Source organism: Gorilla gorilla, chromosome 11 (assembly GCF_029281585.2).
Source record: "Gorilla gorilla gorilla isolate KB3781 chromosome 11, NHGRI_mGorGor1-v2.1_pri, whole genome shotgun sequence".
Taxonomy (NCBI): domain Eukaryota; kingdom Metazoa; phylum Chordata; class Mammalia; order Primates; family Hominidae; genus Gorilla; species Gorilla gorilla.
In genome coordinates this window covers 139,694,468-139,838,646 of record NC_073235.2, presented here as the reverse complement: position 1 = coordinate 139,838,646, position 144,179 = coordinate 139,694,468, and the positions used below count along the sequence as shown (strand labels likewise).

Sequence of the window (144,179 nt, the reverse complement as noted above, 5' to 3'; positions counted from 1 at the left end):
GGGAGCAATTCCAGTGAAGTTATGTAGGCAAATACTAGATTGAAGTGAACTGAGGAAGGAGTGAGATATGAGAACGTGGGGACTGTAAGTGAAGACAATTGTTTGGGGCAAGTTTATCTGTGAATGGAGCAGGAAGACAGGACAGTACCTGCAGGGAATGAGATGGGAGTGGTAGGGGGTACAGCCTGTGTAGAGGATTATTTGTACTGGTGTTGGTGGTAGTTTTGATTGGTGTTGTTGATGGGGATTTCATGGGTGCTTTTAAATATGGGAATGGCATGAACTGTTGAAAAGGGGAAAATACAAGCAAAATGTCAAAGACAGACAGCGGTGGGGGTCGACATGTTAGTGGTCCTTGGAATGAAGAAGTGGGATGGGATCCAGAGCAGGCGAAGAGGAGCTAGCCGCAGTCAGAAGAGGGACCACTCTTTCATTGTAATGGGGAAAAGGAAGAGGAGATTTTAAAAAAGACACAAGGGGGAGTGCCGATTTGGTGGTGCAAAGGTGAGAGTGCTCCATGTGATGGTTCCTATTTTCTCTGAGAAGGATGCAAGGTCATACGTTGAGAGTAAGGGGTTGAACAGGGACAGAGGATGGAGTAGACTGGAGACCATAAAGCCAAGTGAGGGAGATTCCCTCCAGACACTCTAAAGTCTGTGCTTCCACCTCTGTTCTCCTTTAAAACCACATATCATGGGTACCTATGACACTGATTTTCACAGCCAGTTTTTTTAAGTGCAAGAATTTTGCAATATGATATAAATTTGATGAATCATTGAATAGTTCTTTGTGTTCTGTTTCTCATGCTCCATCACTAACCCAGCCAAGATTTTCATTAAAAAAAAATTTCCAGACGTTGTTTATCAATCCAGGAGCTTGGCAAGAAAGGTCCACCTCTGTTCACACATGGGACAGACAAGACCAGTTTCTGACTGCCAGTAACTTTTACGAAAGGTGGGTATGAAGCTTCTCTCTCAAATTCTAATAATAAGAAGAATAATGTGTCAGATTTTATGTTCCAAGGACACATATTTGTACTCACATGTATTTATCCCATTTCATCCCTCCCAATGGGATGTGGGGTCTAGTTTCCCCCACTCAAATCTGGGCAGGGACTATGATTGCCTGACCATGGAGTATGGCAGAAGCTTGATGTTCCTGCTGGTTCTCTCTCTCTCTTTCTCTCTCTGGGTGTCAGGATGCTCACCTTTGGAACCAAGACACTATTATGTGAGGAAGCCCAAGCCACATGGGGAGACCCACATGGAGGAACAAGGCCTTTGCCAACAGGCAGCACCAATTAGCTAACTACACAAATGAGCCACCTTGAAGGTGACTCTTCCAGCCCCACTCTAGCCTTCGATGACTGCAATCCTGGCTGACATTTCACTGAACCTTCCTCAGAAAGCTCAGGCCAGAGCCACCCAGCCTAGGTGCCCGGGATTCCTGATCCACAAGAAACCATTTGTGGTAATAGTTATATTTTGTTGTTCTAAGCCCCTACGTTTTAGAGTAAGTCACTAGGATTTGTTTTGTAGCATCAGATAACTGAAATGAATGATAATAACAAATTTAACAAATACTATTTAAACATCTACCTCTGCCTGGGTTCTCAGTGCCTAGCACTGAATCTAGGGGAACTAGTTTGAAGTAGTAATCTTGAAATCACTAAGCTACAGTGCCTTACACACATCACATATAATTCTCACAAAAATCTTATGCAGTAGGTGCTGAGATTAGACCTGTTTTAACAGATGAGGAAACTGAGGTCCAGAAGTCACACAGCTGGTAAGTGGCTTGCCTGGCACAAGAACGGATGCATTGCTATCTCTGAGTCACATCTGAGATGATCTTCAGGATCTAAAGATATCCTTTCCCATTCCTCAGACTTCTTACCACAATCTGTCCCAGCTCAGGATACATACAGGTGAAGGATGGCATGTCACCAACTAAGGGGGATTATCCTATGAGCTTCTGGATAACTTGCCACCTTTGCCCTTGCCCTGTCAACTAACTGCCCCACTGCCAGTCCACCTCAATGTTGCTGTGCCTTTGAGGGTGTTGTCTGTGTCTGAATTAAGAAGGTAGACTGTGGGAAGAAGAGGACAGCTCCTATAGGGAGCATCATGCATTAGGAAACAGAACACAGCTCTCAGGGTCCCCCATTGGTGATTTGTGCTTTAGCTGATGTAAGCTGAGCCACTCAGAGCACCCATGGCTTCCACCCACCCATGTGCTAAACCCCACTGCCCTTTCCAAAATTGTTCCACAGCCCCATGCCCTTAGGAGCCTAGCATTCCAAGCTTAAGGCTCTTTGGGGCCTCCACTTTCTTCCCAGGAGGGGTTTTCCAATACATGCCCAATATGCACGAGTTGGTACATCCTTCCTTCCATCCAACCCAACTATGCAGTATGTTGAAGACACTTTCTGAAGTTTCTTGCCTGTGGAGATCAACCTTCTCTGTTTCCCAGCACTAATTCATGTTGCAGCACTCTTCCTACATTTCTTCATTTTCCATGGGAATTTTGGAGAGAGAAAGTTTGACTTATGGGCTTGCCATCTTGAACCATGAATTGTAGATTTTTAATGGTAAAAGTATCTTCTCTGATGAGTAAGTTAATTTGGGATGGAGACCAGGGTTTTGGGCAGCCTGGCACAGAGAAGAGAAGCTGGGAGCGGCCCTGCCCAGGGCCTTTCTGACCTCACACCAATTTTCCACTTGGCTGCAAAGTAGCAGCTCTCCCAAGAGAACATGAGGACCTGGGGGCAAAGACTTGGGGTGTGGCCATGGTTGGAAACTCTAGCTCTCTAGATGGTTTTGCCTTTCACTGTGGTTAGAAAGGATATATAAATAAAGAGTACTAAGTATTCTATGTCCTGAAGATGCAATTTTCCCGCCCACAGCTAAGGGCTACTAGCCAACAGCAGTTCCCTGAAACCAAGGAAAAGATGGCCTGTGGGAACATGAGTCAGTGGCCTTGGCCTTGGGGAGGGCTCCAGTTAGGATCACTCAGCCTGTTCTCTCTCCCACCTCAATCTACTGGAACCTGCGTGTCAGGAAACCCACGATGATACAGCATTTATGGAAAAGCACGTAGGTCTCTAAGGAACTACAGTGACATTCTGGGAGTCATGGTCTGCTCTGGGAAGTTTCAGTGTGAATGAGACCAGTCTCAGGCTCAATCCCTACACCAGCTAGTTCACTCTTCCCTGATCTGTGACCGGAGGCTGTACTGTATCCCCACCCCAACGGCCATGTGCTACTGGCCTAATCATCTGTTGCCTCCCCCAGCCCATGGTCTTCTCAACCATGCAAGGAGACCCCATCACCACTGGGGCCAGCTCAAAGAAGCAGAGTAGGTCTGGCCTCCATAGCCCTCTGGCTTAAAGAGGAGTAGGATCACTGGAGGTCTTGCTAATGACCATTTTGGACAAATGACTAGTTTGTAGGCCTTGAAGCTGAGCCCATACTCTGGCCCTTCTCTCAGAACTAGGAATTCCAGAGCCTGTCCAAGGAGTCCTAGAGGCCTCTATTGGGGACCATCCCCTACAAGTCAGGCTTCTCCCAGGTCCACTTGGATTGGTGGGCTGCACCTGGGACCTGCTCTGGCCTTGCCTGTGGCCCCAACCCAGCCCTGTCCTCTTACACTCAGCTCCCAATTTGAGATGCACTTCTCAACCAGTATCTCCACTGTTGCTCCCTCAGCTAATAGCATCCTTGGCTGTCCACACTCAGCACTAACTTGACATTGTGCAGCTGCCTGACCTTCTGGACTAGACCTTCCCTGGTTTTTATAAATCAAAGAGCATCTTTCGGTAAAGGGATGATGGTGAACATTTATAAATGTCCCACAGACACAGGCCATCAATAGCAATGACGGCAGTGGGAGGGCAGCCCAGCTCCTGCGGGTTTCCACCAAACAGGAAAACAGGCTCAGGATCGTCAGATGCTCACAGTATTTCAAGAGCCATGAGAAATCTGGAATTTTCTGTAAAGTCTCCTGCTTTTTAGTTGTTAATTTATTAATATTTTAAAACATGGTGAGAGGCCCAGGCGTGGTGGCTCACACCTGTAATCCCAACACTTTGGGAGGCCGAGGCCAGTGGATTACCTGAGGCCAGGAGTTCAAGAGCAGCCTGACCAACATGATGAAACCCTGTCTCTACTAAAAATACAAAAAAATTAGCTGAGCATGGTGGTGCACACCTGTAATCCTAGCTACTCAGGAGGCTGAGGCAGGAGAATCACTTGAATCCAGGAGGCCGAGGTTGCAGTGTGCCGAGATCACACCATTGCACTGCAGCCTGGGCGACAGAGTGAGACTCAAAAAACAAAACAAAACAAAACAAAACACGGTGAGAGCCAACCAAAACATATCTGCGAGCCTAACCCAGGACCACCATTTGTGACCTCTACTAGGAGTGCAGCCATTTGTTTAGTAATAATAATGAAAGGGATGATGTTAATAATAAAAGGTATTGAGTGTTCACCATGGGCCAGACATTATTCTAAGTGTCTTATATGGGTATCTGTTTTCAACCTCACTACCATATTATGAGGTCTATAGAAACTATTATCGTCATATTTTATTCCAAAAAAATAGTGACAAGTAACCTGAAAAAGGCTAAGGAATGTGTCTAAATTCACACACCTAAAAAATGTGAGGAGTGGACCCAGCCCCAGCAGCGCATGGGGCCATGACCAAAGCACCATGCCTCATTCCTCACAAGCACAGGAAGGAATGGGGAGGGGGTTTGTTTTAAGGGCTAGGATATATTTTTTTCAAAAACACTGCTATAAAATACACAAAAACGCAAACTGGCCCCTCTAGACAGGTAGGACTCTAAGTAACTTCTTGCTTTTCTTTTGTTTCCAAATATTCCTTTATATTTTTTAAACAAATGTGGTAGGATTATTAGTAAAGGCCTGCATAAGCCCTGGTCTGTCTCTGTGTCCCCCCACCCTGGGAGGAAGGTCACCCTCTCAGCTGAGTTCCCCAACTCCTTGGTGATACAACTTTGCAGCGAGGAACAAGCACTGTGGGTCTTAGTCCCAGTGACTGTGTGTGTGCACATGCATGTGCCTTTGTGTGTGTGTGTGCATATGTGAGCATGTGTGTGCATATGCGTGCATGTGTGTGCGTGTGCATGTGCGTGCATATGTGCATGTGTGTGTGCGTATGTGTGCATGTGTGCACGATCATGTGTGCATGGGTGCATGTTTGTGTGTGCATATGTGTGTGCATGTGCATGTTTGCACGTGTGCATGTGTTCATATATGTGCGTGTGTGCATGTGTGCATATGGGTTGCATGTGTGTGTGCATATGTGTACGTGTGTGTGCATGTGTGCGTGTGTGCATGTGCACTGCATGTGTGTGTATGTGCATGTGCACGTGCATGTGTATTGGGTGTGCATGGGGGCTGGATATGCAGATATGTATTTTGGAAAGGTGTTCCAGATAATTCTGCTAGCCAGGTGGCATTTTGGCTGAGAACAATTATTTTAAAAGTAAATATTAAATCTAATCTTTAATACCCCTAAGACATCTATTCTTACAAGAAATGAAGAACCTTATTTTATTCACTCTGTTATCAAAGTAGTTTGGGCTCCTTCAAGAAGATTTACAAGATACAAAATGTAGAAGGAAAAGAAAAATACACAAAACACCATAACATAACTACTATTTATACGTTGGTTCTTTCCCCCTTGGTCTTTTATGTATTCATAAATAACTGTGTGTGTGTGTGTGTGTGTGTGTGTGTGTGTGTGTTGTCCAAATGTACAACTAACCTAGTATCTTCCTTTTTAAATTTAATATATTATATCATAAGTGCTTTTCCATGTTGCTATATTATTTATTGGGAAAATTGTTTAATGACTCTATAATATTCTATCAAGTGCATTTGTAATAATTTTTCACCTTTCCTATGATTATTTCAGGGTTTTTCTACTCAAGTTGATTATTATAAAAATGGCGAAATAAATCTTTGCCTATTTTTTCATATTTTTTGTTTAGTTTTCAGAATAGATTCCAAGAGAAGAAATTAATGAGTGAAAGCATATGAACATTTTTAATCTCATAAAATGTGCTGCAAAATGTATTTCCAAAAAAGTTGAAGAGATTTCTTTTCCCTCCAACAATGTATGAAGGTGCCTATTGTATACACCCTCACTAGCTTTGGGCAATCTCACCTAAGCACAGCGGGGAGAAAAGAAAAAACAAGCTGCTATTTTAAAACAATTCCATACAACAAGATGTACGGTGTGATGGTACTATCCATCTACATATTTCAACAGGAAATCTCCTTCCCAAGCCCAAGGTTTATAGTTGTTTAATCAGGTGAACTGAAGCAAATCAAAGAAACAAAAAACCTAAGGTTCACTGATAGTTGAGCCATCCTAAATCCTATGGATTAGGACAGCTTTCCCTCAGCATGACGAATCCTTTCCCTTCCTTAGAGCTGTGTCTGAGGCTGGCACTGAGCCGCAGGCACAGGGGCAGGTGGCCGTCTGCTGGGCTCTCAGGCCACAGCCTGCGGTCGACGGGCAACCCCAGCCTGGGGGCAGCCTGTCACTGGGACCAGGCCCCACTCAGCTCCCATGAGCTGCATGAGATTCGTCAAGTGTACTTTGTACTCTGGACCTAGAGTGGCAGGAACGCAAGAAAGTGGGGAAGAGGAGCAGGAGGGGTGGCACTACTGGACTCTGACTACAGTGGACAGAGGTAAAACGCAGCTTCGGTAAAGGGACTGGAGCGTGTCTCGCCTTTCCCACACAGGCAGAATGTTGAGGGGTCCAAGGCAGAACACACAGTGACAAATGGACCTCAGGGACAAAGGGGAGGGCCGAGTAGCAGTGACGCCCTGGCAGCAGTGAATGCACCTAGTGCCCAGGCCCTGGACTCTAAATAACGATCTCTAGTTAAAGGAACCAGGGCTCCTGGGAGAAATGGCTGACACCAGGGCTGACACTGGGAATGAGCAAGATTAGTTAGCCAGGGATATTTTGTGGTGCTAGAGAGTAAGAAAGGGATCCAAAAATGACAGGGCCATGCCAGAACAGGGGCCAACCGGAAGGCTCCCCCAGTGACTGAGCCTGGGATACGCAGAGCAACAAAATATATAATGATGGCAACAGATGATAGTTCCTAGAATCTAGAAAACACCCCTGAGTCCACATGGATACAAAGAATAACTGAATAAATAAACAGGAGGGGAAGTTCAGCTCTAACTTCCAGTAGAATTCTAGTAGAAAGAATGACGGAAATAGAAAAATCATTACTCGGCAAACACTGTAGTACTCATTATTGCAGGCAAAGGTCGTTTGATGGATGCTAAAATTAGTGAGTGAAAGACTGATGAAGAACAGAGTATTTATACAGCCTCTAAGTATCCCCCAACCAGATACTTACTGATTACAAAGGGAAGAACAGAAACTTTACAATGGAGAAACCTAGCGGACACCACTTGAACCAAATCGAGTTACCATTACCGGTAATAAGACATATTGACCTCACGTACCCACCAAGCACAATGCACTGAGAAGGGCACAGCGTTGCTCCTGGGGTACCCTTGGCAAAAATGCATAATTTCAGTGTCACAAAGAAAATATCCGCAAAATAACAGATGGGCTTTCATCATTGGTGTGAAGATTATAAAAGGCAAAGACTGAGAACTGTCCCAGATTAGAGAGGACCAGTGAGATCTGACAACTAAACGTGGGCTTCTGGATTGGATCTGGGACCAGCAAAAGGCCACAGGAAGGACACCGATGAAATAGGAATGAGGCCTACAGATTAGTTAACAGTGTTTTATCAGCGTTAATCTCATGTTAATAATTGAACTATTGGTTATCTTGGTATTAACATTTGGGGAAGCTGGCAGAAAAGTATAATACAATTTTTGTACTATTTTTGTAATTGTAAGTCTAAAATTATTTCAAAATAAAAAGCCAAAAAAGAAAACAAAAAGTGATAGAAGCAATTAATTGCTGCCACAACCAAATACTGTGTTTGGCTTTACTTCTTCCCCTCCCTTTTACAAGATACTATTTTTTTCAATAAATTATGTATTAAAAACATTTTAACATCGAAAACCATCAAAGACATCACTCCTCACAAGGCTATGGCCTACAGAAACTGGCTGTTTTCCTTTCTCTCCATGTCTATCTTGAAGAGGCGACAGGTTTTTAAGGCATATTTTGGACGGGCATTTAAGGAAGTCCTGTGCCCTCCCAGGGCCCCGGCGGGCAGCACTATAGTGGTCAGTCGGTTTTTCTGACTGCCAAGATCTTTTACCTGCTTAACGAATAATGTGCTTATTTGTTCCTTCGTTTTTAACTTTGTATAAAAATCACAAATTCCAAATGATCTCCACCTGTAAAAAGAATTAACTATCTCCTTTTTTTTCCAGAAATTTCTTCACTTGTTTTGTTTTGCATCAATCAATTAACGTTCTATCTGTCTATACACATGGTTCTTTTTCTTCCTCAAAAATGTCATTGGAACAAACAATATTGACTGCATAATGGTTCAAAAACACAGAAAAGCACAAAGAAGAAAATTAAAATCCCCTGTACTGTTTCCCCTGGAGACATCCATAGCAATACTTTATTGAAAACGTATTCCCACGTCATTAATCTAAAACGTGACTTTAATGGCTGCATATTGCTCCATTTTACGGATTGACAACTTGACTTACTCAAACTTCTATTGCTGAACATTTAAATTGTTAGAAATCTTTTCCTACTACAGATAACATTCTAAAATGACTGTTTCTGGTTTGTAGATATTTTCACATCTCTATTTAGATGGAGTCTTATAGTTGTAATTATAGTATTAATAAATATTTACTTGTTTAGGATATCAACACCCTTCAGAAAGATGGTCTTTTTTGAGTCTTCATTCTTGGTACCTTCACCAAATTAATTACTATTTTAAATCCTTGTCAAATTTATTTGCTATGGCTATGTTATTTAACAATTTACCAAGCACCCTTTATTGAATAGTATTTCTTTTCTCCACTAATTTAAACTATTATTTCTGTCTTGTCCTAAATACATATGTGTACTTGATTTTAGATTTTTCTCTTCATTTTCTCTTGTTTTTTTTTTGCACCAGTATCACTATATTTTAATCGGTATACCTTTGATATATATAGTTCAGTATTTGACAATGCCAATATCCCCTCATTATAATTTGATAAAATATCACTTTCTTGACTATTTTTATCTTTTCTTTCCTAAAGATAAATACTGACATGATTTTGTAGTTTCAATTTTTTTTCACTGGGAATCTGCTTTTGTTAATCACTTTGAGAAAATTGATATGTTAACAATACTTTGTCCTTCCTCAGGTCACGTGGGTTGGTCCCTTCCTTAAAAACTAACAAAATGGAGTTTATTTTAAAATCTCAGGAGTAAACTTAGCTTGAAGAGACTACATTTTTCTCGGGGTAAACTTAGCTTGGAGGGACTACATTTTTCTCGGGGTAAACTTAGCTTGGAGGGACTACATTTTTCTCGGGGTAAACTTAGCTTGGAGGGACTACATTTTAGTGGTGAGCCTTAGAACTAATAGTCATCTAAAGTCAACAGGATTAACTAGAGAAAGGTCAAACTGAGCTAATTATATAAATCTTTGACATGCTGTCTTGATTAAAAAAGAACTTAAGCTAGCATTTATAGGCACACTTAGGAAAGTTAGTCTAGAATCTCACAAGAGTGTGCAATCAAGACATTTTCAGAGACTTGTCTTTGAGTTCCTACAGCTGAATTAGGAGCTGGTCAACTAGTTCTCCCAGCTGAAGGTCAGCTTCAGTGTCATGAACAATTAAGCCAGGGCTGTTGGATCACTTGAGTAAAATATGAAGTACAGACAATTTGAGAATGAGCTAATAAGGGAGAAGCTCCAACTGGCTATGGGTTTTATCATAAGATGAAGCAATGAGCAAAAGTCTAGATGTCAAGTTGGATTTTAATTGCATTTAGTCCCTAATCTCTGAATTTACTGTTTGGCATACACTTAAAACTACAGATGATTTCTATCACTGAGTTTCCACTTAATTTTCTTGCTCATTTACACTCTCTAGGGGTGCTGCAGATTACTGTGCTTCAGTTAATGGGGACGAATTTCTGTTCAACTGCAGCCCCAGGCCTGAGGCAACCTCAGCCTACAATAACCACCTGTAGAGAAAGGTGGGGAGGGTGCCTCAAGTGGAGCACAGCAAATCTGTTGTGTCAGCTGCAGCTGAAGTCTGCCCCAACCAGGTCAGCTGGCAATGGGAGATAAAGGCTCATCAACCCAGCTGGCTACAGAAGTCCAGGGCCAATGGCAACCAGAGAGGAAACTGCTCTGGCACAAGACTTCCAAGTCCTTGCTCCTGCTGACTAATTGCAGTTCCCACCTTGCACATCAAATTGCATTAAATATACCAAAAAGAGAGGTCAAGAATTTTTGAAGCTGCTTATTCTTTTACCTGAGATGAATTTTCCTTTGTAAGGCTAAAAGAAGCATTGAAAACTCATCAGTTTTGGCAAATGGAACGATGGCAAACAGCCCATTCGGGAAATTTGAACCTGTGTGAAACAGAGCTCTTTCAAGAAACAAAAGAAAACTTACAGAAAAGAAATCAAGGTTAAGAAATTTGAACTGTATATTCTAAATGAGATTTGAGGAGATAATATTCTTTCTTCATGACTGTTGCACTGATGCAATCTGAAAAAAAGAGAATTCTTAAAGTATTACATACCCAACTAAACTACCAATAAAGGAGGAAGGCAAAATAAAGACCTGTTAACAGTCAAAAAATCAGAATATTGTCTTCTATATGTAAATCATGAGAAGAGAAAAACGTGGTTAGCAAAAATTCCTGCAAAAAAAAAAAAAAAGAGGAAGCTAGGGAAAAGGAAGATATCAAATTCGAGAATCAATGGAGATAAATCAAAAATGCAATGAAAAGAAACTCCAGCATATAAGCATTAAGATGAACGACATATGAAGAGTAAAAAAACAACCCACAGGGTGGGAAAGGATATTTGCATTCCATATATCTGACAAAAAAATATTATCTAGAACTTATGTAGAGCTCTGAAGAATCAATAATAATAAAATGCTAGAAACCAATCCAAAAGTAAAATGGGCAAGAGATTTTACAAAAGAGTGTCCAATGGCAATAAACATTTGAAAAGATGCTCCAATTTATTAGCTGTTAGAGTGGTGCGAATGAAAATCATTGTGATGTTACACTGTACATCCCTCAGAATGAATAAAATTTAAAAAACAAAATAGACAATACTAAATGTTGACTAGGATGTAGACCAAGTGTAACTTTCATCCACTGCTCATGAGAATGTAGATTGGTAAACCCACTTTGGAAAACTTCCATAGTGGGATGGCAACCCTTAGATCAAGGATTTGCAATCCCAGATCTGGCCTCTTCCTGCTGTTTAACAGAAATGTATTCTGGTGCTCTGTGCCTTGGGAACAGCTCTGTGAGAAGTTTGGCTTAGTGTCAGTCGGGTTCTTGGGAGGAAAAAGATGGCACACACAGGCTCTGCCTCCCTGGCAGCCCCCTATGGGCCAAACCTACAGCTGAAATCCCATTCCATGTCCTTGGCCTTTGTCCTTCTCGCCACCACTCACGGAATTTGCGTTTCCTGTAGAGTTGCAACGTCAGTCTCTACTGGACTGGAGGTTCTGCTTCCACTAGAGGGCACTGTAAGAGTTCCACCCAAGTTGAGACTCCCGTCATTTTGGGTTCCTCATGCCAGCCAACCAACAGACAAAGAAAGGAACTGCCCTAGTGATATTTTGAGCCAGATAATTCTTTGTGGCAGGGTCTGTCCTGCACACTCAGCAGCATCCCTGGCCTCTACCCTCTAGATGCCAGTAGCACCCTCCACCTCCAACTGGGACAACCTAAAATGTCTCCAGAAATTGCTAAATGTCCCTTGGAGGACAAAATTGCTTCTAGTTGAGAACCACTGATTTAAAGACATTGTCCCCAATGGTGGAGAGATCACAAGGCTTTGGACAAATAAACTCTAGTTATGATATTGCAGAGTTTCGTTGGATCTGTTCTATAATAAGGGGCTGAGCAACAGTGAGGGCAGGCAAAATGAGGATTTCAGGTCGACCTTCCCATAACTGCTTCCATAGCCCAAGGCTATTTCACCAGATAAGCTTCGGGTCATGCCTTAGTGCTAAAGGTAGTTTTTCCTGTAAAATTTATGAAAAAGATAAAGCTATATATTTTCTTAGTACTTTAAATATATTTGAAACCACTTGGTATTAGGGAAAGAGAATGTACTAGAATCTGACAGGGGGAGTTTAGAATCCTGGCTGCACTGTTCCCCAGCTGTGTGAGGTCGAGTTCCTGACTTCTAGGGGTGGGGACAGGGGTGGAGGCAGCTTCCTCCGCCTGTAAAAGAACACCTAAGCAGTGGGCTTCTTGGAGGACTCAATGACAGAACACTTGGAAGCATTCAGTAATGCCTTCACTAAACACCTTTTCCTAGTTTAGGGTGTGGGGTTTCTTCTTGCCCTCTGTTCTTCATTTTGTGTGTCCATCTCTCTGCCTTACCATGGTAGATGAGAAACATAACCTCCCAGGCAATGAAATCGTTAGTCCTCCTGACCAAGGCAGAAATGACAGCTTCACCCAACTGGAAAATAGAACTTGAGACTTTTATAAACATCTCCGGAATTAACAAGGAATAACCCCTGACAAACAAGGAGGTGTGGTCCCCTGAAAAAAAGACGGTTTTGTGGAGTCTCACAACCCACTCGGACCAGGCTAGCAGAGGAGGCAGGGCTGAGGGTGGGGAGGGGAGCAGCGCCAAGGTGACCACTGATTCTGTAGAACTGATGGAAACTGGGAGCCGGGTGAGACAGTCTTGTTTCAAAGCCTCTCCCTGAGAAAGCAGTTTGGGAGAAGGTAGAGGAAACAGAAGGAAGCATGTGTGTGTACATACACACATGTACACATGCACACAGACATACACGCACACAGACTCTCACAAAGACACACACATGCTAACACATCTGTTCATACTCTCACACGTGCACACAGGCACCCATACTCTTACACTCATGTACGTAGGCTCTTACGCATAAATTCTCACTGATTTTCATGCACACTTGCTCACGCAGACCCTTTGACACCCATATACATGCATACATATCTGCACACATAAATGCACATATGCACACACACACTCATATGCACACATACACCCATCACTCTCACACTCTTTCATGCACTCATATCACACAAGCATGTTCACTCACACTCACACACATCACACAATTTGCATGCACTCACATACTTGCACACACATCACACACAGACATGCATTCACACACATCACATGCACACTCAGAATCATACACTCACAGACTCACACTCGTGCATTTGCTCACACATCACATGCACACTTAGACTCAAATGCACTCACACGCACTCACAAACATCACATGCACAGACTTACAAGCACACACTGACATTCGCACATCATATGCACAGACTCATGCACTCACACACACTTGCATATCACATGCACACGCAGAGACTCACACTCACTTGTTCACATATCACGTGCACACTCAGACACACATGCACACAATTACACTCACATCATATGCACACTCACAGACTCACATGCACTCACACTGGCCCACACACATCACATGCACACTCAGACTCATGTGTCTTCACACACTTGCTTACACTCACAAACATCACATGCACACTCAGACAGGAAATCACACAAACACACCACATGCAGACTCACATGCACTCACTAGCTTACAAACATTGCATGCACACTCAGACTCACAGGCACTCACTGACACTTGCACATCACATGTACACTCAGACTCACATGGGCTCCCACACACTTGCACATCACAGGCACATGCAGACTCACGTGCACACACACATTCACACAAATCACAGGCACACACGTGCTCACACAATTACACTCACATATCACATGCACTCACAGACTCACATGCATTCACAATCACTGACACATCACATGCACATTCACTCATGCACTCATACACTTGCTTACATTCACAAACCACTCACGTTCACGAACATGCACTCAGAAACTTGCTTACACTTACAAACATCACACTCAGACTCACATGCACTCATTTAAACTCACACAACACATGCACACTCAGACGTACATGCAGTCACTTACACACACATTGCATACACACGAACTCATGCACTCACACTTTCTCACACACACTGAAACATTCACTTACACACACATCAAACACTGAGACTCACATGCACTTGCTCACACACATCACATGCACACTGACTCATGTACTCAAACTTGCTTACACTCACACATCACCTGCAGACTCATGTGCACTCATGCTCACTTACATACACGCCACACACACAATTCACACTTGCTCACACATATCACATGCAGTCACAGACTCACATGCGGTCACAGAATTACTCATGCACATTACATGCACAGACTCACATGCACTCACACACTCACTAAAACATGACACACAGGCATGCACTCACACACACATCACATGCACACACAGACTCATGCACACACACACTGCATGCACACTCAGACACATGCACTCACTGTCGCTTACACTCACACACCACAGACTCATGCACTCACAGACGCATCACATGCACACCCACATGCACTCACACTCGCTTACATATATCACATGCACACTCACACTCACACTCAGATGCGCATGCAGTCATACACACACATCACATGCACACTGACATGCACTCACCCACTCATACACATCACACACACTGACTCACGTGCTCACAAACTTATATATACATCACACCCACACGCAGACACATGCACTCACTAGCTCACACACATCACAGACCCACATGTACTCACACACACACAGATCACATTGACAGACTCACATGCACTCACATGCTTGCTCACATATCACATGCACTCAGATGCACATACACTCACACACTTGTTTACACACACACCACACCCTCAGACTCACATGCACTCTCACACACACATCACATGCACTCACACAGATTACTTGCACACTCAGACACATGCACTCACAGACATCACATGCACATTCAGACATGCATGCACTCACACAGTCACACCCAAACACATCACACACACTCAGACTCATGCACTCACACTCGCTTACCCTCACATCACATGCACAGACACATGCACTCAGAAACTTGCTTACACTCACATCACACACACTCGGACTCACATGCACTCACACTTGCACATCACATGCAGACTCATGCACTTACACACATCACACAGACTTGCACTCACACTTGGTCACATCACACAGACGCACTCAAAAACTTGCTTACACACATCACATGCACACTCACAGACTCGTACTCATGCTTGCTTACACGTACAAACCACATGCATTCACACATGCTCTCACTCACACATCACACAGACACATGCACTCACAAATTTGCTTACACTCACAAAAATCACATGCACACTCAGACTCCCATGCACTCACATGCACTCAGACACATGCACTCACACACGCATCACATGCACAGACACATGCACTCATGCTCACACATCACCTGCACACTCATACTCATGCACTCACAAACTCACACGTGCATCACACATGCATTCACAAACTTCCTCACACACCACATGCACACTCAGACTCACATGCACTCACACATTTGCTTACACACAATCACACCCCCTCAGATTCACATATACTCACACATTTGTTCACACATGCCATGCACACTCACATGCACTCGCACTTATCACACACAGGCTCACATATATTCACACTCACCTCACATGCACCCTCATGCTCACTCACAAATACCACACTCACACGCACTCACACACTTGCTCACACTCACATGCACTCACAAATTTGCTTACACTCACAAATGTCACACACTCATGCACTCACACTCATCACACGTGCTCACAAACTTGCTTACACCCACACATGCATACTCACACTCACATTTGTTCACACAAATCACACAGACTCATGCACTCATACTTGCTCACACACATCACACTGACAGGCTAACATGCACTCACACACACACACATCACACACACACTCACAGACTCGCACTCACTCGCTTACAGCCTCCTCAGCTTTCATCCCTGAGGACGCCACCCCTGCTGCCCTGTGACTCAGAGGCTCACAAGGAAGAGGCACCACATGACGGATCTGGCAAGGTCCCTCCCCCTCCCGCCACCCCATGCTGAATGAATCACAGCCTCCTGTTTATTTAACCACTTCAAGAAGCTGGGTTTCTTCCAGGGGCTTTCTTAGGCAGCAGGGGGCATGCAGGGGAAAGGGGTGGAAAGAAAGCAGGGTCCTCTCTACTAGTGATGTAGAGAGGGGAATGCAGGGAGGGTGTGCAAGGAGCGTCCGTGGGGAGCTGGTGTCTCCATGTTGTGCGTGGGCCCTGGGCATACAGGGCCCATGTCACAGCCCTCAGTGTCCCCATGGGGCCTCCTACATCCAGGACTGGAGAGGGGCTGCCACTTACACAGGAGTGTGAGGCTGCACTAGACAAGGGTCCTGGCCCCAAAGAAAACAAGAAGCTGGTTAAAGCCTGGTGCCAGCCCAAACCCTTTATCTGCCCTAAAAGTGAAGCTGAGGCCATGAGGCTTTCAGGTGGGCTTCAGCAGCCCCCATTGCTGATTCACACCTGCACCAGGTCTGCTGAGGGGGCTGCTGTCCCAGAGAGAGTGCGGCTTCGGGTTGTGCTTTAGTGCACAGACAGCAAGGGTACAACAGGAAGAAAAGACGCTGTAGGGAGAGAAAGAAGACAGGGGAGGGAAAGAAGATTTGATTCATGATTTCTGCCATGCAGTCAGTGCTTCCATACACAGATGTGTGAACACGTATATGTACGTAGGTCTTGATTTATTTGAATATGAGCACATTTAGAATTTGGATGACACCAGAGTGGCTCAAGGCTTGCACTCCAAACTTGAAAGAAACAAATCTTTGTGCTAGAAAAATTTAGCCAATTAAACAAAAACACCAGTTCTATCTTTTTTTCTTGTAATGCTGAAGAAATCCATTTTGAGACTTAGGCATTTTTAATTTTCAATTTTCCCAAGTGCAGCAAATTTCTTTTCAGGGATTGACATCAAGGATATGTGGAGTGTCAAAATTCACATATGCAATGGTTCTTCAATTCTATTATGAAGTTAGAAAACAGATGAAGTACTTAGTGCCCCTCCCAATATTTGTCTAGACCAAACTAGACACAAAAAATGACAACAAAATAATTCAATTAACCAATACTTTTGAACAATGGAAAAACCTTCAGTTATTTGTGTTTTTAATTACAGGACGGATTTGTAAATGCCAAAGGTTCTGAATGTATTTTGAAGTTAATTCAATGATTAGTTTCTCCAATAAAACTTTTGCTCCCCTGGCAGACAGGAGCACAAGGAGAAAGAGGACCCTCGCCTTAGGGGTGACAAATGCTGGCCTCTATGCACAGCCATTTGCTCTCATTGTCCCTGAGTTCTGGTTTCTCTTACCAATGTTTGCACATCTGAGTTACAGAGAGAAAGAAAGGAAAGCGCTGTAGCAGGAGCCGGGCTGTGATTTAGGCAGATCATATTCAGGTTGGTGTTAGCCAAATTCCATAAAACGCAGACCCCTGGAGATAGGAAAAGGAGCACAGATTCCCTGAACAACTGATTCAACACACCAGCTCTGTTTGTAAAGCATTTCTATGCCCATAAACAGACCTGTGGATCCAGCATCCCAGCACTTTTACTTAGATGGAAAAAGTCTATGCTCTCATTCCAAGCAGGCACCTCCCTTCTTTCCTGTCCTCTGAGAAGACACACAGACAAGGGTGCTGGGGTAACAGCACAGGAGAGGTCGGAGTGTGTGTGGCTGGCATGTAACCGTCAGTGACTCTGAAAGGATATCTCCTGTCCGAGCCTTCAGCCTTGCCAATGTGCATGGGGCAAGCCCAGGGACTCTGCCAGCCCCTGGTGAGGGTCTGTGGAGACAGGGCCAAGAAACGGCTAGAATAGCCTCTCAGCCTGGCTGCTGAGCCTTGGTACGAGCAAATGTAAGGGGCGTGTGGCTGGTCCTATCAAGTCAGCAGCTGGGGGACTCCAGGAGCCTTCCACAGCCAGGCCAAGCACCTGCCCAAAGTAGAAGACAGAACAGCCTGCAAGTCTCCTCAGCAGGCAGAAAAGTTGCTCATGGGCCTCTTAGCAAAAGAGAAGATGCTCACCAAATGTGCTGTTTTGGCTGAAGATATGAAAGCAAACCCAGTGTACCTTTGGAGGGAGAATATAGCTTCATGTAAATAGCCAGTAGCTTTCTAAATGTGCTCTCCAGAGCTCTGGGTTTCTTGAAAGTCCAGGAACGAGGCAGGAGCTTGGAGGAAATGTTCTTTGGTTTTCTATGCATGCATTGGTCTCTGAAGGGGCAGAGCGGCTCTGTGGCGCTGGACCCAAGACCTTTGGACCGTGGGTGGGGAGCGCCTGAAAAACAATAGCACGGAGCTGGGCAGAGCTCCCCTGGCCCAGCCGCTGTCTCAGGTTGAACATCTGAGACCTTGTGAAATGTTTGTATGTAGCCAGATGGCCTTTGAAAGGATCTGGAGAAAAGGTCCCTTACATCAGTGTAAGGTAAATTCTGGGTTGTATTTTTCTACCATTATCCCTGAACTCTCAACAAAATTGTATTAAAATATGTAGACTGGTTTCTGCTGTACTATGTTGGATTTGGGAAACAGGAGATGAGGTAGATCAATGTATCTGCCAAGGCCAGGGTGATGGCAGGACCAATGTCACTGAGAGAGCACAGCTTCACGGAGGAGCACGGTTTCATGTCAGGACAGCAGGGCAGCAGGTGATGCTCCAGGCACCACTGGGAGACCTCTGTCAGGGGTGCTATGCTTACAGCAGGCTGGCTTAGTCAGAGCAGTTCAAGGTAGCTCTGGCGGCAAGAGTGATCTGTTATATACAAAATGCGTAGAGATGGAAGGGCAATTAAGATTAAGATGATGGCAGGCAAGATAGTTCAGATAGTGATTCTTTTGCTATAAAGACATTTAAAACAATGGGTTTCCTTTCTAGATATCTTTCTTCCTACTCTAAGTTAAACACCAAAGAACAAATTCAACTGGAGAAGTGCGCCATCAAAGCATGCCTGTCTCTTTTCAGACGTCTGGAACTGGTTGGGGAATCAGGGCTCTGGGGGAGTATGGATGGAAAATCATGCGAGGAGTCATCGGGTGTCTGAGGCTGTTTTTCTAAAACCATAAAGACTTGGGTTCCCAAAGATGGTTTTGGAAGTTGAAGTACAAACCAGCCAAGGCTGTTAGAAGCCATGCTTCAGAGACTAGAAGACACTGTAATTTTTCTGCATCATTTTATAAACACATGCACATTGATTTTTAGGTCTGTCATACACACAGCGGGAGTCAGAGGACCTGATGTCCCCACACCAGAAAGCCAACTCTTTCCACTCTGAATGTCCCGGCATTCTCAGGAACAAACCTGCAGCAACGACTCCGAATGGTTTATCTCAGAGGTTTATTTTGGAACCTGAAGACCAGAAACTAATTCAGTCCCTGCTCATCTTTCTCGCCCCGGAACCCTCTCCAGAGGAACAAGAGCCCCCACTCATGTCATCCCGGCACACTGAGGGAGGCTGGGTTGGGCCCATCCCTCCAAGATCCACTCCACCCGTATGGACTCCTCCGGGAATATTCTTCACAAGAGCAGCAGCTGCTCCTGGGAGTGCATTTTCTCTCAGATGTACCAGTGAGGGTCACCTGCATGAGTGGAAGCAAGACCATGAGATGCGGAGGAGGCAACCAAAGGGCTGCCCTTTTTCTGCACTGGCTCCCTGGGCAGCCTGTGGTGCAACCCTGCCCTCAGCGGCAGCTCTGAGACATCGGACATTGCCTCTGTCACTTTCCAGAGTCCAGACTGATTATAGTTCAGGACTTCTCCCTTCTCTCCAATGCAAACAACACACAGAAAAAACGAATGGACTTGCTATTAAGTAAGAAGGAGGGGCACAGATGTAGCTCCCAGAATCAAAGAAAGGGCTCTGCATGAGCTTCCAGTGCTGCTGTGACAGCTACGACAAATGCAGCAGCTTGACAATATCACATTTATTTGCTTAAAGTTCTAAAGGGCAGAATTAAAAAATGAGTCTCACTGGGCTAAAGTCAAGGTGTCAGCAGGGACATTTCCTTCTGGAGGCTTCAGTGGAGAATCAGCTTCTTTATCTAGCATGGTTTCGAGAGGATGCCTGCATTCCTTGGCCCATGGCCCTTTTCTGTCTTCGAAATGCATTGCTCTGACCTCTACTCCGCTCCCATCATCACGTGGCATTCTCATTTCTCTCTACCTCCTCCTGCCACCTCTCATAAAGTACTCTGTGATTATGCAGATGACCCCTCTGGATAGCCCAGGGTCTTCCTTTTTTTAAGACCCTATCCTAGTCCATTTGTGCTGCTGTAACAAAATGCCACAAACTAGGTAATTTATAAATAATAGAAATGTATTTCTCACAGTTCTGAAGACTGGGAAGTCCAAGATCAAGGTGCTGGCAGATTCAGTGTCTGGTAAGAATTCCCTCTTTGCTTCTAAGATGGCATCTTGCTTCTGTATTCTCACTTGGCAGATGGTGGAAGGGAAAGAGGGACAAACACTGTGTCCTCAAGTGGCAGAAGAGATGGAAAGGCACTTTTGTAAGGGCATCGGCCCATTCATGAGGCGCTCTGCTCCATGACTTAATCACCTCCTAAAGACCCCATCTCTTAATGTTGTCACATTGGTGATTAAGCTTCAACATATGACTGTTGAGGGGGCACATTCAGACCGTGGCAGATCCTTAACTTAATCACATCTGTAAAGTCCGTTTTGCCATGTAAGGTCTCATAGTTATAGGTTCCAGGATTAGGATGGGGACATCTTGGTGGGCCACTGTTCAGTTAACCATAGGTTCCAAGGTCAGAGATTTCAGGGACTGGACTCAGACACAGATCTCAGAGTCCCTGTTGGCAGGGGTCCCTCTCTTTGTCCCCAGTTTGCTGTTTCTCTGTGCGCGTTCATGATTTACACAGTTCTTGTACCCATTTCAGATTCTCCTGGTCTCATCTGTCCTTGCCGCCAAGATGGATTATCTGCAGGAACTCGGACCAACTTCACCGAACCTTCCTTATGTTATGTTCATACTGCCCAGACCAGCCCTGGCTTCCCTGTTGCTCCTGAGGCAGAACAGGCCTTTGGACTCACTCGGCCCCACATCTGTACAGTCCAGAGATGCTGGGGGAATTAACACCATAAAAGGTTGACTTTAGATCAATGTGAGACGAGTATTTCAACTATGATTGCGTATTTGTCAGTGCCTCTTTGCAATTCTGTGAGTGAGTTTTTTCCTTCATTTATTTGATAATATACTGTATAATAATGCACATTTTAAATTCTCATGTCTTCCTGGTTAACATTTTTATTTAGTCCTAATGTCGTGGGCTTCTTTGCTGGGGATTATGGTGTCAGCATCCTTTTAGGGATCATTATTCTGCCTACCACAACTATGATTAACTTTTTGCCAACAATTTTGAGAATATAGGTGAAGTGTGTATTTTCTTGGGAAAAATCTGGTTGCTTATTTTAATTGGTAATACAGTAACACTTCCTTTTTGTTGATTCTTGATCTGGGATGTAAACATTTCTTCTTTCAGTGTTCAAATTTTCTTGTCATTTCATGTTATGTGTTTCTGTTGTAAAGTGTATATATATTTGAATTTTGTTTTAACATCCAATATGAGAGTCTGTTTTGTGAGTTTAGTTTCTTTATATTTATTGAGTGCTCATTAGCTTTGATTACTTGATACTTCCTTAAGTTGTGATTTCTAATGGCCATGTTTCTTTTCCCACATTTTTTGTTTCCTTCTTTTTTCCTTTTACTCCCTTAATGGTTTCAGAGTCACACACATTCTCTTGTCTACTGTATTATGTTTAGTATATTTGGTTCCTCTCTCTGCAGAGTTTCTGCTTCAGGAGGATTAGACTTACTGGCTCTATTGAGCCAGCCATAGCTGACTTTCTCTGGCCAATGAAACATATGTGAAAGTGATGGTGTCACTTCCAAAGAGAAGCAACAAGAGCCAGCACGTGGCTCCCCAGGTCTCTTCTCCCTCTGCTGAGTGGCACAGAGAGGCTGCTGGGTGGCCGGCATCCTAGAGTGATGCTGACAGAGAAGAGGGCCTCTGCTGACCCCCAGTGGACAGGCAGCAGAAGCGTAAAAGAAACATTTGCTAGTAGTGTAAAGCACCAAGATCTGCAGGCCATTTGTTAGCGCAGCGTGGCTTAGCTTATCCTGACTGCTTTGGTAGTTCTGATAAGCGAGTAGGAGGATTTTAAATGCCTTTATTTCACAATCATCTTACATTGCTAGTTTAGACTGCTAAACTTTTAAATATAATTCAAGTGCTCTACAATGACTTTTCTGCTTCTAATAAATGTTTGACTATATTAAAATTGTTTATGAAAAATAAATTTGAAACTGTTCAATAAAAAGAGATTGATAGTTTAGATAAGGGTAGGGTTCTAGATTTACACTGATTTTCATTCATCCTTGAATCTCAAACATCTTTCCAATAGCTACCACTAATATTAACTGTTACGATTACTTATTGGCTGCTTCCTAAGAACCCATCACTTTGCTAAGAGCTCCACATGTTTTCTCATTTAATCCTCACAACAACCCAATTTAGCAATTGAGGAAACTATGACTTAGTGGCAGTTAAGGAACATATATATGAGCACAGCTAGTCAATATTAATAGCAGAGCAAGAACTCAAAGTCAGGGCTGCCTGATTTCAAAATTGTGTGCCATGCTGTTGTACCAATAAGCCCTTTCCATGGTACTCCACTGAAGAACAATGTGTGCCAATGCAAAGGAAATCTAGATCACAGTTGTTATTTCTATGATCACTCATCAAATATATACTTGCCTCTCTCTCCCATTATGAGTGGAGTCTACTTCCCTGCCCTGTGGGTTTTTCCCTTGTTTCTGTGCTTACACAGAGCATGGGATGTCAGCAGTCTTGTGAGGGGAGGATTGGCACAGGGCTGTGAGGTTTAGCTTGCCCTCCAGTGCATGGCTGATCCACTGGGAGAAGAATGTGGCCAGACAGCTGTGGAGCAAAACTGAACCCAGAATAGAGCTCAGAGTCAAGTCCCCCTGAAGGTTAGGCTGAAGTTGAGCCATCCATATCCTGCCCCATCAGCCAAGCCGTGGCTCTTGTGCTCACCCATGAGCATGAGAATAAAGCTTTTTGTTGTAAGCCATTGAGTTTTGCCTCCTTTACAAATGTTATTTTAATTTTTTAAGTAGCACAGTAATGATTATTCCTGTTCCCTAAATATTTTGTCACATCCTAGATTACTTCTTTAGAAAGATGACTAAGAGAAAAATTACTGGGCCCAGTGAATGGGATTCTTGAGGCATTTAGTATGCTCCTTTCATCTGAACGTTTGATACTAAGGATTTCAAGATGTCTCTGTTTTCTTTCTGAAACTTCATGTCTAAGTGATCATTATTATCCATGGCCTCAGGCTCAAGGAAGCTCTCTGATTTCTTTCCTCTGTGTCAGTCGGTGAGAGAACTAAGACCACTAAGGTCACTGGCTTTGCCTTGATGCATCCACCATGCCACTGAGGGAACCTAGCCAAGCAAACACCTCACTTCCGCCATTTACAAAATGGAGACACCCAGCTCCATAGTTTTGCGAGGATGAAGTCACATATATTGAGAACACAGCAGTGTACTTAACTAAAATAAAGAACTTAATTCAAGCAATACATACACAGGCAAAAAATCACCAGCTCTCAGAGTTGGAGTCTCTCTTCCCCTTCTGATGATGAAAGGACTAATGACCACAACCTGCTGGTGCACCTGGCATATTCACACCTGACTCCCAGCAGCTGCTGTCAGGGTGGACGTGAAGGCCAAAGGCTGGGGCTGAGCAATTTAGCATGTGGTTCTTTGAGAAATCTCACAAAAGCTTCTTTTATCACTTGAGGACACATCACCATCATCACCATCAGAGATGACCATTAGTTTTCATTAATGGCATTAATATATTAATATATTTCCCCACTTGCTTTACAAAAAATATGGAAGGTAGTTACCAAAAAACATTCAGGAGAAAGAGAATTAAGTACAAGAGCTGGGTGTGTGGGCAGTAAATAGAGGGAAAGGGGAGCTGGCAAGTTGAACAAGAAGGAAAATGAATGCCACGTGCCTGTGAACAGCTGCTGGGCTCTGTATTCAGTTTGAGCTCTCTACAAGCCAAGGCAAAATGATGGAAGTAACCAATTGTAAGATACACAGTATCCACAAGGCCCTCTCTTGACACCCATATCAGAGAGCAATTTCTCACTTAAAACATTACTTGGTGATACAGGACACAGCCCTTTCCATATTTCAACAGAATACACGAGTCGTTTTCTCTGCCTCCTTCTCATACTGCCGCCCCAGAGGCACAGGCCCCAAGCAAGTGCACAGTGAGGGTTGAAATGGAGAGACTGTAAATCCTCAGAGCTGCTGCCCCAAGCATCAGGGTGCTCAAGAATCACTGGGGTCTTGTTAAATGCAGATTTGATTCAGTGTGTCTGGACTGGGGCTTCCAGGCGATGCCCAACTTGTGGTCCAGGAAGCACACTTTGAGAATATTTTTCACAACTGAACCTTTCATAAAACCTGGATACAGAGTGTTTGGGGTTAATTTTCTGATGAGAGCTGGGTGCTCTCACATTCTATGCGGCAGTCAAAGGCAGGGCCACATGGTTTGAATGTGCAGGGCCAACCTAACGGTCTCTGATGATATTAACAGGCTGGACCAGGGCTGGAGCTTGCAGCTAAAGCCACTGCACTTCTCCAAGCAGAGGGGCCATGGCGCTGCTCACCCCCCAGCCATTCCCTTATGCCAACACGGCAGGTGACCGGCTTTTATTCTTAGTCAATGTCCAGGATAATTTTGTTAGGTTTTGTATATTTTAATTTTTGCTTAAATTTAGCACACATGTGGATTTATCATTTAAACTGGTGAGTGACAAGTGTGTGATAAGCCCCTAAAATAACGCCTTGGCTGGGTCTTTTAAATAATTTTTGTTCTCTTCATCCTCACAAAATAACTAATGGGTACTAGGCTTAATACCTGCGTGATGAAATAATCTGTATAAGAAACCCACATGACACAAGCTTACCTATGTAACAAACCTGTACATGTACCCTCAACTTACAATAAACGTTCAAAGTTGTTCTTAATTATTAGGAATTCAGCCTCTAATTCCCCATAGATTTTCTTCCTTGCCAAGTCTTAGTAAACTTATCCATTCCACTCATATGACAAAAGAACTGACGACTCAAGGGCCAAACAAACTATTTAAAAAGCAAGAACATGAAGAAAACCTTTTTTTCAAAAATATCTAATAACTCAAGAGCACTTCTTTGGCCCTTAGAAAAGACTTATTTAAGCCTTTGCAGGGACTGTGTTTCAGCCAGCGGTGATGGTGATCGGACATTCAAGGAATGAAGTGGTAGGAATGACCCTACACACCAAGTGAGTTATGGCAGCACATTGTAAACAACAAGACACCGGGTGACAGCGAGGAGTGAGAATCAAGCAGATGTTTGGCTCTGGCTAAGCACATGCTTTACACATCTCAACTCAAGAGGGTTTTCAAACACAGCATCAACCCCGTGTGTTTGGTTTTCCTTGTCAGAGCCCTTCTGCTATCTTGAGGAAGGGATGGGTGGAAATACAGAAAAGCTGCCCTGCACAGATTCCTGCATCTACATCCACAGCTCCAGTCACATGAAAGACACCAGACGCAGCATCAAATCATTTAGCCAAGATAATGTTGACAATGTAAGATAATGTTGAAAACTAAAGCTTCCTAATCTTTTGAAGTTGGTCCACATCAAATTGCCTCAGGCAAAGTTAAAGCAGTTGAGGCCACACTCCCATATTTCCATTTACATTCTTTGTGTTTTATGACAGAAATACATTGAAAATCTTGTTCACCAGTCTGCTAAAAATCAGGGTTATAAGGGGAGGCATCCAACAGGCTTAAGGCTCCCAAATGGATTTGGAATTTTTTGGACCTTACTCGATTGACCTCATTCACTGCCCAACCTCACAAACAACCTAATTCAGTTTTCAAACCATGTTATTTAACCGACACAGGATAGCCATGAAGAGGTTCTTATTACCTTACGCATTATTATGCACTGGGCATTTTGCCCTTTGTCCTGAATTGCTCTTCTTAGAGATCAGGTGCAGGTGCACAATTAGGAGAACATTATTCAATCAAAACTGTTTTTGGCAATTCCTCCCATCATGTGACTCACAAGTTAAAAACGGTCCAGTTCCTCTTTCATTTAGAATGAAATCTTTTCCTGCAGCTCTACCCAGGAGAAAAAATCATGATTCACATTCAGGATGCACATATGCTGGTCAGGTGGGTGCACACGACATGCTCATTCAAGTCCACTCATTTCTTAAAAAGATGTCCAAAGACTCCTGGCTTCCCACTATCTCAATTGACCCAGGAGAATGTCATCAATCATTTACATGAATAAAATGTCCACCCTGGTTTTAGCTTGTCTTTAGATATTTGGATAAAACTACACAATCTTTTCCACTAATTTTGAAAGCTTCCTTCACTTAGAGAAGCAACAAATTCAGAGGAAAGTTACTACTTTGCTCAACCACAAATGTGACGCACATTACTCAAAAGTTATTGACTCTAGCAAAACGGCAAACCCTTACCTTTCTCCAACTGCAGTGATAGCAAGGGTTCTCAGGTGAGAGGAAATCCAGGCATGGCATTTGTTAACAAGGAGGTACTTACTCCACTTCATGGGCTGCTCAGCTAAGAGGCAATAGATGCCTTTCTTCCCCCTGCTTTTCAATGCAGAGTTTAATTGTGGGTTGTTGTAAAAATCCCCCAGACACACTAAAAGCTAGAAGACTCCTGGAAAACTGCTAATCTCTCCAGGAGGTGTATTTGCCCTTGCTGCTATCATTTGGGTGGATGGGGGCAGAGGGGATGGATGCTATCAGGTGGAATTCTGTTCTTCCTGCTTTTGCTATAAAAGGTGGAGACAGGTAAGGGGAGGGGAGTCCTGGTAACTGTCCTAACATAACCAGTGCCTGAACATTCCTTCAAAACAGCCTTGATCAGTGGTTATTGAACTTGGCTTCAATGGTATCTGACTGATGGGATCCTCACGCTATCTGAGACCATCTAGACCATCACCAACTGATACGCACAAGTCGTGTGGCTACTGAGCACTTGGAAGTCCAAATTGGGCTGTGCCACAAATGTAAAATACACATGGGATTTCAAAGATGTAGTATAAAGAAAAGAATGTAAAATATCTCATTAATATTTTTGTATTGATGACATGTTGAACTAATAATATTTTTGATTGGCTACATAAGATTGTTGTTAAAATTAATTGTATCTGTTTTTCTTTTTCACCTTTTTACTGTGGCATCCAGAAAATTTAAAGTTACATATGTGAGGTGTGTCTTCTAACTCTATTAGACAGTGCTGGTCTAGGCAGTTAAATAGCTCTTCTTTGTGTTGAGTCAAAACTGGTCTTTCTAACCTTCTTGATTTTGCCTTCTGAAGCAATAAACAAAATTCTTCCACATGATGGTCAGTCCAATATCTGAAGACAATCATCATCCCCACCCATCTTTCCTTCTCATGCTGAATAGCCTTTCCTTTTGCAAACATTCCTTCTATGACATGTGTTAAAAATTATTTATCCAAAACTTGGAAAATGTCAAAATGATTGTTGTTATCTTTCTGAACAATTTCTTTAATAAGCCCAGTTGACCTTCATTGAGCTCTCTCAGGGAGTGTAACTTTGATTTTACACGGCTGTAAAACATCTGGTTCCTTATCAGTTACAGATAGTTGCTCTGAGTTTAACTTGCAGGAAGTAGAGAGTGAGAAATGTTCTTATAACCTGAGATGAAAGGCAAAAATTCTGCAAATAGATTTCTGGGAATTATGTGAGGACATTAAACTGAGCTTCTTCTCATGCCCCTGAATCTAGCTGTTGGGGACCTAACTCCATATTGGTTGTGGCTCAGTTTAGTGCATATTCCACCTCTTGGAAGAAAGCATCCCAACCCGTCATGCTAGTACAATTGCTGAGCCTTGAATAGGCCATTCCACCATTCTATTAAGCTAGATACTTCTGTGTAAGGAGAACTTAAAACCAATGAAATGGTCATGCACTCATTGTCACATCTCCCTGTTCATAAAATGGGTCTCTTGGACTGACGTGATGCTCTGTAGGATTTATTGTTAATAGATGAGACCTTTGTATGTTCTTAGAAGGTGGTGCTGGAGAAGGCACTCACAGTGCATGTAAGGCAAACCCATACTTGGAGTAGGTGCCATTTCCAGTAAGGATGTGACGCTGTTTTTCCCATGGTAGAAGGGGCCAATATAACCAACTAATGGTATCTTCAGTGCTGCCAAGTGGTATCTAGTTTCTTTCTGGAACAGTCATAGTTGACGGCTTCACATCACTATGCACTGACTCCAGGTCCACAGAGGAAGAAGCAAGATCAGCCTTGGTGATGGAGAACTCACGCTGCCTGGCCCATGTGTAAACCCCATTCCTGCTACTATTATGACTCTATTTACGGACACATTGTGCCAACACAGGGATGAGTGAAGACAGCCTGGCCCACAGGCAAAAGACAAGTTAACTTGTCCACTTGATAGATGACTTTTTCCGGTCTGGTGAGTGTTCTCTGGTGGGCATTAATGTGAAACACATAGATTTACTTACTGTGTGCCCACTCCTACAAGTCCATTCGTGATCTCTTTCCCAGATCTCTTTGTCTGCAATTTTCTGATCTTTCTCCTTTCAGGCCTCTGATCCACAAGCCTAGCCACTTGCCACTGTCTTATACCTAATGCTAAATGACGAGTTAATGGGTGCAGCACACCAGCATGGCACATGTATACATATGTAACTAACCTGCACATTGTGCACATGTACCCTAAAACTTAAAGTATAATAATAATAATAAGAAGAAACAGATGCAAAAAAAAAAGACAAAAAAATAAATAAATAAAGTTCATTCTGCTGGCTGCTGCTATCTCTGTTCAAAGTGAATGGCCAAATGCACAGCTCAAAAATCTGTCCACCTGGAGTATTTCCCCTCACTGCTATCCTTTATGTCCACCACTGAGTGGGCTTGAAATATGGCAGCAGTGCATTTTTAGGCTTGTATCAATGTGTCAAGCTGACCTGTTTGTGAATCAGGCCTGGGTTTTTGCTTCCTCCATCAGCAAGTCAGAAGAAACCTCCGATAAAACTATACATGTGAATTGAGAGAGAGGTGTTGGTACAACAGAGGTAAGAGCTATGAAAGTCTAGGTCACCTGATTAGCTATTTGTAATTGTACATGCTTGGATCTGCTATCAAATTTACCATTTTCACCGACCAATAAATTTCTGCTGTACCCACAAACTTTTAAATCTGAAAATAGGCAGTTATAGCCCACCCATTGAAATCCTAATTTTGTTTTTCTTTTGGAGAAATTCTAGTTAATTCTTTTTCATATATGCCAGGCATGTTTTGATGTCTCTTGTTCACTCTTCATATTTTAATGTCTTGACTTTTAAAAATATTTTAAAAAATTATTTAAACATACACTTAGTTTCATAAAATAAACATGTTGTTAAACATGCTTTAACATACTTAAACATATAAAACATTTTCATTTTATAATTTCACACCCAATGTCTTTGAGGCTTTAATTCTATGGCTTTTAATTTATGCTGATTCCTATTCATAATGGCTTATTTATTATGCACTGTTTAGTTTTGGATTGTGAACTCATCTTTCTTGGAACCCTATCTATGGCAATTCATTCAGGCATTGAGCTAAATATATTGCCAGGTATTTGCTTTTGTTTCCAGACAACCTTCTGAAGACAGACTTGTGTACTCACATCCCCTTCCCATTACTTCTTACTTGCTCCCCTACTGCAGAATCTTCTAGAGGGGAAGGATTTTTCTCTAGTTCATCTTTCCAGGGCATTATCTTTAAGATGTCCTACTGTATGTGAGTTGAATGATCTTACTTACCTCATCAAACATAAGGTTTTGTCTCCTGCTCCCTTCATATCAGTGGCCCCAAATAACAGAGGTTCTAGGCCATCAAGATTGGTGGCTCCAGTGCTAGAGTATGGTTGTTTCTGGCCTTTGAGAATGTCCCTATTTTACTGTCAGCTCATCGATGTATATTTAAAAATAACTTTAATACTTTAAATAGCATTTTAGTTGTTCTAGACTGGGAAGTTTTCTCCAGACATTTAATTAACTATATTAGCAGAAATAGATGTTAACCTTATATTTTAGCATGCACATTTAACTTAAAGTTTAAAATTAACTTGTATCTTTTCCCCTACATGAACATTTCAAAGATTTAGGATTAACATACTGGACAATAATAGTTACAAGTTTGGAGGCATCTTATTTTTAAATGGTTCTAATTTAATAACTCTCAATCAAGGGTAGGGACGATGAAAATCTTCAGAAGACTTTTTCAAGTGTTACTACATGTAATGAATGTGTCGTATATGTTAATAATATGAAGGCCAAACAATGTTGAGAATTAAGTGTTCTCATTGATGAAATCATCTTCTTATAAAATTGGCTCTAGTATTTATTACTGACCTATACATCCAACAAAAATATATATAAATATATATACAAAACTATATATATGTATATATTCTAAATTTAGTTTATGTTCTTAAAAGGAAACTTTCTTTTATAACCACAGTAAAATCAACAAAATCAGGAAAATCAGTGTACTATAAAATGATCTCATCCAAAGGCTGGAAAACTTTCTACATAGGGTCAAATAGTAAATATTTTAGCCTTTAAAGAACATACAGTTTGTGTTACAACTACTGAATTCTACTGTTGTAGTGTGAAAGTAGCTACAGATGATGCATAAATCAATGGGTGTGGCTGTGTTCCAAAAAAACATTTGCAAAAACAAGCATTGAGCTGGTTTGGTCCCACAAGCTATAGTTTGCCAACTCCTGATCTAATCTACAGAGTTAACTCTGATTTTGCTAATTTCCCAATCATGTGCGTTATAGCATTGTGTTGAGTTGTGCCTCTTTAGTTTCTTTTGATCTGGATAGTTTTTCAATCTTTGTATTTCATGAAATTGACATTCCTGAAGAATGCAAGATAGTTGTTTTTGTAAATTATCCCTCATTTTGGGTTTGTGTGATGCTTCTTCATTATTAGATTCAGGATTTACATTTTGGACATGGATACCACAGAATTGATGTGTTCTCTTCAGTGGTTTGTAGTAGAAAGCACATGATGCTGAAGTGACTCATTACTGGTAAAGTTAACTTGGTTAAAAGGGTCATCCACTAAAATTTTAGTATATTCTTCTTTAGAAAATACTTGTGGGAAGGGAGTTTGGGTCTGTAAATATTCTTAATTCCCAAGCTTTAACCCACTAGTTTAACGTCCATTGATGAACCTTTCCTGTATTAATTATTATCATTATGGTTTCCCAGTGGTGATATTACAAGTCCATTCATTCTACATCTGTTAGTTGGAACTGTCCTTCAGTGCTATTTATTTGTTTATATCCATATGGAATAATGAATTCTTATGTAATTGAACAGGTTATAATCCTTAACTATCATTTATTTTGATGCTCAATCTGTCCCTAATTTGGCTAGACAGATCCCCTTTCAAGCTGGCTCTAGTGTCCTGTTAGTATGTCTTCCAATTCTTTAAGTTCCTCCTTGCTTTCTGGCACAAGCTGTTTTAAGCGGTTCTCTACTTACAGACCTGAAACCATTTCTCCAAGGAGTCCTGTGTCCTTTTAAAGAAATAGCCTTGGTTTCATTGATTTTCTTTATTAATTGTAAGGTTTTTATGTTGCTTATTTCTGTTCGCTTCTTTTCATTTATCTGGGGCTTAATTTGCTCCTTTTTCTAAGTTCTTAAGATAGAAGCTTAGATAACTGATTCTAGATTTTATTTTAATAAAATAAGCATTTTAAAACATGAATTTCACTCCAAGTAGGGCTTTAATCCCACAAATTTTGTTACGGCTGTTTTGATTTTCATTCACTTCAAAATATTTCCTCGTTATCCTTGTAATTTCTTCTTTCACCCATGGGTTATTTAGAAGTACATTTTAAAATTATTGAATATTTGGGGATTTTAAATATATCTTCTGCTATTGATTTCTAATTTAATCCTGTTACAATCAGAGAACACATAATGCATGATTTCTAACCTTTTAAATATATTGACACTTGCTCTGTGGCCCAGCATATGGTTTATCTTTGTGAATGTGTTATTCTGCTGTTGTTGGGTGGAGTGTCAATTAGGTTTGCATGGTAATAGTGTTGATCATGTCCTCTATATCCTTATGTATTTTCTAATGTTCTGTTAATTACCGAAAAAGAAGTATTAAAATATCCAACTGTAATTGTGGCTTTGTTGGTTTCTCTTTTCAGTTCTATCAGCTTTAGATTCATGTATATTTGAAGCTCTGTTGTTGGGGGCTTATACATTCCGGATTATTATGTCTTCCTGATAAACAGACCACTTTATCATTTTGAAAGGTCTCTCTTTATCCTTTGTAACATTCCTTGTTCCAATATTGACTTCATCTGATATCAACATAGCCACTCCATATTTCTTCTGTTTAGTGTTTCCATGACATATAATTTCATTTATTTTACTTGTAACCTCTTTTTAAGTATAACAGGTTTCTTGTACACAGAATATAATTGGGTCTTGCATTTTTAGTCAGTATGACAACCTCTTTTTGGTTAGAGCGTTTGTAATTATTCATATGATAGTTTTAAATCTCTCATCATGCTATTTGTTTTCTGTTTGTTTCATCTTAGTTCCTTTCCCCCTCACTTCTTGCCTTATTTTGAATGGAATGTTTTTTAAATTATTATTTCATCTATATCCACTATTGGACTTATTTGTTATATCTATGTTTTCTTTATTGGTAGTTATTCAAGAGCAGTGAGGTCCAGTAGAATTTTCAGTAATGATGGAAATGTTCTCTATTTATGCTCTCAAATATGGTAGCCACGTGACTACTGAGCATTTGATATGTAGTTGGTGCCACTGAAAAAGTGAATAATTAATTTTATTTCATTTTCATTAATTAAAATTTAAATTTAGTTGTGGCTAGTGGCCACCATATTGGACATTTCACGCTAGGCTTCAATATCTTTTCCTTATTATAATTTAACTTTACTGTATTTTACCACTTACTATATAAGACCATTACAAAAGTATATATCCATTTCCCTCTTCAATTCTTTGCACTATTGTTGTCATATATTCTACCTTTACGTATTAAAAATCCTACATTATTTTTGCTTCAAATAGCTATCTTTTAAAGCAATGAAAAAATAAAGACATTTTACCCACATATTTACTATTTCTGATGTTCTTTATACCTTCATATAGATCTAAATGTATCTGATCTGATATGATTTTATTTCAGTTGGAAGAACTTCCTTTAACATGTATTTCAGTGCAGATCTCTTGTTGATGAACTCTTTAAGTTTTTGTTTGTCAAAAAAAAAAGTTGTTTTCTTCCTTTGACCTTAATTTTTCAGGACATTTTTACTGGCTTTAGAATTCTGGTTTGACAGTTGTTTTCTTTTAGGCCTTTAAAGATGTCATTCCATTATCTCACTGCTGTAAATTCTTATCTTTCTTTTTATGTAATGTGTCTCTGCCTACTCTAAGATACAGCAACTGCTTTAAAATTTAAAAAAAAATTTTTGTTTATCGGTTGTCCAGCAATTTTATGATGCATTTTGTACAACATATGTGTGTGTTTATTCTAGTTAGCGTTGATTGGACTTCTTGGATCTGTGAGATTATGTACTATTCATCAAATTTTTGGCTAATTCTTCAAAAAGCTTTACTTCGTCTTAGCTTGTGGGGACTCTAATCACACTTGCATTAGACCTCTTGATATTAATACACTCATTTTTAATTCTTTCTTTTCCTCTAAACTTCCTTTTAGATATATCCTGTTCCTTATAATTCATTGATATTTTCTTCTGTAGGGTCTATTCTGACATTAAAACAATCCAGAGAAATTTTCATTTCAGATCTTGTATTTTTTTAATCTGTAAAAGTTTCACCTTGGTCTTTTACATCTCTTCTATTTCTCTACTCATTGTGTTTATGTTTTCCTTTATATCCTTAAAGTATATTTATCATATCTGTTTTATCATCTCTGTTTGCTATTTCCATCATTCCCTTCATTTCTGTGTCTGTTTCTAGTAAGTGATTTTTCTCCTAGTTATAACATTTTTCTTATTTACATAATGTCTAATAATTTTTTATTTGTTGTTGAGCATTGTGAGGTTAGGTTGTAGAGTACTGAATTTTGAAGTATGTCTTCAAAGAGTGTTGTACTTTTTCTGGCAACCAATTATGTAACTTGTGGATTTAGCTGTTTTGAAGCTCTTTTAAACTTTTGTAGAGAAGATCTATATTTACCTTTAATTTAGGGTTAATTTAGCCCCACTACTAAGGTGTGGCCCTTCTGGAGTCTCTAGTGAACACTCCATTTAGTCAGTGAGGTCTTCTTACTATAGTTGAAGGGATCTTGAATGATTTCTAGCTCTTTGTTAATTTTTTTTTCTCATAGTTTTCCAGTAATTGTTCTTTCCTTGGAAGCTATTCTTGCCCACCTCATGGGATTTCACTCTACACATGAGCAGACTGGTACTCAACCAAAGACTCAAGCAGATGTCTATGCAAATATATACAACTATTTCTCTCACTAGTCCCCCACCCTTTATCAAACTCCACCCTACAAATTTTAGCTCCCTCAGCCTTTTGAATCTATGCTCTTCAATTAGTAAGATTGCCAGGCTCTATTTGAGCTCCACTTTGCTGAGCTGCAGTGTTATTTGCCCCCAGGCAGAAATCATAGTAGACTTTAAGGCTTACCTTCTTTGTTCCTCCTCTCTCCAGAATTACATCTAGTATTTCCAGTTGTCTGATGTCGGAAAATAATCATTTCCTATACTTCATGCATTTTTTAAATTTGCGATGGGAGGATAATTCTGAATCCTATTAGTCCGTCAGAGCCAAAGTGGAAGTCCCTAATTCCTTTTAGTGGAAAATGCTTCTAGAAGCAAGGATCTGAGGGTTAGGTGTGCTTTTTGCTACACAGTCATCATTTTTGTGGTGATAGCACATAACATTGCTCTCTACATTTTTCAAGAATACAATATACCTTGCTGTACAACAGAGCTCTTGATATTTATTCCTTCTATCTAATTGTAATTATGTATCCTTTGACCAACATGTCCCCAGACTACCTTAACCTAACTTCCCCAGGCTCTGGTAACTGCCATTTTACTCTCTACTTCTATGAGATCACCATTTTTAGATCCCACATATGAACAAAATTATGAGGTATTTGTCTTCCTGTGCTTGTTATTTCACTTAACTTGATGTCTACCAGGTTCATCCATGTTGTCATAAATTTCAGTTTTTATGGCTGAATAGTATTCCATTCCACATATATACCACATTTTCTTTATCCATGCATCCACTGATGGACACTTAGGTTGATTCCATATCTTGGCTATTGTGAACAATGCTGTGATCAACAAGAAGGGCAGATTTTTTTTAACATACTGATTTCATCTCCTTTGGATATGAACATACATACTATTTTACATAAAGCTGTGCCATTTTACACTCCCACTAACTGTTTTTAAGCATTCATTCTTCTCCTCATCCTCATCAACACTTGTTAGCTTTTGTCTTTTTGATTATGGTCATTTTAATTGGGGTGAGGTGATATCACTTTGTGGTTTTGATTTGCATTTCCCTGATAATTTGATAATTAGTGATGCTGAGTATTTTTTCATACATCTGTCGGACCTTGTATGTCTTCTTTGAGAAATGTTTATTCAGATCCTTTGCCCATTTTTTAAATGGGCTATTTGTTTTTTGTTAAGATCTTTGCATATTTTGAATATTAGCCACTTGTCATATGTATAGTTTATAAGTATTTTCTCCCATTTCTACAGGTTGTCTCTGAACTCTGTTGATTGTATCCTTTGCTATACAAAAGCTTTTTAGTTTGATGTAAGCCCATTTGTCTATTTTTGCTTTCATTGCCTGTGCTTTTAAGGTCTTATCCAAAACATCCTTGCACAGACCAATGTCATAAGGAATTTCCCGTGTTTTCTTCTAATAGTTTCATAATTTTAGATCTGACATGTAAGTCTTTAATCCATTTTTTATTTTTTATATGGTGGAGATAAGGGTCTCATTTCATCTTCCACATGTGAATATCCAGTTTTCCCAACACCATTTATTGAAGAGAATGTCCATTCTCCAAGGTGTGTTCTTAGAATCTTTGCCAAAAATCAGTTGGCTGGGCTGTCTGTTCTGTGTGTCTGTTTTTATGCCAGTACTATGAGTTTTTGGCTATTACAGCTTTGTAATATACTTTGAAGTCAGATAGTGTGATGCCTCCAGCTTTTTTTTTTCTGTCAAGATTGCTTTGGCTATTTAAGGTCTATTGTGGTTCCATATCAATTTTTGGATTCATTTTTCTATTTCTGTGAAAAATGTCATTGGTATTTTGACAGGGATTGCACTGAGTCTGTAGGTCACTTTGGGTAGTATGAACAATTCAACAATATTAGTTATTCCAATTCATTAAACACAGTATATCTTTCATGTATTTGTGTCTTCTTCAATTTCTTTAATCAATGTTCTGTAGTTTTTATTGTAGAGGTCTTTCACTTCCTTGGTTAAATTTATTCCTAAGCATTTTTGTAGCTATTATAAATGGGATTGCTTTCTTGATTTCTTTTTCAGATGGCTCACTAATAGTGTACAGAAATACTACTGATTTTTGTATGTTGATTTTGTATCATGTGACTTTACTGAATTTGTTAGTTCTAACAGTTTTTTTAAGTGAAATATTTAGGGTTTTCTATATATCAGATCATGTCATCTGCAAACAGGGACAACTTAATTTCCTTCTTTCCGATTTTGGTGCCTTTATTGCTTTCTCTTGCCTAATTACTCTGGCTAGGATTTCCAGTATTACGATGAATAGAAGTAGTGAAAGTAGGTATCTTTGTCTTCTTCTAGATCTTAGAGGAAACGTTTTCAACTTTTCCCATTCAGTATGCTGTTAGCTGTAGGTTTGTGGTATATGACCTTTATTGCGATGAGGTACATTCTTCTATACCTAATTTGTTGAGAGTTTTTATCATGAAGGAATGTTAAATTTTGTCATGCTTTTTCTGCATCTATTGAAATGACCATATAGATTTTGACCTTCATTCTTTTAATGTGATGTATCATATTTATTGATTTGCACGTTAAACCATCTTTGCATCTCTCTTGCATGAATCTTACTTGATCATGATCTTTATAATGTGCTTTTGAATTTGGTTTGCTAGTATTTTGTTGGGAATTTTTGCATCAGTGTTCATCAGCATATTGACCTGTAGTTTTCTTTTTTTATTGTATCCTTGTCTGATTTTGGTATCAGGGCAATGCTGGCCTTAATAGAATGAGTTTGAAAGAAGTTTTTCCTCTTCAATTGTGTGAAATAGTTTGAGTACAATTGATACTAATTTTTATTTAAATGTTTGGTAGAATTCAGCAGCAAATGCTCCTTAGTTTTGCCAGGTGACAGGATCACAAATATTAACTCAGTGTATTTTTCATTTGCATTTATCTTATTTTATTGTAAATGAAGTTGAACATCTTTTTCTATGTTTAAGGACCACTTCTGTATAGTGTGTGTGTGTGTGTGTGTGTGTGTTTGTGTTTGTGTGACTTATCTGTTAAAATCTTTTGTCATTTTTTCCCATTGGTTTTTGTTTTTTAATTCCCTCAGTTTTTGACTTCTTTTTATATTAGAACTATTATTAGCCCTTTATGTTGTAAACATTTTCTCTCAGTTGCCAGATTTCTATTTAAATTGCTTGTATTTTTGGCCATGCAAAATTGATTTTTATTTAGTCAAATGTATTCTTCTTCTTTTAAAATTTATTTTTTAATTGACAGATAATAATTATACATATTCATGAGGTACATAGTGATGTTTTAATACATATAATGTATGATAATCAGATCAGGGTAATTAGTATCTCCATCATCACACACATTTATCATTTCTTTGTATTGGGAACATTTAATAAACTCCTTCTAGCTATCTGAAACTATGCAATATGTTTTAACTATAGTCATCCTACAGTGATACAGAACACTAGAATTTATTCTATCTAGCTGTAATTTTGTGTCCTTTTATAAATATCTCCTTATATCTCCCTTTCACTTACCCTTCCCAGCCTCTAGTATCCTCTGTTACTTTTTTACTTCTATAAGATAAACTTTTTTTTTTTTTTTTTTAGCTTCCACAGAGGAGTGAGAATATAGAGTGATTAACTTTCTGTTCCTGGTTTATTTCACATAACATAATGTCCTTCAGTTCCATCCATGTTGCTGTGAATAACAGGATTTCATTCTTTGTTATGGCTGAATAATATTCCATAGTACACTATACCACATTTTCTGTTGTTGAACACCTAGGTTGATTCCATATATTTGCTATTATGAACAATGCTGCAATAAACATGGGGGTGCAGATGTCTCTCCAATGTAATAATTTCCTTTCCTTTGGATAAATATCCAGTAGTGTAATTGCTGAATCATATGGTAGTTCTATTTTAGTTTTTTGAGGGACCTCTATACTGTTCTCCACAGTGGTTGCACTAGTTTGCATTCCTACCAACAGTGTATAAGAGTTCCCTTTTCTCTGCATTCTCACCAGCATTTTTATTTTTTACCTTTTTGATATGAGCCATCCTAACTGGGGTGAGATGATAACTCCCTGTGGTTTTGATCTGCATTTCCTTGAAGATTATTGATGGCCAACATTTTGTTTTATTTATCTGTTGGACATATTTAAATCTCTTTTTGAGAAATGTCTGTTCAGATTATTTGACCATTTTAAAATCAGAATGTTTTCTTGATATTGAGATGTTTCAGTTTCCTGTATATTCTGGATATTAATCTCCTGTCAGATGACTAGTTTGCAAATATTTTTCCCATTCTGTGGGTTGTCTTTTCACTCCACTGATTGCTTTCTTTGCTGTATAACAGCATTTTAGTTAGATATAATCCCATTTGTTTATTTTTGCTTTTGATGCCTGTGCTTTTGAGGTGTTACTCATTTTTCCCAGACTTATATCCTAGGTTTTACTCTCCTAGACCAATATCCTGAAGTGTTTTCCCTCAAGTTTTCTTTGCCTAGCTTTGTCATTTTGGGTCTTACATTTAGGTTCTTAATCCATTTTGAGTTGATTTTTACATAGGGTGAGAGGTGCGGGTCTAGTCTCAACCTTCTGCATACGGATATCTAGTTTACACAGCACCATTTTTTAACGAGACTATCCTTTTCCTAAAGAGTGTTGTTGGCACATTTGTCAAAAATCAGTTGGTTACAGACATTTGGATTAATTTCTGTGTTCGCTATTCTGTTCCATTGCTCTATATGTCTATTTTTATGCCAGTATAATGCTGTTTTGGTTACTACAGCTTTGCAGGATATTTTGACATCTGGTAGTGTGATACCTCCAGCTTTGTTCTCTTTGCTCAGGATTGTTTTGGCTATTTGAGGTATTTTGTGATTCTATACAAACTTTAGGATTAATTAAATCCAGATTGGGAGCCAGAGAAGCCTTTCCTTTGCCTAGGTTAAAGAGGAATTCACCCATTTTTCTTCTAGTACTGGTATGGTTTCATTTTTGTTTGTTTTAACATTTTCTTCAAATTTTATTTTTTATTTTCTTCTTCATCTTTTAGGTTAAGGCGTACATGTGCGATAGTTATTATGATTAATATAGGCTGATTTAATCTTTGCTTGTATGGTCAATGTTTTTAGCATTTATCCTAAGTTTGGAAGAATATTCTCCTATGTTTTCCTTAAAGTGTTAATAATTTTATGTCTATAATACATTGGAGTTAAAAAGAAAAACGTGTATTATTCTAAGAGATATCTAATTAAATAGCACAATTTATTAAAATAAATAATCTTGTCCCTCCCTGCTCCCTGTATTGCAATGTTACCTTTGACAACAAAGGTCAGTTCTGGTGTGACTTTATTTGGGGTCTGTTTGGATCTTTCTATATTCCCCTGGTCCCTTTGTTTATCCTACATATGTCTTCACTAATGTAGCTTTAAAAGTCTTGATCTCTGGTGATGTAAGTCATCTAACGTCCTTTGTAAAGATTGCCTTGGTATTTGTGGTCTCTTATAGTCATCAATAAATTTTAAATTCAGCTTGTCAAGCTCCCAAGTAGCTGGGACTACAGGCGCACGCCAGCATGCCTGGCTAATTTTGTATTTTTTCTTTTATTAGAGATGGGGTTTCGCCATGTTGGCGGGGCTGGTCTTGAACTCCAGGCCTCAGATGATCCACCCACCTCGGCCTCCCAAAGGGCTGGGATTACAGGCGTGAGCCACCACACCCAGCCCTATTACCAACCTTTTTGCTTTCTCAATACTGCTGTGTATATTTTGTGTTTTCTCCTTATTACTCTTGCTAGAGACTTAACAATTCTGTTCCTTTTCAAAGCCCCAATCTGTGGTTTTGTTGACTTATTTCTATTGTATTTTTATTTACTATTTCATTGATTTTTGGTCTTAATGTTTCCCTCCAACTTTATTTGTATTTGATTGGTGATTATTGGTTTTCAGCCTCTTTTCTAGTAATTGCTTTTAAGTCTATACATCATCTCCAATCTTAGCCTTGGATGAAGTCCTTAAATATTTCTAATTTATGTTTTCTTTTGTGTCTCTTAGGTAATTGAGAGGTATACTACATAATTTCTTTCTTTGAGAGATGCTCTTACTCTGTTATCCAGGCTGGAGTGCAGCGGCATAATCATGGCCCACTGCAGCTTTGACCTCCCAAGCTCAAGCGATCCGCCTGCCTCAGCCTCTCAAGTAGCAAGGACCACAGATATGCACCACCATGCCCAGCTGACTTTTTAAAATTATACTTTTGTAGAGACAGGGGTCTATGTTGCCCAGGATGGTCTTGAACTCCTGGGCTCGAGCGGTCTTCCTGCCTCAGCCTCACAAAGTGCTGGGATTACAGGTGTGAGCCACTATGCCCAGACAACTACATAATTCCTAAGCAGTTAGAGATTTCCTAGTAATCTCTACGGCTTTATTGATTTCTAGCTTAATCCCACTGTTTTCAGAGAATGCACTCATTTTGATTTCTACTCTTTGTAATGTATTAGGGCTTTATGGTCCTTTATGTGTTCAATTTTGGTAAATGGTTTATACAGCATAAAATGAAATTATATTTTGTCATTGTTGGTGTTTTATGTATCCCAATTAGATCAAGTCTGTCACCTTTGCTATGTTCTTCGTGATATTGTCTGCTCATGCCATCAGCTAATGAGAGGTGTATTATGTCTTCCAGTATGATTATAGATGACTCTTTTCTCCTTTTAGTTCGGTAAACTTCCACTTGATTATATTTTGAATATAAAATTAGAATTGCTACATATTCCTGTTGCCTTTTGGACTGATCTCTGTAGAATAACGGACATCCAAAAATGACTATATTTGAATCTGTAGAATCTCAGGTTATATGGGAAAAGGAAATTAAGATAGCAGACAGAACTAGATTGCTAATCAGTTCACCTCAAAATAGACTGATTATCCTGAGTTTCCAGGTGGTCCCAATATAATTACAAGAGTCCTTCAAAGTGGAAAAAAGGAGGCAGAAGAGAGAACCAGAGAGCGAGCAGTGTGAAAATAACTCTACCCAATGTTGCTGGCTTTGAAGGTGGAGAAAGAGGGGCATGAGCCAAGAAATGTGGGCGGCCTCTAGAAGCTGGAAAGGGCAAGGTAACAGCTTGTCCCCTAGAGCCTACAGAAAAATATGCAGCCCTATTGACATAAGCCCAGTGAGACCCATTTCAGATTTCTGCACTGCAGAACTGTAAGATAATACATCTGTGTTGTTTTAAGCCATTAAGTTTGCGGTAATTTGTTACAGAAGGAAACTATATGCAACCTTTTTCATTAAAAATTACTTTCTATCTCTAATAATGCTTCTTGCCTTGAGGTCTACTTTGCCTAATACAATCACCCTTCGATATTCACAGGGGATATACTTGGCTTCAAGACGGCCAAGTATACAAAATCTGTAGATCAGAGTCCTTTATATAACATAGTATTTGCAAATAACCCATACACATTCTCTCGTATACTTTAGATTTAATACCTAATACAATGCAATGTGTAATTGTTATGCTGTATTTTTTTAGAAAAATTTCAAATATTTTTGAGCCACAGTTGATTGAATCACAGACGTAGAACCCACAGATATGGAGGGCCAACTCTTACTATCAAAGATGCACCAACTTTCTTTTGGTTAGTATTTGCAATGGTATATCTTTTTCCAACTTTTAAATGTAAGAACACAGAAATATTAAAAGAGGATCTTTTGTATATAGCAGTTAGGATTTTATTTTTCTTTCAACATGTTAAAAATGCCATTTCACTGTCTGGCTTTACCACTACTTCTTTGAAGATAATGTCCCCCCTGCCGGTCCTCCCTCTGTGCTTTTAATATATTCTCTTTGTCTCTGGGTTTCAGTAGTTTTACTACTGTTGTCTGGGTGTGGTTTTCTTTGCATTTATCCTCTGTGGGGGTTTTCTGAGCTTTTTGAATCTGTGGATTGATTTCTTTCATCACTTTCAGAAAATTCTGGGCTGGTACTTCTATTTTTCCACTCTATATTCTCGCTGTTCCTTGGATTCCAATTAGATAAATGGTAGATCGCTATGCTGTGTACCACGTCTCCAACACAATTGCCAGTTAAGTTCCACTGTTTCATTTCTGTACTTCAGCTTAATATTTTATATTGACCTGTCTTCCAGGAGCAGTTTTACTAATATTCTACTTCTGGTTTATATTTATAAGCAAACACCTTCCCCCACCCAACAACCTTGTTTAATGGAGCGCTGACATAGCAGAACTCCAGAAAAACGGAACTGTTTCTCAAAGGTTTTTGACTTGCTTTTTGGTCTCCTACCCTAGGCAGCTTAAAAGTTCACCAAATGTTTTGAAGGGTAAACTGTGGTTTAGCCCTCTCAAGTCTCCACTGTTATCACCCCAGCCCTTTCAAAGTGCCCAAATTCCACACGTTGTTAGGTTATTCAGCAGCAGGCCCCTCACCAGGCAAAGCATGAATCTTGCTGTGCCCTGTGGAATCAGCAAACACCTGCCACCGACCCCGCAAAGAGCTGCTGCAGATGACCTCACTGCAGTACTCTCAAATCTTAGCTCCACATTCCTCATTGATTTAGGGGCTGATGCCTCTCAAGGGATAAATGTGGGTATTCACCTATTACAGTTATTGACACAATTCTGAGTTGGTCTCAAGGTACTTCAACCCAGGAACAGACATTTTCATACTTACTACCGCCCCCTGACTTTTTGTCATTTATTTTCCAAGCAAACTCACTAATCCTGTTAAATTTCCCACATTCTGGAACTGGCTGTTTCTTAGTGGGATGTTTAACTTGTTCCATTAATTCTCACATTTTATGTAAAGTAGCAGATCTAAACCTTTAAATATATATATGTACATGTATATATGTATATATTTATATACTATATATGCATATACGTATTATATATATACATATATATATACACATATATATATATAAAATTAAATTCAGGTGCTTTCAGTCTGATTCATGTGTTACACACTTCCCTTTGATTTGACTAGGTCCCCGATCCCCGCCCCAAGGCAGAATAGCATAGGTATGTAAAGATACGTAGACAGATCACTTCTGTTGATCTCTGGGAACAAGAGACAGGGAACAAGGAAAAGTAAAACAAGGAATGAGGAAAAAACAATTGAAGGCTGCATTAGAGAGCTTATGACCATGGGACACCACAGCTCAATTTTTGGGGGGTTCTTTTTGAGGATCTAGGTATAGAACACATTGGAAATAGTCTGCCCTGAGACAAGGAAGAGAGTGTTTATTCACCATGTCATCTTCACAACTGCTGATGGGCTGCCCAATCAGGTTTGTGTGGGCATCCTGACAGTAGTGCCAGGGTAAGTCCCAGAGCAAATTTTAGAGATATCCAATGTATCTGAAGCAGGGTGCTGTCAGGCTACACTTGTACACAGATGGCTGGCTCAGAAATAGCCAGAGCACAAAGACAGGCTGATGGATGTACTGGACATATTTCATGCTCAATCTCATTTTCTTACCCTGTGGTCTCAACAGCATTGATATATATTTCCATGATCCCTTCTTTGTTTCATTAAGGGCTGCAAGTACCGTTTTTCTAACTTTTATCTTTATTAGGTGGAATTTTCCAGCATGAACTTTTTGACTACCCTACAGGTTCAATTTTGTTGCTTTAGAGATTGGTAGCATATCAATTTGTCCTGAAAACTGACAATAAAGGGAAGTGAAATCAAGCACTCATCCTGCCTTTCTTGTACAGTGATGAGGTTATTACGAGTTAAAAATAGACACATATACAAATATTTCATGCTCAAACTGTCTCATTTTTACATGGCCTGTAGAAATCCCTTCAAGTTGGCTTGTATAACCCTTTGACAGAATCCCAAGTCTTTAAGAGCCTCCTTGAATCCTGGACATCTTGTACCAGCTATGAACTTGTACACTTACTGCCCTGGACCTATTAGCTGTTTTGCAAATAAGTTCTTATTCCTTTTAATTGCAAATGAAAATGAAAGAACACCATCTGGGTACTAGTGGTGCTCATTGTTACTGAACTGTAATTACTCTAGACCTTTTCATGTAGACAGGAGTGGAAAATATTTACTGTTTACAAAGAAAAATAAAGCATATAATGAGGTTTCCATGTCAAATTTAAGATTACTGGGGTCTAATGTTACATGATTATTAATCTATAATATACTTTTAATAATAATAAAGATATCAAGATTTTGTGAAATTAATCATGAAAAACCACATTCATTAGTCTAAGATTTTTTTCTGTCCTTAGTGTATATCCTACTGACAATGTAAAATTGAAATAGTGTGTTTGATCACTTGAGATTATTTTTTCTCTATGTAGTAGTTCACTGTCCTCTCCTTCCTCTTTAGGGAACAATTTTATTCATTTTGTATACACCCCCTAATTGCTTAGTTTTGAAATATAAGGAAATATGTACATATATATAATTGTAATCATTCTCCTTTTGTTACCCTCAAAATAACCATATAAACTACATGTGCTTTCTATATTCTCACTCTGGAGATCATTCCAGTTTAGTATAGAGATCTTCACTCCTTTTACACCTGCGTAGTCTACACTGCTGTTTATTCAAACAATCCCCTATTAATGAATATTTGGATTGACTCTAATCTGCTTTTAAAAAATAACCATGGATACAATTTGTACTTAATACCTGGAAGTTAAAAAAACTGGCACTGTCATTCTCTTGATCACTCTCCTGATCCTCAGACTTCTTGAATTCCCATTTCCTCAACTGTAAAACAAGGAATTTTAATATGACTTACCTATCCGGGTTAAATAAAATTGCAATTCAAAAAGTATTCCCATATATGTTAAGAAAAACTGAAATAGCCACTAAAATGCATTCAAAATAAATAAATTATATAATTATCACTACACAGATTCACCATACAGCTCATTTCTACTTAAGAGATTCATATAGACACAATGACAAAATAGATTGTGTCCACAGAAAGATCAAGAGAGTGAAATTTCAAGAAACTATCTTAGATGAAATAATTCAAGAATTCAGTTAAATATTTATTGAACAAATGCAGAATAAATGAACTAAGGGCTGTTATAACCTTAAGTTACAACAAACAACTTCAAATATTCAGAGGGCTGTCACACAGAGAATGAAAGACTTGCTCAGTATTTCTCCAAAGGGCAGAACTTGAGCCAAGGGATAAATATAAGCAACCAATGGGCTGCAGGATAGTTGCACAAAGTGTATCATGTATCTTCATAGCTTCTTTGCCCATATAATGCATTCTACACTTAAGTTTCTCCTTCTAAAAGGAGACAGCACAAGTTAATATGTCTCATGAATGTCTTAAATAAGTTGCATTTTCATGGCAAGCCCTCCACTGCCAGCAATGGATATACTCACACTATTGGAAAAAATCTAAAGTTAACAAACTGGTTTAGTATGGAAATGGTCTATTTGTTCCTCAGCTATGTTTCTGTATCTTACATTAGTGGCTCTCAGGAGGTGGGGGGTGAAATGAGAGCATGTTCTCCAAAGAGGGTGAATCATAATCCCCAGTGATTCAGATACTGTGCCTGGGGACAATCTTTCTTCAAGTCCAAATGAATCATTATAATTATCAACCAATGGTACATATAAGAGTATGGCATGTGCTGGGACAGAGAAAAGACAGTTGACAAACACTACTCTACATGAAACAGGAAATCTTATTTTATGAGTCACTAGAAAACAAACTAACTGTAATACTGACAGGCTCCATCCAGATTATTAAATATTACAAAATGAGAACTGTTTCAACAACTATTCAGCATAATGTTTAAGGACAAAATGTATATAGTATATTTTATATTCTATATGTATTTTATCGCATACTCAGTAAGGAATGCTGAGGTGCTTAAGCCATCCAATAAATTGAAAATACAAACTTTACATTTCTACATTTGTCAGTATACAGGATTCTGAAGATGAATCTTGAACTCAGAGTGATAAATCAGTTTTCAAGGAAAGCCACATAATCCGTCAGTCTGGCTAACTGCTGTTCATTGGGTATTGGGGGAACTGGAGCAGGCTCTGTATGTTAAAGAAACAAACACACTTCAAGTTACATACCACGGTAACAAAGCTTTGGCCCCAACACCTACCTCCCCTAATGCCTTCAATTTTTAACAGTAAGTTAACTTTCTTAGATTTGTCCCGGTTTTAGACAAAATCTTACATCATAGAGGCTTGGACATTTTTGAAAAGCAAGCCAACAAGTCTCAACTTTTATGAGTATCGTTTTACCTAACTGCTAGTAAAGGCATGTCTCATGTTGTTGTTACTGAAGTATTCTATGTAAAGGTTAAAGACACTTTTATCATTCGACGTCTCTTTTAAAAGATCACAGCTCTTCTTGAAAACATCCTTACCCATGCAACATTAAATTCAAGAAATAGAGTGCTTCCCATGCCCCAGACATCACTGAAGAATATTAAATTGTCAATAAACCAAAAGAAAACCCACAAAGAACCTCAAGGAATTTACATTCCAACATTTAAATTACTACACGTCAGCCTGGGGACGCCTTCTGAATAACAGTACTGGTGAACAGCTCTGGCAGGCCTCCCTGACATGAGAATAAGAAGGCTCTGCAGCTGGCCCAGAGGAGGCCACCGCCTCAAGGCAAGCTCTGGGGGAGCCCAGTTTCACTCCTGTAACCAGATGTATTACTACACATTTATGAAATTTAACCTCTGTTTACAAGGTAAGAAATAGATAACACACACTCACACACACATATACATATATACTACAAAAAAGAAATTAGGAACAATGAGACATTAAAAAATGTGCATATGAAAATACATACCTGATAAGGGAATAAACTTGTTAAAGGAAACATCCAGGGCCCCTGCAACTAAATTAAAAAAAAAAAAGTACAGCTCAATTTACAGAAGTCATTGTAAAGATCTTTCATAGAACATGCTATTTTCAGCACAACATGCATTTATGGCCATTTATTTCTCAAACAGGGATAACAACTGTGCTCTATTATAAGTCTTTATTATATTACTCTTCCCCCACTATCTCACTTGACTGGGATCATGTCTTCTCACTCTTTGTAACTCAAAGGGCTGAGCACATTGAGAATCCTTTACTGTATGTTCAGCAATATCTAAACGTAGGCATTCCGAGTAGGTGGAAGGAAATTTGGGCTGACGTGGATGAAGGTGGGTTTATGGAAGTGGGCATTAAGCTTGGCTCTAAAGACCTGGCAGAAAAGACACTCCTGGTCAGCAGGAGGAAGAGAAACTATCAGGCGGGAATGAGTGTGGCTCACTTCCAACAGGAAGACTGAGGGGCTGGGAATTCAGATAAAGACAATGAGGGTAGGTCATAGAAATTAAGGCCTTAAAAGGAGGGTTAGGGAAGTTAACTCTGTGAAAGTGGAAGCCACAGGAAAAGTGCCTGTATGACTTGAGTGCAAACAGAAAAGGGGGGCAGTTGAATATTTAAACATTTTTTTTAATACAGACAACAGCTTGGATATGAAGGATAAGCTCAGTTACAAATGGCTCCATAAAAGGATGGAGATTAATATTTAGTAAAAACTAAGGTGTAAGGACCATGAAACACCTACATAAAATCATTTATATACAGGAAATACATTTTTAAGAGTTTAAACTAGGTGATCCTTTCTACCCAGTCTACTACGCTTTATTTAAAATGAGTTATTTCCATTGTGTTAGTATAGCAGAATTTTATATCCAATTATCAAAAACCAAATACTGAAAACCTGAAGCAGTCTTAGAAGAGTCCAGTGCTGCATACATGGGTGAAAGCTCCACCTACCTGGCTTTCTGGGCAGAACCATTCTTGTGGTGGAATCAGCTTGCCATCCTTGTTCTAATATGCCTAAAAAAGTATATTACACATAAAGATCCGGAAAGAATAAAACACCCCACAAAATCCACAACTTGTCCATGACATTAGTTGTACAGAAGACCTGATGTGTTTAGTATAACCCGTCACATGCATTTTTACTAGAAAGGTATATTACAAAGGGCATGGAAACTTATTATTGAAATATTTCTGAAACAGGTATCAAAGCCTCATTTTACTCTATTAGGTTGCTATAATCATTAAAAGATGGTTAGTTTTCTGTCAAGAATATATTATAGTATTAACCTCATCAGTATTATTTAAAACAAACATAAGGAAAGCTAATATGGCGCCTTTTGTGACCATCATATCAGTAATAACAAAGATGGCAATAATAAAAACAGCTTCCATATACGGAAGGTTTACCTGTAGGTACCAGACTACGTGCTTTTATAGGGATGATTTTATGTAATCACCACAACTCTACGAAGTGGGATATAGGGCCATCGTTTGACAGGTATGGAAAATAAAGTTGAGGGAAATTCAAGTGATTTGTCCTAAGTCACAGAGCCACTAGCATCAGGGACGGGTGGTACCAGCATTCACATCCAGGTGGTCAGCTGAGAATATGAGCTCTGAAGTATGTTATATATAGAAAATAAATGATGGACCAATTTTAAGAGCCAAAATAAATAAATGTTTGTATGAGTAAATAAAAGTAATAACTTAGAACTTTCATTAACCTATCTTCATGTATCTACAACTATGCTAGGCCCTGGAAATTTAGGATGTAGTGTGTGATGGTGCTCATATTTTAGCTGGAGAATCAAAAATGTCAATCATGGCAAAACAATGCAACAAGGTGTATAGAATATATATATATATTTTTTTGATATGGAATCTCACTGTGTTGCCCAGGCTAGAGTGCAGTGGCACAGTCTCAGCTCACTGCAACCTCCACCTCCTGGGTTCATGCGATTCTCCTGCCTCAGCCTCCTGAGTAGTTGGGATTACAGGTGCCTGCCACCACACCTGGCTAATTTTTTGTATTTTTAGTAGAGACGGGGGTTTCACCATGTTGGCCAGGCTGGTCTCGAACTCCTGACCTCGTCATGATCCACCCGCCTCGGCCTCCCAAAGTGCTGGGATTACAGGTGTGAGCCACTGCACCTGGCCAGGTGTATACAATATTCTATAACAACAAGCAACAGGAAGGATTAGTCTGGGCATCAGCTGAGAAATGAAAATGTGAAGTTACATTTGGAGAGACCAGCAGGTATGAGTGCGGAGCAAGCAAGCGCCTACGGTATGGGTCAGAAATGGCAGGGAAAATGGGCTGAAAAGGGACGTGGGGATGATGCTGCCTTTATCAAACAAGGGCGAAATAAGGATTTCCAAATATGAGTAAAGAGACCAATTAAGACATATTTTTGTAACCAACTGTGTGGATATTCACACATTTGCTTGCTATAGAACTATTAATATGCTTGACTGCAGGGTGCCTGCTGGGTATTCCACAACACCTGTTTCATATCACCTCTCAAAAAACACAGCCTGGACTCCAAAAGCATATTCTGTTCCAAGTGTTTCAGAGAAGACTGTGAACCTACAATTCACACTTCTATTTTCCATTTTCCTTATAAGTAAAAAGTAAGCCAAAATTACCTTTCACAGCCTCTTCTACAGGAAGTCCAACAAAGGCTGCAAAATCATCGGCGATGATTGAAGTATACGCTTGAGAGACGAGGGCAAAGGCGCGTCTCCTTGTTGCATCTATTGTGGGAGTGGTGGGTTGGCAGAGAGTGAACCAGGGAGCAGCATTTTCAAAGCACATTGTTAAATCACACCACTGTCCTTGTCCAGTTTTCTAAGCAAGGCCAGATGAACCCAAAGATTTCTGTGCTTATAGATACAAATATATATGCCTAGTATGTAAGGGGGGTTCAAATACTGCTGGAAAAAAATACATTTCTTACACTTCCTCTTGGATGAAAAATCTCAGATAATGAAAATTACAAAGATGGAAAAAGGTTACTAAACACAAGGCTCTAACCCTAAGAAAATGCAGTATGTTTATGCAATGGGGATATAAATTTTACTTATCTTATTTCATTTACAAATGCTGGAATCAAAGGAGCAGAAAACTGATTTGCGTAATCAGCTGTCCTTTTCAAAAACGTCTCTAATACAGGACCACACCTGGGAGTTACAGAACAAATCTTGTAACTGGAGCATTCTTCCAAGTCTGCATCAAACTCTTGACTGAATTAAGGTTCAAAATCCTAAATTCCCACCTTGAAAGAATGACTCTAAGAAGGGACTGCCAAACAATACCAGCAACGAAAACTTTCCTGAAAGTGGCATTTAGGATTGTCCCCAGGCTTCCATACCCAATTAAATAAACTCAGGAGTACGGTAGAGTTGAGCACTGTGAAACCAGCTGGGCTTTCTCCCTGGGCAGTGCTCTTTGGTAACGCAAGAGCTCCTCCACCTGGTGGTCAACATGCTTAGGAAATAGTCTGGATTTTACTTTCCATATTTAATAGGCCAGTGTACATATGTAAAACAAACACCCTAACATATTTAAAATCTTCTCTCCATTCCTGGGACATTGTCAAACTACACCAATTCCCCCAGATACCCTTTGTGCCAAACTAGTCCACTGGCTCTCAGACAAGTCTTACACCTTCTCCCCCTGGGGCTTTTGGTTTATGCTATCCCGTGGCCTGAAATGCCCTCCTGTCTGCTCTCTACCGTTCCTAAGTCTGTTTATAATTCATTACGATCTCTGCCCTTCTCTAAACTCAGCAGTATTGTTTACACTTCTACTTTAACAAGCAACTTTCCACTACGGCAGACACTGTTCCACCTACCCCCTTCTTTTCAATTATATTCCAAACTTCTCGACAGGAAGGGGTATCTCTTATCCTCATAGTCCCCCAAACATCTAGCACCTCCAGTGAAAATATGCCAAATACATGCTTGTTGATGGCATCACGAGGACCAAAATGGGGCGCGACTCCAACACTTAAGCTTTGTTTTCTCAGATTCCTTAAAAACTGCCGACACTCCCATCCCTTCCCTTCATCTGAGCCCGACATCCTTTCCAGCTTTCACTCAGCCACTGTCTGCTCTTCCTTCTGTGGCTTTACGCTTATTATTGTAGGTTCCTTCCTTCCTTCAACCAGCCTGTAACCTAACAGACTTTACGACACCAAGAAACGTTTTCTATTAAGGCTGCATACATTCAATGGAAAAGAACTGAGCCAACAATGGAAAAGAGCCAACAATGGAAAGTATACTTTTTTTTTAGAGAAGTAAAAGTATACACCATAAAACTATATTCATTTGGTAAGTCAACTGTATTTCAAAAACATTTACTTCAGTTCAAATATTCTGGTCATATTTTCAGAGTGGGGAATAAAAAAGGAATAGAGTAAGAATGGAGGAGATAAAAGGGAGAGAAAAGTAAAAAGATATCACTGGAAAAGGAAAGAAAAACATGTGATGGGAGAAGTGAGTTGACGAAGCAAAAATAAAGGCTAAGTGTTCTCTGTCTCAGAAGCTGCAATATCCACTTGGCACGAATCACATCTACATTCCGACTAGTCACTCTGTGATCCTCAAGTTGTGAAATCTGTAACCTCAGGCCCTAGAATGACACGCTGGAAAGTGGAATAAATTGAGCCAGCACCTAATATCTGTGGCAGTAGTTGATGGAACACATTTTTGGTGAAAACAAATGCTAACAGAATGCAAACTCAGTTGTTCAACAAATACTCAAGTGCCGCTCATCCATCACTGCCAGTGCTGGAGACAGAAGGGAAGATGAGCTAGTCACTCCCATCCTTTTGAATCCTCCTCTGTCTTTCCCAGCCATGCTGTATGCCAGGGAGGTTGGCTGCCAATGCCTGTTGCACCTGAACTCTCTTGCTTTGGCGAATTGGGGCTCTATCAGGTCAGAGGCTGGGAAGGAAGGTCAGGGAATTCACTTCCTATGCCCTTTCCCTGCCTTGCTCCAGCTGACCTTCTGTATCCATCCCATGGGGCAGCCCCAGTAACACTGGCCCCTCGCCTTGCCCTTTCAAGCCTCAGATGAGAATGGCTACTGTCTACCTAGTTCCTAAGTACTTCCTCAGCCCTTGTTTCCTGCAAAAATAGTTCTCACTAGCTTCTCTTAAGTCATTTTCAGTTTTCTAATAGGACTGTGCCTAATTTAGAATAGAATGGAAAGAGATCTAAGAAAGTGATTGTTCTCAACTAGAAAATAAGTTTCTAATAAGTTAAGAAGCAAAATGTTAAATTCATCAGTAAGACCAATCTGTTAAGAGACTATCCTGACCTGGCTGCATTTCACAAAGGAAACCACAGTACCATTCATGAATCTGGAGATCTGTAAAAGTCTCAGGATATGTTCAGGAATACTGTAGTGCTTTAGAATAAGGTACATGTTTATATATTAACTCATTTACAACCTGAAAAAGTACTATTTCTAATCACATTTCACAAATGAGGAAAATAAGACACTGAGGAGTCACCCTAGTAAGTGACAGAATCAGAATTTGAACTCCGGAAGCACGGACCCAGAGCTTAAACTCCCACATGGTACACTATATAGCCTTTCCTGGGTCTACTGAACTGCTTGCCAGGAATTCTCAATCTCATGGAATTCAGTGAGAGGAGGCTCCGGGAAGGAATAAAACTACGGACCTGACGGTGCACAACAGAATGCTTGCTGAACGAGTAAGGAGTCCCCAAGCCCAGTCCTGCCAATCAACCCGCTGTAAAACACTGGGAAAAGGCACATGGCCTGTGACCGCCCCACCACAATCACAAGGCTGAATCACGAGGATACTATGGAAGTCCACTATAACTCTAATTCCTCAGGGCTTATATGAAGAGGTTTCTAGTGCTACTTTCTGAAACTGCCCCTGCTATACCTGTGCAATCTTCTTCCCATCTATCTGCCTGCCTTAGGACTCTGCTCATTTCATTCACATTTAAAGTAGCTGCCTCCTGTTTTGTCACTTACATTGTTATGTTTTATGCTGCTAAGAATTTTACCATTCCAAGGGAATTATGTGCATTTCAGAAACAATCTCTGCTGTCTGCTGCCCTGTAAAGCTGATATCCCTTAGCAGAGTGATGAAAAGTTATTAAAAAAATTCCTGCTCACTGACTTCCTCCACAGCAGGAAGGCATACAGTGAAGGTGGATATTAACTATGGAAGTAAGGGTAACAATAAGAAATAACAGTACATAACAACATAAAACAAGATTATATAATTTTATAAAGAGTGAACCAGGAGGACTGGAAGCAAATGCTAGGGGTGAGAGACTGTAGAGAGGCAGGGAATGAGATTTTATTGTGGGATCAGTGCTCTGTCACACCAGGCTTGTAATCTTTCAAAGTAATTAAAAACACATTTGAGCATCTATGTACTAAACTGATTAGTTATAAAATCCAGAAGCTTAAGACAACACCTATCAAAGGCTGAGGCTGACAAAATTCAAAGAGCAGTCTCTATTTTCACATCTCTACAAACCCATACCTTAAACTTATTAGACTATTACAAGATCTCATTTTAATAGCAAAAAAAACTCTTAAAACTGATGAGCAATTTCTGTCTAGAATTAAGAAACAACAAAAGCACAGCAGCCAATGTAATCTCAAGCAACAAAAAATGAAGAAGCATGATTAGGGCAAATCTAAAAAATTCTGAAAACTGCTCTTTTCACCTATCAAAAATATCTACTTAAACACACACCACTGATTTATTACTTCAACACTGCAGCACTTAGGGACTAAGTCTCATCTAATTTCATTTTTAACCACAAAGAAACACTACCTCTAAGTGCTTCCATAATAGGCTGGACCGTCTCAGACCACTGGTGAGCGTTGATGGTTGTATAGATCCCAGGGAAATCTCTCTGCCAGATTCTTTGTCCTACTGACCAAATTCCCCCAAGTTCAGAATTTGCCTGCAATAAATATTATTGCCTTAGAGGGTATTCACTCTATAAATGCACCAATGATTGTATCTTAAAACAAAATACCAGAAATGATATAAAAACTTGTTAGCTACATCATTAAAACCTAATTCAACATTTATTTTAAAAGATGCAATTACTTTTTCAGCCCAATCACTATCAAAAGGTTTTTAAACACTATGAGCAGTAAGGTAAAATTTATCTGTAGGGCTGATATAAATTTATTACAATAGCAAATTAAGGCATGAGAAAGTAGTCAAAAAACATTTCAGAATTAAGCCTGGGGACTAATTAGCTTAAGGATTGTTTTTAAAGATGTTGTATTTGTATTTCATAGATACATTATGAATATATATTTAGGTCAAAAGTAATAGCAAAATGGTTAACAATAGAGACTCTCAATCTAAGATGTCATACATTGTAGCCTAAGGATTGAGTTTCCACTAATGCCATTGAAACTTATGTGCATAATTTATAGTACTTCTTTATTTAGCCAAAGAAGCTGAGGAATATTCCAATCTTACTTAACAGAATAGAATGTATGAGGGGAAAAAAAAGAGTAAAACTACTAATCCGATCTCTTGATGAATATCAATAAAGTTTAGATGAATTCTTGGTAATATCCCGAGAATGTTAAAAATTTCACTTGACACTCATGTTAGACACATGGAATCATTTGACATTAAAATTTTACTTCATTCCACTTTGGAAGAACCTTTTCACAGGCTATTTCTTCTAATCTCCCAACCAAAATAAGAAATTTAAAATCCTAATTAACAAAAATAATCTTATTGCTGTCAATCATTCTTAGAGTATTCTTGTAAACGATGGCAGTTTCAAAATAAGTACCATTATAGGAAGCAACATAAACCAGTTGAAAATCACCTCAGCTGCCTCCGCCACCTCCAGGAGCTTCCTTCATCTAAACTGGCTCAGCTGTTTAACTAGGAAAGCTGTACATAAAAGCGTCTCAAGAAATCTAATCAGTAGGAACTGAGCAGAAATTCTACACCATCCCAGCAAAATTCAAATTTCTGATTAGAGGACTCTGAAGATTTATTTCGAATCCTTAATACCAATCTGATGACTATTTCTAAGATGTCAGATAGAAAACATAAGCTTATAAAAGGTTGCCATTTAAGGGAATGTCATTACATTAAAGCAGTAAAATAGGTTTAAAGGATACTTACAGATTTTATAGCAGGTGGTATTCTTTTCCAAAGATATCTTGCATTATTCCTAATTTACGCCACCACAAAGAAGAATAATCAATTAAAAACATAATCATCTCAGTAAATGTTAAAAACTACCAGGTCCCAAGCCAAACATACAGAAGTATACTTTACATAACACAAAGTAAAATTTAGTTTTATATGAATTTGTTTTGGGGAAACAATAGTGGTTTTCCAGATAAAAAGGACATGAAATATTTTTACCAAAGTAATATTTTGCCATTTCTAGTGAATTTTTTAAAAATAATAATCCATATCCTAAATTTAGGCAACAGCACACTAAAAACATGAGGATTTATAGACAGTCCAAATGATTTATTAGGATATAAAAGTAAACAAATTTATGTACTATCAAGGCTCTAGCATTCCCTGACAATAAGCCTGGTACACAACACTTGTCTCCCGATTACAGCCCCTCCTACCAGTGGGACACAGCTTCTGAGGCAGGAGTTTTTATGGGTTTGGAGGCTTGAACTACAACAAACATATAATGACAGTTTTACAAAACAAAAACAAAAACAAAAACCTTACATATGTGTAATAAAAATTTCAATTTAGTTTTTAAAAAGATATAAAAGAAAGGTTTTGGAAGAATTTAAAATAAAATGTTATCAGGAATCATCAGTGAGTCACAGAACTATAGGAGACTTTTTTTTTTCTTTTTTTCTTTTCTTTTTTTTTTTTTTTTTTTGCAGTTATGCTTTCCTTTTGAGACAGGGTCTCACTTTGGTTGCCCAGGCTAGAGTGCAGTGGCACAATCTTGGCTCACTGCAGCCTCGACTTTCTGGGCTCAGGTGATTCTCCCCACCTCAGCCTCCCGGGTAGCTGGGATTAGAGGCACGCGCAACCATGCCCAGCTGATTTTTTGTATTTTTAGGACAGACGCGGTTTCACTATATTCCCCAGGCTGGTCTCAAACTCCTGGACTCAAGCCATCCACTTGCCTCGGCCTCCCAGAGTGCTGAGATTACAGGCGTGTGCCATGGCGCCCGGCCTAGAGTAGTTATGCTTTCTGACTTTTCCATGTGAACGTGAAATAGGATTAAAAACAAAAAAAACTTAAAAAATCTCATACATGTTTGTAACGAATTCCTCTTGGCTGCAATCTTCTCTTTTCACTTCTTTTGTTTTATTGATTACATATGAAGTTAAGTAAATAGAGATCATAAAAGTTTTTTAAAAAGACAAAAAGGTTAAATGAATTTACCGACGTAATTTGTCATAATAAATTGAAATGTTTTCTAGAAAGTATATGTAAGACAATGACGACCTAATCATAATTCATTAACCTATGATTCAATAGGAAATAGACTTTAACAATTACTGTAATAAAAAAGGTAGCTCGTTGTGCCTATGTTTAGTGGTGCTACTTCAGTGCAGAAATATTTCCATATAACTTTGAGAAACCTGTTGCTCTTGGCTTTAGGTTAAACATACTTACATGTCATTATGGAGCAAATATAAAGCTAGAAGCTGACCATACACTGGGGGTGTAGCAATTCCTCCAGGGGCCTAGAAGGCCAAAAATGAAAACAACACAAAACAACACAAAATTTTAAAAACCTCATTTACCCTTTAACTTTCATTTTTAAAATAATATTTTATAACTGCTAATTTTAAAAGTAAGCCTTTTTAATCTAAGACTATAAGTTATCTTATAGTCCTATTATAGATTTAGAAACAGCTTAGAGAAGTATCAAACACGAAAATTCTGAGTATTAAGTTCATATTCGTCATCAGCTTTGATTTATCTCCCTTTGGGCTTCAGTTTCTTTATACATTCAAGAATATGTAAGTGGATCCCCTTCCCCAGTTCTCAAATTCCCATTTAAATGATCTTACTATTATAAGAAACAAATTCGACAGATTCCTGAAGCATTCTGATTCTGCCCATTACATCAAGCGTCCTGAATAAGAGACAGAAAATCACCACAGCTGCGTTGCAAAGACAATTCTTTCAATTTTAACTCAACTGGAAAGTATCTATTAGTGAGCTGCTGCTTCTGGATGTTGTCTCCTTTATTTAATTTTAAAACTAATGATATAAACCCTTTTTAAGTGTCTAAGAAAAACATTAACTTTAACAGCTGCATAACTTTCATCTGTCTTACTGAAGACAAAATGGCAAGCTTACTTGACAACATTACAAAAAGGCTTTGTGAGTTAAAAAAAGGTTACAATGGTCACATCTTTCTTGGTGTGTGTATGAGTTGCGGTGTGTGTGTTAGTGTGTGTGTGTATACCAAGATCTTTAATAAAACCCACATTACTACCCTCTCCCAACCCGATACTGGGAAGGAAAGATGGCTAATTAATATGAGCTCATCGGTAGGTGCTGGAGCAAAGACACACAGGGTTTTCGGGCTCACAAGCTGAAGACACATAACAAAAAGGTCCCGGCGAGTTCGGGGAGACCGGGCCCGGTCGGAGCAGGCCGCGGCGATCAGGGATCCACACGTCCACCTCCCGCGCCCGCCCCGTGAGCTCCCAAAGCCCGCGAACCTCAGACCCCGTTACCCTGGAAACTGGTGCCGCCCCGGGGCCTAAGACTACTCCGCAGTTTCTCCCAGCGCGACGCAAAGGGTTACCTCGAGCTCCTGGTTCTCGCACTGATCCAGCAACTTTTTGAAACTAAAGGCGCTTTCCGCCATCACCGCCACTGGCATCTTCGCGGCCGGCCTCGCCGCTGCACCTTCCGGACAGCCAAACCCCAGACTGTCCCTCAGGCGTCGCGCCCGCGATGACGTTTAAAGCCGCCGTTGCCGCCGAGCGCCCCTGCGTACCAGACCGTCAGTTCCGGGGCGCCATCAGACATCGCCGCGGCCGGGATAGGGCGCCGCCGTTCTGGCCGGCTCTCTCGGTGCCCTGGAGGACCTGGCCGGCTTCGCGGGAAGCTGTGCTCAGAGCGCGCGGCCGCCCTCTGGCAGGGAGGAGCTCGTTGCACTTTTGAGGGTTCTTCACGAAGACATCCAATACATAGAAAACAAGTAACAGCAACAGTAACGAATTTTTAAATATTAAAATTGCTGGGGAACACGACGGATCCTGCAGCTGCTCGGCTGTCCTGGTCGTCAGTTACGCTAGGGCTCCGCACCGTACCCTGCATACCGTAGGTGCTCACGAAACGTTCGTGAGTTCCCTGCTTTGAGGAAACAAACTTAAAAACTCAGAATCTAAGGTGTGAGTCTCCCCAAACCTGCTTGTTGGGCAGCGTGCCCCGCCCGGGCTCGCCCTGCACGCCCCACCCCGGAGCCACGCTTCTCCAGCCGGGACCCCTGCCTCCTTCCAGGCTATTCTCGGAACCGCAGCCAGAGGGAATTTTTTTTTTCTTTCCTGAAACGTAGAGCAGATCTGGTTACTCTTCTGCACAACGCCCTAAAATCTAGGGCCCTTCCCATCCCTCAGAATTTACATCTAATTCTCAGCTCCCCTCCGGCTTGCTGTAGCCATCCTGGCTTTTGTTTAGCACAGCACTTATTGTTAGCGACATTATATTGTATATTATTTATTAACATATTTGTGTTTTACATCCCTCACTAGACCCCCAGGAAAGAGGCTTTGATGTGTTGCCTGCTGCAAGGCTGGCTGCATAATTTGTGGAGCTCAGAGAAAAGTGCGGAGCTTCCTTGTTCAAAAAACAGAAAGAAAGTGCCTCTGAGGTCATAAAATATAAAACTTTCTCTTTCCTCTCAGTTTCTCTCTTTTCATAGTGTTTTTATGTGTTATTTAATATCATTCCAAGAAAAATTTAGATTTAAATTGTTAGCATGAAGTTCACCATCCATCTTTACGATGTGCAATGCCAGTTTTAAATACTGATATAAGTGCACTGATCTCGTATGTGGAATCACAGAAATTATGCAATTTGTACTTCATAGCTTATACATGCATATAGATTTTGTTTTTACCAGAACCACGCTGGTAAAAACAGATGCTGCACAAAGTGAACTTGCCCGTTTTCATCGCACTTTATGTGCACGAATTCTACCTCTACTCTCGACCTGGGACTCACCGATGCGTAAGGAAGGACTGAAAAGCAAAAGAACTATGGACTGGCCTTTTGGCATGATCAGGTGTTTAATATAAAGAAGTGCATGAATAAGAAAATATATGATATGTGTGATGGTTAATGCTGACTGTCAACTTGATTGGATTGAAGGATGCAAAGTATTGATCCTGGGTGTGTCTGTGAGGGTGTTGCCAAAGGAGATTAACATTTGAGTCAGTGGGCTGGGAAAGGCCGACCCACTGTTAATTTAGATGGACACCATCTAATCAGATGCCAGTGCAGCTAGAAATGTAAAGCAGACAGAAAAATGCGAAAAGAGAGACTGGCCTAGCCTCCCAGCCTACATCTTTCTCCCACGCTGGATGCTTCCTGCCCTCGAACATCGGACTCCAAGTTCTTCAGTTTGGGACCTGGACTGGCTCTCCTTGCTCCTCAGCTTGAAGACTGCCCATTGTGGGACTTGTGATCATGTGAGTTAATACTTAAACTCCTCTCTCTCTCTCTCTCTCTCTCTCTCTCTCTCTGTCTCTCTCTCTCTCTCTCTCTCTATATATATATCCTATTAGTTCTGTCCCTCTAGAGAACCATGACTCATACAATATGGTTTCTTCATGCTTCTTAAGACGCCATTGCCTTCTTTCTGCCTTCGAAACAAGTTTACTCTCTTAAGGGGAAAAGTGTGGCCTTTCGGGGTGTCAGCACCCAGCTCCCTCAGTTGTAGATACAGCACGAGTACCTTGTGCTCACTTTGAGTCTTGCTGGCCTTGCAACATCAGGGGTCCACAGGGAATTCAGTGTGCATGGTGCATTATGAATGCTGTATGGAACATCAGTGGCCACACGTAGAGGCCCGTTTCCCTGGCTCATGCTCCATTGTCTTAATGGACCTCACTTACAAACCACAAGTTTACAGATAAAATTATTAAGCATTTCAAGACAGAAACAGCCATCCTTGATTTTTTTTTTTTTTGGCGTAATCCACAACATCTCTGTGTGGAAATGATTGTTTAGTAATTCCCTGAATGAAATGTAAAGAAAAAAAAACACTAGTGTGTTCCTCAAGGAACTGCCAGCATTAAATAGAAGGGCACATAAGTAGTTAGCAGAACTAGAGAGATCTTGGAGTAATAAAGAAACAGAGTTTCATCCACGGCTGCAAGGAAGAGAAGGAATGAGGGCAGTATGATTCTAAGATCACTTGACAGAACTATGAGGAGCAGGATTTTGAAGCTTGTAATAATGGTCTCTAACCCTTTTCGGGCAAAGAAATATTCAGTAGAAGCCCTGCTTGGCTATTTGATCATTTAAAGGGAAAACTATAATGTGAAAGCTTTGGCAGGTGCTTTGGGCCTCTAAGAGGTGGAAACCTACAAAGGTGGCTGTTTGCTGAATAGGAAATCCCGGTGAGGCTTTCGATACATATCACAGGTTAGAGGTGGAGATGGGGTGTCACTTAAAGGACTAAGCTGTTCTTTGGAAGACCAGTACAGGAATTTGGGAGTTGGAGCCTGGGTGCCAGAGAGGGTAGGAGGAGAGTCCTTGGGGGGCAGAGAGGAGTCTCTGGGAGCAGTTGGGGTCTAAGGTGAGACCCTGGCCTGGACACTGGGAACTCCAAGTGGCAGTGAAGCACTGAAGCGTCTTCAGGGCTGTGATGGTTGACATTCAGTTTTAAGTTGTCACTGTACTGTGCTGGAGCCACCTTTCCCCCCAGACTTTTGATAGTAAGTGAGAGAAGTGAAGGGGTACAGGAAAGGGCAGTGTGGTGTAAAAGGCTGTCATCTCCGGAGGTGCGACTCAGAAGAGGGATCGAGACTGGGAAGAAGCAAGAAAGTCAATGACAGGCACCCACAAGGACCCTCTGTTCCTGGAGATGCTGGCTTTAGAGTGGGAAGGACTGCGTTTCTCTCTGCTCTTGCAATGAGGGATGGGGTCAGCGTGCTGAAGGGAATCATGCACTCCGGAGGCTGTAGCATGGGGGTCTCAGACCCATTACCACACCTGGTCTTCCCCTTGTGCGAGCTGGCCCTTTTTCCATAACTCTTCTCTGGGAGAAGCACAGTGATTGAGGAGGTTGGAAATTGTACTAGGATGGCTGATGCAGTTTGGATGTTTGTCCCCTCCAAATCTCGTGTTGAAATGTGATCCCCAGTGTTGGAGGAGGACCTCATGGGAGGTGATTGGATCATGGAGATGGATCTTTCACGAATGGCTTAATGCCATCCACTTGGTGATGAGTGAGTTTTCACTCTGGCAGTTCACGTGATATCTGGTTGTTTAAAAGAGCACGATATCTCCTCCCTCTGTCTTGTTCCCTGTCTTGCCATGTGGCATGCCTGCTCCCCCTTCACCTTCCACCATAATTGGAAATTTACTGAGGTTTCCCAGAAGCAGAAGCCGGCACTATGCCTCCTGTACAGCCAACAGAATCATGAACCAAAATAGACCTGTTTTCTCCATAAATTACCCAGTCTCAAGTATTTCTTTATAGTAACGCAAAAATGGACTAGCACAATGGCTAACTCAAAACTCTGAAATTTGACGTGTTTTGGTCCTATTTTCTGCCCTTTCAAAGTCTTCTTCTCCATTAACTCCTGGGAACTATAGAGTCATTTATTATGAATAAGGTCCCGGAAGAAGTGATGTCACAAGGGCCTCAGGTATGCTCCCGCCAGTTTCACACTGGTTGCCCATTTGCTTCAGGAAACACAGTTTCCATGGCTGGGTCTAGGGCCACATGATCTGTCTGATTCATGTCATGAAGAAACCACAGCAAGCATTCATCAAGTGGCCCATCTCCCTTCCTGGGGCCCTTTGGCCCATGAACCTGCTCTTGAAGCTCTGGGATGTGGATGAGTTGGCCAGTGTGGGAGAAAGAGTGGGAGAGGAGAACGGACAATGAGCCCGGGTCACCTCTGTGCCCACAACACTCCCATTGTGTCGGTCTGGATTGTAGCAGGAAACATATGGAATACTCAGTGTATTCATCTGTTTTCACACTGCTATAAAGAAATACCCAAGACTGGGTAATTTATAAAGGAAAGACGTTTGATTGACTCACAGTTCTACATGGCTGAGGAGGCCTCAGGAAACTTACAATCATGGCAGAAGGGGAATCAGGTACATCTTACATGGAGGCAGGTGAGAGAAGAGCAAAGGAGGAATTCTCAAACGCTTATAAAACCGTCAAATCTCGGCCGGGCACAGTGGCTCACGCCTGTAATCCCAGCACCTTGGGAGGCCAAGGAGGGCGGATCATGAGGTCAGGAGATCGAGACCATCCTGGCTAACACAGTGAAATCCAATCTCTACTAAAAATACAAAAAATTGGCTGGGTGTGGTGGCACACACCTGTAGTCCCAGCTACTCGGGAGGCTGAGGCAGGAGAATCCCTGGAACCTGGGAGGTGGAGGTTGCAGTGAGCTGAGATCGTGCCACTGCACTCCAGCCTGGGCGACAGAGTGAGACTCCATCTCAAAAACAAACAAACACACACACAGAAAAACCCCGAAATCAATTTCATCATAGGTGGGAATTGAACAATGAGATCACAATGAGACACAGGAAGGGAATGTCACACTCTGGGGACTGTGGTGGGGTGGGGGGAGGGGGGAGGGATAGCATTGGGAAATATACCTAATGCTAGATGACGAGTTAGTGGGTGCAGCGCACCAGCATGGCACATGTATACATATGTAACTAACCTGCACAATGTGCACATGTACCCTAAAACTTAAAGTATAATAATAAAAAAAATAAATAAATAAAATAAAAAATATGAAAAAAAAAACCCCGAAACCGTCAGATCTCATAAGAACTCACTATCACGAGAACAGCATGGGAGGAACCGCCCCCATGATCCAATCACCTCCCTCCCTTGACACATGGGGATTACAATTCGAGATGAGATTTGGGTGGGGACACAGAGCCATACCATATCTCAGATTGGGCAATTTGAGGAAAATTTAATAAAATGGCTATTTACAAAGGTATTGGCAAGATACTGGAAAACTACAAAGGATAGTACCCCAGGGCTCACAATAATGTGACATCATTACCACCCCTAGAGTTTAAAAAGTGCACGAAGGGGAGTTCCACTTCTGTGGACACACTTCCCACTGAAACAACCATAGCTGGAGAAAATTTCTAAGAAAAAAGTTTCTGGAAATTATCTTAAAGGTATATAAAAAATGAAAAAAAATTTATTCAATAAAACCTATCACAACTTGGTAAGAACAGAGAGAGAGTGTGTGGCATTTGAGCCATAATCTGCTCTTTCCAGCCCCGCACCCAGCTCAGCTTCATAGAAGCTCCACTGTGGGTGGATGTGGTCAAGAAGATGGGGCTCACTCTCCCTTCCTCTATCAAACAAGGGATAAGGTGTCTCACAAGAAGGCGAAGGTGGCAAGCATTTCTCATCCACTCCAACTCCAAGTTTAACGCTAAATTCCAGCTAACTGTGGCCAAGAGGCAGGAGGCTCCCTTCCTCCACCAAGCTCCCACTCATGGATGGAGACTATACACTAGGCATAACAGGTCTGGAATACAGGGGTCCTAATTGCCCTCACTCCAGCTTGCTTTCTGGGGTAAACATATATTCTGTGTCCAGTAGAAAAGCTGAGAAGATCAGAGGCTACCATTCCTGCCATGTGCCAGAGTAATGGCTCTGGCATCCAAAACCCAATCAGTGTAATAAGCCATATCAACAGAATAATGGATCAAAACACATGTTCATCTCAATAGATGCAGAATACATATATAAAACAAAATCCAACCTCCTTTTATAATAAAAAACACTTACTGAACTAGGGAGAGAAGGGAACATCTTCTAACTGATAAAAGACACCTATGTAAAACCTGCAGTTGACATTACATTTAATGGTCAATGACTGATGGCTTTTCTCTATGATCAGGAAGAAGACAAGAATGTCTGCTTTTGCCATTTTTATTTAACAGTGTACTACAGGTTCTAGCCAGTGCAATTAGGGAAGAAAAATAAATGGAAAGCATCCAAATTGGAAAGGAAGTAGTAAAGCTATATCTATTAAAGATGACATGATCTTGTATATAAGAAATTCACCAAAAAAGAAAAAAAAAACAGGTACAACTAATTGTGAAAGGAAAATAAATCTTGGTATCCTAAACTTACTAAGCCAAAGGGAAAAGTCAGGCTGGGAAGTGGGTCATGCAAGCCTGCCTCCCATTTTGGTTCCTGAATAAGATGGCTACACACATGAAAAGCTACACACCTCCCCTGTGGGCCCCAAGATCTTTACCCTAAAGTATTTATGTTAAAGTTCACCATGGCAATGTAAATTAATAGCTTATCTTCACAGATGCGGGGACATAGGGCATAACTCAAAGCTATCCCTCTGCCCACCTGAAACAAATGCATATCTGATTTTTTCCTCTCCCCTATCCTCTGTGTTATCTTAAGTAAAAATGCATATTCACAGAGCCAAAGACATGAATGACTCTTTTCCTCCCCCCCAACATGAAAATTGTGCATTTCTCAATATCCCACGCTTTCCCCTTTAAACATTGAAGCTCTCAAAATCATCTCTCGAAAAAGGCATAGACCTGTCTCCCAGGCACACCCTTAACTTTGGCAAATACACCTCCTTAAAATGATTGAGACTTGCTTTGGTCATTTTCCTTGATTGACATAGTATTGGGTCCAGCGAGGTTGCAGGATACAAAATCAACATGCAAATATCAATTTTATTTCTGTATATTAGCAATGAATAAGCCAAATACAAAATTAAGAAAACAATTTCACCTGTTATATTAGTCCGTTCTCACACTACTATCAATATAAAGAACTGCCCAAAACTGGGTAATTTATAAAGGAAAGAGGTTTAAGTGACTTAGTTCTGCACACCTGGGAGACCTCAGGAAACTTACAATCATAGTGGAAGGTGAAAAGGAAGCGCAGACCTTCACACGGCAGCGGGAAAGAGACAGCAAGAGCAAGAGCAGGGAAAACTGCCTCTAAAACCATCAGATGTCTGGGCACAGTGGCTCACACCTGTAATCCCAGCACTTTGGGAGGCTGAGGCCAGCAGATCACCTGAGGTCAGGAGTTCGAGAACATCCTGGCCAACATGGTGAAACCCCTGTCTCTACTAAAAATACAAAAAAATTAGCTGGGCGTGGTGGCACGCGCCTGTTTTCCCAGCTACTCGGGAGGCTGAGGCACCAGAATCACTTGAACCCGCGAGGCAGAGGTTGCAGTGAGCCAAGATCATGCCCCTGCACTCCAGCCTGGGCAACAGAGTGAGACTCCTTCTCAAAAAACAAACAAATAAAACAACAACAGCAAAAGAAAAACCATCAGATACCTTGAGAACTCACTCACTATCACAACAGCATGGAGGTAACTGCCCCCATGATTCAGTTACCTCCCCCCAGGTCCCTCCCATGACACATGGGGATAATGGGAACTACAACTGAAGATGAGATTTGGGTGGGGAACAAAGCCAAACCATATCACCTGTAATAGTATGAAAAAGAATAAAATACTTAGAAATAAATATAATAAAAGAAGTGTAAAACTTAAACTCTGAAAACTACTCAACAATGTTGAAGAAAATTAAAGACCTAGGTAAATGGAAGACATCCCTTGTTCATGGATTGGGAGACTTTATATTATGATTGCAATACTAAAATTGACAAGCTGATCCTAAAATTCATATACAAACTTAAGTAATGCAGAATACCCCAAAACAATCTTGAAAACAAAGAACTATGAGGATTCATACTTTCTGATATCAAAACCTACTGTTAAGCTACAATAATAAACATTAGATAGGCATTTCGGTAAATGGATAATAAGAGTAGACATAAAGATCAATTAAATAGAATTGAGGATGCAGAAATGAGCCCTTGCATTGACAGTCAATTGATTTCCAACCAGGGTATCAAGACCATTCAGTGGGGGAAAGAACAGTCTTCTCAACAAATGATGGTTGAACAACTGTATAGCCACATGCAGAAAAATGAAGTTGGACCTCTATCTCAGACCACCTACAAAAAATAACTCAAAACAGATCTAAGACGTAAGTGTGAGAGCTAAGACTATAGAAAAAAATAGGATAAATCTTTATGTCCAGGCATTGGGCACTGATTTCTTAGATATGACACCAAAAGCACAAGGAACAAAAGAAAAAAATCGATAAATTGGACATTATCGTAATTAAACTTTTGTTCTTCGAAAGACACCATCAAAAAGTGAAAAGAACCAAGAATTGAAGAATATTTTTACAAGTCACATGCCAGATAAAAGACTTGAATTTAAAATATATTGATAATTCTTAAAACTCAAAAATAAAAAGGCAAATAACCTGATGTTAAGATGGAGTAAGGATTTGCTCAGACGTCTCTCCAAAGAAGACAGATGTCCAAAACACACGTGAAAAGATGTTCTACGTCATTAGTCATCAGGCAAATGCAAATCAAAATCACAGTGTGATAGCACTTCACACCTACTTGGGTGGTTATGATAAAAAGGCAGCAGCAAGTGTTGGTGAGGATTTGGAGAAACTAGAGCCCTTATGCCCTGCTGAAGGACTATACCATGGTGCTGCTTTGGAAAACAGTCTGGTAACTCCTCAAAAGTTTTCAGAGTTGCCACATGTCCACTCGTAGGTATATTCTGTAGGTATATTCCACTTTCATTCTAGGAGAAAGGAAAATGTATATCCCCACAAACGCTTGTAAGTGAATGATCATAGCAAGCTTAATTCATAATAGCCAACAAGAAGAAAAAAACCAAAAAAAACCAAATGTTCATCAACTGGCGATTGAATACATAAAATGTGGTATATCGATGCAACAAAATATTATTCACCCGTAATGAGTAATGCTGTGCTGATACATTCTACAATATGGTTACATCTTGAAAACATATATTAAGTGAAAGAAGATAGATGCACAAAGCCCATATTGTATGATTTTATTTACATGAAGTGTCCTGGATAGCAAGTCCACAGAGAGAAGCAGATTGGTGGTTGCCATGGGCTGGGATGTTTGGGGGAAATAGGAAATTACTGCTAATGGATCTGGGGTTTCTTTTTGGGGTGATGAAAATATTATTGTTTTACAGTCTCACTCTGTTGCCCAGGCTGGAGTGCAGTGGCACTATCTCGGCTCACTGCAACCTCCACCTCCCAGGTTCAAGTGATTCTCGTGGCTCAGCCTCCCAAGTAGCTGGGATTATAGGCATGCACCACCATGCCTGGCTAATTTTTTGTATTTTTAGTAGAGACAGAGTTTTGCCATGTTGCCCAGGCTGATCTGTAACTCCTGAGCCCAGGCTGATCTGTAACTCCTGAGCTCAGGCAATCCGCCCACCTCAGCCTCCTAAAGTGATGAAAATATTTTAAACTTCTATTGTGGTGATGTTTGTACAATTGTAAGCTTTCAGTGGGTGAATTTTTGTAAGACAAATGGAGGGAATATTTAGTAGAGCCCAGCAAAGACTGCTTGTCTGGGACTCTGATCTTTCACTGAAGGGCCAGCCAGGCAGTGAGGGAGTGAGGAGTCAATACTCAGAGGACCTTCCTACCCTCTCTCCCTCTGACCTCCTGCGGGGGATCCCCATTGGCTGAGCCCAGCCGGAAGCCGAGGGCAGGAAGTCTGCAGCAGTTGCTTATACAGCTGGCCTTCTGAGGCATAATGGGGAGGAGAGCATGGAGAGTGGATGGGAGGGACAAATGGAAGACACTCAGCGCACCTAGTCTGGTGACTGTGTGGTTGGGGCCCCAGTGATGGTAGAGTGGCCTCTGTGCTGCAGGGCATGTGTCACCAAGCCCCGGAAGCCCCAGGCAGGAAGGTCACCTACAGAAGAGAGGAATGTGACATTAGCCCCTGCCAAACCCACAAGAAGAAAAGTCAACACAGATCATTTGCAGCCATGAAGTGTATCAGGTTTAGAGTCCAGCCAGGCAGGCAGGCAAGAGGTGGAGAGTTCATGGATATCAGTGAGAAAGATTTCCAGATGGTTCACCTGGCTGGAGGCCGTAGGACCTGAGGCTAGAAGATGGGCCCCAGGCGATGATGATGGCTCTGCCAAAAAGGGTCTGTGTCAGAGTTGCTGGAAAGCAGCTGCAGAAATAGGCCAGCCCTGAGCCAGCCCTCCTTGTGGCCAGGAGTCCTGGGCTTTCTGCTTAGGGTGGAAACCAACCCTGCCCCACAGCATGAGTGGCTGCCTCTTGGAGCAGGGGTCACCGGGGTGAGAAGAACAGATAGCGAAGGAATGGGATACATTTATTATTATTATTATTCCTGAGGCATTGAACATTCAGCAGACTAGAGGAGATTACTAATTCTGATGAGTTGTCCTCTGGAGGACCTGGAGTTTGGGGGATGCTGCCATTGGACCATTGCCATTGGACATTGATGTCCATGACCAGCGAATTTTCCAATGGATCTCTTGGCAACGTCATCCCCAGTGGCAGTAGATGCTACCCGTTTGGAAAGCCAGGTAGCAATACACAATGAGGGCAATGAAACAGACTTAGCCTTGGACTTAGTGTTCTGGCTCTGGGAAGTTATCCTGAGGAAGTTATTAAAAAGAGGAAATAAGCTACAGCTAAAAATGGGACAGCAGCATAAAGTACAATAGCTATTAAATTCATAAATATGAAGTCTATGTAAAAGTAGTGTTTCTGAAATAACTTTGAAAAAACATGAAAAATAATATTGTGTATACCTCTTGGTTATTATATATCATAACCCAGACTAGATTTTTGGGGAAATGTTGAAAGGAAACATGCAAATGAACATTATGATAAGCTTAAAGAGCTAGATTATGGGTGAAAAGTATCTCCTTACAATATTATAAAATCAATGAAGATTTTGTTCTTCTAATCTTAGACAACTTTAACAATTCAAACTTTAAAAATAGGACACTTTTCTTTCTTTTTTGTCTCCTCCTTTTTACAAATGCTTGTGTTGGCAAGTGAATAATAAAAGAGAACATTTTTGCAAAACTTCAGAAGGGCCCTGGAGCTAAGGGCAGATACATGTTAGGGGAAATTTGGAGGAATAAAGAAAAGCTGTGGAAAAGTGATGGCAGTGGTAGAGGCAAAGGCAAAGGGGTTATAAATAAAGCATGGAGGAAGAGCACAGGCAGGCAGCGACCCGAGAGCAGAGCGATGGTGCTTCTAGAGCAGGGTGGCTTCCAGGCACATGACATCATTGAAGGCCGCTCTTACACTCATTAGCTGTTTCCTGAGTCAGGACATATGTCGTGGCTAACGGCGTGAGTGGAAATATAGAACAGGTCATTATGCTTTTGATTTCTAGTTTCATTTTTATTCTGTGATCTCAATGAAGCTTGCTGTATTATGAGCACTGCACATAGCAGGCGTTCCATAAATGTTTGTTGAATGAATGCTAAGTGTGCTCACTTTACTTTATTCCCTGAGCACAGGATCTCACCTTGCTTTTACCTTGCTTGTTTTCCATCCACTCTTGCTCTTTTCCTTTTGCCTTCTATGACTCAAGCAGTGGGATCCTGTATGATTCTGTTCTCACACTGCTATAAATACCTGAGACTGGGTGGTTTATTTTAAAAAAGAGGTTTAATTGGCTCACAGTTCCACAGGCTGTAGAGGAAGCATGATTCTGGCATCAGCTTGGCTTCTGGGGAAGCCTTAGGAAACTTACAACCATGGCAGAAGGCAAAGGAGGAACAGGTGTCTCTCATGGTGGGAGCAGGAGCAAGAGAGAGTGAAGAGATGCCACACACTTTTAAACACCCAGATCTCAGGAGAACTCACTCACTATCGCGAGAACACCACCAAGGCAATGGTGCTAAACCATTCATGAGAAATCCACCCCTGTGATCCAACCACCTCCCACCAGGCCCCACTTCCAACACGGGATTATAATCAGACATGAGATTTGGCGGGACAGATCCAAAGCATGTCAGATGGGCAGATGCTTTCAGCTCCCATGGCAATTCTGACAAAGAGGACAAAAGCATGTCCAGATGCTGCTCTGCCCTCATAACTTGCTCTCCCAGATCTCAGTTCAGGGGCCGGGCCAGGAGAGCCAGGGACAGGACAGCCATGTTGACCTCCAAGGAGTCCCCTTCTCTCTTTATAGTTGCCCTCCCCAGTATCATCTGTCTGCCTGAGACATCTGTTTTCTGTCCTGCAATACTTCCTACTTGTTTATGCTGATTACTTCTATCTTCCGCATTCTTCCATGCCCACAGAATCACTCAGAACCCTACCCATTCCCACTGGGTTCAGGCTCTAGTACTCTTATCGCGTTCTCTCGGGTTTTCTCCTGTTGTGTTAGGTCATTTCCTCCATGCCCAGCCTTTTGACATAGTTTTCTTGTGTGCAGGCAGCTCTCTTCTAGTCAATCACAGCCGACTTTCCCGTGGAGCCTGGGCATGGCTTCAGAGTCCTCCCAACAAATAACTTCAGCCTGCTTCTACCAAAAATCAGAGTGGGCGTGCAAGAAGAAACTTGTCGGCATTTCTGTGCTAAAATGAAGGCTGCTACCAAATTATTTGCCCCAGATTTCTTGTGGTTGCCACGTCCCGTGTGCTTGATCAGGGGCCCTAATCCTGAGCATTGCCCGTCCCTCCCCTCTCCTGCCTTCTGCTTACTCAGAGCTCTCCAACTCCAAGTACACTTTGCACCCAAGCCCGTCTGTATCACAGTGACCCCCCAAGCCTAATCCAGTTCTTATACTAGCGACACACATTGATTTCAAAGCTCAGAGCATCTCAGCGTAGCCTTATGTCAGAGTCACCAAAGTCACCTTAGGTTAATGCGAGCCTCCCGCCAGTGGACTTTTCCCACAGTGCCTAGCCCAGCCACCTTGAAAACAGTATGTGATCAGTAAGCTTTCTCAAAGGGATGACTTATACTTTCTTAGAAAAACTAGGCTTTGGAGTTGCTTAATGGAAAGTCAATATTCAGTGAGAAAAGAAACATAACAATGTTGGGAATCAAAAAGAATTAATCATGTATTTTGAGGGAACCAAGCAGAGACGGTCATGTTTTTCCTAGGCAGTTAATAGCGATGCGTTTGAGAGCCCAGGCTTGAGAATCCTGGCACTGACCGCGTGACCTTGAGCAAGGCCATAGCCCCTCTCCGAGTCTATGCCTGCACCTGTAAAACTATGGTTAACAGACAGGCTGCACGGTAAGTCTGTCTTAAGCATTGCGTTAGATTATTCTTGGCTCAGGACATGGGCAAATAAATGGTGATTTTTGTTAATTGTAGGAATGCTAGGTTGGGATGTCCCACGACCTTATTCACACAGGGTTTTAAGACATGTCTTTTTTACCTTTGATAGTGGAAATCAAGCATTATACTTAACTTGAGGGAATGCAGTCTTGGGAAATAATTTCCAATGTTCTTCCCTCCCAAGTAGAGTTGAGAGGGTAAAGCCAGACATGGATGTCTGGAGATCTTCAGTGCAATCTCAGTCTTTCCCACCAGGGGGCGCTGTGGCACCATGCAGGATCCTTCATTTCCCACTGGCTGAGGGAACGCGGACAGGCCTTGGGTTGGGCATAACTTCTCCTCCTCTCTTTATTTTTCCTTTCCCCAAAAATTACTTTTTAAGTGGCAGTCCCTTTAAGTGTGCTTTCGGGGAGTCCCTTTCCAGGTGCTGTATGTTTGTCTAAGTCTTAACAGGCTTCCTCGCGCTGCATCCCCTTCTTGGCTCCATCCTGAATCAGGTGGTCCAAGCCGAGTGGACCTCATCCTTGTCCGTGAGGCTGGGAGAAAGGTCGTGATCAGCCCGAAGCATCCATGGAAAAACTGGATGAAGTTCCCGGGAGAGTAGGAGGGGAAGGTATCAGGAAGGCTTTCCTCTGGGCACCCCTAGGTCTTTGCGCTAGGAAGGGCGTTCTGCAGGGAGCACAGTCCGGTCCCTACAGAAACGCCAGGCGCTTCTACTGCAGGTTCCCGGGGAAACAGACTTTTTGTTCATCATAACTTTCCACAGCGTTCATGGCCTTCTCAAAGGGGTGTGTGAGCCCCAGGGGTACTGAGTCCCTGGCCTCTATAGAAAACTTCCATGGCCATAGGAGGGGCCGACAGGAACCAGCTTGAGGCTGTTGCATGTCCTGGGAGGTACCTGTCTGATAAGAGTTGAGGATGCTTTTTAAACTGGATTCGGCTAGATTTGAATGACCATTTATTAAGCTACCTCATTTGATTCATCTGCAGTACTCATGACACCAAATGAAGAACCGAGGTTCAGAGAAGTCAGATAACTAACCCAAGGTCACACAACTCTCAGGGACTTAAACTCAGGGCTCTCTGACTCCAAAGCCCATGTTCTCAGCAGCACTGCACAGATTGAGGAGGCCTCACAGCACCAATGAGTGTTCACCCCAGTTATGTCCAAACTCCTGGGGATCAGTGCCAGAGACAGCCTGGAAATGGCTTTATACCCAGTCACAGCAGAATATCTGAGGCCACACTGTGAATCCATGTTCTTCCTGATAACCCTTTCAATTTCAAATGGCCTCCACACTGGGATCCACTCTGCCTACTTCTCCATTCCAAGTTCTACTCATTCCCACCCATGTCTGTTCTCTTTCCAGGAGCCATTTTCTTATTAAGCACCTACTGAGTGCCAGACACTTCACTAAGTGCTGGGATACAGCGGCAAATACACTCAGCCCTCACACTAGAGTGAACCATATTGCCTTGAGGAATTCCTTTAGTTCTCTTGGGGTTTTCTAGAATTTACTAGTCTATTTCTTTATCAGTTAAGATTGCATATCAATCCCAAAACTTAGCAGATTAATACAACAGACATGGGTTATCTCATGCTTTTTGTGGCTCAGGAATCCTTGTGTAGCTTAGTTGTGTTCTCTCTATCAGGGTCACTCATGAGGCTGTGATTAAGGTGTTGTCTGGGGCTGTGGTCTCATCTCAAGGCTCAACTGGGGAAGGATCCCTTTCCTAGATCACTTATATGGTTGTTGGTAGGATTCATTGTATCCTTCCCCAGCAGGATTTCTGCTGATATTCTAGGGGAAGGGTACACAAAATGTTGCTGATGAAAAAGAGTCAAACTGTGTAAAATATTTGAAGCGATTTATTCTGAGCCAAATGTGAGGAATCATGACCTGTGACACAGCCCCAGGAGGTCCTGAGAACATGGGCCCAAAGTGGTTGGGTTTTATACATTTTAGAAAAACATAAGATATCAATCAATACAGGCAAGATATGCATTTGTTTGGTCTGGAAAGGTGGGACAACTCAAAGCACGGTGGGGGTGTGCTTATAGGTTATAGATAGATGAAAAGATTTTCTGATTGGCAATTGGTTATTATATTATCTAAAGACCTGGAGTCAATAGAAAGCAGTATCCAGGTTAAGATAAGGAGCTGTGGAGATCAAGGTTCTTATTATGGAGAATAGATGGTATATGTCTCTTATTAGGCCTTAAAAGGTGCAAACTCTTAGTTAATTCTCTCCTGGATCGGGAAAAGATCTGAAAAGGGGAGATGATTTTGTATAGAGTGTAGATTTTCCCCACATGAAACAGCTTTCCAGGGCTATTAAAAATATGTCAAAGGAATATATTTTGGGGTAAAATGCTTTGATTTCTTTCAGTGCCTGCTATCTGTCATGTGATGGTATATTAGAGTCAGGTTATCTTATTGCTACAAAGAGTCTGTTTTGTCCATCTTTTTTTTTTTTTTTTTTTTTTTTTTTTTTTGAGATGGAGTCTCGATCTGTCGCCCAGGCTGGAGTGCAGTGGCACAATCTCGGCTTACTGCAAGCTCCGCCTCCCGGGTTCATGCCATTCTCTTGCCTCAGCCTCCCAAGTAGCTGGGACTACAGGCACCTGCCATCACGCCCAGCTAATTTTGTTTTTGTATTTTTAGTAGAGATGGGGTTTCACCATGTTAGCCAGGATGGTCTTGATCTCCTGACCTCATGATCCACCTGCCTCGGCCTCCCAAAGTGTTGGTATTACAGGTATGAGCCACCATGCCCGGCCCCTGTTTTGTCCATCTTAACATTCCTGTTCTAATGTTAATGCTGGCTAGTTGTGCCTGAATTCCAAAGGGAGGAGAATATAATTTGGCATGTCTGAACCCCCCTTCCCATTACGGCCTTAACCAGTTATTCAGGTTTACTTTGGTATGCCCTTAGCTGAGATGGGGATTCAATTCAGTCAGTTGGGGGGCTTAGAATTTTAGTTTTGGTTTACCAAGGTTTCAGCTGTGGTACATGGGTCATCATTGTCTTACTCTTTGAACTTTTTTGTGTATCTTTTAATATTTCATAATGAATGTTTTAAAATGAAAGTATTTTAAAAATAAACCTTATGGTATTTGTGCATGACTAGACAGACACATCAGTGGAATAGAATAGAAAGTCTAGAAATAACTCAAGTACATATGGAAATTTAATGTATGATAAAGATGACATTTCAAGTGCTGGAAAAGTGATTGGATTTTTGATAAATGACACAGAGAAAATTAAATAAACATATCTCACATGATACACAATAAACTCTAAATGAATTAGAAATGTAAGTGTAAAAGATGACATCAAACAAGCACTCGGAGGCAACATGAGTGAATTCACCTATGGGGAAAAGCTTTTTCATTATGACTCAAAATCCAGATGAGATGCCAAGAAAGAAAAAACAAACAAAATTGGACATATAAACATTGCAAAGAAATTTATTGTCTTAGTTCATTTTCTGTTGTCTGTAATGGAATACCTGAAACTGGGTAGTTTTTAAAGAAAAGAAATTTATTTCTTACGGTTATGGAGGCTGAGACATCGAAGGTCAAGGGGCTGCATCTTGTGAGGGCCTTCTTACCGTTGAGGACTCTCTGCAGAGGCCCAAGTTGGGGAAGGACATCACATAGTGATGGGGCTGAGTTTGCTAGCTCAGGTTTTTCCTCTTCTTCTTGTAAAGTCACCATTTACCCATTAATCCATGAATGGATCAATCTATTTAAGAAGGAAGAGCCTTAATGACCTAATCATCTTTTAAAGGTCCCACTTCTCAATACTGCCATATTAGGGATTAAGTTTCAATATGAGTTTGGAAAGGACAAATATTCAAACCATAGTACCTATGTATACAAAAAAAATTGCCATAGCTACTGTTTTTAAAAACATAGTGGAAAGTAGCTGCAATGTATTATCAGAGACACTGGGTTAATTGCACTAATAAATAAAGATTTCTTAAAGATTGAGGAAAGACAAGTGAGGAGCTGCCATACTGATGATAGTATAGTTTTTGAAACTCTCTGAATTATCCCATAAGAATAAACAGAAAACTAGATAGAGAATCAGAAAGCCATGGATGACATAAACAATAAAGCTAGGTCACAAGGCATTCTTAGGGACATCAAAATATAAGCAGATGGGAATAAACCATTAACAGCCTGAAGACTTGTAAGTTTGTGTGTTTGTGCAAGAAATAACATAAGAAAGCAACAGGACTGAGAAGGGGAGAACCCCAAGGTAGCCAAAAGGTTTTCACCATAAAGCATGGAAAGATGATTTGAGCACAGCAGCTGAAGCTGAGAGGGGCATTGCCAACTTTAGTAGCAATGATTGCAGTTGTCGCTGCTAAAGTTTGAAGGGACCAGAGCTGTCTGGACCCTGTTGACCCTCAAAATTACCTACAAGGGCTTTCTTCCAGGACAGGGCCCCGTGCCCAGAAGAAACATCTAGGGGTGGAATAAACAGTTTGAAGAAAAGGGGCAGTTGAGAAACAGGAAAGAGAAGGTTCGGATACGGCTGGAAGAAGGAAACAGCCAGGAAATTTCTAAAGCCAAGCTGCATGTTTTTAAAACACACCACAAAAATACACAGCAGAGGGAGCTCTGTGGAGTCAGAAAAGCTGGTGAGCCATGATTCTTTCTAAATGGTCAAGGAAACAACATCACATAAAAATGAACAACAGAAAGAGATTAATAGAAAATCCCATACAGATTCTATATAAAAAATTGAGGAAAATAGACCAAAAACCCACTAGAAAGATGGGCAAACACATGAACAGATTATCCCCCACCAGTGTACCAAATGAATACATAAGAAAAAATGTTCATCTTTATCCATAACATAAAAGACTGAGATATTGGTTTTCACACATCAGATTGGCAAAAATTCAAAAGCTTGACCACAAGCTGCATTACTGTGGCTATGGGGACAAAGCTGCTCCCTTTCATCCTTGGGGGAGAGCAACATGGTACTATTCCATGAAGGGGAACTTGACACCATATAACCACCATATGCATGCCTTTCCTGTAAGAGGTTGAAGAGTGTTTCCCCCCAAATTCATACTCACCTGGAACCTGTGAATGTAACCTCATTTAGCTATAGGGTCTTTGCAGAAGTAATCAAGTTAAGATGAAGTCATACTGAATTAGGGTGGATATTAAGCCCAATATGACTGGTGTAAGAATTGAAAAACAGACACAGACACACAGGGAGATGTTCATGTGATGACAGGGGCAGAGGATGGAGTGATGTGTCTACAAGCCAAGGAATGCCAGGGATTGCTGGCAACACCAGAAACTGGAACAGGCAAGGAAGGATTCTTCCCTGTAAACTTCCTGGAGAGTACAACCTGGCTGACTCCTTGATTTTGGAATTCTAGCCTCCAGAGCTGTGAGAGAGTAAGTTTCTGTTATTTTTAACCACAAAGCTTGTGGCACTCTGTTACGGCAGCCTCAGGTAACAGATACATTTATCCTTTGGCCCAACAAACCTCTTCTACAAAATAGCATTCACAATTTTATTCACTAAGGCATTATATGTAATTGAAAACAGCCTAAATGCTGAGACATAGAAGATTGGCTGAACTATGGCACATTCTCTCAATAGAGTGCTATATAGCTTTAAAAAGGAGTGAATAATATCATCATCAGCTGTGAAAAATTGACTCCAAAGATGGTGCCCTGTGCACGTGCAGCCAATCACATCAAGAGCCTGAGCTGACCTTGCATTTTACTTTGCCCATTAGAACATAGAAGTGAATTCAGTTCTTTAAGAAAACTAGTCTCTAAAAGGACTGACAACTTCTACCTTCTCTCTCAGATATTATATGAAAGATGAGGAAAGATATGGAATATGGCCAGTGCATCTGTAGGGGTGGAGAGAAAGCATTCCTTCCACCCTCTCTGAAGTTTCACTGAAATGACTGACAATAGACAGATTCATAGGAGAAAAATGGCTTACACATTTATTAAGGTGCATATGGCCACGGGAGTCCTACGAATAGGAGACTCAAAGAAGGGCCAGATGGTTGAGGCTTATATATCCTCTTCATAGGAGACAGGGAAGTGGGGGACTGTAGGAAATTTTAGAGGGGTAGTAAATGATTTCTAAGGAAAATGAGTGAGCCCAAAGAATAGATAATAGCCTGGGACAAAGTTCCTCTGAGTTCTGGGGCAGGTGGCAGGAGGGTGAGGGGCAGAACTACGCTGTGAACAAAGGTTGTCTTCTTATGCAGATAAAGTCTCCCAGGTAATCTCTTGGAGCTGTCCTCAGATGAATAGGTGAAAAGTCTGTCTGGCATGGTGATGATTCCCAGTCTTTTCTCTTCTCCAGTAGTTAATCTTTCCTGGCTATTTGATGAGATTCCTAGGAAGGGTGTCTTAAGACAATTACATCTCTAGCCAGGCGCAGTGGTAAAACTTAGATAGAGAAATTGCAGAAAGAGTCCTTGCTAGTGCTTCAGGAAAGAAAGAGGATCAGAGAGACTAGACAGGGGGTTGAAAGGAGACTGGAGAAAGACCTTAGTTCTAAAGCTTATTTTTGAGGCCTTTTAATTTCCTTTAACTCAAAAACCCTCAGCATACCAAAGTGCCATATTTTGGGGTACTGTTTTCTGAGCCTCAACTCACGCAAGAATGTCTTGAGGTATCATGGTCAAGGACATTGAAATCATGGTCTCTTTGGCAAGTGTAACCCTGAGGGAAGACAGAAAAGCCCCTGACTCTCCTGGCCAGGGGTAAGGAATGTGGTGGGGGCCTTTAAGATCACGTAAGTCCTGGCAGGGCATGGTGGCTCATGCCTATAATCCGAGCACTTTGGGAGGCCAAGGTGGGAGGATCATGAGTTCAGGAGACTGAGACCATCCTGGCCAACATGGTGAAACCCTGTCTCTTCTAAAAATACAAAAATTAGCTGGGCATGGTGATGCGTGCCTGTAGTCCCAGCTACTTAGGAGGCTGAGGCAGAGAATCGCTTGAACCCAGGAGGTGGAAGCTGCAGTGAGCTGAGATCACACCACTGCACTCCAGCCTGGGTGACAGAGCAAGACTCCATCTCAAACAAAGCAAAACAAAACAAAACAAAACAAAACAAAAAACATCATGTAAGTCCTTCATTCCCACTCTGTACCACCCACAATGACCTTCTGGTTGGAAGTTTGTTCTCAGGAGGCCATCCACAGGCAGGAATGGACTGGTGGGAGGTGTCTGGTTAATCTGAGAACTGACCTGTGTCTTCAGCTGCCACCGTCTGCTGAGGTTCTGTCCCGAGGCTCTCTGGAGGGCCCTGTCACACCCAGCCCTCCAGCCTGTGAAGTCAAGGTGCATTTCGTTTTCCTTCCCAGAAGGCTCAAATCCACATGATTTGAATTCTTTGAAGAGTTCAATCATTGGTGACATAATTTGGGTGGATAGTAAAACGTCGTACCCTTGCCCAAAGGAAGAGGAAAGTGCTCATGTTTTTACAAACATAATAATTTCCTTTTGGAGCTACTTATTTTGCAATAGTCTATAAGCAGAACTTTGTGGTAAATGACTTTTCTGATATCCACCAGCAAATCCTGTGGCCCACTCACACACATGCCAGCTTAGATGACTGTTGATACAATGTTTTCACTTCCCTATCAAGGGGACAAACCAGGGTGAAGTTCTGAAATTTGAGATGATTGATAACATAGCTCTGGTAAAACAGATGGTCTTCAATGGAATATGATACTGATATTAATTATGGGATTGGAAAATAAAGTTCTTTACAGAAAGCGAGTAGGCCAAAGTGGCATTATGCGTACAATTATAGGATTTTGATGATTTTGCTGTTTTGTTAAATAGCAATCTCACTGCAGAATTTAAATATAATTGCTCCTATCATAGAGCCCTGTTCTTCTAAAGGGAGGTCAGTAGCTGGTTGTGTAATAAGGATTCTGGTTGGCCTTTGTGGCAGGTTCCTCAAAAGAACCTCTAAACCTTAGGATTACCTCGCCCGGTAATCTAATCTGCTTTCTTTCTGTCAGTGGAGCTGGAAGGAACCGAGAGGCCGGTGAGACATTAGCCCGGCCTTGAAGACATCGGCTCTACCGAGCAGCAAGCAGGCCCCAGTGGTCTCTGCTCTGCCTGGAGGGGGAAAAGGGTGGGGATGCATTTTGGGGCTGAAGCTTACACCCCAGTGCTTCCCTGAGAAGCCCCGATGCTATGGGCCAAGATGGGGTCCCGGCTGCAGGCAGGCTTCCTGCGCGGGCTCACGTGAAGTCACACAGCTGGTGTATCGTTGTCCATTGTTGACCCAGTTTCCTCGAGGTTGGCTCCCTCTCAGACAGGCCCTCCGCCCGGTACTGCGGCAGCGACAGCCTCGCATCTTCTCAGGCTAGTCCAGCAGGAAGGAGGGAGACTCTCTTTTTGGGGAGTCCCAGCCCCGGCAGTGTCATGTGCCCACGTGGACCTATCACTGTGGTGACGGTAGTGAGATGCTCTGATTGGCTTAGACCCAGGTCATGTAATCGACCCTGCCCAGAGTCCCCGGGCTTAGAGGCAGGGCGGAGTGCTTTCCCAACGTAAGTGTGGATGGAGTTACCAGGCGAATCCGTCGTAGGCGTCAAGATCAGCGGATGACAACCAACATTTGTAGAGTGGTCACTGACTGCAGTAGGGATAATGATGTCCAACCTCCAAGTTGTTGAGCGAGTTCAATGAATTAATACATGTAAAGTAGTTAGAACAGTGCCTGGTGCACAGCAAGCTCTCAGCAAATGTCCACTGTTTGCCAAGCAGCAGTCTCAGCTCCTCTTGCACCACATTACTTCATCCTTACAGCAGCCTCATCAAGTGAGTGCTATTTTCTCCACTTTACAAATGAAGAAACCAAGGCTCAGAGGGGTTAGGTAACTTACCTGAGGTCACACAGCTAGTGAGAGATGGAGTCAAGATTTCAACCAGGACAGTTTGACCTCAGAGTGTGGGTGCTTAATCCTTCCACAATGCTACTGCAAGAGGGATGCCCGTTCTGTATACATGCCCGTTCTATATATTACAGCCAATGGCAGTAGGCTGGACGGAAGTGTATTTAAAGCACCCCATAATATAATAGTATAAATAGGATTCTCCCAGTGGTCAATTTTCATCCTGGTTTTAATTTGGAAACCCTTTAAAACTACATTAATGCTTTTCAGATACAATTCTGAAACATGAGGACTAGCAATACCTGTCATCCCAGCAGCCAGAAAGAGTTAATGTAGCTTCCAAGGCTTTGTAACTTACAATGACGGAGGAACTTACATGCTGGGAAAGTGTAATTCAGTGAATAATGGGAATCTGGATTAATTCCCAAATAAAGTTGTTATCATAAGAATTTATGAAGAGAAAAGAGACATTTAGCAGAATCTCCAGGGGCAGATATTAGACATGAAAATCAAACTTTGCAGTGCTTTAAATGTTATTTATCACGTCTTTTTCTTTTCTGCGTCCGGCATCTGGAGCCCCAGGCCTGTGATCATATTGTTTTAAATGGACAGGATCACAAGTGGCTGCTCTCACGTGGAAGTAAGGGCAGGGAAAGACAAATGAGGCACAGATGAGACACGAATGTGTTCTGTGTTTGTGAACACAGAACACAGGATGTAGGTGGTATGACCAGCTCAAGTTCACACTGAAAACCCTTTTCTGGGAGCTTAACATCAGGATTTTTTCATTAAGTCAATCAGAGGATACTGGGAAGTTAAACAAAGTAGTCCTTTCCCCCCTTTATCTACTTGTATCCCAGGATCAGTGGGGCTTAACTGTGTGTGAATTGGGGTGATGAGGTGTCAGCTTTTGTTCATCCCCTGCAGGGGTCCTGGTCAACTTCTAGGAGAAACCTTCAGCCAAGGGACATGGGGAGCTGCTTCCCATCTAAACAGAAGCCAAGCAAAAACAACTGCCATTGTGAGCTCAGCCGGGGTCAGTGTGTGCCATGCTGTCATTGCGTGGGGTTTCAGGGAGGCCCCTAATGACACCAGTAATTCCTTCCAGCAGGTTGCAAATCCTGAGATTCCTTCAAAACTAGTCCATTGGAGGCCAGGCGTGGTGACTCATGCCTGTAATCCCAACACTTTGGGAGGCTGAGGTGGGTGGGTCACATGAGGCCAGGAGCTTGAGACCAGCCTCACCAACAAGGCGAAACCAGGTCTCTACTAAAAGTACAAAAATTAGTGGGACATGGTGGTGCACGTCTGTAATCCCAGGGAACCCAGGGAACTAAGTTCAGCCAGCAACCTAGCAGAGCAGGGACGGGCCTTCCCCAGAGCTCCAGGAATGGATGCAACTTGCCAATACTTAGATTTTAGTCCAATGAGATCTGTACTGAACTACCGACCTGCAGAACAGATCACAAACTTATGCTGTTTTAATCCACAACGTTTATGGCAATTAGTTACAGCAATCAAAGATTCACACTGGGGTACAGAGGAAAGCTGTGCCTGCCTCAAAGTGGCCCCATAGCCTGAGCCCTGTGGTGAGAGGGCTTTGGGCAGAGCATGATGGAGCAGTTTTTGGGTGTGCCCAGGTTCCCAGGTATGATGCCCAGTGGGTGACAGGGCGTTTTGCCTACCTTGGTACAGAGCGCAGCCCGGCCATAGCAAGGACAGGTGCTCAACACCATAGGGTCCTCAGGAGTCTGCCCCGAATGTTCTCCCAGAGGGCATCTGCAGCCATGGTGGAAGGGGGTGCAGCCCTCCTCAGCTCTGTGACCAGCAGGTGGTAACAAAGAGAGCTCAAGAAAAGATGCTCAGAGATGCACAAATCTAACTGTGGGCCTTGGCAGGGCAGCTTCGCTGCTGCTTTACATGGGAGGAGTTGGAAGCTAGTAGAACTTGAGTATCTACAGCAAGCTGATCATGTTAGGGAAATTCAAGATAAACAAGCACATTTTCAACCTCTGTGAGCCTTGGTATCCTCATCTGTACAATGGGAAAAATAATAGTTCCCAAAGAGTTATTATGAGAATGAATTAAACACCATGAGCCCAGGTGCCTGCCTATACCCGGTGCATGGAGCCACTTTGTTCCGGTTCCTTCCTCCATCTCCCCGTCTTGTCTCTGACTGTGGTTTATTCTGGGATGACACCCCGGCTGTACCTGTTTGCTTCAGACCTTGGCAGAGCTTATCATGGCACTTCACGAGGCACCTTTGTTTGTCCAACGTGGAGCTATGCCAGCATCTGCAGTTGCCTTGGCTGAGATGCCTCCACTGCTCCCGGGTGCAAGATGGGTCCTCATGTGGAGGGATGCGGAGTTTCCTGGTGGGTGGGGCAGCGCTTTCCGTGCTCCAGGTGTTTGTGGTTGAAGTCGACTGTGATTATAGACTAGGGGTGGTGGGCTGCTGGGAGGGTTCCTGTTCTGGGGATTGGCCAGACCCACTACGTTATGCCGAAAAAATCCCAGCAAGTTGCTGAAGGGGGGTGTAGGAGTGAGGAGAGAGAGATTTTGAGCAAAATGGGCATGTGGAGGGACTGTGTGTGTGGGCGCTGTGTAGGGCAACGGTCCCCAGGGGGTGGCCCCAGAGAGACCGTGTGGGTGGCACATCAGCTGTAATGGGACACCTGGGCCTTGGGCTCAGGCCAGCAACTTAATGTTCAGTCTTAATCCCAGAAAGTGGGACGAGCCTACTGGGGCAAGCCTGAGATGGGTCTGAGCCCTCGAATGGGAAGGGCCTGGTAGGGTGGGAAGAAGGCAGGATGGGCTTGGGAGGAGAGGCCAGCCCGAGTGTGATAACCAGGTTTCAGCAAGCACGGGGACCCTGACATTGTGTTCTTGGGAAATGCAAAAGGCAGACCACAAGGTGGTGCTCACTACAAAAGAATTCCAGGACCAGGCAAAACCCGGAGAGTGCCAGCTTTTTATTCACCCCGGATTTTCGAAAACAGCAATATGGACAAAAGATAGTTGAGGCTCTCCTGGGCATGCTTTCCCTTTTCTTCTTTTATGTTGTTTTTCTAGTTTGTTTCGGGCAATCTCGCCCTGCGTTATTGGAAAGTCTTGTTCAGAACAGTTGGTGTCTTCACAGTGACCGCAAGCACTAATGAATACACACACACACACACATACACACACACACACACACACCCACCCACCCTGCGATAGGTGGCTTTCTAGATCGATACCCCCACCCCAGGGCACTGAGAGGGGTAAAGTCAGAGCCGGGCAGGGTGTCCTTCAGGATGTGACCCTGTGATTTTGTCCTCTTCCTGAAATTCTCAGGATTGGGAGGATTTCAGTTTGATGCAAATACTCTATTTCTATAACACATATTTTTGCTTTTTTGTACCACACAATCCTCCATCGTCTCTCACTTTCCCCACACACTATTACATGCGTCATTAACTCTCAAGGTCCTGCCAAGACAAGCAGCTCCCCTTCAGCTGTTGAGAGCGATATGGGACTCACCCTGCCCAGCGCATTGCCGTGAGGTGAAGCCTGGGGGGCGGGGGCAGAGGTGCGCTGGTAAGGAGCCCAGACCTTGTTAACTTTGCATACAAGAGTGTTTTGTATCCGTGTGGAAACTCACATAAGCAGCAACTTATCATAGTTTTTTCCTTCTTATGTCTCTTGGTGTATTGTATATATGTGAATGTGTGTAAATAAAATGTTAATTTCAGTGCAGTCTGAGATACCCTCACTGAATCCTGCCCACCTCTCCCAGCCAGGCTGATTCAAGGGGGCCCTGCCCCGCATCCTTCCTGCTCTACCAGCCATCGCGACACCACCTTCCATGAGCTCCATTTCCAGGACTGGCCCATCTGGGCATCACAGTCCCAACCACAATGCGTGTTTGGTCCTTGGGGCTTCCTGGATAACTTGGAGCTTTGTGAGAACTCCAAAAGGATTTCTTCTGAAGAACCAAACCCATGTTTCATAGGCGACACGCAGTTTGCTCCTTTCAACATGCACACAAAACACACATGCATGAAACAGCAAATGAGAGCAGCCTCGGCATGATCTGAGAGTCTGCCAGTCCCTTCCTCACCAGAGCAGGGCTCAAAACCATACTCCTCACATCCTCGGATTCTGGGGTGCAGCCCTCAGGGACAGCTTGGGGCTGAGGCCAGAACACAGTCGGCAGGGCCCAGAGCTTCTCCCCTGACCCCACCTGGCACGTGGCTCAGAGCCAGTGGGGCTGGCCAAGGGTTGCTTTTCCAGTATGATTTGCTTATTTTCTTTTGCTGCTCTTTTTCTCGCTCTCACCTGCACTCTCTGCTCTGTCCCTGCTCCTCAGGGGTTTCAAGATCAAGACGCTTATTGTCGAGAACTGTCTTCCTTTCAAAAATGGCTTACAGTTCTGGCCCCAAATGCAGGATTTTAGCTACACTGCCACATCATTCAACATTTAAAAAACAAAACAAAAATAGTTCACATTATTATAATTTTTCCATTTGCTAATGGGCAAATGAGGAGGGTCGAAAGTGCAACTGCCTGCAGAACACCTTGACAAAATCTGCAGAGAAAAGGTTTCATTTCTGTTTTTAGGCAGGAACTAGAAAATGCTGTGCCTCATGACTCCTGTAGACGCTCCTCCACCACTGAGCTGGGCTTCGCTTTATAGTGGGCTCATGGGTTCCATTTAAAATATTAACCCTCAGCAGAAACTAAAATTTCAGGTGGATTTAGAGTTTCCTACGGCTGTTGCTTCACATGTCATCTGGAGAAGGCCCCCTGTGCAGTCTTTGCAACTTTCCACAGATAAAGGTGAAAATAGTGCAAGAGGAAAACAGATGACGGCCTTTCCCTAAGGCAGAAACTGGGAAGAAGGGACGCCTGAGAGGAGCAAAAGGACCTGATGCCATGAATTGCCTCAGTGTGAAATGCAGAGGGCCTCAGTTTGTGTCCCAGCACAGAGACTCTCTACACAAGGTTTTGTTCTTGTTTGTGTTTTTAACTTTTCTCCCATCCCCTGATGGAGACACCTGTGCCTGAGCTCCAGGGGAACTCGGCAGCGCCCATGCTCCATTCCTTGGATGCTTCTGTGAGTTGAGCAGAAAGACTTTCTTCTCATTTCTATCAATCACCTTTCTTTGCTCTCAGCCCACTCACTTCCCCATCTTCTACACCTCACGGAAGCAGGAAGGAGGGGCTGCCGAGGACCCCAGGAATGCGGCCCCAGGAGTCACCATGCAGATGAAGAAGGGAGGTGCCCTCATATTCGGGCAGCCTGGGAACTGGGATATGTTCCATGCAGTGACAGCTCCCAGCGCTCTGAAGCCATGACAGTGGAGGAGGCAAGGCAAGACCCCTCCTTCAGAACAGCCACCTGCAGGGGAGATCTGGCGAGGAGTAGGAATTGGGTAGATTTACCCCAGGTCCCCTAAGAAGCGGTGCAAAGAAATGGATCAAATAGGCAAGCATTTCATCAGGGAAAATGCCTAAGAGAAATGGCGGGGGAAGCTGGGTGGAACTGGAATAGCCTTCAGACTGTGGTGTGAGTCTGACCCCAGTGAAGGAAAGAGGAGGGATGGCTGCGAGGAGGTGGCCCCAGGAAAGTTCTGCAAAGCCACCGGGCATCCTCAACCCTGAACCAGAGGACTCAGCCCAGCCTCTCCCCATAGTGGACCTGCCCTGCCTTGCTCAGACACTGGCTGGGAGCAGCCTGTGAGAAATGTGGCCGCATGCAAATATTTAACAGTCAACAAGCCACAGCTGAGGAAACATGGCCACACAACCGTATTAGTCCGTTCTCGCACTGTTACAAAAAATACCTGAGACTGGGTGATGTATGAAGGAAAGAGGTTGAATTGGCTCACAGTTCCACAGGCTGTACAGGAAGCGTGGCAACATCTACTTCTGGGGTGACCTCTGGGAGTTTTTACTCATGGTGGGGGCAATGAGGGAGCAGGCATTTCACCTGGCAGGAGCAGGAGGAAGAGAGAGGGGGGAGGTACCACACATTTTTTTTTTTTTTTTGAAAAGAAGACTTGCTGTTTCGCCCAGGCTAGAGTGCAGTGGCATGATCTCACCTCACTGCAACCATTGCCTCCTGGATTCAAGCGATTCTCCTGCCTCAGCCTTCCGAGTAGCTGGGATTACAGGCACGTGCCACTACGCCCGGCTAATTCTTTTATTTTTAATAGAGATGGGGTTTCATCATGTTGGCTAGGCTGGTTTCGAACTCCTGACCACAAGTGATCCACCCACCTCGGCCTCCCAAAGTGTTGGGATTACAGGTGTGAGCCACTGCTCCCAGCCTGCACACTTTTATACAACCAGATCTTGTGAAAACTCTGTCACTATACAGTACCAAGGGGAGATGGTGGTAAACCATTCATGAGAACTCTGCCTCCATGATCCAGTCATCTCCCCCAGGTCCTCCCTGACACTGGGGATTACAATTCAACATGAGATTTGGGAAGGGACACGAGGCAAATCATATCAGCAACCATTTGGAAAGTCATGCAATGGGAGAGAGAAATCATGGAAAATAATATAAAATGAATTCTTTTCAGCAATGAAATCTGCTGACATCAAGATAAATACATATATACATGCATATATACACACACATATATATTTAATATGAAGTCTGCTTTAAACTCAAACAATAGTGAGATGGATTTATGCATATCTGAAAATGAGCACTATACCTCTAATAAATAGGTAATATTGAGAAATACCCAATGGCATAGAATAATGTTCTGAAATGAAAATAACAGGTGAAAAACAGTAAATACAAAGTAAAATGTCATGTTTCATAAAACTTCTTACCAGTGGTTCTCTCTGTGTGATGGGATTACAGATGATTTTTGTTTTTTACTATTTTCTTACAAAAACATCATATGTTGTTTTGTACCTTTAAGAGATTTTAAGAGCACCATCGCATGGGTCTGGCTCTCCTAGTATGTCAAGGTGCCTGCCTCTCATCCGTGGGGTTGCAGGTCGGCACTGCTGGGGGAGTGGAGAGTCTATGCTCCTTCTGTACGCTGCTGCCTCTGCTGCAATGAAGTTTATGAGGGAGCCTCCAGCCACTGGGGACTGGGGTCTTATTGTCCCTCTGCTCCTCCTCTAGGCAGAACTGTGAGTGCCCCCGGAATTGACATCTCCCGGGGATGGGATTGACAGTGCCGGGAGGCAGGATATGCTGGCCTACCTGAGTTCACAGCCCTTGCTGGCCCCTCTGGGTAGGGGCTGAGCTGGGCTTCATGTTATTCACCTCGGGGGTCAACCAGTGCTGCCCCCAGCATGGTTTGCAGCAATCCCCTTCTGCTTGTCAAATCTCCAATAGCCCCCTCCCTCTGCAGGCTGCCCAGCGCCAGGAAACACACTGGGCAGGTTCTCCCAGGTTGTACTCCAGGCTGAGCACAGATGCATGTGGCGTCCCCACTGCCAGCACTGTTAATTAAGCCATGTCCAAGGACCCACAACACCACACAACACCTAGGTATTAAGCAGACCCATTGGAATGTAACTCCAGTGAATGCATTCCCGTCCCGTTACATGACTCCGTGAGGTTCTGTACACAAAGACCCTAATCTGTTAACTACTCTTTTGGTCTATAATGTAATCTCCCTGCCAGTGATCTGGATTTTTTAAAAAATGGATTATTCATGTCTAAGGTTTTTGGCCCCTGTCTTTTCTGACCATAGGGGAAAAAGTCTGGCAGAAGCAAGCCTTGGCTGGCCATGTGCACCTCATTCCATGCCATTCCAACCGTTGCTGTGCTCCCAGGCTTATGTAAGAAGAACCAGTTTTCCCACTTCATGATTTTGCAGCTTAATGGGATGGATATGGTATGGCTTACTTAGAGGCCTAGTCTCATTTTGACAGTCTTTTGTGCACTTTACATATTCCAGGCGCTTTCATTATTACTGGAAAAGTGAAAGTGGACACTGGCAATGGGTTGGCCTCCACAAAAAGCCATGAGAATCAAACTATATAAACCAAGCTAGGAACGCCCAGCCAAGTTTATTCTAAAGCATTACCTCATATTGCTGGACAGCTGTCTTTTGGCTAAAACTGGGGGAAGTGTCAATTCAGTTCCTATTTTAGGGGTCAGAGTTATAGAACATTAATGAAAGCACTGAGCTGTACTTACTGTATCCATCACCAGGAAGAGAATAATTTAGCTTCTAGACAGGCACAATTGCAGACGTACACAGAGGCTGGAAGACGGTGCACACCACTGAGATAAGTGTCTCATCCAGCCCACCACATGCAGCCGGAACCAGGCCACTGCTTGGGTGTCCCTTGTGTCCTGTCCTCCTCCCTCTTCTCTCTGGTCCCCACATTTCTTCCAGAGTTTCTCATACATGGATCGCTCCCAGGCTCCCTTCCACTGGGGTCCAGAGGTTCTCATAGAGCACAGAGAAGGAGACCATTGGCCTCTGGGACCATCAGGGGAATGATCTAGAAGTCAAGCAAATGTTCTAGCCCTTCAGGGTCTTCAAGGTGAGTCACTTGGGGTGAACCAAACATTTCTCATGCACACAATGGCTCTCTCATAATGATGCTGCTGCATTCTGCTTGCCAAGTCTCCCTTTCTTTACTCTTTGTTACTGAAGATCTTCCTACCAGGAATGAGAGAGTGAAGGGAACAAAAGTTTAGCTGAGAAAACAAGTCCATTCATCCACCTCATATCCCCACTGTGATTGCACGCACCACCCCCATCTCTAGCCTCACTTTTTTCTCAGCCGTCTTATACCCGACTGTTCTAGGGAGATTACAGGTGAAGAAGGCTGAGGTAGACAGCAGGGCCTCTATACATTTAAGCTCATAGAGATACAGAGCATATGAAGATATGGGAATTCAGAAAAGTTCCGTCCAACAGAAAGGTAATGTAAGTCACATAGTAACTTTGAGTTTTCCATTAGCTGTATTAAAAACAGAAAATATAAAACAGGCAAAATTAATTTAAATACTATAACTTATTTAACCCAATATATCCAAAATGTTATCATTTTGTCATGTTACCAATTACATGATGAGCTTATTAATGATATCTTTTATAGTTTTCGTACCAAATCTTTAGTGTGTATTTTCTACTTACTTTACATCTCAAGGCAGATGCTAAATTTTCATCAGAACTACTTGATCTGTATTTAAATTTCATAAGATTTGCAGTTAAAAACTGAGATTCACACACCTAAGTGTCTCCAAAGATACTTCAAAGTTTTCCAATAACTGAATCAAGTCCCAGTTTTAATTTACAATTAAAGTAAAATAAAAATTAAAAATTCAGTTTCTCAGTTGCACTAGTCACACTTTAAATACTCAGTAGTCACGGGTGGTTAGTGGCTGCCACATTGAGCATGTGGATTCAGAATCTACATGTATTTTGTTTCCAAAGATTGTAAAGTAACAGCAGCAGCAGCAGCAGCAGCACTTGAATATGATACCAACAAACAGGAAGTGTCAGGAAGACGCCTCGCAGAACTGTCAGCCTGTGGAGTTGTTTCCCCAAGAGAGTTTGGAGTTAGAAAGAGGTATCCAAATCTGGGAGGTTCAATTCCTGAAGTTCTTTGTCCCAGAACTGCTACCTTAAATTGCATAGGTCCTACGACAAGCTCAGCTTTCCCACTCACTGCTCCATCAGCTCCTAACTCACTTTACTGAAGACCTGTCTCACTTTAGATTGCATGACCTCTGAGGGCAGCAACCATTTTTGACCTCTGATGCTGTGGGTAACTTGCCCATATTGCTTTCGGGTCATTAAACTTCTTGCACAATTTGAATTTTTATATGAAAATTGGGGTAGACAAGAAAGCTTTCTGGCAGAGCAGATAACTCTCTTGGAGTTAACCATGCCTGCTCTTGTTCATTCAACATGTATGTGTTTGTAACGGAAAACCAAGAGGTACTAGAAGTACCTCTTTCATGCAGAAATAGTTCACTCCTGAGTACTGATAAAACAGTTTTCCCATCAGTCCTGCCTCAGTTGCTGTCAAAATGAATCAGTCCTCAATAACTGTTTTAAGTGTGTTCAAGGCCCTCTTTGCTTTAAGGTGTTGGTTATTGATGGTAGAGAGAGGGTTGAGAACTGAGGTGCTACAACTGCTCCCTAGTGAGAGGTATACTATCTGCTCAGGTTGGTCAGACAGTGTGAGTCATTTCCAAGTTACCTTTTCTGCCTCCAGTGTGTGTGTGTGTGTGTGTGTGTGTGTTTAAGGAGGGTATGATATGCCCTAAGAAAGCCCCACATGCCAGCAGTTCCATTGATAATCCAATACCCCCAAGTTAGCAACTATCTCCCCACAATCTCCTTCCCCGAGAGCAGATGACAGCACTTGTCACTCATCCAAACTCCTGAGAATCTCCTGGGATCCAGAGGGTGATGGTTTTTTCTCCAATTCCTTCCTGCTTTATGTGCCAGTTCCCACCACAGCACAGCAAGGTGATGAGAGACCCCAATAAAAGCTTGTGCTTTCTCATCCTTCAAAAATCATGCCTTATATTTTTAATTTTGAGGCCGAGCATAATTTTGACTCTAATTGGTTTCAGGCTTCGATCAGTGACATGACTCATTATCAGGATCCTTGAGTGCAAACTCACAATCCCATCCCCTAGCCCCAGGCTTCCTTTTCCAGCATCCGTGGGAATCCTTTTGTCCTTGATCTTTCCTCTAAGGTATTTTGAAGACTCTGATCTGTTAACTCCTCAGCCATCTCCCTCCCCTAATTTTCATTTTTTTTTCCTGCAATGAACCTTTAGTCTTTCGCAAAATTCCCTTTCCTTCATGAGTGTAACCCTCTGGGCCGGGGAGAGTCCTGCGGCCCCTTCAGCACTTATTGTCATAGGTGCCAGCTATCTCCGTTTGTGCTCAGATTTTTAAATAAACACACAGGGTGCTCAGGTCGATTTGAATTTCAGATAAACAATGCATAAATATTTGTATAACTGAGTACCAAATATCGCATGAAGCATAGTTATGCTAAAATTTTTTCATTGTTTATCTGATATTCAAATGTAACTGGGCATTTGTGTTTGATCTGGCAACCTCACTCTTCGAATTGATCCCTGCCCTTCCCTACTCTGATCACCATCACATGAGATGCCCCCTCTCAGCTCCCTTGCCCTTCAGATCCTGGAATGAATTTGGTTGAGACTGGTGGGCCAGAGGCCAGGAAGAGCCAGGCTGCATCTCCTCTCTGTTCTTCTTGTGGAGTCCCCAGCCACAGCTGAGTATCTCCATGGCTCTGACTCTGTCTGAATTTTCCTGCCTCTGTTGCAGTTTCCACTGGGTGGTCTGGATCCCCGGGTGCTGCCAGGATGCTCCTCCCTGTACATGCCCAGCACTGAGATGGTGGCAGCAGCTGCCCACTTTGCTAGTCTTCCCATTGTCTGCTATCCCCTGTTTAGAGATTCCACTTGCCCAGTACCTTTTTAAGCAATTTCCTGTATTAGATTTCATCTATTTGAAATACATAGTGTGGCTGCTATTTCCCTGAATAGCCCTTGATTGAAAATGGCTTTGCTGTTTATTTCTCCAGTTCTCAGAGCCCCCTCATCCTTCTTCCTTCAACCTGTCAAACACTGTCTTTGCCTATTTCCTCTCTTGTTTTCTCCTCAACTGCCTTTGCCTGTAAAGACGGGTCTGTCGTAGGCCATAAACAAATAATGTGTTATTAGTATTAAAGTGCTAAAAGTTCCTTCTTTGTAAATATCTAAGATGCAAGCCTGTGAAACAATGACACCATCCCTCACCTGCAGTCCAATATTGTCATCAGAAAAGTTTAGTCATGGTTCTTGAGGAGAAAAGGAAGAGTTGGGATGGGAGCGAATCCATCTGGCTCTGTTTTCACCATGCAGTGTGCATCCGATCAGCTTGTGTGAAACAAGAAAGGCTGCACTGTCCTGCTGCAGCGCAATGAGCAGGGCTAACATTCAGTCTTGGACTCCTGTTCCTTCCCAGAGAGGGGCATCCACATATCTGCTCCTCATCAATCCACGACTATAAAATGAAACCACATTTTCAGTTAATAATGAGATGTTAATGTCCTGAGAGATCCCTAATAATTTAATTGTCAAAAAAAGCCCTTCTCAAATTATTTCCAAGTAACATTGACAAGTATCGGAGACAGCTGCCCTGTGTGTTCAGGAGTGGGCTCTGTGATCATCTGTCGAGTCTCCTGGTCATGCCATTCTGCTGCCTCTGCCTCAGTGACTCTCCTGAGGACATGGCTCTACAGGGCCCAGCTGGGATCTGTCGTGGGTGCACAGTGTCCTCCATGGCCTGCTTTGACTGTGGAATGCACTTGCCCTTAATTCTCGAAAGCATAGCAATGATCAGCCTGTAGTTTTAAAATTGTATGGAAATTTGTGAGTTAATGGAAGGGAAAAATATTGCAAGAAATGCATATGCTACCTTCAGAGCCCGCCAGCTGAAGGCTTCCTCTCCCTGTTGCGCATGGCAGGAGCCTGTGGACTCCATTGGTGAATTTTCAAAACATCTGTTTACCTCTGAGTCCAAACCAGACTGGCAAAAGCTCCTACAAACAAGTTATGCAATTCCTTACTTTTTGTCCCTACATTGTCCTCTTCCTGTCACATGTGACACTGGGACCACTCACTCTTATCAAGAGAAACATGACACTTCTCACAGGGGTGTAGACTAGCCCCCCACGATAATCATGCAATAGCCCTAACATCAATTCATGCACTGGGGTGTTCGTGAATTAATATTAAATAATATTACAGAATGGACAGCAAGGGAATTCAATTCCTTCTCATATCACCCTGAGAGTGGAGCCTACAAATCCTCCTGAGTCTTTGAGGTTCTCTATTCCTGTTATTCTTGAACAAGAAAATGTGCACATGTACACGCACACACACACACACACCACTAATTTCCCTGAAAACACAAGAATGAGCAGTAATAGATATGCACAGGTCAGTCTAAATGAGTATTTATCAAAACAGATTTTTCTGTTTTGCAGATGAGAATTTAGAACTCTGCCTACATTTAAAAAAAAAATCTCCAATAACCACCCACAACAATTTAACTCCTTAGAATTATATTATTGGATATTTCCTTCTTAGAAGAGGGTTTTCTTTTTCCCGAGGAAGACACCTCTGTGAACTGTTTAATTATGCAAATACGAGCAAGGATGGTGAGCAGGGCGGTGAGCCCGAAAGGCAAATTCAAATATCTATTCTCCACAGTAGAAGCTGCTAATAACCTAAATAACAGATATTTTAAATTAAGAAATAATTGGGAGACATAAAAATATATAGTGAGTATTCTTTTAGTCAACCATTAGCTCTAAGTAATGCTAATATACTAACATTTTTACACATTTGTTTGATGTTTTTATTTTAAATAAGACATTATAGATAAGTTCAAACCCCATTTTATTATTCCCTGGTCCTCTCCTCCAATTTTCTCTTTCCTGATGCATCACCTCCCTTACATTGGCTTAGGTGTTTCTCATACATATGTTTATGTTTCTCTGTATAAAACTGGTATGCAGGATACCTTTGCATGTTTTGAAATTATGTAAACAGTTTCAGACAGAATACACTTTTCTTCAAATTGGATTGTTTTTACTCAATATTTAATGTCAAGGTCTGTGTTACTGCATATAATCCTAATTGTTAATCTAGTTCATTTATGAAAGCTGCAATATTCTATCAAATGCACTTGCTTTTCCAGACAAAATGAAGTGATGGGTATTTTATTTACCTTCTACCCTGAAACAATCAAAACACAGACAAAATATGTGATATAATGTTTTCAAGTCACTGGACATCAAACAATGAAGGGCAGTGAACCCTCTGAGACAGCAAATGAACAATAATGAGGCCTCCAATTGCTCAGTCTGTCTTCCTTGATAGTGTTTCCAGGTTCCTGTTCAGAGAAGGGGGAACCCAGGCAGAGCTCAGTGGAGTCCCTGAGTTGGGGAGACACAACTGAGAGTATAGAAAAATCCCAGAGGCAGGAGCTCACAGGACAGAATGCCAGCAAGGAGAGTACTGCACAGGAAGAATGACCAGGAGGCATACAGAGGGTGCAGAGGGTCACCACTGAGGGTTCCAGTGAGTACTTATGATCACATGAAAACCTCCCAAGTTTGGGGAAGGAACTACTCAAAAAGACTGGAAGTAACTGGAGCTGACCAAGGCCTGAGAACAGCGCCTGTTTCTATTAGCCAGACTGAAGAACTTCATGATTCACAGGACATTTGGTTTGAATACACAGAGAGCCTTCCCTTAATCAGTGGAGAATAAGTAGAAATAGACTCAGCATTGTTATGGTCCTACCTAGAAAATCTTAAAAGCCAGACTCAAAAGGATCAATCTATTTCCAGTAACTTAATTGCATCCCAGAATAAAGCTCAATAATATTGAAAGGACTACAGCAACTTTCAGTACCCAACACCAGGCATTCAGGGAAGCAGAAGAATATAACCCTTAATGGAGAGGTCAGTCCATCAAAATTGACCCAGAACTGGCACCAATGTTAAAATTAGCAGACAAGGACATTAAAATATCAGTATAATAACTGTATTCTATATGTTCGAAAAGTTAAATAGAAGCATGGGAGATATAAAAATGACACAAGACAAACTCCTAGAGATGAAAAAAATACAATGTATAAGACAAAAAATAAATTATAGGATTAGCAACATATTAGACACTGCAGAAGAAAAGCTTGGTAAATTTTAAGATCTAGTAATAGAAACTATCTAAAATGAAACAAAGAGGGAAAAGTACAGAAAAAAGACTCCAGAACATCAATAAGCTGTGAATCATGTCAGGTGTTTAATATATATGTAATTGGAATCACCAAAGGGAAGGGGCCAGGAAAAATATTTATATAGATAATGGCCAAAATTTTCCAAATTTGATGAACATTATAGATCCAATAAGCGCAGAGAACCTTAAGTATAAGAAGATGTGAAGAAAATTACACGAAAGCACATACTAACCAAATTGGCTAAAACCAATGACTAAGAGAACATCTTAAAAGCAGTCATACAAAAAAGACAAAAGGAAAAGACAGACAAAATAAAGAGGAGGGAAGATAAGGGTGACAGCAGATTTCTCAGAAGAAACAATGCAAGTGAGAAGCCATTGGAGCTGCATTTTAAAAGTACTGAAAGAAAAAAATTGCCAATCTTATTTCTGTTCCCAGTGAAAATATTTTTCAAAAACAAAGGTGAATAAAGACTTTTTTCAGATTGGAAAAGCAATTCCATCAAGTTAATATATTATAATTTTTCTATCGATGGGCATTTAGGTGGTTTTTGTTGTTGTTTGTTGGACAGCACTAGAATGAGCATCATACACACATTACCTTTTGTTCACATGAGAGTTTTTCTAGAATACGCATCCAAAGGGAGAATTGTTGGGTAACAAGACATGCACATCTTCCGTTTTTGCCAAGGTACATACCAAGTGCCTGGAGAGTATGAGCACTGGTATTGCCAGATTAAAATGTTTACTTTTCTAATGGGCCTGTTTCTGGATGTTCTATTCTGTTGCACGGGTCTGTTTGTCTATCACGGGGCTAATATTAGGCTGTTTAAATTGTATAGTTTCACAATAGCAATTGCACAAGACCCTCTGCATCAGTTTGCTAGGGCTGCCATTATAAACCCTATTGTAGTAGGGCTGCCATAAATAACAGAAATTTTTAAACAGCAGACATCTATTTTCTCACAGTTTTGGAGGCTAGAAGTTCAAGATCAAGATGTTGGCTGGGTTGGCTTTTTTCTGAGGGCCATGAGGGTAGGATCTGTTCCAGGCCTCTCTTCTTAGCTTGTAGATGGCCTTCTCCCTGTGTCTTTACATCATCTCCTCTCTGTATGTGTCCGTTTGTGAATTCCTCTTCTTATAATATTCATTAATATTGGATTAGCCCCACCCCATCATGACCACAATAACTTAACTTCTGCAAAGACCCTATCTCCAAATGCAGTTACATTCTGAGGTACTAGGGGTTAGAACTTCAACATGGGAAATTCGAGGGAATGCAATTCAGCCCATAACACCCTCTCTCTTAGTTTTTCATCGAAAGTGAATTTTAGAATCAGTTTCTCAAGTTTCACAAAGAAAAGCCCACCAGGACTGTAAGTGAGAATTGCATTGGATTGATTAGGGAAGAAATGACATATTTGTGACATTCTGCCTTCCCTTTCATAAACATGCAGGTCTGTCATTTGTTCAGGGATTCTTTTATGTTTTTCAGTAAAGTTTAAATTCTACTCCTAATGGCCGTGCATTAATTTCTTCCCCCTGACCTACTACCATAGACCCTCCATCCCTGGGGGGTTCACACAACCTTTTTGAGAAGCTCTTGTATTCAAACTTCTGGCTCCTGTATAAATTTTTCTATCCTTGTTTCTCACGACTCACTGCCTCAAACTCTTCACTTCAGCAACACCAAAATTCTTGAGGTTTCTCAAACATACCATGTTAAATCACACCTCTATGCTTTTTCATGTTCCCTCTGCCATTCATCTATCTATTACCTATTAAAAGATGAGGTACATTAAAGACTCAGCCTAGACAAAACCTCCTCCAGGAATTCAACCTCAGCCCAGACCACCACCCAATCAATAGAGTTAGGTAGCTTTCTTCTCTGCTCTTCTAGCATATGACTGCAGTGCCACAGCATTTTCTAAATGTCTTTATAATGCTAGAGACATTTAGAAATGGGGTTGTATCTTATTCAAATTTGGATACCATCAAATAGTAGCACAGTGCCTGGAATATAAGAAATGATTCCAAATATTGCTAGAATAATTGGATAAAATAAACCAGAATAGCAATTGGTTAATTTTTTCATGAGTGATCTTTCCTTGTTAGAGATTGCTAGCTGGAACCTCCTTCAGTGCCTTGGGAATGAGTGTGATATGGAAGTTGGGAAGTGAACATGGATTCAGGAAAAATCTCGGTAGACATGATGAACACTGAAAACCCATCTCCACTTCTTAATAGAAAGCAGCTAATGAGTAGCCCCAGTGTTGGTGTCTGCCTTATTTAACATCTCTCGTTCTTGGAAAGTCTTGGATAAAGGCCGTCGGGTCCGTCGACTTCTCCATTGCCTCACAGTTTCTTTGAGACTCAAGAGCAGCCTTTGTAACTGTGGTCACGATCTCTGTTGCTGCGTTGCTGAGATTACAAACAGCCCCTGAGGAACAACACCATGGATGTTCCCAGGAGGACCCAGGCCTGATTTCTAGACCCTCTTTTTCTCCAAGCCTCAGGATTTTCTCTCCGTCCGAATTCTTGGGGGAAGGAAGCACCTCCCTCTTGTCCTCAGGTACTGACTCCACTTAACAAGAAATATGCAGTGTATTCCCAGGCCTTTTTCTCTGAAATTAGTGAGCTGACTGAGGGTTTCAAAACACCCCCAAGAGGCCACATGGTAAAGGTGACTCTTCAAACATGTTTTAAGTTCCTGGCTTTTGATGGCTTTTATCTCCTCAAAAGTAAGTGAGAGCTTTAGACAGAGCTGTGAGGACTATTCAGTAAGTGTGAGCATATGAGCTGGGGACAGGCTTCTTGTGGAGAGCTTTTCTGTCTCATATCATCCATGCTGCGGCCTTGCTTCCTCTACAGGTGGAGGAATTTGGAGGGGATGTCGACCTCCAGTAATGTCTCCTAGACATTCTTGTGTAAACCAAATGCTCCAGGCGCTTTCCTCTCGAGTTCAGTCTTGCAGGACACTGGACCCTGGAGATTTGCCATGCTTGCTGTTGGGACAGTGATGCTATGGAGATAGCCTCCCTTTGCCCTGTCCTCTGCATAACTGAGAGGTCTCCCTTTCTACCTGCTCGAAAGGCTGTGGGACTCAGGTATAGCACTCAGATGAGAGTCTTCCAGGAGGGGAAAGGATGTTCTAGAAAATGCACCATCTTTGTGGGGAGCATCCACTCTCCCCTTGCTTCCCCTCTCCTGTTGGTAACAGTCTTCCTGTTTTCCTTAGGAAACTACCCTTGGCCTGCCCTTTGCAGCAGGCTGTTTTTGTGGACATCCTAATCAATCCCCCTCCTCCTGAATAGCTCCTCCCAGGTCATGCTTGAAATGCTCCTCATGGAGGTCCCTTCTGGGGATGGTGAAAGGCTACTCACCTGTTCCAAAGAACTTCTCCTAGCCCCACCATCTGGGGAGGATTTAGTCTGTTTGTGGTTTTCACGAGTCAATGCAAGTATTCTTGGAATGGGTGGCAGCACCTTGTCATTAACTTCTTGGGATAGACTTCCATAATGCCTCTGTCATCTGACATCCTTGGGGGTGTATTGCTTCACATGAGAAAAACTACAAGATCACTGCACCGAATTTTTTCAGAAAAAACTTTGCCACATTATAATCTTCTAGGAAACTTTGAGATGGAACATAGTGGAAACAAAGCCTGATCTAGCTTGTTCTTAGGAGTCATGATGGTCCTTCTGCAAATCAGGTCTCTGCTCAGTGTTGTAATATTATATACCAAAGTTCTTTGGCCCAGGGAGCTTCAGTGGGAATTCTTATGAATGTTTTCCTTTGTGCTTTTGAAACTTCTTTTTCTACCCGACAGCAATTGGCATTTCTTGCCAATGTGAGTATTTCCCTTCTCAGAGGCTGTTGCCTGCTGCTAGGTAAGCAAAGATGTCTGAGTCACCCTGAAGGCAGAGGGGGTAACAGTGGTGTGAAGAGAGCCAAGGTGGCTCTAGGAAGTTTGAGAGAGCGGGCAGGAGATCCACAAAACATCATCTCCAGCCAGACTAACCTATTTTCCCAAATGTTAGTTCAATAATTGAACACACAAATGAAAGAGAACACAGTACAGTTTTCTAAGAGGAAGCAGATCTTCCTGGAGTTCTCAAGTCACATTAGCACAAGTTTCCTTTATGCAAGTTATATAAATTGTGTGTGTTTCCTTGGTCGGCTTCTTAACAGCATCATTCGAATAATGAACATTGAAAAAAATGCCAAGAAAACTGTGTAAGCATCATATTGTCAGATTTCTTTGGGAAAATATATTGAACCAAAAACGTTACTTTGATTATTTCTTTGAAAGGGCAGGTTGTTAGGTTTTCAGATTTTTTTCCTATAAAAGTTGGTTCACTTTCATCTTCTTGTAAAGGAGCTAAACATATCCCAGGAAAAAGAAAGTACACAATTGTAGGGTGTCTGATATCAGGGATGCTTATTTGACATTATTATAAAGTAAACATTGAGTTCTGGCATGCCAGGTGAGGCCAGGCTTCCTTTCCACCCTCTATGTCCTAGTTTATGTCACTCTGTCTTTTCTAAGAAACCGATACCCATTATCTCCCTCCCTGCCATTCAAGTCGCTTTTCTTTGACATCAAAGATTCCTCTGTGATTTCCTTTCTTGGCTGTGCTGCTGACAGTGGAGAATGTGGACTCAGCAGCAGGGAAATCTGAAGTCATTAAACATTATAAATTCCCCTTTGGATGTACGCAGTGATTTTTTGGCAAGTACTGCATTTCCTGTGCCTTTGTAAAAGAAAGGAAAATTAAAAAATAAATGACAAATGTCAAAGTAATTAGGTCATCCAATCACAATCCAAATGTTTACATTTGCATGATTACGGCAGCAACATGGGAGCATCCAGGTGATGCTTTGAAGTACAATTGAATAAATGATATGTCACGGTAAAAGTAAATATTTTAAATCACTATTATGTTATCAGATTAATCACCCCACAACTGCAGCAAGATAAACGGAGATGGAAGCATGTAATGTGCATTCATTTGGAATGTCTCCAGCAACCTCCACAGTGTTCCATGGGGCAGTTGATGAGGCACTCTAGGTTTTGATGAGAATGTGCCATCTGTTGCTACATGACCTAAATCCTCTATTGGGGTCAGTCCTCACTGAGCATTAGTGCAGTGACTTAATCATCTGTACGGCCCGCACTGTCCAGGCATTCTTGTATAGACCATATCAAAAAGTGGTTCCTTCGCTGAAAAAGTAGAAATAAAGACAATAATTAAAATAAATTTCAACTGTACTGTACATGGCCACGTACGTGGAGTGATTTAACGAACAAGTAACTTCAAATTGAGATGACTGATCATGCGTGCAGACAGACTGAATGGGGTTCTTCCTTGGACCGCTGGCAATGCCTCCAGCCTAGCCCGGATCAGACACTGGGAATTCCAAATCTCATTTCAGTTTTATCATCATCGCCAGCTTAACATGGACAATGGGCTATTTCACAGTACTTTACATACATTATCTCATTGATTTCTTAACCCAGGTTGGGACTCCGTGTTACATTCTTCAATGCCATCTCTATTCCTGGGACTCTCCCCACTTTGTAATTATATGTGCACTTTTGAAATTAGTTAATTGATATCTCTTTTCCTCTAGTAGGTGGGAAGCTCTGTGCAGTCAGGAATCAGTCTGCATTACAATTAGCATCTGATCATGAGTAGGATCCATGCATACCCAGGTATTCTGCAGTTCTTTAATTGGAAAACGAGAAATAAGGACATTGATCGAAAGTAACTACATTGCATATGGATGACAGTGTATATACAGAGATTTATTAGACAAGTAACTTAGAGGTGATTGCTGAAACATGCGTATGGCAGGGACTGGGGTTCTTGCTTGGAACTAGAACCCAAGCACAGTTCCTGGTACCCCATAAAAGGCATTCAATAAATGTCTGTGAGTGAGTGAATGTCAATATTCACAATAACACAGTGAGTCAGGAGATAGTATTCCAAGTGCGTATAAAAGGAAACTGAGGCTTAAACAAGGTAGGCTCTGTGTTCAGTAATGAAGCTGGAACCAAAGCCAGGTCTGCAGGGCTGCAGAGTTCTGTGTGGTTGACTGCCACACTAACTGCCTTTGGCATCCTCCTCTCCTATGACCACACTCTCTTCCTGTTGGGTCCAGAGTCATCACTGCCCATTGCAGGAACTCATCGCCGTTCAGCTTACATTAAATCAGTATTTCTCATGTGCAGCCGCATCCCATGGGTGCTAGTTGGGAGGATTTTATATGACAGATGGATGATTTTTTTTTATTTTTAGTTAAATATTTAATTTGAATTTGAGAAATATAAATGGAGCATTAAATCAGTTTCTTTCCCATGGATATTACTGCCTAGGATGGGAAAAAGTATTTAAATTTTCAAATGAGTCAACCTAAAGAAAAACATTAAGTGATTAATATGATAGAGGAGACACATGGACAAGGCACACCTCATAAATTGTGGGAATGTTATGTAAGTTTCACCCGAAGTGGAAAACATTCTCTTTGATCTATTTCTCCCTCTTGTCAAAATTTCGTCTCACCTGCTTCAGACAATGTTGACAGTCTTCTGATGGCAAAAGAGGGACACTCCTTTTTGAGAAGGAAAATCCACTGCCTTATCTGTCTGACAATAGGAAGGCATATTTTTCTGTCCCATGGAGAAATCCCAGACTTTCCAGGGGAAGAGTTTGCTTTGAGAGGTTCTATTTGCAAACCAATCCCAAAGACAAAGCAGCTCTCTGCTTGCTATCTTTCCTGCTTTCTTTGCAAAAAGTTCCTGCTGCCCTGGAGTGGGAGGATGAAAGGGAGTTTCTCCTCCTGGAGTAGGAATGGGCTATTGCTCCTTTGTAGCAGAGATGAGGGCCAGGTCTGGGACAGAACTGGATTCATCAGTGGTTTAAGAGCCAGCAACCTTGTCTTAGGTATACTTAAATCTTTCCCCACAAAATACATGCAAAGCATGTATCTTAGTATTTAAAAATGCTAATTGAATGAGAAATGAGTGAATAGTTCTTTTATTTTTCCCTCAAAGTAGCACGCTTTTAGAGTGATAATATATTCTTTAATAATTTGAAAACAGAGCTGACCTTCGTGCCCAGATAGTACGAGTATGTGTCCTTGTACTTTCACACTGGAATATGAAATTTGGGAAACCAAGAGACATACCATTTTTTCTTACATGTTAAGCAGGTGCTCAGGAAGTATGTGTGGACTTTTGTCCTGGGTTGAATAGTGTCCCTCGCAAAGTTCACATCCACATGGAACCCGTGAATGTGACCGCTGTGGTTTGAATGCTTCTGTCGAAACTTAATCCCCAATGCAACAATACAAAGAAATAGGGTCTTTAGGAGGTGAGTGGAAGTAGATGGCCTTATAAAAGGCTTGACTGAGGGAGCTCACCCCTTTTTGCCCCTCCTGCCCCTTCCACCATGTGAGGACGCTGAGGCTGCATTATCTGTGAGAAATGGACTCTCCCCAGACGCTGGACCTGCCAGCATCTTCACCTTGGACTTTCCAGCAAAGACTAGAAGAAATAAGTTTCTGTTTTTTCTACATGACCCAGTTTCAGATATTTTTTAGAGCAGCACAACTGGACTAACACAGTGACCTTAGTTGGAAATCGGGTCATTGCAGATATGATCAGGTTACAGACACACAGGGAGGGGCCACCGTGCGAAGATGGGGGCGGAGACTGAAGTGACCTGGCCGCCAGCCAGGCAACACCAAGGACTGCCAAACGACTGGACTGTGTCGCTTAAGAAATTAATTCTGTGGAAATTTCACATCCGTCGGCAAGTTCTCCAAGAGAATTTTGTATCGTGTTTTCCATTCTGATGAAAACTTAAAAAATGGTCACAGGCCTTCTTGGAATTATCAGGACAATGACTTTTGTCATGTTATTTCAAGGCCACACTTACGTTTGCCTCCACTTCAGTGCCCTGTGGTTTCAAAAAATGTATCAGGTCCTAACAGCAGCATCCTTCCCTGTTTCACATTGTGTCAAGTTGAATTCTTTAACCAGCTGTGAGGGCAAAATTTCTCCTAGATCATTGGTAGAGCATTTTTATAGACTTCACTTTCTTAAGTTACTTAGTAAGCAAAGACTTTGATTTGACAGAATTTAAAAGACCTAGTATTGCAAACTGATGCTTTCTTTAATTGTCCTGGATTAAAAGGAGCAGAAGCATACTTAATGTTAAAGAGATACTGCTGCATCCACAAGGCCAAATGAAGTCATGTTTTACCTAAGCAATAAAGGTAGCAGAGGTTAGACAGAAAAGCATACTGGGTGAACTGAGACCTCCTCCCACACCGGCTGTGGAGCCAAGAGGACCTGGGCCTCCGCTGTCAGCCCAACACGCTCCCCTCCCAGGGATGTGTCCGCCAGGTCCCGACATCATATACTTCCTCAGAAGCAATTGCAACAGTCAGTTCGCAGTCAATGTAGCGGGAGATGGCCCACAAGGAAGTTTTCATTCAATGACATATTTTTATTTTTCATGATTGCATTTTGGAATATATTTTAAAATGATTGGCCTGTCAACATAATGGATTGGCAGTTAAAAATAACCAGGAGAATATGTAAAAAATAAAAAGGGTAAATTATGACAATGATAATGTTGGTGATGCCAACAGTGGTCCACCAAGCTGAACATAAAAACACGTTCCAGGCAGTGACAAGTCAACAGAAAGCCACCAACACATCGTTTTCTAATATTCAACTCAGAACTAGCAATTTTGTTTTAGCAAAATAATGCAATCTGTCATATCAAATGAGAAAGGTTGATTTAAATTCTATTAGTTTTTAAGTTAGGGCCTTTCTTTTGTTCCCCCTGTAAATGTACATTGCTAGTGAATAAGGGCTTTATAATTAGTTTTATATTTGTACATATTTAAATAACGTTATGATGAAAGAATTTCTCCACCATGGGAATTCGTGAGAATCATTTTCCTTTCAAAGGAAATCACTCAAAGTGGAGTAGTGTAGCCTTAGTAGCATTGTAGCCTTTTCTACGTTTTATTTTCGTGTTTTGAAAAACACATTTTCAGTGTCTGTATGTCATTCTAAAGGTGTCCATTGTGAAAAATCATTGTCACATACAGAGAAGTCGCTCATAACTCCACTACCCACACCATTTTAACACCTCTTTTTTAGGGGATTTCTATAAATATTTAATTTAATTATGCAAAAACGATGTGAAACTATAAACCTTCTTTTACCATCTGCTCTTAACACTTAGTCGATATCCATGCCGATCATAGGGTGTTAAAATGAGAATTTTCTGTCGCAGCGTTTTAGCTGAGAACACCACAACAAACCCGAGAATACATTTCCTAAGGTAGAGGAAAGAACAGATCACTGGAGTGACATGATGTGACATGAAGTGTCTTTTCCCAGCATTATCCTGGGCCAGAACCTGTGTGATCTGAGGCCAGGTCGGGGGGCAAAGAGGGTGAGCTGGCTCCTGGAGGGAGAGTTGTCAGCGTGCTGTCTGCCCCTCCCTCCTGCCTGGGACAGAGAGGATGCTTCCTGCACACCTGGAGCCCGGTGAGTGAGGCTTCCATGGGGCCTGCCCGGAAACTTGACCCCCTCCTCCAGAATCTGGGGTGCAGGAGGTGTGGCTCACACTGGAGAGGCCTCAAGGCCTGAAGCTGCATTAGGTGCCTCTGAAGAGGTGGAGCTCAGAAGCTGTGGGCAAAGATGAATGTGCCCGGAACTTCATCAGTACCTGAAAGAGTTTGAGCCGACTCCAAGAGATAACACTTCCTACCTGTATGTAGATAGATTAAACATATGCACACACACCACGAAGTTGATAAAGAAGGAGGGATGGTTAGAGAGGAAAGGAGGGTACTAGGGGGAGGTGTCTATGAAGGAAATTCAAGTTTGCCCCTCTCCTCTGAGGTCATAAATAGAAAGTCTGTTGATCCAAGGAAATGCCTGAGATATTAGGTGTAAGTGATGGGCTGAACGCCATCTTAGCAGGCATGATTAGTAGGATCATCTCCACAGGGTCGGCCTTTCATGGGTCAGTCTTCTTTATCAAAAAATAGCATTGAGGCCAGGCACGGTGGCTCACGCCTGTAATCCCAGCACTTTGGGAGGCCAAGGTGGGTGAGTCACCTGAGGTCATGAGTTCAAGACCAGCCTTGCCAACATGATGAATCCCTGTCTCTACTAAAAATACAAAAGTTAGCCAGGTGTGGTATGACCTGCCTGTAATCCAAGCTACTTGGTAGGCTGAGGCAGGAGAATCGCTTGAACTCAGGGGGCAGAGGTTGCAGTGAGCCGAGATCGCAGCCCTGCACTCCAGCCTGGGCAACAGAGCGAGACTCCGTCTCAGAAAAAAAAAAAAAAAAAAAAGCACTGAGAAAGCAGTCACATGAGAAGGCTCTTTTCCTTCTCTGATCAGTTGTCCCACGAAGAAATTCTCTTGGGCTCTGGCCACACGGTGATTTCCTATCAATAAACACAAGCATGTCTAAACAATTTTACTTCAAATTTAAAAACATAACCTTACCACTATCAGAGGCATATAATAAAATTTCAACTTGTTGCTACTTCTAAATGCCCCTTGCCTTCTCATTTTTCTATGAACCTATGTCTATTGCAAGGCTGTTCTTTTTTTTCTTATTTCCTGGAAATAGAGAAAGAGAAGTGTCTAGCTACAAAATACAAAAATGCAGGTTGTTGTTTTCCTAATGTTAGTATTCTTTGGATGGATTAATAAGAGGAGCAGTTTTGGAACCTGATATGCATAATTTTTCACCTGTTTAAGCATCGTGGCTTTGGGAGCTTGGCACTGCTTGACGCTGAGTCAGCCAGCATCCTAGGGGTTGATGGGGTGGACTCCCCAGTTCTTTGACACAGGCAAAATTATGCATTTGGAGGTGCTGACATGCCATCAGGTGAATGCTTTAAACTTCATCAGTAATTTTTAAAGATATGATTAAAAATGGGGGTATAAATAGCATCCAGCACCCCCAAGGCGACAAAGCATTCCATGAAGGGAGTTCTTACTTCTTGCAGGTCTGCTGTTTTGTTCTGTTTTGTCGTTTCCATTAATTAACATCAAGGTAGTCTCTAGAGCTCAGAATTGAGCGAAAGGTTGGAATTTAGAAGGTCAGATGCCCTGGGGTGGATAAGTCGGCCTTTCTGGGTTTGGGAGACGATTCTCTGAATTCTTGCTTAGAACTCTGCTCTCAGATTTCTCAAGGGCCTTGCGGAGGGGAGGTCCATGGGGCTCCCACCAGGAGGAGGGGGTTCTGGGCCTAGGTGAACCCCCTCAAATGGGTGCCCATGGGGCTGCAAGAATCAGCTTTGCAACTTCAGGAAACCTTTGCTAGCACTAATGGACAAAGTGAGGAGGTCATGTCAGACTTACTTGCTTCCCGAGAGTCTACAAAGTCAGTTCCATGTGGTTGAAAGAGGAAACTCGTACATGTACAGTGCAGTGACTGGGTTCGAATTCAGACCTACAGAAGTCTAAATCCTGGCTTCATTGCTCTCACTATGTGACTCTGGACCGTCAGTTCCCTTATCTGTAGAATGGGAATAGCAACCCTCCTAGGGCTGTCCTGCACATCAAATGCAGTGCAGCTGCTAGCATGAAACATGCCCTCCGCTGTGACAAGCATCTGCTGAGAGTCATTGCTGCGGACACTAGCTGAAATAAAGAACAGGGTCAAACCCAGCAGGGGACACCACCACTATTGTGGAATCATTCTAGGACCTGGCACAGGATGTATGGTTTTGTTTTGTTTTGTTTTTTGTTTTTGAGACAGAGTCTTACCCTATCGCCCAGGCCGGAATGCAGTGGCATGGTCTCGGCTCACTGCAACCTCCGCCTCCTGGGTTCAAGCAATTCTCCTGCCTTAGCCTCCCAAGTAGCTGGGATTACAGGCATGCACCACCACGTCCGGCTAATTTTTGTATTTTTAGTAGAGATGGGGTTTCACCATGTTGGTCAGGCTGGTCTCGAACCCCTTACCTCAGGTGATCCACCCACCTCGGCTTCCCAAAGTGCTGGGACTACAGATGTGAGCCACTGCACTTGGCCAGGATGTAGGTTTTGATAAGTGCTATACTGTGAAATCGTTTAACATATTGCATTTGGAAGAGAAATGATTCATGCAGTAAAATGGATCTAAAATATCTTTTATGAGAAAAAAGCTAAGGAATGCAAAGTCTGCTTCACTGTTTCCTGGAGGGGACTGATATTTAGCATTTTGTTGTAAATTAATGATTCTGTTAAGATAAATGTTCACACTGGATGTCATATTTCCAATCATAGTTAGTGACAGAAGCTTTAGTGTAAAAAGTACCTTCCATAGGGTGGAGGAAAAAAGATATAATGATGTTAAATAAAACTGAAAAAAGAAAAAAATGAATATTCTAAGGAAACAATGAGAAAAAACAATGAGAAAAAAATAAGGGATAAAAAGGCTTGTAGGAGGATACAATACAGTTACATAAGTAAACCTCACCCAAGTATCTTAAAGGCCATGGTCTCAGAATCTCATTACTCCACAAAGGGCATTACTAAAAAATTATTGACAGAAATATCTTAGCAAACCAGTGCAGTTAGAGAAAAAACCAACTTACCGTATACTGAACACATCCAAACTGTAAATGAGCCATTACTTAGAGTTTGGATTGAACTCAAGTTCATTAGGCTTAAATGACCTTGGCAAACTTATAAAAATTACCATCAACTTTGAACAATTATTAGATGCCTAATTGCACAAGGCGGTGGATTCCTGATTTAAATAGGTCCCATTAGGAAACATGCGAAGAGGAGCCGCTCATGTGGAAAGTGAGACCCTCCCGAGGGTGGAGTCCCTGACACTTTGCAGAAAGAGCTGTGGGGGCAGCGGGGCAGGGCGGAGGTATCAGGAAAGGTTGAGAACAAGCTCGGAGGGCCGGCTGGGAAGCTGACTGTGGGTCTTTCTGGAGTCTGTCTCCCTTTGCTTATGCTAAATTATTTTGTAATTCTGGGCTTTCCTCTCTTTATGTTTTGTTTATTTATTTAAAAGAACAAAGGAAAAACAGAGCTAGAGATGTCAAGCAGAAGTCCATTCTTTCTCAGGGTGAAAAATTGCCTTCACTTTCCTCCTCTCCTAGCAACATAACCTCATGACTGTTTCTTTTTGATTTCCTTAGGAAAACAATCTTTCACTTTTTATATTTCAGGGTTTTTTTTCAAGACAGTCTTGCTCTGTCGTCCAGGCTGGAGTGTAGTGGCGCCATCTCGGCTCACTGCAGCCTCCGCTTCCCGGGTACAAGTGATTCCCGTGCCTCAGCCTCCTGAGTGGCTGGGATTACAGACATGTGCCACCACGCCCAGCTAATTTTTGTATTTTTAGTAGAGTTGGGGTTTCACCAGGTTGCCCAGGCTGGTCTCAAACTCCTAGCCTCAAGTGATCCACCTGTCTTAGCCTCCCAAAGTATTGGGATTACAGGCGTGAGCCACCATGCCCATCCGGAAACAATCTTTAGCTTGCTAGAATTTAATTCTGTTTTAGACCCCATATGAAGCCCCTCTTGTGATCATCCTAATATTCTCATTATGTATTTCTCATTAAACAGGTATATCCTATGCTTTGGCTTGAATGTTTTTCCCCTCCCAAACTTATATTTGAAAATATTAATTGAAAACAAGCTTGTAGATCAGGCTGGTCCTCTCAACCATCCTTTAGCATTGGGAGTACTGACAATATCATTCCCATTTCCTCCACCCCCAGCACAACAGACATAATGGCAGTGATCAAATGCTTGCTCAAGGCCACTGGGGTAGTGTACTAGGGTGAAGACTTGGGTGGGGCCAGGTCCCTGGATTCTACCACCTGTGCTGCTTCTCCTCTGACCCACCCCATCTTCTCCAGGACACCAAGGGATTTGTGTTGCTGCTTTAATTGCTTAAAAAAAAAAAAAACCTGGATGGCTGCAACATGTATAGGTCCCCGTTAGTTCATTCTTAAAACAAAAATAGGCTCTAGAATTAATTGCAATATAGTTGGCCTTTTAATCCCTCACAAAATAAATGCATTTTGACTCAAATAAAGCAATTTATTTATGCATCATTGAAAATGTAGATGAGAGCAGTGGATTTCAAACTTCTTTAGCAGCCGAACTTTTGTACACACCTAAATACATGGATAAAGGCATAAACAAATTAGATAGACTGATGAAAATGGCCTGTATTGAGAAAAGGGGAGGGGCTGGGTCCATACTTCTACCTATCTGTTTGGTTCTCCACTGTCACACCCTGGTGGAGAAGCCACTGCCTCACTCTAGTTGAGTTTTCCCACCAGGGTTATATAAGGCTGAAACCAAGCTCGACAGAGTTGCAGCAATGCACAAATGGTGAAATGGTGAGGTCTGTAACACATACACATGCACATAGACACACGCATGCGTGCACACACGCACACGTCTTGATATTTATGGGTCTTGAATATCGAAGGTTGCGATGAATTTAGCAATGCTCTTAAATGAGTTGATATAAAATGTCAGTGCCTATTCCTTCTTTCAGATGTGTTCGATCTTGTCATACTTGTATAGAGACAGCCAAATTAGGCACTAAAATCACTTCCATGTGTTTTCCCTCTTCCTGCCTGTGTTTGGAATTCCCACATACGTCATCTCTGTGCCTTCTAGAACTAAGACCCCCATGAAGAGTACTTGACTGTCCACCCATTTGAGGGCAGCTTTATTCAGAGGCCAACATAGAGAGTTAGAGGACAGATAAAGTAGTCCCTCAGAGTGACTACAACGCCTGCAGAAGTCGTTTTTCCCACAACCCTTGTGCTTTAATTAAAAGTGAGCAGCAAAGTTGCCAGTGCAGCATTAGGAACATAGTATAAAGGGAATGCAGAGAGTGAACTTATTGTAGTGTTGCTGGATTTTTAGAACGGGGGAAGCTAAACATGAAGTGAGTTTCATATCAGGGAAGAAACTTGACCAAAGAAAATTCCTAGTTAATTGCTTGCTATTTGCCCTGTCTCTTAATGTCTTGCAACTGAGCTTTTGTTTCGTATGTCTTTGTAAACTTCTGATGATAAATATCTCCATTAGAATATATTGTATTCTCCTAAAGACTCCAAATTATGGAGAAGTTGTTCTAAATTTTATAGAGCACACAGATCCCTTTGAGGTTAGCCATTTGGGAGCCTTCTGCATGATAATAGGTGCAGTTTGATTGAAAAATACCTACTGTCAAAAGCATATATGAGGTCATAACTTGTTGATCTCAAAGTCCTGTGAGGACACATTTACATGACAGTCAAGCCTTGGTGCACAAGACAGTTAGTATGCAGGAGGCACTTGGCGCCTACAATGACTGCGAGACTCCTTGAAGAAGGATGGGGCTTGGAGTGTCCCCCAGGGGTCTGCTGCTCACAAATCAGGAACCATTGCTCCAGGAAACAGAAATTCTAGAATGTCTGCTTTCAGAGTTAATTTTCCATTAAGAGAGAGAATTTAATCTTCTCATGTTACCACACCCACTTATTCATCATCATAACAATATGACCAAAGAAGTAAATATTGCTGCAAATCTCTTCTACTAGATTGATATGATACAGTTAAAATATGTTACCATTAAAAATGGCAATTACACAGTAGGCAGGCCAGATAGGAAGCTTGGGAAAGCTGATGCATTTTAAGCCTATAGCAGTTTGCTAAGAACAAAAAGTTCACATAATTATTCTAAAAGTGGACATAATTTTGTTTCTTGCTTTGAACTTCCATAGGAGCCGTAGCTAGGATGTTGACTCAGGGTTCTATGAAGTGTTTTGGAGAAAAGTTAACAAAGTAGGAACAAGGTGCCTGTATTTGATGATCTGAATCAATTTTGGTACAGAGCTTAAAAAAGAGGGGAAATAGGCAACCAAAACCTCCACTGGGCTTTGTCAGGAGCGTCATCAGCCATGTATGGTTGGCATCCACAGAGAGAAACTCAATACAGGCACCCCAGGGGCCAACTGAGAGGGGCTCCTCCTGCTTTAGATGTGCAGCTGGGGAGGACGCTTTGTGTTCATTCATTCCATTCATTCAGCAGTCATTTGGGGTTACAGCAGTGAACACATCCAAGTTCCTGCCCTCATGCCACCTAAGTTCTAGTGACGTGTGGGGGGGATGCGGACATACAGCAAGCAAATGAACAAGTTAGTGTAGATTCCACATCGTGCTGTGTGTAGACTTCACATGGCATCATGTGTAGACCCCACACGGTGGTGTGTGTAGACCCCACATGGTGTTGTGTGTATACTCCATATAGTGTTATGTGTGGACTCCACATGGTATTGTGTGTAGACTCCACATGGTGTTGTGTGTAGACTCCACCTGGTGTTGTATGTAGACTCCACATGGTGTTGTGTGTATACCCCACATAGTGTTGTGTGTAGACTCCACCTGGTGTTGTGTGTATACCCGACACAGTGTTGTGTGTGGACCCCTCAAGGTGTTGTATGTAGTGTGTGCACTCCACATGCCATTGGTGCATGGAGAAAGGAAGCAGAGCAAGGAGAAGGTGACTTGGCACAGGCTGGTCCTAGGCACCTCCTGAGAAGGTGGCATTTGAGGAGAGACCTGTGTTGAGTAAAGGAGTAAGCCATGCAGCTCTGCAAGGGAGGGGAGTTTCAGGAAGGGGTTGCGCCATGTGCAAAGGCCCTGAGCTGGGAGCTCAGGGGCTCGCAGGATGGAGCAGAGTGAGGGGAGTGGAGGGAGGTGAGTTAGAACGTGGGGTCAGAGGGGTCTCTGGGCCATGGTAACGAGCTTTCTGAGTGACATGGGGAGCCAGGAGAAGCTTTTAAATAGGAAACGATCTGACCTTTGTTTCAATAACATCACTTGGGCTGGAGGGGTGCACATGCTGTGTCCATGGCACTCACACAGCGAGACTTTCACTCTGTCTGGGAGGGAATTCAGACCATCCCTTTACAGAGTCATAGACATACCTCCAGCAACTCCTGCATCTCCTTTTCCCAGCTCAGAATCCATCCACGGGACTGCTGCCCTGGGGCCAGGACATGAAACAAGAGCCACCTCCCCTGCTGGCGGTGTGTGTGTGAGGGGGCCCTGCCAGCGAATTAAACCCAGGCTCAGCCTCTGGCTTTTGACTCCCTCCTTCCTTCCTCTTTCCCCATGCCATGAGAAAATACAGCATAGGGGTTAAGAGAATGAGCCCAGGAGCCACGCTGCTCGAGTTTAAATCCCAACTCCACGAACACTAGCCTGGCAAGTTACTTCATCTCTCACTGCTACAGTCTCCTCATCTGTGCAAGGGGTTTGATGCTATTCGTACTTCCCTCACAGGATTGTTAGGAGTTCAATGTGTCATCATATGCCCAGCATGGAGAAGACTACCTGGCTCACAAGAGTGCCACATGAGTGAGTGCCACATGAGTGAGTGACATGGGAGTGAGTGCCACAGGAATGAGTGCCACATGAGTGAGTGCCACCTGGGTCTCAGTTCCTGCCTTTGTTGTTAATGTCAGCATCTCTGCCACAGGAATGGCTTTGCTTGGGTCTCCCTGCAATACTGCAGCCATCTCTGTGGGCCTAGGGTGAGGAGCCGGCCTTCTCTGTGGGCCCAGGGTGAGGAGCCGGCCTTCTCTGTGGGCCCAGGGTGAGGAGCCGGCCTTCTCTGCGGGCCCAGGGTGAGGGCTGGCCTTCTCTTTGGGCCTGGGACCCTGCCCAGCTCCTGCAGCCACTTCCCTGGGAGCCCCGCTTGGGGCCATGGGCTGCTGCCAGGCCTCCATCACCTCAAAGCGGACCTTGAAGAAAGCACTGAGCCAGCCCAGCCCTGCTTCTTGGGTGTCTGACTGCCCCTGGGGAGCCCTGCGGCAACAACCTCCTGGCTGGGTACCTGGCACTACCTGCTGCACTGAGGGGTCAGCCACTCCGGACCCTGAGCCTCGTGCCCTCCTGCACCGGCTTGACTTTTGTGATTGCTGTATTGTTTTGACCAGGACAGCCCCCTAAGGGCCCTCCCTGGACTGGTCCAGATGGGGACCTGAGTGTCCCCATGCCTTTTCAGCACACCCCAAATGCCACTTTGTTTTCCTCCATGCTGAAGGCTGGCATGCCTCCTTTTCCTGGGTTTCAAGATACCTGATGAAGTCTTCAGAAAACTTGGTTGTTGAATAGCATGTCTACTTCTTAGATGTTATTACCTTTTTGACGACCTGTGACATACTTTTACCTGATAATGGCTAGTCTAAATTCTGCACCTTAAACTATGGACTCTGGGCTCACCATGCACCCCGCGCCCCCCAGCTCCCTCCCTCACCCTCAAATCCCCTAGGTCCTCTCAGGGCCTCCTGTTCTCCCAGCCTTTCCTGTTCCCTCCTCCCTCCCAGCACATCCCAGCACCCCTGCCTCCATTAACCCCAGGCCCTGCCTATAGGATAAATACCTGTTTAAAAAACAGCTTTATTGAGCTGTTTTTAAAATTGATATACAAACCTGCACTTATTTAATGTACACAGTTTGAGGAGTTTGATATGTTCATATCCATTGAGACCATCACCACAATCAAGATAATAAATGTACCTATTGCCTCCACAAATTTCTTTGTGTCTCCCCATTTTTTACTGTGTTAAGAGCATTAAGCATGTGATCTATTCTCTTAACACATCTTTAAGTGCACAAAGGAGATATAACCTTAAACCAGGGACTTACATCTTGGCTTGGGTCCCGTAGGATGGAATTACCTTATGCCAAAGTCTACTGTAAAACTTTACCATGAGAAGCGGACACAGTTGGCTTTCAGAAGAAGAGCTTTAGCAAGCTTTCAGAGCATTGGGGTGCTTCACATTGGGGTGCAAGGACTCATTAGACCATGCACCACTGTGTCATTTTAACAGGCCTTTGTAAAGTAACTTTTGCTCTGAGTTTTGAAGCAGCAAATGACTTTTAATCACATTGGAGAATTACGAAACAGTCAAAATTGGTGCCTGAGCCATTTAAGCATCCATTGGCACAAGTGGTATTTACTGAGCATCTCTGGGCTGCCAGGCAGTGGGAAGTGCAAGGGACAAGGTGTTGTTCCTATGCTGTCGAGGGACTCACATTTTCCTAGGGGAGAGACCCAGGCAGACAAGGAAGCAAGGCTTTAACCGGAGTGTCAACAAAATGCCATGAGGGCCCAGAGGATGGGTGAGCGCTGGAGCTTGGCTTGGACAGGGAGGAGGGTTTACTTCAGGGAAAGGAGTGGGGTGGGGTGAAGTGGGGGTGAGACTGATGTTACAAGCTGTCGTCATGGCCTTCCTTCAAAGGCTGCAGAAACAGGCGTAGAACTCTGTGATATACAGCTGAAATTTGCCACGTATCTGCTTTGTCCTTGAGTCTGTTCAGAAGATCAGGGTTTCGGCCAGGCACGGCGGCTCACGCCTGTAATCCCAGCAGTTTGGGATGCTGAAGTGGGCAGATCACTTGAGGCCAGGAGTTCAAGACCAGCCTGGTCAACGCGGTGAAACCCCATCTCTACCAAAAATATACAAATTAGCCAGATGTGGTGGTGCACACCTATAATCCCAGCTACTCAAGAGGCTGAGGCAGGAAAATCACTTGAACCCAGGAGGCAGGAGTTGCAGTGAGCCAAGATCATGTGACTGCACTCCATCCTGGGCAACAGAGTGAGACTCCATCTCAAAAAAAAAAAAAAGAGCCAGGTTTTAAGGGCTTGTTAGTCTGAGGTACAGGGAATACTGACTGTCATAAAACTCCACAAATTATATGTAGAAGTTTTCATGCATGTACATTTTCCTGGAGATTCCATACTTCAGTTTTTAAGGAGTGTGTGTCCCTAAAAGCACATAACTATTGTATCTGTGCCAGGCTACTCCCCTCTGCCTGGGAAGCCATCTGTGTTGGTGCTGGTTGTCCCTGGACTGCTACCCAGAGACCCGGGCCTTGTTGTTTGACCTTGGGAATGTTAAATCCCAATGCGCCATTTTGTCCAAACAGCTCCCATTCTAGGCACCTAGAAAATATTGGTTGAAATGAACTGAATGCTTATCTAAGTTGTATTTTCATTTCTTCAACATACCCTGTATGGCCAGTAACAGCATCTTTACTCAACTCAATAACTGCCCCGCTGGCATAAACGAGAAGGCGTGAGGCCTCCATGCGAAACCAGCAGGAAGCCTCCATGTTCCTGGTTGAGGTGCACCTCCCAACTCCACTAGAAAATGAACTTTTCTGGTAATCTTTGGGGAGTGACTAGTTCCCTCACACCTCACCAATAATGGAAAGCTGGAAAAGACTCATTGGAATAGAAGCTTCCAAAAGACATTGGCAGAGTTTCTGAAAAGGCAGTAAAAGGGAAAGAAACAAAGAAATGAACATTGTTGATTACAAGGAAATTATTCTTGACATTTCACGTAGCATAAAAAAAGAGGACCGTGCACAATAAATTAAACAATCTTCAGGCTCCCATTGCAAAGGGTCACTTTCAAATAACTTTCATTCCAGCTGTGTGTCTTTGGGCGAGTTCGGTAAACCTTCTTTTGGCCTCAACTTTCCCATCTTTGACAGGTCAAGTCTCACATGGCTATGGTGGAAATCAAATGAGGTGAAGGATGTTGAAAGGACTTAGTAAAAGATCCAGTCTACACAAATCGGAGCTTCCTTGGCCGTCATTAATACTGACCATCTTTGACAACTTTGCTGCAACCTATCTTGAAATCACTTGAGATGATAGTACTGCCTTCATGTCACCCACCGGCCACCAGGTGGACTCAGCTGCCCTGGCTTGGTGGCTGCATATCCAATTTCTCACTGCTTCCTAAGTGTCCTCCCGTCTCTAAGCCACATCTTCAGAAGGGGAGAATGCCTTTCCTGTAGAGGAAGACTGTTCCTCAGTCAGGTGGTCAGATGCAGTCCCCTTACCCTGTAACCTCTCTCCTCCCCTGTGTTTCAGGGCTCACTCATGGAGCTCATGGAAGTGGGCAGATGGCAGGTAGGGTAGAGGTTGGGGGTCGGGAGCTTTCCTCCTTCCCTAGGGCTCTGGCACAACTTTTCCTGTTCACCCATTTCATGGAAGAGACATTTCCCCTGAAGTTCTACCCTTGAGTCTCCTGTCTCTTAACTCATGGTCTCCTGGGCAGTCTCATCTACTCTGTGACTCCGGCTCTTGCCCCCTAGGCCACTCTAAATGCCACCTCCTAATGTGCCCAGGGCTCCGAGGGAGTGCACGGTGCACAGCAGCCTCTCAGCAAATACCCCTGAAATGAATGCACCCTGGGCTTCCCATGCCTCCTTCTTGTCTCTGGACACACTGCACTGCCCCGTGAGCTCCCTCAGATCCTTCCTCCCTTCCTTGCCCTCCCCAACTCCATGTCTCCCACCAGGGTTAACTCTGTCCTTGCCAAGCCTGATCCTGTGGGCCGTCACTCCATCCTCTTTTGTGTTCCTCCCTTCAGTTTCTTTTTCCTCTGGTGACTTCTCGGCACCGATACTCTGCTCATCCATTCCTGGGGCCCCTGCTCTCAGGCCGCTCGGCACTTCTGGTAGACACAGCCCACCTGGTCTCCATTCCCAATGGGGCCATCTGCGGCTGCTCAGTATCTCCCATACCCTGTTCATCTCTCTCCTCCAAACGACCTGGCCTCCTGGCCTCCTTCTTAGTAAGTTAATGAAATTTCTCTCGCTACTCTTCCCTTCTTCCTTTGGGAACAGAGCGTGCATCTCCTTCTTCACTCAGGTGAGTCCCTCTGTCTGGCTCTGAATTCCATCCAATAGATCCAGGCTCTGGGGCTCCCAGTCATCCCCTCCTCCCGGTGTCTGTTGCTTCTTCTGTCACTGCCTCCTTCCCTTCAGCCTGTCCACCTGCTCTGTGGTTTCAGGTATTTGCACACACACCGCAGCCAAAGGCACACACCTTTCTGGGACCTGGTTTAGTGTCAGGAAACCACCTTATTTCTTTGTGCTGCTTTCCATTGATTCAATGCATGTAAAGTGTTTAGAATAGATGATAGATATTAGTGAGCGACCGTCATCATCATTGTAATTTTTGTAGCAAACATTCTTAAATGTTTGTCCAAGTCCGCCACCTCCATTTCCTCCTCCTCCAAAAACCCCTGAAATCTCAGAAGCCACAGCCTAGCTTTGATTCTGCCACACCCTGAAAGTATTCTGACTAAGATAATCACTGGCATCCCAGTCACCAAATCTAAAGGAGGATTTTGGCCCTCATCATACTCTACCTCCCCCTCAGCTTCAGATCCAGCTGGAGCCTCTCTCTTTTTTCCCTGAAATGCTCTCCAGCTTCCTCAGATTGGGCAGCCCGTACCCACAGCTGACCCCACCCCCAAGCACAGCTGAGGCTCCTCCTCATCTCTCTGACCTTAAAAGTCAAGGTAATCCTTGGTCATCGTTGGAGTCATCAGGGCTCAGTCCTCTGAGCCCCTCTCTTTTCTGTCCTCACTCACCCCTAGGGGACCTCATTCTGTTTCCTGGCTTTAGATATCATCTATATCCTGACCGCTGGCAAATATACTCGCTGGCCCTGGCCTTCCCCTTGAATTCCAGACTGGTGCACCTGAGCTTCTCCTTGACATCTGCTGCTCTCGGACATTCAGTGGGCATCTGAAGCTCACCATGTTTGAATCAGAGCTTCTGATGTTTCCACCAAACCTGTTCTTCAAATCTGTCTCCAATTTCAGTGAATTCTTCCAATTTCTTAAGATTGGAGCGAACGTTCATTCCTCTCTGCTTCTTACACCCCACATGAAACTACCTAGCAGATTATGTTGGCTTGAGAATCAGGTCACATGCTCCCCCCTATACTAACCCACCCTGCTCCAAGCCCCTATCAGCTTCTCCCAGCTCCCCACAATAGCCTTTTAATGATCCTCCTGCATCAGATCTGGCCCCCCTGCCCTCTCGCCCCTGCACTGCTGTAGCCTTCTGTCAACATCAGTAAAATTAATATCAGTTTTGTCAGTTAAGTCAGCCACAGGGATCCTGTTACAATCAGATCATGTCATTCCTCTGAGCAAAACTCCCCCCTGGCCTCCAGCTCACTCCATCCAGACCAAAGTCCTCATGATGTGCGAGGCTGTGAGTGGCCCTGTCATCCTGGCTCATCTCTTACTTCTCTTCCCCATTCCTTCTGTTCAAGCCAACTGCCCTATGCACTATGCCCTGAACACGCGACACACCCCTGCTTCGTGTCTGTGCACATTCTGTTCCTTCTGTTCCCGAAGGTATTTGCATGGCTCCCTCCCTGACTTCCTCCGACCCTTCATTCACACCTTCTTAGTGCATCCTTCTCTGGCCAGGGACCCTATGATTTCACCCCTCCTCCCTTCACTACATACCCACTTCTCCTCTTTGCTTTAAATATTCCTATACTAACACTTAATAGCCAACATTCTACGTGTTTTATTATTTATCTTGTATATTGTTGGTCTCCCCAGTGTCTTACTGGAATAGAAGCTTCATGATGCAGGGGTTTTTTTGACAGCTTTCCCACCCCAGAAATAGAAACAGAGCCCGACCCATAGTTGGCACTCAATAAATAGCTATACAATCAATAAGTGAAGATTCTTTTTAAAACCTTTTTCATATGCCCATCTTCTGCTCCATAGACATTGGTGTCCCCTTATCTCATTGATATTTTCTTCAGGGTATTTTATCCATGCCCTGGGCTTCACCTGGAATGACACCATGTGATGGAGAGCAATATTGTCCCATACCTTTTATTTCTTCCTGAAACCACACCCTTTTCAATACAACTTTGAAGCAGAAGCAGAATATACATTCTCCAGCCAACTGAAGATGGACTCAACTATGTGATTTGCTTTGGGAGTCTTAACAAACATGTGGAGCCTGAGTCCAGCCAAGCTTAGCAGCAATGAGCAGAGCCCCCACAGCTGACCATCTCACATGCTTCTGAGTTTGGGGAGGTAGTTTGTTATGCAGCAGTAGCTGACTGATACATATTTTAGTAACCCCCAAGTTCATTCCTGAGTCTAAGTCTCTATCCTGAGTTCAAGGTCCAAGTTCCACTTTTTAACTGCCTCCTGGACATGGCCCCTGAACATCTTGCAGGGATTTAGCAGCTGTCTTTCTCATCTTCCACCCCATTCCCAGCCAGCTCTGAATTAGCCAGGACACTTTAAATTATCAGGCAATTAATTGGCTCATTAAACTGGAAAGCCCAGTGGCAGGATAGGCTTTGGGTCAGCAAATCCAGTGGCTCCATGCTGCCATCAGGGATCCAATTTGTTCCTGTCTGGCTGCTTGGCCTTCTATTGTGTTGGTTTCATTCCAAGGCTGGCTGCCTTCTTGGACCTAGGATGGCTGCTGTTGCAGCCTGGGCTTCTTTAAATACACACAATAGCCGGGAGGAGGTCTTCCCACAACTCTCAAACTCAAATCTAGAGCTTTAGGCTGGTTGGATCACCCTTGAAGTGAGCAGTGTGGCCAGGGGAATATCATTTGCTGAATGGCTCAGAACTGTGCTGTTTGAACCACATCAGGTGGATGGGGTCTGGCTGCTTGACAGAGACCTGTGGTGGGGTGGGGACCTGTAGAACTGGCATGGAGTCCATTGCCCCAAAGAACTCAGTTACTGAACAATGGGAGAGGAAGAAAGGATGTCAAGGAGACCCTGGCATCTGCCACATGTCCCTTCTGTATTTCCAGTATTTACATGCTGTCTAGTGGTTGTTTTGGTTGGTGTTTTCCTAGCTCCTGGTCACTCTCTTGGTCACCAGGTATAGGACTCTCTAGATACTCTCATATCTTTTTCTTTCTCTCTCCATTCTCACTGTCACTGCCTGTATCAGTCCCCCATATCTCAATTACAATGAATAACTTATTGCAAAATGCTAATATGATATTATAGGAACATCAAGCAATACTGCTAAGTAAAGAGAAAAAGAGTGAATATTACCCACACTACCCAGAAATCACAGTTCACATTTTGATATTTGTCCATTTGAATTATATTCTTCAAAGATTTTAATCAAACTGTATGACTGGGTTCAGAACAGCAGCCTGGTCTGGACTGTGCATGGAGTTAGGTGATTCCACACTTTCTAGAACCCTTTCTGGGTTTTGAGCTGGCAAATCCATCCATGTGCTTGTGGGTATTTGGGGACATTGAAGCAGATGCACAGCCATTTTTTTTTTTTTTTTTTTAATTTAAAGGAGGCTCAGGAGCTCAATAGGAAGTGCTGAAGCTTGGCCACAGAGATGTAGAGATGTGTCTGACCTGGAAGAATTGGTGGGAAGGGGATAGAAGACAAATTGCAGAAGGATAGAGTGATTCCTGAGAGAAAAATCACATGAGTAAGAAGGCTGGTGGGAGGAGGTGTGAGGAAGCAGGGACATTTCAGGTATAGTGTGGGGGTACACTGGAACCTTTTCTGACCCAGTTTTCATTTTCCTTGAGGAAACAACTTCATGTCCTGAAAGTGCAAAACTGAAAGAGTTATTTTGGTAAGGTCCCCAACTCACAACCCCTTCTCCCAGAGGAGATCCAATGGAGGAAAGAAATCAAACGAAAACATGTAACGATGAAAGTGTTATCTGACCGGATGGAGAGAAAGATGAGAACCCAAGGTTGCCAGCAGCCACTGGGATGCCACTAGTTGACGGTGGCAGCAGAGGGTGGCAGAGGTACTACTATTACCATGAGCACTAGCGGGCAGATGGGGAGAAGGTAGGAAGTGCCGCAGATGGGCTGTCAAAAGTGGCTTCTCCAGCTCTAGGTGGACAGCTCTCTTCAACTGTGTCACCTCAAGTGGGAAGATAGTCCAGAGGGCCCAGTGATAAACAGCTAACATGATAACATGAGCCTTTCTTTCTTTCTTTCTTTCTTTCTTTCTTTCTTTCTTTCTTTCTTTCTTTCTTTCTTTCTTTCTCTTTTTCTTTCCTTCCTTCCTTTCTTTCTTTCTTTCTTTTTCCTTCCTTCTTTCTTTCTTTCTTCTTTCTTTCTTTCTTTTTCTTTCCCCTTCCTTCCTTCCTTCTTTCTTTCTTTCTCTCTCTCTCTCTTTCTTTCTTTCTTTCTTTCTTTCTTTCTTTCTTTCTTTCTTTCTTTCTCTTTCTCCTTCCCTCCCTCCCTCCCTCCCTTCCTTCCTTCCTTTCTTTCTTTCTTTTTTTTCTTCTTTTTCTTTTATATGAGACAAAACCTCACTCTGTTGCCCAGGCTGGAGTGCAGTGGCATGATCTTGGCTCAGTGCAACCTCTGTCTCCTGAGTTCAAGTGATTCTCCTGCCTCAGCCTCCTGAGTAGCTGGGATTACAGGCATGCACCACCACACCTGTCTAATTTTTGTTCTTTTAGTAGAGATGGGTTTCACTATGTTGGTCAGGCTGCTCTCGAACTCCTGACCTCAGGAGATCCATCCACCTCGGCCTCCCAAAGTGCTGGGATTACAGGTGTGAGCCACCATGTCTGGCCCTAACATAAGCATTTCTAACAAACATAAAACAAAGATATTCAACCCCCCAAATCATACTCAATATACTGTCATACAAATTGAATCTTTACAATTTAAAAGTGTTGAGAATATTTTATAGTCAATTTGAAACTTGAATAGAGAAGTTAGTGACCACGTGGTTCATATAATTTCGTATTTCTCAGTCCTTTCCTGTTGTAAAGAGCCGTGACCCTTTACGCCAGCTCCACGCTGGTGATATATAGCACTCAATGAAACCAACACCTTATTGAACCATCAAATATGTCAAAAGGAAATTTAGAACAAGTGGCAGGAAAAGCTTCATAGCAGGAAAATCTTATGGGAACATAAAATTATTTCCCAAGGAAGTTGTTAAAAATCCATTATGCGAGCCATTTATAAATGTGTTATTTATCAACATCTTGCAAAAAAAAAAAAAAGTGAGACAGCACATTACCAGCAAAATTCTTATACTGGCAAGCTAGACCACATGCCTCAATAGCAGCTTTTTTCAAGTCCACTGATGATTTAATTTATAGCATTCCTTTTTTTCACGTGATAAAGAATGTTATTTGCTTGCAATATGATATGTAATACCAAAATGAAACAGTTTCTTTCTGAGAATGAATATGGAAAGATATTTTTTGTTATCCCTCATAGCTCTCAATTCGTAAATCAGTGCAAAATACATGTGAAAAATCTGTGCAACTTCAAATAAATGTAATTTTTTAATAGTCAGATTAGTTATGCGAATATGTCCTTAGATGACACAAAATTGATTTGTTGCTGATTAACATGACGTATTAATATTAACGTGGTTATTAGTACATATTAATTTAAAATGACCCAAGGGAAAGTTCGTTGGGAAGGAAGGCATCATAGGGAAAGCCTCTGGTTGGGGAGGACAATGGAGAAGGATGAGGTGGAAGAAATGGTGAGCAGAGGGCAAGTACAGTCTAGGATTGGGAGGGAGTGTGTTTAGGGCATTTCATATAATAAAGATTTGTACTCAAGGCTGAATGAAGATGGTACCACTGAAGACCACTGGCAGAGATCTTTTAAAAATCTAAAATATGGCTGGATGCAGTGGCTCACGCCTATAATCCCAGCACTTTGAGAGGTGGGTGGATCACAAGGTCAGGAGTTCAAGACCAGCCTGGCCAAGATGGTGAAACCTCGTCTCTACTAAAAAATACAAAAATTAGCCGGGCATGGTAGTGGGCACCTGTAATCCCAGCTACTCGGGAGGCTGAGGCAGAGAATTACTTGAACCCGGGAGGTGGAGGTTGCAGTGAGCCGAGATCACGCCACTGCTCTCTAGCCTGGGCGACAGAGTGAGACTCCATCTCAAAAAAAAAAAAAAAGAAAAGAAAAAGAAAAAAAACCTACAATGTGATTTTTAATGTGAGATCCCACCATAGAGGAGAAATTAATTGGAAAAAATTCATTCATATGAGCCACCCTGATCTATGCTTCAGGGATATCTCTATACGTGCCTAAGGCCTAAATAACACAATGCACTTTTAGACATCAAAGTCTGGGAAAAAAAAAATGGTGTGTGGAGCCCACAAGATATCAACTACCAAGTTTCTAATTTACAGAGCAGCCTGAAAGGATCAGAGAACATTCTGTAACCATGTCTGAAGTGACCACTGTAAAGTTCTTCAAGCTATGGAAAATATTGAAGTCAAATATTTACAGTACTGAAGGGCCCACATGCAATGGAAAATAACCCCCAAATTGAGAACATCTGGGGGAAAAGTCTAACGAGAGCCAAGCAATGAAAGCAGCAATAAAGATGCAGAATGCATTTGTGGAAGGCTCATGAAGAAGGGAGCCTTTTTTTCTTTTTCTTTTCCTTTTTTGTTCTGTTTTTTAGGTAATGAGGCTACCTTCCTGTGGTGAGCTTCAGGAAAGTGATTTGATTCTGTCTGACTGAGTTTACAAGCTGCCAAACGAAAAAATTGCTACTTCCCATTTCATGAAATACAATAATTACTGATGTATAGAACTTGTAGACGATCTTAGACATTAAAACACTGGAGAAGTAAAACATATGCATATATAATTATCTAGGATCAATCAATTGAGGAATGTTTTATCTGGGTTATAGAAAAACAAGAAAGGGAGACCATTTAAAGAGAAGAAGAAAAATATTGGCTTTGTTGTAGTCAAGTCCTGGATCCATGTGTTACTTATCATTATTTTAGGCCGGTTACCTAAACCTCTCCCAGCCTCAGTTTGCACATCTTTAAAACGGGACTCTGATAAAGATTCATTGACAGAATTGCCAGGCCTCGTGGCTCATGCCTGTAATCCCAGCACTTTGGGAGGTCAAGGCGGGTGGATCACTTGAGGCCAGGGGTTTGAGACCAGCCTGGTCAACATGGTGAAATCTCATCTCTACTGATGTTCAAAAATCAGCGAGGCTTGGTGGCCCATGCCTGTAATCCCAGTACTTTGGGAGGCCGTGGCAGGTGGATCACTTGAGTCCAGGGGTTTGAAACCAGCCTGGTCAACACGGGTGAAATCTCATCTCTACTAATATACAAAGATTAGCCAGGCTTGGTGGAACATGCCTGTAATCCCAGCTACTCTGGAGGCTGAAGCATAAGAATCGCTTGAACTTGGGAGGTGGAGGTTTCAGTGAGCAGAGATTGCACCACTGCCCTCCAGCCTGGGTGACAGAGCAAGACTGTCAAAAAAAAAAAAAAAAAAAAGATTCGTTGACAGAATGCAGATGAGGCACACGGCCTTACACCTGGCCTATAGAAAGTGCAGACCACCTGGTGTTTGCCATTACTATTATTGTCGTTGTGTTGTTGTTATTGTTGTAAGTGTTGTTATTACATTTTTACTTAGGGAAGCAAGGTGTCAGAAGGAGGTTAAGATTCTATCAAACAATAGTGTCCTAATGAAAAGGACTTATAAATTTTTAAGGGTTGAAACTCTCTTGGAAGCCACATAAAATAATGGGGTGAAGTATTTTTTTTCCTTTGATGAGAACAGTTGCATGAATGCACAGGAATGCCCCTGGGGTATGTTAAGATGCTCTCATGTTGAATGTACTTGGGGGGGGGCGGGGAAATTAATAAAACCCAATATGAATGAACAAGGCCTCACTCCCCAAGTTTTCTCTAATCTGATATTTATAATAGGACGTCATACAAGGGTAGATTCTCACAGCTGCTGTCTAGCTTAATACAAATGGTTTTGAAGTCTTGGATGCCCTTGGATGTGTGTTATTTATACTATGCATGGTATACTCATTTAGCATTTCCACCTTGAAAACCTCCTGTTACTTAGGCATCGAGAAAACTTTGAAGTTAAGAAAGTTATAAACTTCAAAAGATTGTTATTGGTTGAGTGCACAGGATTATAGTAGGGAATCAGAAGAGGACAAAAGAATCCAGTGGTATTCAAATCATGTTAGAGACCATTTGATGTCTGCCTGCTGTTTAGGGGCTGAATAGCAAATTGCAAAGAACTCCTAATCATAGGTATGGTCTAAGTGCCTATTAGAATACCTTGAGCAGTTAACAGTAGCAGCAAAAGTCTATTAAAAAAAAAAGTCAGAAACATCCAAATTTGTTGTTGGTCAAACAGGTTGGCTTAGTTACTGGCATTGTCAATGACACCAGTGGCTAAAAAACCATGATATACATAGAATCATCCTTTCAGAACTGCAAGGGATGGAAGGAGATACCATGTCTGTTCAATGCCTGATGCAAAGCTAATGATTAATTCAAGTTCTTTTTGTTTTTCCTCTTCTTCCCTTCCCAGAAAACCAAATAAGTGTCCCGATGACATTTTGCCATGGATGTTCCCACTGTTGGAATTGCTGTGAACGATACGTGTTTAGTGGATGAGGACCCAGTTTTCTTCCTGACCTGTAGGAGGGATGGAGGAAGATGGCTCTGGGTGCGGGCAGACATGTGATGGTCAAACCCTGAGGAGGAGGAACATCCTATGCCTGGGACTGCATCAAAGCTCCTGAGTTACCAGTGATTGTGCATTCCTCTTGAATCCCTCTTTTTTCTGAACCCCAGGCCTTAGAATGGCTGCTCATAATCCAGAACAGGGTGGGACAATCAATAACACATTTGCACCTCATAGGCCTGAAGATGTAAGTTCAGGGCCCCGTGTTGAGAAGAATTGTAAAGCTCAGTTGGAAAGCAAGCCATGATCAATTAGTGATGCCATTTAGAACTGGGTTTTCATCCACTAAACAAGTAACACTGACAGCAATTCCAACAGTGGAAACATCCATGGCAAAATGTCATTGGGACCCTTATTTGGTTTTCTGGGAAAGGAAGAAGAGGAAAAATAAAAACAACTTGAATTAGTCACCTGCTTTGCATCAGACATTGAACAGGCACTTTCAGACATGGTATCTCCTTCCCTGCCTTGCAGTAATCAATTATGGAGAAATCAATTAGTGATGTCTGCCACTGGCTAGGGCTAAAGGAAGGCAGCACAAGCCAGCTTGTGAGAATTCCTTTCCATAGTGCAAGATTTGGTTCAAATACCATCTTACAACCATATCCCAAGATTTAGAATTAAAGCAATATATGAGCTAAAGGGTAATGAGATCATCCCTATCATTGTTTCTATAATTTAGGCAGTTAATTTACTATACTACCTTATATTATAATTTTTTGTTATTCTTACCACCAGATTATAAGCTCCTTGAAGGCAGGCATTTCTTCTAAATCATCCTTATGTAACCATGATTCCCCCTCCCTCTCTCTCACTTCCAACTCTAATGCATGCATTCAGGCTTTCTTCTGGTGACACATTCAAAAAATGTTTGCTGAGCCCCTATTAGGGACTAGAAGTGACAACAAGAGGACAAGGCTCAGCTCCGTGGACCTTGCGGCTCCGCATAAGGCAGGTGCCCAGAAGCTCTGCTGCTAAATCTGCCTGCTGGACTCATGGCATCCTACTCCCAAGGCCTGGCCAGTGGTGACTTGGGCTGTGGCCAAAGCTGAGTGAGCATTAGGGACCAGCACTGGGTGTAGAGCAGCCTTCCGTGGCAGGGCCTTAGTGAGAGGAACTCAGAAGAGATGCTAGCAGAAGGTGGGAGGTGATTGAAATGCCAGAGACTCAGGGGGTCCCGGGGACTAGTTTGCTAGCAGAGGTGGTTGCATTTTCTCAAATCTCTACAAGTTTCTGGAGTAAGCTTGGAAAGCCAGGCAGCTTCTGATGAGTAAGCAGAGGCTGCCACCGCACAACGTGGGGACCGTAACTCCCGCCGGTCAGCGCAGAGGGAATGCCCATCTGTCCTGGGGTGCAATGATCAAAGGCTTCCTTCATGGAATTCTCCCCCTGCATTCCTGCTTTCTTGTGAGAATTAGTTAGACATTTCACCCTAACTTCACTTATCAGAAAAATTGAAAGGATAAGACCAAATTATTTTGTATCTATTGAGCTAATGTTTGCATTTCTAACTTCCTAAATCGTCTTACCTAGGCTGCTTGAAAGAAGTGTGTCCTAGACTTAGAATAATGTTTAATTTTTAGAAGATGCCATTCTCTTTCCATGGAAGGTCAGTAATTCCAAAGAAGTCAATATAATATTATCCAGTCCTTCTGTTAACATTTTGATTGCTTTCTTTGTCAGAGTCTTCTTGTCTCAATGGTGAAAGGTATAAACGTTTCAACAGCTGTGGAAGAAATGTTTATTACCCTTCAGTTAGGCAAAGAGATCCGTCTTCCCCAAAACAATGCTTGGGGTTAAAGACTTGCCTCCCCTTTGCAATTTAGTTTGCACCTTTATTTCTGAGAATGACTTCAATTCAGGCAGTTGATAAATCAAGGATCTGACTACGAGAAAACCCCCTCCTTCTTGTCCTCTGTGGGCAAAAAGGATGGTGTTCTGGTTTGTGGTGGTTGTTTTGGGAATGAGTGTTGTTTGATTTTCCTGTAGAGGTTTCTCAAAGAAGCTGACTTGATTTTTCCAGGTGCCCCAGTCTGTTACATCACTCCTAGGCATCAAGAACAGCTCAAAACCTCTATGCTGCTGGAGATGGCAAGTTAGGGTAGAAATCCCCCTGGTAGAAAATCAAATAGCTTCAGGTTCCTTGAGGTTCTCACCTTTTGCCTCAGTCTTCTTTACCTGTTAGTTCCTCCAGTATGGGAAAACCCCTGGAGACACTGCAATGCCGGTGGCACCAGGAGACCCCATGTGAGGGCCATTCTCATTAGGAGCAGTCAGACCCCCATGGCAGTGCCACTTTCATCCCGTATCCCATGCTTGGAATCCTTCCAGTCTCCCCAGTGTCAGTGGGACAAAGTGGAAACACTAGAGTCCTCCCTGGGAAGGCACAGGTGACTCCAGCCAAGTGCTCTCTCTCCCACCTTCCAGCCTCTCTGGTAGACACGTCCTGTTCCTGGCGACCTCGGGCATCTGGGCTTTCCATGTTCTGTGCTGGCAATGGCCTCCAGTGGCCTCCGGGGCCCTGCCCTGTGAACATCTCTGACTATGACCCACACTGCAGAGCCCAGCCTCTGTCACACACTGAATGGCCCAACCACCTGTGCACACACTTTTTCTGCACCTCCCTAAGTTAATTATTATGTACTCCATAAAGGGTGTAGTCTGACACCCCATTTAGTAGGCAAGAATATCGAGACTTAACAGGAAAAAGAGTTAATTCACATAGAACCCAAGGGTCCTGGTGTACACTTGAGCAGTACATACACTAAAATTGGAACAATGCAGAGAAGATGAGCACGGCCCCTGCACAGGATACCATACAAATTCATGAAGCATTCCATCTTTTTATGTTTATTCTAATAATGTTCATGATAGCAAAGTCAGGAAATCAACCTAAGTGTCCATTAATAGATGAGTGGATAAAGAATATGCGGGGCCGGGCGCAGTGGCTCATGCCTGTAATCCCAGCACTTTGGGAGGCCGAGGCAGGTGGATCACCTGAGGTCAGGAGTTTGAGATCAGCCCGGCCAACATGGTGAAACTCCTTCTAAAAATACAAAGAAAATTAGCCGGGTGTGGTGGTGCACACCTGTAGTTCCAGCTACTCGGGAAGCCGAGGCATGAGAATGGTGTGAACCCGGAAGAGGAGGTTGCAGTGAGCTGAGATTGCACCACTGCACTCCAGCCTGGGTGACAGAGCGAGACTGTCTCAAAAAAAAAAAAAAAAAAAAAAAGGAAAAAGAAAAAGAATATGTGGTGTATATATTCAGCCATAAAAGAGAATGGAATCATGTGTTTTGCAGCAACATGGATGGAACTGGAGACCATTCTCCTAAGTGAAATAACTCAGAAACAGAAAGTCAAATATCATATGTTCTCAGTTAGAAGTGGGAGGTAAACAGTGGGTCCACATGGACATACACGGGAATCCTTGGAGACTTCAGAAGGTGGGGAGGATGGGAAGTCGGTAAGGGCTGAAAAATTACCTGTTGGGCCCAGTGTTCATTATTTGGGCAGTGGGTACACTAAAAGCCTGGACGTCACCACTATGCAACGTAGACATGTAACAGAACTACCTTCCTACCCCCGAGATCCATAAGAATAAAAAAAATGCAGTGGGGAAAAAAAGAGCCCCAGGGTCATTTCTACTACACTGCATTGTCTTTTATTTTGTTGTCTTATCAGCCTTTTTTTTTTTTTTTTGAGACGAAGTCTCACTCTGTTGCCCAGGCTGGAGTGCAGTGGTGTGATCTTGGGTCACTGCAACCTCCGCCTCCCAGGCTCAAGCGATTCTCCTGCCTCAGCCTCCTGAGTACCTGGGATTATAGGCACATGCCACTACCCTGCCACTAATTTTTATATTTTTAGTGGAGACAGAGTTTCACTGTGTTGACCAGGCTGGTCTTGAACTCCTGACTTCAAATGATCCACCCACCTCATCCTCCCAAAGTGCTGGGATTACCTGCATGAGACACCACACCCGGCCCTCTTATCAGCTTTTGTTGCCCATCTGTGAATCTGTCTGATTTCTCCAACCAGATTCTCAGCCCTTTGAGAATAACTATGTCTTGTTTCCTTTGTGCTACTACTTATTTCCTTTTTAACAGTCAGCAGAGCCTGCAAAGAAAGATCCTCTGGCTGAATTGATGGATAACAGCTGTGTGCTTTATAAAACAGCAAATCACCAGGACACCCATCTTGGAGACTGTTGTGACACTCAGAACAGGGGCTGTTGAGCTGCTGATACCAGAAAGCAAATCGTGCCTTATCATAGAGCAGACCTGCTGGACAGAGATGGAGCAGTCACTTGGTCCAGTGTTGTAATTGTTCAGTGCAGACGCCGAAGCCCAGCATGCTGAGGTCATACAGGTATCTGGTACTGAAACCGGAATTGGAACAATGTCCTGCCCTGCGTTTGTCACTTCAATGCCCCCCAGTTTTCCTGGACAAAGGTTTGCATGAATAGGAGCTGAGGGAGGTAAGGAGGAAGGAAGAGAAGCTGCTGCACTGAACAGAAGTCAGGGTGCTGTGCCTCTGCCTGTGTTCCTGCAGCAGGACCCAGCAACCGAGGCTGAGGAGGCTCCCAAACTTCTCCAGTGTCTTTCCCAAGCTTCTGCTCTTCTTTCTCTTTTCAGCTAACCTCCAGGCTCTCTATCTTTTTTGTCCTTAGGCTATAGTCTCTGATTAAGATATACTCGGTTCCCGCTTAATAGAACTCATCACATCAGGTCCTACCTGTCCCCAGAACTCCCTTTTCAATTACAGAAAACGGCCCTCTGATCTTGGAAAGGGCTGGCAGGCGAGGGACCCTCCTCAGACTCATGATTCTTTTGGTCCTGCTTTTCCAAAACTGCTCCCATTTCTGTCTCTGCCTTCTGTCTCTGTCAAACAACCACTGTCAACAGTTCTTTAAACCAAAAATCATTGCTCAGGAAGCAAATTTGTTTGCGGGAAGAATGACAGTCTGTCGCCCTGCAGAGGGCGGCGTTCATGACGGTGCTTGAAGGAGTTCACAGGTTAGGCCAGACAACACCCAGCGCGTTCATCAGGCAGCTTGAGCACGGGTTGTCTTCCGCCTTCTTGCTGGTTTGACATCTTGGGTAAAACCTGGTCATTTTTCCAGAAGGATTCTGAAGAGATTGTGTAAATTGAAGAAATGGCTTGCTCTTGTTAGGAAAGCAAAGCCAACTTTTGAGATATTCAGGGAATGTGAGGTCTAGTGGACTCTTTTACTGCCAAGTTTCTTATCATGAGAAACCGCTCTCAGCTCCTTAGTGGAAGGAAATGAAATGTATGCAAAGCATTATCGGCTTACTCAGATAACTGCACCAGCGTAAACCAGGTTGTGACTAATTTGCAAACTTAGTGCAGGGAAGGTCCTTAGACGTGGTTCTGGAATTGCCAACCCTATGAGCTTCCACAGATGCCATGGGCCACTTTTAGAGCCCACGGATTCAGCATGTGGCTGTTGGGAACAGGCTTTGCTATGAAAATCAGTGATGGCTTATAATGCCTCTAACTGCCATATATGTTTTCACAGGATTATTATTTATGATCTCAAATAATATTTCCATCTGATTAGCAGTGAAACAAACCAGGATGTGAGGAAATGGGAACTTAATTAAAGGTTGCTGCCCAGTCGGGGTGGCATTCCAGACCATGGATCCTGTTACGTAGGAGGGACGCCCAAATTCGCCCTGAGCATGCCTCCCTTCCTCTTCTCATGCAGCCTCTAACTCGGGGTGTCTCTTGCAATGCCACTTAGAATAGTTTCGCCGAAGATGTAGGTGATTAATCAGGGCCCCGGATGTCACAATGGCCCATTGTCCCAGAAGGCATTCCTTTGGCCGGCTTCTGACCTTTTCTCTTGGGGCAAGTGTGCATTTTCCCTAACTCTTAATGGACAAGAACTCACAGACAATGGCCCTGCATGTAACTTTCATTTGCAGGATGGAACAGAGACTGTTCGGGTTGCTGGAAGGAGGGAAAGGGGCATGCATTAACTCAATCTTTGTATTCTTATCAAAAAACAGACACATATTTTGCAGAGGACAGCTTTCCACTCAGTTTTTTATATTTAAAAGAATCAATTGTTCATAAGCCCATCGTGATATTATTAAAGGAAATTAAAGTAAAAGACTCACTCACAGTCCTACTACTCTGACACTCTGGAAATCTAATTATTTCCGTTTACCGTGTTTCCCTCTAATCTTGTCCATATACAAAGTTTTTACTCAGTTGTCATCAAAGCTCCCCTGGCTTTTAAAAGAATTACATTGTGATGGAGATATCTCTTTTAGATAGTTAAGTACCATTATTAAAGATTCAAAATATCATTAATTTCCGTCAAGCTCTATTATGTTTATCATCTATCACTGTGTCAGCACACTAATCACTTCCTCAGCTGCCTCAGGACTGCAGCTTAACTATTTACTTTTAATAGAAATCGGACCACTGCAGCCTTTCTCTGCACCAACAAAGACATGCCATTTCATGAGCTGTTGATCCCTTGAAGCAAGTGAAGTCCTTTAACGGTCTCCTACGTGGTCGAGATTTTTTTTAGATGATGAAAATTAAAGGTCAGAGAAGTCTGTGGAAACAAAGAGACTCATCCCTATTCTCCTGTAGTCCCTGGATGATGAGCAATTGTGGACAGCAGCCAGCCTTTACACAGTAGTATGGAGAATTCTGCAGGAGGGATGCTTCCCCCAACCCTGTGTCCCCAGGCTTGGCTGACAGCTGCCCAGGCAGCTGAGATGAGGGAATTGGCTCAGGTTACCCTGAAGGTGCAAGCTTGGACCCTGGCTCTTTCTACATGCACGGTCCTATCCCTGTAAGAAAGCATGAGAATAGGGGCTTTGGAATCAGATACTCTGGGTTCAAGTTCAGACTTTCACATTTACTTAATATGTGATATCAGGTAAGTTATGTGACCTTCCTCATTCTTGTTTCTTCATATTCGAAATAGAAATTATATTGCTCATTCATTCAATAGATATTGATTGAGCACAGTTCTAGATACTGGGAATATAACAGAGTTTACAGATGAGGAATGGGGAGGGGGTACAGATGCTGATCTAATTGTCATCCTGTGAACTGCAAGTGCATTCATTAAGGAACAGAATACCACGCTATGAGAGCCGGTTAAGAGGGAACTTGAACTTGTTAGGCACGTCAGAGAATGAGTTCACCAGCTGGGGACTGGAGGGAACAGCATTCCCATTACAGGGAACAGAAAGTAGATAGTCTCTATACTAAGAGGAAGCATTGTCACCAAAGGTTCCACAGAAGTAGGGGGGCCAGGAAGCACAGGGGCCAACAGAGATGTGGCAAAGGGGTAGGAGCCGTGGTCCCAGTTAAGAATTCCCTCCTTGTGATGGTGAATTTTAGGTGTCGACTGCATTAAGGGATGCCCAGCTAGCTGGTTAAGTGTCATTTCTGGATATGCCTGTGAAGGTGTTTGCAGAAGAGGTTGGTGTTTGAATCAGTAACTGAGTAAGGAAGGTCCACCTTCACCCAATGTAGGTGGTCACCAACCAATGGGTTGAGGGTTCAGATAGAGCAAAACACACACACACACACACAACGCAAAGGAAAGAAGAATCTATTCTGTCTCTTTTGGAGCTGGGACAACCTTCTTCTCCTGCTCTCCTGCTCTTGGACATCAGAATTCCAGGCTCTCCAGCCTTCAGACTTCAGGATTTCCACCAGTGGCCCTGGTTCTAAGGTGGTTGGCCTCAGACTGAGAGTTACCCTTACCCCAACAGCTGACTGATTCTCAAGCCTTCAGACTTAGATTGAGCTATGCTCCTGGCTTTCCTGGTTCCCAAGCTGGCAGAAGGCCTATTGTGGAACCTCTCAGCCTCCATAATTGTGTGAGCCAAGTCCCATATTAAATACCTTCTCATATATCTATTTTTGTATCTGTCTATGTATCAATCAATCTATCTACCCATCTATCTATTTATCCATCTATTTATCTTTTCTGCCCTAACACATCCCCTAAGAGCAAAGAGAAGCCATGGAGGGTGTAGCAGTGCCTGCTATAATGAGACACGGGCACTGAAATGTCTCTCTCACTGCAGCATGAAGCTGGTATTCCCGGTGAGTTGGAGCAGATGCAGGAAGACCAATGGGTCTCCAGGGAATTCACCTGGTTTCCTCTCTATTCGAATCTGGCAGCTGGCTTAGTTCTTGGGATAGCGTTAGTGCTGAATAAATATTTGTTTCAGTGAATGAATGATCTAAACTGATGATTGTGGAGATGGGGAGACTTAAACAGATTTTAGGGATACTTAGGAGAGAAGGTTGACATTTGTTGCTGCCTGGTCTGGGGAGGTCACCATCCAGGCACCCTTGCTGATTGTGGTTGGGACTCCATGTCTGGGTTCAACTTCACAGTGACCTCAGCTGGGATGACTTGAGCCCGTTGGCTCTGCCCATGGTTTCCATATAGAAGATTAAATTTTCTCTCATATTTCCCTCCTGGCCTTTTATTTCTGCCTCCCCCATTCCCCAGTGTTCCCCAGTTTTATCCTAGTCAATTTATAATTAACGCCCAGTAATGAAAAAAAAAAAACCCAGAAGTGGCATGTTGTTTAAATTCCATATCCCTCTGCCTGATATGTTTAGCCTTAATATTGTATAAGTTCATTCCTAAGACCATGAACTCTTTCATAATGAATTGTCGTGTATTTCATGGACAATGTAAACCATGCAGTAGGTATTCATTGCTGAGTAATGATATATTCAGCCTTGTGGGTTCATCCTCAGTCAATATCTTGGACCATTCTTAAGCATCATTGTCTCCAGAATATTCAGTTTGAGCCTTTGCTCAGTCTCCAAAACGTTCTCCGTTGTTGGCTACATTCCAGAAAACACATTTGCCCCACATAATAACAATAATAACATCAGCAGCAGCTGAAAACTATGTAGTGCTTCCCATATGCCAGGCACTGTTCTGAGTGCTTATTTCACAGAAACATACCTTCTACACTAATCCTCCTGCAAGGTTATTGAGTTGTACGAAAGAATTATCTCAAGAGGGCTTTACAAAACACATCCATACTATGTACAAACACTATATATTTGATAAGACACTATCAATAGAAAATGAGCCTAAACACTATTTACTTAAATATATGTTTAAAGTCCTTCTGTTTGGTTTGTAATGTTAAAGTGTTTTTTCTATAAATGGTACATTCCTTCATTTAAAAATTAAAACACTTAGGGCAGGGCATGATGGCTCACGCCTGTAATCCCAGCACTTTGGGAGGCCGAGGCGGGCGGATCATGAGGTCAAGAGATCGAGACCATCCTGGCCAACATGGTGAAACCCCATCTCTACTAAAAATACAAAAAATTAGCCAGGCATGGTGGCACACGCCTGTAATCCCAGCTACTTGTGAGGCTGAGGCAGAAGAATCGCTTGAACCCGGGAGGCAGAGGTTGCAGTGAGCCGAGATCGTGCCATTGCACTCCAGCCTGGGCAAAAACAGCGAAAGTCCGTCTCAAAAAATAATAATAACAAATAAATAAAACATTTACAGTAAAGGATTCTATAATATTTTCTGTTTTGAGGAGCCTGAACTCAGGTGGAGATGCACAGGCAATGGACCTAGCCCCGAAGCCTGGTGGCATCTCAGGGCCGTCCCATCCGACCGACGAAGATGAAGGAATGTGTGATAAAGCTGAAGACTGTTAAGGGTTTCACAGTGTTTCCACTCTTTACTTTTAACTGTGCTATAAAACTTCATTTCCCTACTGGAACTTGGCTCTGCAAGTTTAAATTTGAAAGGCTAAAGTCACATCAAGCCATATTTCTCCCCAAGTGGAAAATAATAGACTACTTGATGTGGAGTGGATCTATGGTGAAGAATGAGAGTGTGAGAAGAAAAGAAACTCTTTTAAGCAAATGAAAGTAAGACTTCGGTTTTTATTTGGAATTCCTGGAGCACTCTTTTGATGTTTAAAAATTGCCTGCCAAAATCTCGTGGTTTATATGCAGGTAATGGACATCTTCACTCTGGTTTTGACATTTAAGAGGGTCTCGTCCTAAAAGGCAGAATCTTAATAGAAACACACCATGGGTGAAAAAAATAAAATATGGGGATCCACTGTTTTCTTACTTAAAGTAGTGATGATATCTGGCAATTCCCATTAGTTCTGAGCACCAACCGCTACACCCCCCTCCACCCCAGCCACACACACATCCCAAAGGCCAGAGATGTTGAATCTAACTACTTCTTCTCTACTCTAATGGGTGGGTGGGTCGGGTAGGTATTTGTTCACCTTGGGTCTGTGTTCACATACTTGATTCATTTTATATTATAGTGTACACTTGCCTGAGTTTCTACATGGTCTTTTAACTGTTTTGTTCAGTGCGTTCAATGTGATTCAATCACATTGAAGTACCAGAATTTGCTCATCTATTTCTTTGTTATTCAACACTTGAGTTGTTCCTATTTTTTTCTCTAACAGATATCACGGCAACAATTAATTTTTAAATATAAATTATAGCTTCTTTTTTTTTTTTTTTAAGATGGAATCTCACACTGTCTCCCAGGCTGGAGTGCAGTGGCACTGTATTGGCTCACTGCAACCTCTGCCTCCCAGGATCAAGCAACTCTCCTGCCTCAGCCTCTCCGAGTAGCTGGGACTACAGGCGCATGCCACCACATCCAGCTAATTTTTGTATTTTTAGTAGAGACGGGGTTTCACCATGTTGGCCAGGCTGGTCTCTAACTCCTGATCTCAGATGACCCACCTGCCTTGGCCTCCCGAAGTGCTGGGATTACAGGCGTGACCACCGTGCCCGGCCAATTATAGCTTCTATTTAATTATTTCTTTAATCATTCCTGCTAGATAAATTTCTAAATGTGGGAAAACAAGGTTAAAAAATTTAGTTGCCAAAGCACAGTGATCTAAAAAAGTTTGTATTAATGTACAATGCTATCAACTGTGTATTGCATACACACAGATGCACGCACACATCTATGTATATATTAGTTTTATCCCAACTTCACCACCAACAGATGTTATTATTTAAACTATTTTCTGATTTAAGTTTTAAAAGTTCACATATGCTGTTATGTTAATTTTTATCTTATGTTATTTTATATTTTATTTTACGTTATTTTTATCTTACTTTATGTTTATTCAAGTGCTGGTTTATTATTTTTATCCGCTTATATGTGGATATTTTTTGTAGTTGGCCTTGACTCATTTTTTTTATGAAGGTCTTAAGTCTTTCCAAATATGCATGAGTATTTTCAAAGGTTATTATCAATATTAATCATATTTGTTGACATAATTCAGGTAAATATTTTATCTTACATGTCTCCTCCTACATTTTAGTCTAGTTCTTTTTATTTTAATCAGTGCAGTCAAAATTTTCAACATTGCATTGCCCATCAATCTGCTTTACATTTCCTTGAATTTTTTAAAAAAATATTTATTATTTCTTCAAAGGTAGGATATTTTCTGCTGATTTTTCTCTACAAATACATTTGTAATGATGAAACAACCTCCTTTATTCAGGGATTATGGTGTAAAGTATGGATATAAATTAGGTTTTCTCCAAATTGCTCCCTGATTATCCCAACATTATTTATATTACAATTCCTTTTCCTTTTGTTTTGAGAAGATTGCATAATAATATATTATTCTGGGTCTATTCTGCCATGCCTATTCCATCCTTTCATCTTTATTTTCATTTCTTTGCAATTCTACTTGGCATTTTATTGCCATGGGAGCTAATATTATGTTTTTTAAAAAGGCTAAGGTTTATTTTCTTCTACTTGGAATATTTGTTAACATACCCACACAGGGATGACTGTGTGTTTTGTGGAACATAAAACTTACACCGTATGAGTGCCCTCTTAAGAAAAACAAGACAAAATAATTAATACAAAACATCCAAGCTCCCTCTGTGAAAGACAGAGAGCAAATGAGGGGCCCTGAAACCTCTGTGTCCTTAGCTTCGTGGCAAATTCACCTCTATTTTATTTTTGCTGAATGAATTTAACAATATTTGGCTGAGTTATTTTAAAAAAAAGAACTTTATTTATATTTCAGTTGGAATCACATTATATCTGTGAAATAGAACACGATGTTTCTCTACTTTATTTGTCTTCTTTTTATACTCCTGATAACACGTTCTAATTTCGCTCATTCATCCAGCAGCAATTTATTGAGTACCTCTTCAATAACTTTGCAAGGAGTTTTTTTTTTTTGAGATGAAACCTCACTCTGTTGCCCAAGCTGGAGTGCAGTGGCGTGATTTTGGCTCACTGCAACCTCCACCTCCTGGGTTCAAACAACTCTCCTGCCTTAGCCCCACTGAGTAGCTGGGATTACAGGCACACGCCACCATGCCCGGCTAATTTCTGTATTTTTAGTAGAGACGGGGTTTCGCTATGTTGGCCAAACTGCTCACGAACTCCTGACCTTGTGATCCGTCCGCCTCGGCCTCCCAAAGTGCTGGGATTACAGACGTGAGCCACCGCGCCCAGCCGCGAGGTTTTTAATAATGATGATATGCAATTCTGTTTATTATGATTTCAGATTCTTGAATGGTTTATAAATGGGATCTTGAATTTCACAACGGTTTTGTTTGTTTCCTATAATTAATGACTTTGCTACTTTTTGTATATGTTTCTTATATACAGAGGGGTCTTCTTCTTCAGAGGGTTTTTTTTTTTAATTATGTTTATGTTTTCAGTAAGTTTGTCTTTTAGACTTTTTGGGGGTGGAGTCCAGTCATCTTAAACTAATCATATTTTTAAAAATCTAAGTGTCTCTGCTTTTCCACAGTTCCCCATTACCCTTTTCGAAAATTTAAAAAAACTATATTTTTAATTGTTATAACAAAAAAAGTAACATAAAATGTGCCATCTTACCATTTTTAAGCATATAGTTCAGTAGCATTAAGCGTTTCTGCGATATTGTTGTGCAACAGATCTCCAGAACTTGTGCGTCTTGCAAAACTGAAACTCTGTCCCCATTAAACAACCCCTTCCCATCCCTTCAGCCCCTGGTAGCCACCACTCTGCTCCTGTCTTCATGAATTGGACTGCTCTAGGGACCCCATGTAAGTGGAATCATACAGCATTTGTGTTTTGTGACTGGCTTATTTCACTGAGTGTGATGTCCTCAGGGTTTATCCACGTTGTAGCAGGGGTCTGGATCTCCTTCCTTTTTAAGGCTGGATAATATTCCCCTCCATGTGTGTATATTGTATTTTGTTTATCAACCTGTTGCTGCATCCCCATTGCCCTTTGATGGACCCCGACTCCTCTCCCTGCACAGCCCAGTCTCCTCTCTCCTGGCTTCATCCTGGTTTGTCCTCCCCTGTCTAGCGCTGCATCCTCACTGCTTTCTTCCTCTCCCTCAGAAGATGCCAAGTGTGTTCCTACTCCAGGAACTTTGCTAGCACTTTCCCTCCACCCTTGATGTTCTTCCCCCAACTTTCAAAGGGCTGGCTCCTCTCAGCATTCAGGTCTCATTTCCAATATCACTTCCTCACAGAGGCCTGTTTACTACTTAAATAGAGGCTCAATCTCTGCCGCTTTCTGCCATGCTACCTTTAAAACCTGTATTCATTACATTTACCATGATCTGCCATTCACCTGCTTATTTATTCCTGCAAACCTTGTTTCTGTCCCTCCATAGGTGTGTTAATCTGTTCTCACATTGCTGTAAAGAACTACCTGACACTGGGTAGTTTGTGAAGAGAAGAGGTTTAACTGACTCACAGTCCCATAGGCTGTACAGGAAGCATGGCTGGAAGGCCTCAGGAAACTTAAAATCATGGCCAAAGGCAAAGGGGAAGCCATCACGTCTTCACATGTTGGAGCCGGAGGAAGAGAGCGAAGGGGGAAGTGCCACACACTTTTGTTAAGCTTGTTCTCGTGAGCACTCACTATCATGAGAATAGCAAGGTGGAAATCCGCCCCCAGGATCACCTTCCACCAGGTCCCTCCCTTAACATTGGGAATTACAATTCAACATGAAATTTGCGGGGGGACGCAGAGCAAAACCATATTAGAAGATAAACTCCATATGGGTCAGAAGATTACCTAACTAACCACTGCCTCCCCATGCTTAGAGCATCTGGCAGCAACTTATTAAGTATCTCTCCAATGAATTCATTCACCATTATTTATTTTTCTTGTGTTATTGCATTGCGGGGTACTTAAAAATATAGAAAAGTAATAGGATTGGTGGTTATCTTTGTTTCATTTTTGAACTTGAGGAAGTCTTTAGATTGCTTCACTCTTATTATGTACGTGATTGTTATTATTATGAATAGTTATGCATATTATGAATTATATTATGAATCTTATTATGAGTGAATTAAGAGCATTTAAACATTTTAAGGAGGGTTTCTTAAAACAATTTTGCTAGAAATCTATGATGAATGATATTAATTCTGCCTCAGCGTCTATATGAAATGTTATTCTTTGTTTGTCTATCCAAGCCTAAGACAAACCAGCCCCCATAGGAAGGCCTGGATTAGAGATCTTCACTCTGAAATAATGGCATGCTGGAGTGTTCTCAGTGGGATCAGTTGTCCGGCGCTGTGTTAGACAAATTAACTGCTTTGTTTAAAATGAGTCACCCTTGCATTAAATGACTCCCTAAAATTATTTTGATATTGATTGCAACAACTAAAACTGACAGTATCTCTTTGACTGCAAAACAGGGGTGCATAAAGCCTGGACCATTTGGAGATGCTGAAATACGGCACTTCATGCATCTGGCCTCTTTGTTTACAACTGTTTGCCACTGACAGCAGTTAAATTATCTCAGCAATGTCTTTCCCAGACATATGCAGACATCCTATGTGGCAGGACCCTGCCCCATCAGAACAAGAAGGCCTGCATTGGAAATCTTCACTTATAACACCAAGGCCTGGGGCTGTGCTCAGCTTTGCCCACTGCCTAGGGCTTCCTGGGTCTCCTTTCCAAAATCCTGCCTATTTGGAGGAGGCAGCACACCATGATGGGAGCGGTGTCTGCCTCTAAGTCAGTTTAGAGTAGTTGGGCATCCTGCTAGTTGTACGGCCCTGGGCAACTCATTTACCATCTTCGTACCGCCGTCATGGTATATAGGTCTTGACAATGCTAACACATGCTTATCAGGGAGGTGGAGAGTATCCAACATGGGAGTAGAGTACCTGAGCCAGAGGAGGTGTTCCACAAACAAGAACTATTCTTATCATCATCAGAATCCTTCCTTGCCACTCTTCCAGTTTTTACCAATTAATTACCCTGGTAAAAATACACCTCTCTCTCTCATCTTCTTTCTCTCCTCTGTCTGTTTCTTTTTTTTTTTTTTCCTAGTGTTCTTGCAGCTGAACAGATTTTTTTATTTTTCAGTCTAATCATAGCAGCGCCCATTTGAATCCATATTGAAGCTATTGTTTCAAAACATTAGCCTGGCCCACAGATTGAATTTCAGATTTGGAACCCTTCTGTCACAGAAAGCTTTTGATGAAATCAGTTGACTCTTTCTGGAATTATTCTGAAACAGACCGAAAAGTGAACATGAAATGTCAAGTCATTGGACTGAAACTGAAATCTCATTTTAGTCAATGAAACCAGGTGTCATGGCTATCCTGGAAAACCTTGATAAGCTGAACACATAGCAGAGCCTTGGTTACATCTCAAAGAAGGAACCCATGATGAGAAAAGCCAATCTAAGTGATGGCACATTCCAGCAGCAGCCTGTGCAGGGGAAAACCATGGTGTTTAATCATGGGAATTCACACTTGGTGATGAGCCCGGAGGATGTCTAACCCAGAGCCATGGTGTATGAGGCTGCAAGGGCTACCATAACTCAGTTCCATTGACTGGGTGGCTTAAACCACAGATATTTACTGTCTCTCGGTTCTGGAGGCTGGAAGTCTGAGATCACTGTGTCTGTAGGCTTGGTTCCTTCTGAGACCTCTGTCCTTGGCTTGTAGACAGTCATCTCCTCCATGTACCTTCACGTGGTCTTCTTTCTATTGAGTCTCTGTCCTAATCACTTCTTCGTATCAAGAGACTGGTCATGTAAATTAGGACTTACATGAATGACCTCATTTTAACCTAATTGCCTCTTTAAATAACCTGTCTCCAAATATGGTCACATTCTGAGGTACTGAGGATTAAGACTTCAGCAGATGAATTTGGGGAGGGCACAGTTCTGCCTATGACACATGGATTTCCTTGTCTCTCCTGGTCCTCCGTGGCCTGTTTGGTTTCTTGCAAGTTCTCTAACCTACAGAATTAAGTGACCTCTGGCTCGTAATGTGTTAATCAAATGGTCAATTGCCGTGATATTATAGTGGGGATGATTCATTACTTTTCCCAAACTTTGAATCATTAGTGCATGAGACTTCACATTCTTAAGTTCTTTTCCTTTTTTTTGAGACGGAGTCTTGCTCTTTTGCCCAGGCTGGAGCACATTGGCACGATTTCAGCTCATTACAACCTCTGCCTCCCAGGTTCAAGCGATTCTCGTGCTTCAGCCTCCCCAGCAGCTGGGATTACAAGCATGTGCCACCATGCCTAGCTAATTTTTGTATTTTTTAGTAGAGATGGGTTTCACTATGTTGGCCAGGCTGGTCTTGAACTCTTGGCCTCAAGTGATCCACCTGCTTCAGCCTCCCAAAGTGCTGGGATTACAGGTGTGAGCCACCGCACCCGTCCGGTTCTTTTCGTTTTCTTTCATTAATAATTACTTTAGGTAGTCTGTAATTTGAATTTACTTATTTTTCAAGGGAGTGTTTCTGAAACACAAGTTTGAGAACTAAATGTTTCTATGTTTTGTATAATGTTTTATGGTTTATTAACACATTTTAAATACATATGTTTTGGACTCTGAAAAATAATGCAAACCTTGCCACTTCTGTGTCTGTATTGATTTCAATTTCCTGGATTGAAGTGACAATAACATGGAGAGAGTTTTTTTTTTTTTTCATTTTTCACATAGACCCAGATGACGTTGAGCAGGTAGCCCAATTTAACCTTTTGTTTTTTGAATGAAGCTAATAAGATTAAATGTTGGAAAACAAAAGATATTACAGTTATTTAATAACAATGCAGGCCTAAAAATGCAGGCCAGTATTAAAAGCTGAGCAAAGAAAAACAACAGGAAAGTCGGGTGGATAAAATTGGCCAACACAGCTCTAGACTCCAAAAGAGAGGACCTTGATTTGGAGAAACTAGAAAATGCCACCCTCTGAAAGAGAAGCTCACAGTGACCAATAGAAAATTAATGAGCTCAGGCACCTGAATATATACACCAGGAACTGGGTCATTTGCCAGCGTGCTCAGAGGTTCAGTAGTGTTTCCGGCGGTGTGTGCTGGAGAAGGTCACTTCTGTAAGGTAATACAGGGATTGAGGGTGCCTGAGTATGCAGACCTCTGTATATTGTTCCCCTTTCTTAGAGAGCTGAAATGCTCAATAATGCTTTAAATGCCCCGAGAGGCCCTACAAGGAAAACAAGCAAATCCAGGTTAATTTTATTTAACCTAGTGTTTTCTACAAGGGGTTTGACTCTAGGCCTCTCATTGTAGGACCACATTCACAGGTTAGCGTAAGCCTCTCACATGCATTATCTCATTGAATTCCCTTACAGCCCTACACAATTTGCCACTGTTAGTACCCACATGTGACGAATAATGAAACAGAATCTAACAGCGATGAAATAAACTAACCTCAGGGAACAGTGAGTGCTGGAACCTGGGCTGACTCCCTGCAGCCTGCACAGAGGCTGTGTCCCACACACTCCCCACCCAGGCACACCAGCAGGCTCTTCTGAGCTGCCACAGGAGCTGCCCAGTTCCCATGAGAGGTCCATCCCCTGGGTGGAGATAGAGAA

General features: G+C 42.3%; 1 protein-coding gene, 1 long non-coding RNA gene and 1 other non-coding gene across 4 annotated transcripts; 2 read left to right on the top strand and 1 right to left on the bottom strand.

Moving 5' to 3' along the window:
- Positions 1-45,983: 45,983 nt before the first annotated feature.
- Positions 45,984-60,509, bottom strand: COPS8 (COP9 signalosome subunit 8). 2 transcript variants are annotated; one of them, XM_055380638.2, is made up of 9 exons: positions 58,625-58,779; positions 57,879-57,943; positions 57,478-57,548; positions 55,995-56,043; positions 54,663-54,795; positions 50,479-50,586; positions 48,784-48,846; positions 47,801-47,848; positions 45,984-47,022 (listed from the first exon to the last, which is right to left on the bottom strand). In XM_055380638.2, coding segments are annotated over exons 3-9 (483 nt in total). In that variant the 5' UTR covers positions 57,480-57,548; positions 57,879-57,943; positions 58,625-58,779; the 3' UTR covers positions 45,984-46,942. The 2 variants fall into 2 exon arrangements, with proteins under 2 accessions (XP_055236613.1, XP_004033462.1); XM_004033414.5 differs by lacking the exon at positions 57,879-57,943 and having other exon boundaries at positions 58,625-60,509.
- Positions 58,829-132,467, top strand: LOC134756689 (uncharacterized). Its single transcript, XR_010129732.1, has 2 exons — positions 58,829-60,515; positions 130,417-132,467. It is a non-coding gene; the product is annotated as an uncharacterized lncRNA (long non-coding RNA).
- Positions 129,053-129,156, top strand: LOC115933803 (U6 spliceosomal RNA). Its single transcript, XR_004069658.1, has one exon. It is a non-coding gene; the product is annotated as a U6 spliceosomal RNA (small nuclear RNA).
- Positions 132,468-144,179: the final 11,712 nt, after the last annotated feature.

What these genes read in the sequence shown, in the direction of transcription:
- COPS8 (XM_004033414.5), bottom strand. Translation starts at nt 58,702, where the DNA reads ATGCCAGTGGCGGTGATGGCGGAAAGCGCCTTTAGTTTCAAAAAGTTG. An exon ending in GCGAGAACCAGGAGCTCGAG is followed by an intron (nt 57,549 to 58,624) that starts GTAACCCTTTGC and finishes TTGGCCTTCTAG; the next exon opens with GCCCCTGGAGGAATTGCTAC. An exon ending in GGTTCTGCCCAGAAAGCCAG is followed by an intron (nt 47,849 to 48,783) that starts GTAGGTGGAGCT and finishes TTTTTAATTTAG; the next exon opens with TTGCAGGGGCCCTGGATGTT.